The 144179-nt window shown below is 42.5% G+C and overlaps 3 protein-coding genes and 1 long non-coding RNA gene across 6 annotated transcripts in view; 3 read left to right on the top strand and 1 right to left on the bottom strand.

Moving 5' to 3' along the window:
- LOC121551727 (integrin alpha-3-like) overlaps positions 1–8418 on the bottom strand; it is a 44113-nt gene extending 35695 nt beyond the window's left edge. For both annotated transcript variants that reach the window (XM_045210864.1, XM_045210865.1), the window contains exon 1: positions 7914–8418. In XM_045210864.1, the coding sequence (XP_045066799.1) occupies positions 7914–8113 (200 nt within the window). In that variant the 5' untranslated portion in view covers positions 8114–8418. The remainder of the gene's footprint in view (positions 1–7913) is intronic.
- A 39608-nt stretch (positions 8419–48026) lies between these two features.
- Positions 48027–48671, top strand: LOC121550412. Its single transcript, XR_005996954.1, has 2 exons — positions 48027–48339; positions 48525–48671. It is a non-coding gene; the product is annotated as an uncharacterized LOC121550412 (long non-coding RNA).
- Positions 48672–65493: 16822 nt separating this feature from the next.
- On the top strand, positions 65494–88820 carry LOC121551456 (globoside alpha-1,3-N-acetylgalactosaminyltransferase 1-like). Of its 2 annotated transcripts, XM_041864124.1 has the most exons (8): positions 65628–65709; positions 75908–75989; positions 80723–80761; positions 80920–80955; positions 86332–86385; positions 86728–86760; positions 86973–87107; positions 87696–88820. In XM_041864124.1, the coding sequence occupies exons 5-8, from the start codon at positions 86345–86347 to the stop codon at positions 88384–88386; spliced, it is 900 nt and encodes a 299-aa protein (XP_041720058.1). In that variant the 5' UTR covers positions 65628–65709; positions 75908–75989; positions 80723–80761; positions 80920–80955; positions 86332–86344; the 3' UTR covers positions 88387–88820. The 2 variants fall into 2 exon arrangements, with proteins under 2 accessions (XP_041720057.1, XP_041720058.1); XM_041864123.2 differs by lacking the exon at positions 75908–75989 and having other exon boundaries at positions 65494–65709.
- A 19601-nt stretch (positions 88821–108421) lies between these two features.
- Positions 108422–129029, top strand: LOC121551555 (globoside alpha-1,3-N-acetylgalactosaminyltransferase 1). Its single transcript, XM_041864258.2, has 7 exons — positions 108422–108628; positions 120941–120979; positions 121137–121172; positions 126577–126630; positions 126973–127005; positions 127218–127352; positions 127941–129029. Exons 1-7 carry the CDS (start codon positions 108561–108563, stop codon positions 128629–128631), a joined length of 1056 nt encoding a protein of 351 aa, XP_041720192.1. The 5' UTR covers positions 108422–108560; the 3' UTR covers positions 128632–129029.
- Positions 129030–144179: the final 15150 nt, after the last annotated feature.

The raw sequence follows: 144179 nt of genomic DNA, 5'->3' as shown, positions 1-144179 counted from the left end.
ATTTCTTTTAGACTAACATTTAGTTTTCAACAGCAGAGATTTGTATAAACCTTGCTGTCTGTCTCGCCGACATTTGCAACATTGTTTCAATATTCAAATTCTTTCTCCATCTGTCCCATAGTAATGAACGTTTCTGGAGTCGGGACGAGACAGACAGGTAGGCAGGCAGCGTTTCTCAACCAGTCGAAATCATGAATCAGCTGGCATCATTTTTATGGATATATACAGACATGTCAATTGAAAAAAGGTAAAAACGAAACGAAGTGCAGCTAGTTTGCAGTCTTTCTAGCTTCAGTTTGAAGTGATTGTGTTAGCTGTGTTGTTGGCTAACTCCTCTGAACAACAGTGTCCTGACGAGTGAGCATATTTTCTACGGCAGGCGAAATCAAGCCTCATTATCCCATTGTTATGGATGTATCCAAATAAATGTCACTAGAAAACAGCTTAAACAAATGCAAATGCAGCTACTTTGCTGTTATTCTGGCTGCTTTTTGACATGACTCTAAGTTAGCCGTAGTTGGCTAGCAAGCAAGGAATAAGAACGTTGCCAGCCAGTATGGCAATGGAACAAAAAGGCTGAACGACAGGGTCGAGTCTCTAGCAACCGAACCAATAGAACGAACGACCAGCCGGCTTGGGACTATATCTTGTGGATGGATGAAATAGTATGAATCCATTAATCAAAATAAAGTTTTTAATGAAAATATGTAAATCATTATTTGAATATGTTGGTAACCCGTTGTATAAAAGTGACAATGCCCTCAAAGCCGGTGTTTGGAGGACGTATTGGCACAGTTTGCCGGTCCCCGACTTCGTCTCGGGCCTAACAACACCCGTGCTGATATATCCTCCAAACACCGGCTTCTTGGGCATTATCACTTAAATATCAAACTATAATATACACATCACTCATTCCACAGCTATAACAGCTGTTTATCATTTTAATTAATTAAAAGTCTATTCATATTTATTTTTGTTTTATTTGAAAACAGAATTTAAAAACATATATACATATAAAAAACAGATAAACACCATGTGGCAATGAATGCAACACATATTTTGCAACCATTCCTTATCTTTCATAAAAACAGGTGGTAAACCTCTGTAGCCAATGGAGGGTTTTAGGAATGTCTCAGCCAAACAAAAACAATATTGCCTTAGTGTTGTTAGTACTGTACCTCTTTCAACCGAATGGTTTGCTGACGCAGTAGCTGCTGTAAGCTCTTTATATTGAATGGTTTGAACCAGTTCAGTTCTCATCATGTATTTACAGCGCTAGAGATGTTGAAGCAGTGGGATCTGAGCCAAGTACAGTATTACCCTTTGCCCTTACGGTTCCCTCTTGAATCATGAGGTATTCTAAACGCGTTATTAATGCCTCGACACATTCATCTGAGGGTTGATTTGACTGCTCTAATTCAAATCAAATCAAATGTTATTTGTCACAGACCTTACAGTGAAATGCTTCCTTACAAGTCCTTAATCAACAATGCAGTTCAAGAAATAGAGTTAAGAAAATATTGACTAACTAAAATAAAAAATACAATAAAAAGTAACACAATACAATAACAATAACGAGACTATATACAGGGGGTACCGGTACTGAGTCAATGTGCGGGGGTACAGGTTAGTCGAATTCCTACAGTACTTCAGGTCAGCTTTTACAGCCATAAAAGGGGCCAGACACCAGCAGCTTTCCTTAAAGGGAAGTACCAGCTCTAGGGTATCTTACATCTCTCTTAGTAAGTCTTTAAAGCTGCAATATGTAACTTTTTGGCTGACTGACCAAATTCACATAGAAATGTGTGTTATAGATCTGTCATTCTCATTGAAAGAAAGAACAGATCTACCACTTCTTAGACTATGTGCGCTATTTCTATGCTTCCCTTTCTTACGTTTATTTTTGCGTCTTTTACTTTCGGTTTTGTACACCAGCTTCAAAACGGCTGAAAATACAATATCTTTGGTTATGGAAAAGATATTTCACAGCAGTTTATGATAGATCTCTACACTATACTTGTTTTGTCACATAAACTGAAATTAGGCAAACTATTCTAATTTTATCAACCAGGAAATGGCGGAGCGATTTCTGCATTGTGCATCTTTAAGGAAGTCTCTCTGATTTCTGTCGGATATCTAATTGAATCACTATGATATAGGAAGAAAGAGGGAAGGGGACATACCAATATACTGGCGTAAGAGAGTAAGTCCATTCACCTGGTGACTGAGTAAATAATATTGGAGAAACCGCTAACACTGTAACCGGCAGGTAGCTTAGTGGTTAAGAGCATTGTACCAGTAACCGAAAGGTCGCTGGTTCTAATCCCCAAGCCGACTAGGTGAAAAATCTGTCGATGTGCCCTTGAGCAAGGCACTTAACCCTAATTGCTCCTGTAAGTCGCTCTGGATAAGAGCGTCTGCTAAATGACTAAAATGTCAAATGTAACCCTCTTGTAAGACAAGAGTTGTTGTGTGTCACTTGACTTGAGTCCAACATGGATTTGAGACTGGCTCGTCAGTCATCAGAACTGATATTCTCTAATTAGAGCTTCATTCCAGTCTGAGCCTGGATGGGGACGACACTAATGATCAGCCTATTGATTCAGAGAACAAACTAGCTAACTCCTGGAGCTGTCTGACAGATAGCATAATGAGGAAAGAGTACCCCCAGCCATTCCACTTATTTGATGAATGCCATTACTAGCCCACCTGATCCAATCCACAACTATTCATCAAGCCTTTCATCAGTTGAATCAGGTGTGCTAGATGGTCTGGAATACATCAAATACATGGTGTGGTACATGAGGGTACTTGAAGAGAGATTTGGGAAATGGTTTGTGCAGGACGTATAACACTTCTTCTGTCACTTGGGCCTACAGTACATATGACAATTTAAAACATGGACAGGACACAAACACAAATATATACAAATTATGGCGTGTAGGGGTATAACTGTAATTTCCCTGTACAGTAAGTGACCTTTGTAAGAGAAACAATTGGATTACCACTGTATTGCCTCAGTTCTCTCTATTAAGAACTACTTGGCAGACCCCGGCTTTGATAGACCGGTCAAATTGAATGCAGGCCTTGCACAGTGCACTCACGATTGCATTCCCATCTACTGTAGTAAGGTCCAGATGACTGTGCACATCAACAAAACCCTCTAAACCCCACCCAACCTCACCAAATCCCCCCCCCCCTCCCCCTCCCCACACACACACACAAAACCCATAAGGCTATGCAACAGCAGCTCAACTAAGAAATAACCCGCAAGTGTTGCCTCAGAACCATTGGGTTGCCAAAAGTAGAACTCAGATTAGTGCTTAGGCCGGGGTTACACAAAGCAATCTGCAGACAATTTTTGTTGCAAATTGCAAGTAACATCACTTTTAGGGGCGACTTTGTCCAACACCATAACTAGGGCCAGGAGTTTGTTCCATACCAGGAAACTGGACAGGAGTTTTTCCTGGTCAGGTCATATGGTCTTCTCTGCAGACACGGAACAGCCTTTTCCCAGGGGACCATACACCAGGAACCCAGTCCAGCCTCTTCCTCCTGCTCTGACCAGCAACCAGGAAGCCTTCAGACAGACCCATCCATCCAGGCCACATAATACCATCATAACCCAGCCACAGCCACACAGTACAGGGAGGACACCATTAGGGCTAGTGTCATTTTCCTGACAACATGACCTGACCAGGACAAACTCTTGCCCTTAGATGGCCTATCATATGAAGACAACACTTTGCATTTTCTCTCCCCATATCTTGTCTCAATATCATGGACACTTCTCTTTAAAGGGCAACATTTTGGTAAGTCGTGTATGAACCCACCGTCCAGTGTCTTCCATGGATGGCATGGGCAACTACACAAGGATGTGTGGAGGAGACAAGACATAAATGACAAAACAGCTTATCACATCTGTTAACAATAAGGATGTTGCTGCTATTAACTCTTCTATGAACTCCTTTACAAGCATTTCGCTACACCTGCAAGAACATCTGCTAGATATGTGTATGTGACCAATAACATTTTATTTTATTTGATTTGAAAGACTCCGAGAGTCAGAGGTAACAACTAAAATGACGGTATGAGAGCAATAAAATCAATCACTGACAAGTTCGACCTAAGAAGAAGGATATCGGCATAAATGCAACATTTTGAGGGGGATGGGTGTTAGGGACATGAGCTAACCTCATATTCTATAAAATCATAATGACTTGCATATGGCCCATGCATTGTGTTTACTGGTACAGCCAGACACCATAATTACTGTTAATATGGCTGAGATGTTTTTTCAAAGTACTTAACTTGACACAGTCTCATCACCCACTGAGGCTTTGCTGAAGACAACCCACAACTGAAGAAACACAGCAAAAAATATTTGTTGACTTTGTTCACAATTTTTCAACTTCATATTCATCACCTCCAGCACCAACATATGTGAAAATGGCGCGTTTCTATTTTTTGTGGAAAAAAAGATCAGTGTTTCCAATGACATCATCGGATGAGTAGGCATTGCCTACTAATTGTCTACAAATTGGTTGATGATGTAATTGGAAAAACGAATCTTCCTCTATCTTTTTTACTACAAAACATAGAAACGCGGCATTTTCACATCTGTTGATGTTGGGGTGGAGCTGGAGATTATGAATATAAAGTTGAAACATTTTTAAATGTCCCTTTAACAAAGCTCCTACTTGACTGAAAACTATCCACAGCCCTCCTTTTATGATTAATTTCGAGGAAGATACAGTATGTGCGGTCTAGAATTCAAATGTTTGGCCACATTTTATGTCCGTGTCAAATGGGAGATTCTAAGTCAAATGGTCAGGATTGTGTGGGTAGTGATCACATACATAGGCCTATACTATACACAGTGGTCATGTAGTAGTGCACTGTTTTATAGTTTAGTTAAGTCTTGATGTACAACCACCTGTCTTGAGTCATCGTAACAAGACATCACACAAATAAAATACACATACAGATAGACATATAAAAGACACAGTGTCCTACATGTGTTTCTACCTAGATTTAAGCACACAACAAAATCCTGAGGATGATGTTAAGTAAACTACCTGCCCTTTCCCATTATGTTTTACCTCATACTGGACATACTACACAGAGCTAGAGATGTTCTCTCTTTGGGCTCACTTCACATTTTCCCCACAATGCTGATGTCGGGCCTTTCAATCAAAACAGGATAATGTTATGCCCAGCATCAGATCCCATTGTAATAAAAGAAAACAACCTGTATGTAAGAGCTGCAGGCCTGTTTTATGACATGGCCCGATTGTGAAATATGTGGCAGGCCATCCGCCCTGAGGGAGAGAGGGCCTGGCATTATGAGCCAACTACCAGGCCTGTTGGGGCTACAGCAGAACAGCCTTAGCTAAGCATCTCCTCCTACCATTATTACTGCAAACGGCCAGAGGATAAAGTGGAGGATTACTAAAGCCAAGATCAGGCATCTTCCCAGGGGAATTATGCAAGAGGCAATTGTCTGAGTGCTGGGAGCAATTTTTATATGCAAATGAACAGTAACGGTGTCTGCATTTTAAGTAAATGTTCTTATTTGTGTGATTTAGTAGGCCCATGTTGTGGGCCAGTCTGTGCAGGGTTTTCTAAAAGTGTGAAACAAAGTATGCAAGTGAGTAAAAGAGTGTGTGTGTGTGTGTGTGTGTGTGTGTGTGTGTGTGTGTGTGTGTGTGTGTGTGTGTGTGTGTGTGTGTGTGTGTGTGTGTGTGTCTGTGTGTGTGCGCAGGTGTGGCACGCTCACTTCAACTCTCTCCTTGACCACACTCTGGCCACTCAAACACAGGTCAAATAAATCAATGAACATTTAACATGTCAGTGATGTCACCACAAGGGCACCTGGTTCGTACCAGCCCTTTGATTCCACAGAAACAGCAAAGAAATTGATATTTAAAAAAAGACATGACACATCGCCTTGTCCACTCTCAGGTCTCAGTGGAACTTTGTGGGCCATTCAAAGTGATTGGTGGGTTGTGGGGGACAGGGGACCAACTCCCAGGAAGCCTATACTTCCTGGTCCTTAACTAGGTTAAATATGACAAGGTTAAGACAATGTAATAATTCCATGCGGCAGCCTTAGAAAATAAACAAATTCATTGGACCACCGCCATTAATATTTACTAGCGCTGTTGCTAACAAGCAACGCTGGTCCCATTTTTGCAAACAGTTATGGGATATTAGAATCCCGTTCTCTAACCTTTGTCATCTTCAACCTGCTCTCCAGCTCTGGAGGGACTCTCCACTTAAATGCCCAGCTAAATCAGAGCTGGGAGGACTGGGAGAGCTGGTTAATGGGTCCGAGGGAAGAAATTAAATCAGGTGATTCAATACTGGACTATTGGAGGATGAGGTGACACACCTGGGGAGTAGCCACCCATGACCAGGATAGGGCATAGCCCAGCAGAGAGCTATGTGTGTAACGGAGATGGTCCGGTGAAAGATGATCATGTGATCCATGACCTTGCTTGAGGCTGAGATCTGAAGACACCTAGGCTTTAGCTCTGCAGGCTAACATAGTCTTGTAGTGCAACTCCATTACGTTTGGCTAAAAGCCTCTCTGATGTTGATTTGGTGTTCTTCTAGGTCAGAGAAGGCATGCCGATTTTCAGCTTTTGCCCACCAAAGAAAGGTCAGTGTTTTTATTAGGAAGCTCTAATCATTTTCCTCCATAAAGAGGGCCATAAAGAGGCAAAAGGTTCAATGAAATCGTTTTGTGGTCCACTGGGGCATATAAGAGAGGTGGCACCCAAAGGAGATGTATATCAAATACCCTCAATATAACATCTACAAAATATATGATTTACACAAATGTTTGTTCTCTGTGTACTTCAACCAGTTTGTATGTCCCCCAACTACATTATCACCAAGACTGAACAATACTGGCAAACGTGTTGCTTGTTGTTCCTTGCTCTCAAGACAAGTACCATCATGAATGGTCACCCACCTCCATGAGCTGGTTGAGCGTAGCCTACTCTGTCAGACTGTGAGTCATGATTATTGTGTAGCTGAGACATGGGGATTAATAATTTACTGAACAGAATGAACCTAAGCCACACCTTGCATGGGGAATAAAATATATCCCCATCAGCATGTTTTTGAGATTCCTGTTGCATGTGCATGCTTAGGCCTATGCGTAAAAATGTGTTGAATAAAATTGATTTGAAATGTTTATGACGGTACATGGTTTGTGTTATAAATTGCATGAATGTACAAACCTCCAAATAAATGTTATGTTTATAGTCTGGTAAAACTCCAGTAGACATTTGAGATCCTAATGTGACATTTAGCCTGCATATTACCGTCTTCCAGAGTTTGAAGTGTTTGTTGCTGAACTTGAATCACGGAAAAGCGACAGCCTACATTGTAAAGGGGTTGCCAGGAATGTGACAGGCAGCTCAGTGGCAAGTAAAATTCTGTATTTCATATTACAGTACACCTACTGTAATATAAATACGGTATCAAAGAAAGTACTGTGTAATGACACAGTACAATGGCATAAAATTGACTGTACTATACTATAAAAAAAATTACATGCTACCGTAATCACAGTATTTTACTATAATTACAAGGGATAGGTGCAAGCTATGTAACTGCATAATGTATGGTGCTATATTCTGTGTGGTGGAATTACAGTACCATTCGAAATAAACCAATTATTTCTCCGCCCACAACATTTTCCCACAACGCACCATCATTTACAGTATGCTGCTTTTACTGTTGATAATACCCCAAATTACCCTATAATTTACAGTTTTCCATTACAGTACTCAAAGGAAGTTTGACATCCACAGGTGCAATGCCATATTATTTCCCCCTATCTCGCCTGTGCACATTCTAGAAAAGCAAAATTGATAAATCGAACATTTGACAACACTTACAGGTATCTTTTCTCTCCCACCATCTGTTTGTGAAGTGCCACCGAGAACCCAAAGAGACTTCCCGGGGTCTTTCCTTCCTTGACAACAGGGAACCGCACGTCCAGGTTGAACCCTTGAAGAATATGTACTGTGCACAACAGGACAAGCAACAGGAGGTAGTAGGTATTCGTAGAGAACCGGAGTAGTTGAAAGATAGCCATGTGGAATTCCTTATTATATTTTCTTCTCAAACATCCGTTGTTCAAATGCAGAATTTGTTGTATTCTTTTTCAAATGACTTTCGAATCTTTCCCACAAGTCAAATAACCGTGCACCCCTCAACGAACTCGCATAATTACCGCTGCCCTACCGCCCTCTCTCTCTACGCTCCGCTCTCTCTCCCTTCTGTCTTCAAATACATACAACCACATACGGCCGATAGAACCTCAAACGTGCTCACTTGTACACATTAGTCATTCTTCCGGGGTGTACTGCGGTCATCATAAATTAAATCATTGGGAGGTTATACCGAGATTAAATTGAGCGCGCGCGGGCACCTTGTCTGCACGACAGCTCAGCCTGGTCTCATACACTAGACATTACATAGTAAACTTAAATCACTCAAATAATTATTTACATTTACGTCATTTAGCAGACGCTCTTATCCAGAGGGATTTACAAATTGCTGCATTCAATTTATGATAGCCAGTGGGACAAACACTTATTTTATTTTTTTGGGTTAATTTTTTTTTTTTATGGGGGGGTGATATGTTATATTTGGTATGGTTACATAAGACAGAATTCATAACATATCATACATTTTGCAAATTCATAACATATTGTACGAATTGCAATTCGTAACATATCATACGAAATGGATGATGGACATCCACAAATTAATACATACCATACGAAATGTAACATATCATTCCAAGTGGTATATCTCAGATTTACATTTACTATGTTACGTCTACCCCTGAGTCCAGGTTGGACAGCTCCAGACTACCAATACAGCAATTGCAATCATGCATTGTTAGAATCCTTGCCAGACAGCAAAGAGTAGCCTATTCTAGACAGTGTATTCTCCAAATAGTATGGGAGTTTAAAATATGGCTGAAGACAAATTGCTAAATAAAAAAGTAAACATGCACTTTGACCATGCCCTCTCTCTTCTTGAATACAGCTAATTTGCAGTTGGATACATGGATTGTATGATAACTTTTGAATGATACTGAAAAACCGTGTTATATCAACACGCACTGTCCTCACTGTCTGTAGTAGTTGAAAGGTTTATGAGTAGAGTCCTATGATATCATTAAAGAATACTCCCTATATGACTTAATTAAGTTGATTTTTCTTAGAAGTATGCCATGTAATTCCACATAATAATACTTGTAGTAGACAGTGTATGCCCCCAAGACACATCTCTCTCTGTGAGGTTTCCCGTAGGAATGCATTTGATGATGATGTCTGACTGAGTAACAGGTTCAGAATGAGTTTCAGAATCACAAAGCCAGATAATCATCATCCTTCCTCTTGTTTTTACCTTCAATCATTCACATTATCCCTCACTTCCTCTCCTCTCTATCCCTTCTATTTCTCAACCATTGTAGAAGTCTCCCACAGCCTTGTTCTGAGCTGGCCTTCTTCTGAGCAGGCATACCAGGCAGCAGCTGCTGTGACAGTTATTGAAAATATAAAATACTACTTGAGTAAAATTCTAAAAGTATCTGGTTTAAAATGTACTTACTGTAATTACAGCGGTGGAAAAAATATTACATTGTCATTCTTGAGTAAAAGTAAAAAGTAAATGCTATACATCAAATTCCTTATATTAAGCAAACCAGACGCCACAAATTTCTATTTTTTTTTTACACCCCGATAAGTAGACTTTAGCCTACTGGAGATGATTCGGGAAGGAGAGGTTAAAGGGGCGGTAGGACTGCTGACAGCAGGGTGTGTAAGGTCACAATACCACGTCGCAACACACATTTACACAGACGGCTCCAAGGACCCGGTGACAGGACACATCTCAGCAACCTTCTCTAGACATACAGTTCACCCAGAAAAAAAAAAGAACAGGATTCTACACCAAGCCATAACAGTCAACGTTCCTTGGGTCCCAGCTCACGTGGGGGTGCCTGGGAACGAGATGGCAGATGAAGGAGCCCTACATGAAAACACCAACATCATAGTTCCAATGTCAAAATCTGAAATGAAGTCACTCATCAGAATGAAAATAATAGACAAATGGCAAAAAGAATGGACAGAAGGGGGAAAGGGGAGGAATATATACTCCATCCACCCACTGGTTTCAATCAGGAATAACCACAAAGGACTCTCAAGACGATCAGAAACCATAATCACCCATCTGCGAATAGGACACAATGGCCTCAATCACTCTCTCCAAAATATAGGAAAACACAACACAGGTTCATGTCCCAACTGTCTTGCAGCAGAAACTACAGATACATCCTCCTTCAATGTCAAACCTATGAACATCAAAGGCAAATGCTCAGAAGAGCGATCACAATCCCTGAGAATAAGCTTCACCCTTTCCAACTTACTCAAAAGCTGTCCAGAAAAAACTGTAATTCACTTAGCAATAAATTCCTTCCTCCATTCATGTAGACTTGAGAGCAGAATCTAGAACACCTCCATAGCATCATCACACCCCAGCCCAGTAGGTGGCGGTAATGTACCTAATACTGGTATGCATACTGCCATAAAACCCCAATGAAGAAGAAGAAGTAGGCGCTAATCAAGATTAAACTCAAACAATGTCCAGCCCTGTGATCATAAAAAAAAACATCCTCCTCTCTGTACCAACTCACTTCCCTTCTACGTTACATATCAGTGGCACCAGACTCAAACAAAATCATGAGTTGAGGAAGGAGTTTCTTTAAATGAAATCCCAACCAAACCCTTCTTATCCAAGTACTGTAGTAGGCCTATGTAATGAAACTCTATCCTCTGTCCTCTACTGCAGTGATTGTTCCTATTACATCCGGGTGCTCTTATCAGTTCCTCCCACACTCTCCTTCCCAACCAGGGGCCCTAATAGGGGACGGACAGGAAACAGGAAGTGTAGACAGTGCCATGTTGTGCATTGGGCTATGTCCCAAATGGCACCGTATACCATACATAATGCACAAAAGTAGTGCACTACATAGGGAATAGGGTGCTATTTGGGATGCATCCAGGGTGTCATGCTTATAATCAATGGGGCATTTTCCCAAAAGGGCAACAAAGATCTTATTCCGTACATTATTACCAGAATTTGCAACTTGGCAGTTGTAAGCTTAGCCTTTCACTACTGCAGACAGAGGGAAGTGTTGTGGTTGCCGAATAATTCCCCATACATCAGTCCTGAGTCAGCGCCAATTCTTCTTTGGAACTTGAAATGGTTTGAACTTTAAAGTACATAATGAAAGAGGGTGATGATCACTGCTCTTTGGTTTCAGTTCAATTCAAATCCGGTAATTTATTGATCCAATTAAAAATAGTTATTCTAATGATGCAACATCATCAGGTTATAACCATTATGACTGTCTCTAAGTAGAGGACAATGTCTCAACCTGCCTCTTTCTTTAATGCCCACAAAAATGCAGTTGACAAACTGTGGCCTCATGTTCTTTCATGTTTCAACGCTTACAATAGGCAATCACATGTACCTCACAACCAAATCACCCCTTGTTATATTCCAACAATGTTTGCTTACTTACACCCCTTATCTTTTCTAGGACGCGCTTGTACGATTTATAATGGAGGATTGCCCGCTTGATCAAAGCAACAGCTTGTTTGGACAGGTGGAGATATCACACTTACCCTGTCAGACGTCATACAGTCAAGGTAACACATGGACGACTTGTGCTCAATACACTCCAAACACACCCTGGCAGGGTGAGTTTGAATAGACGGAACTTGACACTGTCATAGAGGAGGTGCATTTATGTGGAACCCCCTGATATCCTTAGATATTATTAAGCAATAAGGCTTGAGGGAGTATGGTATATGGACAATATACCACGGCTAAGGGCTGTTCTTACGCACGATGCAACGCGGAGTGCCTGGATACAGCCGTTAGCTGTGGTATAATGGCCATATATCACAAACTCTGAGGTGCTTTATTGCTATTATAAATAGGTTACCAACATACATTTTAAGTCTGAAGTTTACATACACCTTAGCCAAATTCATTTAAACTCAGTTTATCACAATTCCTGACATTTAATCCTAGTATAAATTCCCTCTTAGGTCAGTTAGGATCACCACTTTATTTTAAGAATGAGAAATGTCAGAATAATAGTAGAGAGAATTATTTATTTCAGCTTTTATTTCTTTCATCACATTCCCAGTGGGTCAGAAGTTTACATACACTCAATGAGTATTTGGTAGCATTGCCTTTAAATTGTTTAAATTGGGTCAAACGTTTCGGGTAGCCTTCCACAAGCTTCCCACAATAAGTTGGGTGAATTTTGGCCCATTCCTCCTGACAGAGCTGGTGTAACAGAGTCAGGTTTGTAGGCCTCCTTGCTCGCACACACTTTTTCAGTTCTGCCCACAAATGTAATATAGGATTGAGGTCAGGGCTTTGTGATGGCCACTCCAATACCTTGACTTTGTTGTCCTTAAGCCATTTTGCCACAACTTTGGAAGTATGCTTGGGGTCATTGCCCATTTGGAAGACTCATTTGTGACCAAGCTTTAACTTCCTGACTGATGTCTTGAGATGTTGCTTTAATATATCCACATAATTTTCCTTCCTCATGATGCCATATTTTTTGTGAAGTGCACCAGTCCCTCCTGCAGCAAAGTACCCCCACAGCATGATGCTGCCACCCCCGTACTTCACGGTTGGGATGGTGTTCTTTGGCTTGCAAGCGACCCCCTTTTTCCTCCAAACATAACAATGGTAATTATGGCCAAACAGTTCTATTTTTGTTTCATCAGACCAGAGGACATTTCTCCAAAAAGTACAATCTTTGTCCCCATGTGCAGTTGCAAACCGTAGTCTGGCTTTTTTATGGCAGTTTTGGAGCAGTGGCTTCTTCCTTGCTGAGCGGCCTTTCAGGTTATGTCGATATAGGACTCGTTTTACTGTGGATATAGATACTGTTGTACCTGTTTCATCCAGCATCTTCACAAGGTCCTTTGCTGTTGTTCTGGGATTGATTTGCACTTTTCGCACCAAAGTACAGAACACGTCTCCTTCCTGAGTGGTATGACGGCTGTGTGGTTCCATGGTGTTTATACTTGCGTACTACTGTTTGTACAGATGAACATGGTACCTTCAGTTGTTTGGAAATTGCTCCCAAGGATGAACCAGACTTGTGGAGGTCTACAATATATGTTTTCTAAGGTCTTGGCTGATTTCTTTTGATTTTCCCATGATGTCAAGAGAAGAGGCACTGAGTTTGAAGGTAGGCCTTGAAATACATCCACACCTCCAATTTATTTTACCTTTATTTAACTAGGCAAGTCAGTTAAGAACAAATTCTTATTTACAATGACGGCCTACACCGGCCAAAACCGAACGACACTGGGCCAATTGTGCACTGCCCTAAGGGACTCCCAATCACGGCCGGTTGGGATACAGCCTGGAATTGAATCAGGGGGTCTGTAGTGACGCCTCAAGCACTAAGATGCAGTGCCTTAGACCGCTGCACCAATTGGGATCACAATTGACTCCAATTATGTCAATTAGCCTATCAGAAGCTTCTAAAGCCATGACATCATTTTCTGGAATTTTCCAAGCTGTTTAAAGGCACAGTCAACTTAGTGTATGTAAACTTCTGACCCACTGGAAATGTGATACAGTGAATTATAAGTGAAATAATCTGTCTGTAAACAATTGTTGGAAAAATTACTTGTGTCATGCACAAAGTAAATGTCCTAACCGACTTGCCAAAACTATAGTTTGTTAACAAGAAATTTGTGGAGTGGTTGAAAAACGAGTTTTAATGATTCCAACCAAAGTGTATGTAAACTTCCGACTTCAACTGTAATTAGAACAGTAAACAAGTAGTTTTGCTATACCACAGCTTTCAGCAAATCAGTATCCAGGAGCCAAACTACCCGGTTTATAATACAGATAATACAACGGGTGGGTCTAATCCTGAATGCTGATTGGTTAAAACTGTGTTCCAGCCAGGGTCTATTCCACAAGTTAAAACCAGCTAAACCTATGAAGTTAAAATGCCTATTTACTCTGTTCCATCTGACTGCACAATTCACTGTCTCATCAGCCCAGCCAGGCAATTTATAAACTTGATCTCCACTATAAAAAGCATCTAGACATTATCTCACATTTCTTTCAACAGCAAAGATTTGTATAAACCCTGATGTCTGTCTCTCCGACATTTGCAACATGGTTTCAATATTAAAATTAGATCTCCAGTTGTCCCATACTAATGAAAGTGTCGGGAGTCTGGACGAGACACACAGGCAGGCAGCGTTTCTCAGCCAGTCGAAATCATGAATCAGCTGGCATCATTTTTATGGATATATACAAAGACATGTCAATTGAAAAAAGGTAAAACGAAATGAAGTGCAACTAGTTTGCAGTCTTTCCAGCTTCAGTTTGAAGTGATTGTGTTAGCTGTGTAGTTGGCTACCTCCTCTGAACAACAGTGTCCTTACGAGTGAGCACATTTTCTAAGCAAGGTCAAATCGTGCTCATTAGCTCATTGTTATGGATGTGTCCAAATAAATGTCACTAGAAAACAGCTTAAACAACTGCAAATGCAGATACTGTTGTTATTCTGGCTGCACTGTTGACGTGACTGTAAGTTAGCCGTAGTTGGCTAGCTATCAAGCAAGGGACAAGAACGTTGCCAGCCAGTATGGCAATGTAACATTTAGAACGAACGACTGGGTCGTGTCTCTATCCATAGATACAGAACAAAAAGACTAAACGACTGGGTCTCGTCTCTGGCAACCGAACCGATCAAAGGAACGTCCAGCCGGCTTGGGTAGCCACCCTAGATATGTGTCGGAACTATATATTGTGGAAGGAGGAAATAGTATGAATAAATTAATTAAAATAACGTTTTATATGAAAATATGTCAATCATTATTTGAATATGTTGGTAACCCGTTGTATAAAAGTGATAATAGGTGATATGCACAGGCGAGCATGACGTATTTCCGGTTAAATCTCAGGATGGATGTAAACTTCCGGTTATGGTAGAATGCTGTGCTACCGTATGCTAGCATTGAATGCTTGTCGTCAAAAACATCCGAAACGGTAAATTTTTGTCGTTGTTGTTGTTTATCTTAATGTTTATATTCATGTTTTTACTTGTAATACTTTGTCTTGACTTATAACACGATGACGTGTAAACGTACGAAAGTGTCCTTTCAAAAACGTGATGACAGCTCTTCCAGCCATCACTGCTGTGTGCCGCAATGTTGCATGTGTGATGTGTGTTGTTGTAAGCTACTGGAAACCTTGAATTTCCCTCGGGATGAGTAAAGTATCTATCTAAAACTATCTAGATCTAGGCTATCTACTAGCACATTAATTGTATTTTAAAATACTGAGAAGAGCAGTAAGCAAAAGGACTGACGTGTGCGTGGTCCAGTTTCTGACCTTAGTGCCAAATGTTCTAAGATGTTGTATAACTGTCAATAAGGATGCTAACATGCTTGCAATTTAATGTTGTGTATGGACACTTAACATATAGAAATGTAACATGTATGTCCCGCAGGTTTGCAAGTCATGCCCACCTGATGGCCTTTTGGAAGCAGATAGAGCCAGCCACCTGCAAGATCATCCTCATTGATGACAACACTGTCAGGTGGAGGTGGTGGGTGTTGATATGACAGGATACTGCCAGTTTGTACCTTGCCAAAAATGGAGTCCACGAGTGGTTTGTCAGATGTGATGTTCAATCTGCAGAAAAGGGGAAGAGAGTCTGGTTCCATGTCAGCATAGGCAGGTAGTGGGTTGAGGGTTGATGGGTCTGGTAGCTCACCGCTGTAGCCCCTGTAAAGTGTAGATCTGGAATAACAATATCAGGAAAAGTCAAGGGTTCAATAGGAAATACACCAGAATCTAACAGCGATTAATAACATTTATTTCGCAATACATTGTAGTCTGCCTATTTAATTGGACTATGCATTCCTAATTCCGCTTGCCGGAGTAGCATCTGGTTTGGGCTTCACTACAACCATGGAATCCACAGGTCCTGGCTTCACTCCCTATTTATTTATGAGATGGTATTAGGAGAGATGCTAGTATGCATGTGACACAACTGTCTGGTATTGAAATGATACAAACCATTGTTCGTGGTTTATGCCACTTCTGCTCTGTTTCAGTGCACGAAAGTATAGGAGGGACGACAGACATGCCACATTCAGAGTAATGGGCAGTCTGATATAGTAATGCAACCAAATTATTGCATATCCCACACCCAGCCACACAGGAACAGTAGCTGGCTGTGAATCACGCAATGTCATCTGAAATACACAGAAGCATAATTTAATGGGTTTTGAAAGACGAGGGTCTACAGCAGCAGGAGTAGGAGCAAAACTTGTTCTTTCTACTTTTTACTGGTGTAAGCAACTTATCTACTGTCTCGTGTCACTTTTGTGCTTTCTGCATCACTTTCCTACTGTCTTGCACCACTTGGCTATACTGTCTCCCACCACTTACCTATTGTCTTGTGCCATTTACCTACCTTCAAACAGTATTGGCAGAGCAGTAGGTGAGTGGTGCAACATTGTAGCCTAGTACCAATAACAACAGTAGAGTGAAGGTTTTGCTCCTAATTCCTCTTGAAAAGTAGAAACATCAAGTACAAAAGCAAGGAAGTTGGGCCATATGTTTATAAAGAAAGAAGTAAAGATGACAGGAAAGTTTTGAGTAGAACATCAGCAGTTTGAAGAATAGCTGAGTGGAATATGTTACTGTCATTCCAGTCATCAAGTCAGGAAAAAGTAGTAATCTCATTATTGTTTACATTTCAAACCAAACTCCAATTTGTTTACAACAGACCCAACAACAAAGCATGGCAATTCCCACTCAGCTACCCTGGTCTGTATTAGGCTATCACTGTTCAGCTATCGTGAAAACTACTAAAGTTCTAAAGTGTTCTCTTAGCAATGGCAATCAAAGCTGTGGTAACATTAAACGAGTAAAGCGTGTTGAACGGAACCTTGAACAAGTTCAACAGAACTTTGAACGTGTCACTTAATCTAGTCCTACTCTCAGCTGGTGTGGTGGCTTTAGTTTCTTCATTGAGCGGTAGCAGTGGGCTCTCACAGAGATCTCATTTGTAGCCCTGTTTTTACCTGATACTTTCATAAAAGTACAAACACATGAAGTGAGAGGTATATACACATGATTAAACTTTATTTAAAGCATGATTAACCTGAAGCAGGACGGAGTCATGACTTAAAACACCAAAGCAAGGCTTCTAGGTCAGTCTAGCTAGCGTTAGCATATTACCTTCAAAGTTGCAAAGAAAAGAAGAAAGGTAAAATTTGAAGCCTTTATCCAGTTTGCTACGTGGTGTTGTACTGGATGTCCGGACGACCCTCCGTATACCGCACAATTGGCCCAGCGCCGTCCAGGGTAGGGGAGGGAATGGCTGGCAGGGATGTAGCTCAGTTGGTAGAGCATGGCGTTTGCAACGCCAGGGTTGTGGGTACGATTCCCACGGGGGGCCAGTATAAAAAATAATAATGTATGCACTCACTAACTGTAAGTCACTCTGGATAAGAGCGTCTGCTAAATGACTAAAATGTAAATGTAAAAAATGTACAGATACTTTAGGCAACTCCAGCAAACACCTTGTAAACTTCATCTCTGCCATCATAACGGTCTACTGTCACTGTCTAATGTTTTTTTCCGGTAACCGGAAATTCCCAAGCATCCTTACGCCAATGCGGAAGTGATGCGTGCATAGAGCCTATTCCCTCGAAGCCGGTGTTTGGAGGACATATTGGCACGGTTTGCCAGCCCTCGACTTCATCTCGGGTCTAACAACACCCATGCCAATATATCCTACAAACACCGGCTACTCAGGCATTATCATTTAATTATATTCACCTCATGCGTCTTAGTTTACAGTATAGAACACATTCCAGTCATTCTAATGACTAATTCTATGGTTGGAATATACTGTATTTAGTTCAAACCCAGGCATTCCTTAGGCGTTCATTCCGACAATGCTCCCGAATGGCGCAGCGGTCTCAGTGCTAGAGGCGTCACTACAGACCCTGGTTCGATTCCAGGCTGTATCACAATCCGTCAGTGATTGGGAGCCCCATAGGGCGGCGCACAATTGGCCCAGTGTCGTCCGGGTTTGGCCGGGGTAGGCCGTTGTTGTAAATAACAATTTGTTCTTAACTGACTTGCCTAGCTAAATTCAGTCTCCCCCTCAGGAGACAGAAAAAATTTGGCATGGGTCCCCAGATCCTCAAAAGGTTCTGCAGCTGCACCATCGAGAGCATCCTGACCGATTGCATCACCGCCTGGTATGGCAACTGCTCGGCATCCAACCGTAAGGCGCTACAGAGGGTAGTGCATACAGCCCAGTACATCACTGGGGCCAAGCTTCCTGCCATACAGGACCTATATACCAGGCGGTGTCAGAGGAATGGCCAAACATTTGTCAAAGACTCCAGTCACCCAAGTCATAGACTGTACTCTCTGCTACCACACGGCAAGCGGCACCGGAGTGCCTAGTCTAGGTCCAAAAGGCTCCTTAAAAGCTTCTACCCCCTAGCCATAAGACTGCTGAACAATTAAGGAAATGGCCACCCGGACTATTTGCATTGACACCCCCACACTTTGATTTTACGCTGCTACTCGCTGTTTATTATCTATGCATAGTCACTTTACACCTACCTACATGTACAAATTACCTCGACTAACCTGTACCCCCGCACATTGACTCGGTACCCCTGTATATAGCCTCGTTATTATTCTTTCTTTGTGTTACTTTTTAATTTTTTACTTTAGTTTATTTAGTAAATATTTTCTTAACTCTATTTTCTTAAAACTGCATTGTTGGTTAAGGGCTTGTAAGTAAGCATTTCACGGTAAGGTGTACACCTGTTGTATTCGGCGCATGTGTCAAAAACGATTTGATTTGATTTGATTTGATTTGGATGCAGAATTTGGTAATATGGTACTGAATTTCACTTGACAGAATTGTCATGTCATTGGTATTATATTGACACGATCATGGATGAATATCAGGAGGTGTTGATGATGGCAGGAATTAAATGTGGTTCTGTCACGTCTCCTCCCGTTGATACCCTCCGGCGCTCTGATTTGCCGGTCTACTGAGCCACCGGTCTGAGCGCACCACCTCGGCAACACCGGAAGGGAAACCCAACGCACCCTAATCACCTCCAGCGCACCTGCACCTCATCATCTCATCACTACCCCTATTTAGCCCTGGACTGTTCTGTAGGATGTTGTGTGTGATTGTTTTGCTTTGTGTCATGTACTCTATCTTTGTTAATTATTTTTGTCATTGTTTGAGTAAACCTTGACCTTGTTAATTCCTGCGTCTGCGTCCTGCCTCTTCGTATCCTCAATACTTGTCACAGAATCACACACCAAACGAAAATGCATGCAGCAGGAGTTTCCCAGTAACTCGACCAGCACCAGCAGGAGCTTGCCCAGTTGAACGTTGTCATGCAGGAAGTACTCCAAACTCTGCATAATCTGCCCAGCGCTCCGGTTCTACCTCAGGGAGCGGCGAGTGCCTCCAATCCACCTGTCCCCGGGCTATCACCCATTTCTGCGGGAACCCTCGCCCTACCAGAGCGCTTTGACGGTAAACCTACTAAATGTAGAGGCTTCCTGCTCCAGGTTCCACTTTATCTGGCGCGTCAGCCTGGGGCATATCCATCTGACCAAGCCAGGATAGCACTGGTGATTTTGCTTTTTAAGGGGAAGGCGCTGGATTGGGCCACGGCAGTCTGGGAAGGAAAGGAGGGAGTGGCACTACTCTACCCCACCTTCCTCGCTCGGTTCAGGGCGGTGTTTGATCGTCCCACGGAGGGAAAGGACGGGGGTGAGCGTCTCCTCCATCTACAACAGAGAGAGGGCCCCGCCTCCAAGTACGCTCTGAGCTTTCGCAAGGTGGCGGCGTCTTCCAGCTGGAATGAGCGTGCTCTGCGCACGGCCTTCAGGAGAGGCTTACGGGAGGACATAAGGACGGAACTCGCATGTCGGGATGATGAGATGGACCTTGATACCATTATCACCACGTCCATCCATCTTGACGAAATGTTGCGAGAGAGACGGCGTTCCCAGCACCTCCTGGAGCTTCGACGCTCACCCCATCTAAGCTATGGAAGCCGCCCTGATTACGAGTCCTCACCCATGGAAGTGGGCAGCACCCCCTACACCACCACGGCACACAGTTCTCCTGGCGGCTCCCTATTTAGGCGGTATGACTCCCGTCGCCGCTCCGTGAATGTGACGTCATCTCCTATCACAAAACCATTGTTTTTAGTTCCCATAACGGTGACTGGTTATTCCTTATCTTCCATTTCTACAGCCCAACATTCCACGTAAGTACGCAGATTTCTCCGATGTCTTCTCTTCATCTAAGGCTACGTGTCTCCCTCCTCACAGGCCCTGGGACTGCGCCATTGACCTGCTGGAGGGACAACACCCCCCGACGAGTCGCATTTACCCCCTTTCCATGGTGGAGACTGAGGCCATGGAGAAGTATGTGGCGGAGACCCTGACACAGGGGTTCATCAGACGCTCTATCTCTCCTGCCTCCGCCAGCTTCTTCTTCGTGGCCAAAAAAGACGGAGGACTGAGACCATGCATTGACTAGAAGGGGCTGAACGCAGTCACCACCAAGTACCGGTACCCCCTCCCTCTGGTTCCGTCGGCCATTGAGCAGCTACGAGGGGCCGGTACTTTACCAAGTTGGACCTGAGGAGTGCCTACAACCTGATCCGAATCCGGGAAGGAGACAAGTGGAAGACTGCATTCAGCACTACCTCAGGCCACTATGAATACTGCATCGTGCCCTACGGCCTCGCCAACGCACCATCTGTGTTCCAGTCCTTCGTCAATGACGTGTTCCGGGACATGCTGAGTAGACAGGTGGTGGTGTACATTGATGATATCCTGATCTACTCGGCTACGTTCGAGGAGCACGTCAGGGACATCCGAGCTGTCCTACTCCGCCTCCAGGAACACAGCCTGTTGGTGAAAGGGGAGAAATGCGAATTCCACCAACAGGCCATCTCCTTCCTAGGATACAGGATCAGTCCTCAGGGGGTGTTCATGGAAGGAGTGAAGACGGACGCCGTCAGGTCATGGCCAGTTCCCACCAGCATCAAGGGCCTACAGCGCTTCCTGGGCTTCGCCAATTTCTACCGGCGTTTCATCAGGTCCTTCAGCTCCATAGCCGCCCCGCTCACCTCTCTCCTTAAGGGTGGGCCTCAGAAGCTGACCTGGAACCCTGAGGCTGACGATGCCTTCAAGAGGCTGAAGGAGAGGTTCACCACAGATCCCTCTCGTCCTTTCATCCTGGAGGTGGACACATCGGAGGAGGGCGTGGGTGCGGTCCTCTCCCAGCGGCACGATAAGCCAGAGAAAATGTATCCCTGTGCCTTTTTCTCAAAAAAGAGAGGAACTATGGAGTTGGAGACAGGGAGCTGTTGGCGGTGGTTCTCGCTCTGGAGGAATGGAGACACTGGCTGGAGGGCGCAGTCCATCCATTCCGGATTCTTACTGACCACCGGAATTTGGAGCACATACGGGCAGCGAAACGGATGAACACTCGTCAAGCCAGGTGGGCCCAATTTCTTACTCGATTTCAATTAATTCTGTCCTGACGCACTCTCCAGGATGCACCAGACACAAGGAAGGATCTGGGGGGCCCTATCCTGCCCTCGTCTCTCAGTGTTACACCTGTCGTTTGGGATGTGGACGAAGACAGCCGGCTGGTGGTTCAGGAGGACCCGGCGCCTGCCAACGCCCATCCGTTGCGCGTGTATGTACCCACCAGTGTCCGGGACCGCCTGCTGATCTGGGCGCACACCACCCTTACGGCAGGGCACTCCGGTATTACGCGCACCCTGCATTCTCTAGCACAAAAGTACTGGTGGCCCACCTTGGCTTCTGATGTGTCCCGCTATGTCAACTCCTGTTCCGTATGTGCCCAAACGAAGACACCTCGGAATGACCCGGCAGGCAAACTAGTTCCTCTCCCAGTGCCTCAGCGACCTTGGTCACACCTGTCCATAGACTTTGTCACCGACCTTCCACGTTCTGACGGCTTCACCAAAGTCATTGTGGTCGTAGATCGGTTCTCCAAATCATGCCGTTTTTTGCCACTAACTGGTCTTCCTTCTGCTCTCCAGGTCGCTGAGGTCCTGTTCCAACAGGTCTTCCGGCATTATGAACTTCCGGAGGACATCGTCTCGGACCGTGGACCCCAATTCACCTCCCGAGTGTGGAATGCTTTCCCGGAGAATATCGGGGCCACGGCCAGCCTCACTTCCGGGTATAGGCCTCAGTCAAATGGGCAGGTGGAGCGCTCGAACCAGGAGCTGGGGAGGTTTTTTCGTTGCCACTGTCAGGACCGGCAGGGTAAGTGGGCAAGGTTTCTTCCCTGGGCAGAATATGCCCAGAACTCCCTTGTTCACTCCTCCACGGGGCTCACTCCCTTCCAGTGTGTCCTGGGGTACCAGCCGGCCCTGGCCCCTTGGACACCCAGCCAGACCGATGCGCCCGCTTTCGACGAGTGGTTCCACAGGGAAGGACAAGTCTGGGACGCTGCCCATGTCCATCTCCAGAGAGCCATTTGTCAGCAAAAGGACCAAGCAGATCGCCACCGCAGATCGCCCCCTGTATTCCAGCCTGGGGATCGTGTCTGGCTGTCCACAAAAAACCTCCCTCTCCGCCTGCCCTGCAAGAAACTGAGCCCCCAGTTTGTGGTGCCGTTTAAGCTCCTCCGGCAGATAAATGAGATATCGTACCGGCTGCTCCTTCCCCCTCACTACCGTGTCTCACCCACTTTTCATATGTCTCTCCTCAGGCCGGTGGTTCCTGGTCCTCTGGCGGATGCCGTCCCCCGGGGTACGCCTCCTAATCACCTCCAGCGCACCTGCACCTCATTACTACCCCTATTTAGCCCTGGACTGTTCTGTAGGATGTTGTGTGTGATGGTTTGCTTCGTGTCATGTACTTTGTTAATTATCTTTGTCTGCGTCCTGCCTCTTCGTATCCTCAGTACTCATCACAGGTTCATAGTAAGTGTATTAAATGATACTATAAGACCTCTCAATGTTGAATCACCCTTGTAGTAACAAGCCAAAACAATTAGCATGTACTGTAAGTCTTGAGAAAGCACCAAGTTGCACTTTCCGCTCTATAATTGCCACACGATTTCACCCACAGTAGAGGTTGTGGTTAGGTTTCACACCGTGGCTTTCACATAGCAGAAACAACAGGTCTATCTTTCCACCAGAGACTGTCTGTTTCCCACGGTCCCAGCCAGGCAGAGGAGAGGTGGACAGAGTCTGAGCACTCACAGACAGACAACCACTCCATACTGTATACAGAGGGAAACTAGGATGCATCCCAAATGACACCCTATTCCCTACATAGTTTACTACCTTTGACTAGAACCCTATGGGGACTATATAGGGAATAGGGTGCCATTTGGGACGCCGACATAGTCAACTATAGAAGAGCCAGAGCTTTGATTAACAGCCCCAGCAGTCCCAGGAATCAGGATTTGTCCTTGTTGATAATGTAATAAGGATATCGTTGAAAGGACAGGCTGTTTTTCTCTGTTCCCCTCCTCCTCCCACCCAGTGATACAGTATCCAGAGGAGAAGAAAACATAGCAGTGGAATTCTGATATGAAATACATACACCACACACATAACCCCACACACACACACATACTGTATGGTCTGCTCTAAACTGTCACACCCTGGCTCTGGGGACGCTTGTATGTTGAGCCAGGTTGTGAGTGTTCTTTGTTTATTCTAGTTCATGTATATCTATGTTGGCCAGAGTGGTTCTCAATCAGAGGCAACGAGTGTCAGCTGTTGCTGGTTGTCTCTGATTGGGAACCATATTTAGACAGGCTGTTTTCCCACAGTGTTTGTGGGATCTTGTTCCTGTATAGGTTTGTGTTAGAACCGAGGACGTCACGTTATCGTTTGTTGTTTTTGTTCGTGTGTTCATTCTAAATAAATAAAAGTATGTTCGCCTTCAACGCTGCGCCTTGGTCCTCTGTATCCGTCGAGCGTGACATAAACACACAAATCAGTATGAAACATGCTACATGCCAAACATCGCACATTTCATATCTGAACACAGGGTTGGCAAGGAAATCACTTATTTCAAGGGGAAGCTTAGTGGTTGTTTTTTTCAACACAGCTTGTGTATACTGTGTATATACTGTAGACATTGCCAACAACTAATTCAAACACACACAATCAAAGAACTGATCTTTGTGATTTTATATATTTCACACAAGCACCCGCTAATTAGTGTGAGAGATTGATGTCAGGCAGGCATTTCCTGCACTGACAGGAAGTTTTGGGCAGTGACAGGGGATGGCTCACACAGGACGGCCCTTATTGGCTGTGATCATTTGTGTGTGTGTGTTTGTGTGTGTGTGTGTGTGTGTGGAGCCATGAAGAACCAGGAACAGCTGTAGCTCTAGTAGTTTATCTGCAGGCCATGCTAACAAGGAGAGCCTCAACCATTACACCCCCTCCTCCTGACCCCCCTCGGCTCCTCTCTCCCAATCCTCAGATAAATGGCTTCCTGGTCAGAAGCAGGTCAGCATACAGATACAATACATCCCCTGCCTGACAAGCAGACCTGGATTCAAATACTATTTCAAAGAATTGCAAATACTTTATCTGGTCTCGATTGAGCTTGTCTGGCTTAATGGAGCAGTATAATAGCCCCAATAACCCCATCTGGCACTCCAGGCAGGCTAGAGCAAACGCTCAAAGTATTTGAAAAATGTAAAATACTATTTGAAACCGGGTCTGCTGACAAGCAACAGAAAATTAGCAAATCTGAGGCAAAGTCTCTCCTAGCCAGACTGTCACAACAAGTCTCTTTCCTTAGTGTAGCGTAGAGAATATTGGATAATGGCTTGTGGAGTAGAAATATTGTCAGTTATTAATAATATATTAATATCCACACTATTTTAGAATTGGGTTAACTGTATATTAAACTTTCAAACTCATCAAAGAGGCATTGATAGTGGTTTGACTTTAAGCCAAATGAGCTTTCTGACGCAGGCTGTAATGGATTAGTCTGGAGGTTGTTCAAGACTATCAGACTGAGTAAGAATTCTTTGAATAGCTCTGAAACTATGTGATGTATGTACCTTGTCAGTCTTAGTGCTCCCACATCATATCTGACCAAGGATATCTCAGAAAACGCTGCTTTAGGCCTAATTTTACCTATTTCCTTATTTTTAGCAGTGTTTCAAAGATATCAAGTCAGAATGTTTATTTTAACATTGGCTTCAGTGGTCAAGTATGTAATGCAGGGGCGCAACTTTCACTGGGGACGGGGGGACGGGGGGACATGTCCCCCCACATTCTGAAATTGCATTTTTGTCCCCCACAGTTTTATCATTGGAATGTGATACAAAACGAGGCAATGGTTGCTTTAGGACCATGCGGACGCCTCCGAGCAGTCGGGTAGGCTGTTTGGAGTGTTTAAAAAAATAAATATATATTATTATGTCCCCCCGACTTCTAAAACCAAAGTTGCGCCCCTGATGTAATGTATCAAGTATTGAGTCTGTCCAGAGCTACAAAGATGATACATCTCCACGGTGTGCTCCTCTAACATGGCATTGCCAACCATGCCATTAGAATGATGAATTATCTTACACTTATCTAATCTGTGCCCCTGACAAGGGAGCTGCTGCCTGAGTACTTTGTTAAACTCTGCACACAGAATACAATGGAAGATTGGTAATAAATGTTTTATCAATGTTTAGTGGTTCAATATTTATACATATTAGGTTCTTATTTATTGCACGGTTTATTCAGTTTGTCATTCCCCTCAGGCAGTGTTGGTCTCTCTTATCTCTCTCAGATTAAGCAGGAACGGTATGGATGCTGCCCATCAGTTCTGCCTTAGCCATGCTAAAATGTATTTAAAAGCAGGCTCATCTCTGTCTAGCAGATGACTGTGATATGTGGGTGTTTTACCTACCTTAGTTGAATGCACTGATGGTAAATTACTCTGGATAAGAGCACTGGTTAAGTTATTAAAATGTACAAATGTATGTCCCTTCGTTTACCATAGCACTTGGTTTATCACAGGTCTGTGTTACAGACAGGTCTGCATTACATTGAAAAATATACATTGCCATCACAGCACGATGTACAGGTGCAGTCTCCACACAATGTGAGGCCCAGAACACAGTTGATTTCCATGCCAGAGGTAAACAGTACATGGCCCAAAGCCAGGCCCATCCATTAATGTCCATCCATTAAGCTGTCTCAGTGGGGCTCAATGGGTGATTTACTGCCACTAAGATAGAGCAGACACAATTTCACCAGACTTCACCATTCTGTGATCAGGCCATTATAGCAGGGATGGCTTTTTATGAATGTGTATGCCATCGTTAACAGACTGAGATAGATATATGGGAGGGTAAAGCCAAAGCCTCTGTTAGAGGGTGGCAGGTAGACTAGTGGTTAAGACGGTTGAACCAGTAACTGAAAGGTCACTGGTTTGAATCCCAGAGACGAATAGGTGAATAATCTGTTGATGTGCCCTTGAGCAAGGTACTTAACACTAATTGCACCTGTAGGTCGTTCTGGATAAGAGCGTCTGATAAATTACTAAAATGTAATGTAGAGGGGAGGGGGTGTGTTCCGGGCATCCCCAGAGTCCTGCGGTAACCCCCCCCACCCCCCTCCACTGGCTGCTGTTCAAAACAAATGGAGTGACATCCTCTGTGCCAGGGTAGTAGTAGATGTAGTAGTAGATCACATGGGAATTCTCTAGTCTAGTGAACACCCCTAAGGGCTGGCTGTTATATGAATGGACAAACTCAAAATATTAGATTAACATGAATGTCAGTCATATTTATTGGTTGGTTAAATAACATGTGATGATAATTATGTTTCATTGGCTAGTGAATCCAGACACTACAGCATTACAGGACACAAAGTCATAACACATACAGTATGTATCACTGTAAATTAGAGAACATCTCAAATGCAAACTCATTTCTTGCCATCTTAGATGCTCTGATGTCCTCTGATGTATCCCATGTCCTCCCATAACTCCTAGCCTCCTTATTTTTACCCTCCTCACATCGTTTCTATTCTCTTTAATCACATGACAAAGGATGTTTATGGTGTCGGTGGGACGGGAGGAACGACCCTTGTTAAATGACAGCAGCGTCCTCCCGGGACTCTCCAAATGACAAGGTGACCCCAGTGCCTCGTCTCCACGCTCCTCCTCATAAAAAACAACATGCACACAGACGCACACACTCACCCACCCACCCACTCACGGACACACAAATAGATGCACACAGACACGCTTCTCCTCCAACGTCCTTCTGCATGACCACGGGTGATTAGGCGCAGATCGATGTGTTGTTTTTATTTAACCTTGGTGGTAACAGAGACAGCATGGCTGTACTCAAGGTCTCCTTGGTGCTGTTGTGGTGGCACATCTTCATACTCCCCCTGTCAGTCTGCTTCTTAAAATCACCACCTGCACACGCACACACACACACACACACACACACACACACACGTTCAGAGAGGTTAATTTCAGGAGGCAATAAACACGGGGGTGGAAATTAAAGAAGAAGCTACCAATGAAATTAATTCCAAAAAAACTGTTAATTATTTTCAATAAATATTTGGGAATGTATTAGTTGAATTTTGATTTACTTCCTAAATTAACAACTGAATTAAACCCAACCCTAATGTTCATTTTACTTGAGCATGGGGACATCTGGTGGAGAAAAGTTGAAATTACAAATTTTCTCCCTAAGAGAGCATTTTCAAAGCCATCTAATGTCATGACTAATCAGTGGTGGAAAAAGTACCCAACTATAATACCTGAGTAAAAGTGTAGATACCTTACTCAAGTAAAAGTGAAAGTCAGCCAGTAAAATACTACTTGAGTAAAAGTCTAAAAGTATTTGGTTTTAAATATACTTAAGTATCAAAAGTAAATGTAATTGCTCAAATATACTTAAGGATCAAAAGTAAAAGTATAAATCATTTCAAATTCCTTATATTAAGCAAAGCAGACGGCACCATTTTCTTATTTAAAAAAAAGTATGGATAGCCAGTGGCACACTCTAACAATCAGACATAATTTACAAACGAAGCATGTGTGTTTAGTGAGTCGGCCAGATCAGAGGCAGTAGGATGACCAGGGATGTTCTCTTGATAAGTGCGTGAATTTGACAATTTTCCTGTCTTGCTAAGCATTTAAAATGTAACAAGTACTTTTGTGTGTCAGGGAAAATGTATGGAGTAAAAAGTACATTATTTTCTTTAGGAATGTAGTGAAGTAAAAGTAAAAGTTGTCAAAAATATAAATAGTAAAGTACAGATACCCCAAAAAACTACTTAAGTAGTACTTTAAAGTATTTTTACTTAAGTACTTTACACTACTGCTCAGTAGCCAAAAGTGGTCCTTGAAAATGGCGTACTACGTGATAAATGTGCAGATATGTGCACCACGTCATTGCTCTCGCTCTGCTGTGTGTGCAGGATGAGGCTCTTGCTACATTCTTAGAAATAAGGGTTCCAAAAGTGTTCTTCGGCTGTCTCCATAGGAGAACCCTTTTTGGTTCCAGGTAGAACTATTTTGGGTTCCATGTAGAACACTCTGTGGAAAGGGTTATGCATGGAACTCAAAAGGGTTCTACCTGGAACCAAAAAGGGTTCTTCAAAGGGTTCTCCTATGGGGACAACCGAATAACATTTTTAGATTCTAGATAGCACCTTTACTTTTCTAAGAGTGTAGCTGTCACTCAAATGGTAAGGGGCTGAAGCTCATTGGCTGAACTCAAATTGCTAGGGGGCATGCATAGGTGTGGAAAAATTTAGGGAAAATGGCAAAGCACAGCTTCCAGAAAAACAGTCACTTTTAAAATAGAGATTTTGTGACTAATTGAGGTAAAACAGTCATTCAGCTCATATATTATGCATGTATAAACTAGTGTATTGACACTACAATCCCAACATGCTCTTAAAGTATTAACTAATACTAATGAGCCAACAAAGTCCAGAAGGTTTGCCACTACTGAGCCACCGGAATTGAGAAGTAATGCCTCTGCTGAGTCAATGCAAATGTGAGTATTTGCTTTGCGTTAAGGAATAGTGCTAAGTATCTTATCTAGTTGTGCTTAGTACACAAGGCCCCTTGACTGTTATACTGAAAATACAATCCAGCTTCTCATGACATACAGTACCTTTTGAACGGATAGCTCATGATTTTTTAAGTTACACCTTGTTTTTCACTTACCTATTATGTTGTTGATTTACCCAGATACTTTTTTCATTTATATTATTTTTTAGAGCAGTTTAGCCATGCTAATGAAACAGGTAGAGAAACCCAACTTGCCAATCTCATCTCTTTGAAGATAATATTTGAATATGAAATAAATAAAAAATATTTGACTGAGAACACATTACCTGTTTCATAACTGGAGTGAGTGTGGATCAGGAAGTGTTCTCAGCACTATGACATTAAAACATTAGTATGGCTTTAACTTGTATCACCTATTAATAGAAGATTGCTGTTCAATTTGTGGGGACGTTTTGAAATGCATATATTGAGAGCCAGTGCCATTAGCATAGCTACAAGCTAGCTCTGAGCTATACCAGAATTACTCTAGAATACAACTATGAATGACAAAAGTGTCTGAAAGAATCAACATGAATCAACAGCATGCCAGGCAAACGGAAAATTCGATGGAATTTTCTAAATTGTGTGAGCTGTCAATTTACAGATTAATATAGATAAATGGCGGTTTTGGCTCTGTGAATGTTTAAAGAATTTTTTTTTTTTTTAGAGCAGGAAATGATCCTAGAACAGCTTAGAATAATTTGTAAAACAATTCAAGACCACAGAGGCAGGACGGTGATGCAAGAAGACCTAACTGATGGTATTTTTGGAGTGGGTAGTGTTCAAGAAATTGAGAATCTAGATGGGGAGCTGAAGGCCAGCAGAGCGTTTAGGCAAAATAGGATGAGATGAGTTCCAGGGTTAATGGCTCAATCAACATTTGCATTTCCATCTCCTTACCTAGAGTCAACCATTAGAATCATGCTTCAAAAGTATATGCTAGGGTTTAATTAGCTGAGACATAACCAATATGCAGATCTGTATGGGGGCTCAGATTTTTTGCTTTAGTCCAAAACTGATCGAGTGGTTGTGTTTCTGATAATGGAAGTCTTGCAAACAATGTTCTTATTAGTTTTCAGCAGCTGCTATGCTATTATAGAAAATTAAGTCAATTACTTATTAACAACCATATTTGATGGTTTGATCGATTGCAACTAACAGAAGTCCCTTTTCTGTTCACAGATTGACTATTTAGGTCTGAAGGGTGGCTTTAACGCTAGAGAGAGTGTGTGTAGGATCATGGCACACATGATCTGGCAAAGACCATGAACTGGATGGGCATCAATGGAAAGGCGTCCTTCCACCACCTGCATCTTAGCAATATGGAAACATGCACGTTTATTTCTTACAATTTAGAGGCTGGTGTCTAACATGAATACAATAGAGATAGAAAGGGAAATCTAAATAAAGCTCTGATTTGTTTCCATTTTAAGGTGCGGTGAGAAGAAACCGACTCACATCAAATGCAATGGACCAAGAAGTAGAGAAAAGCGTCAAAAGATGGCTTTATCTGGCTGGGGATCGGAATGGCAGTCATGAGGAAAGAAGGCATGGTTTAGGCTTTCTTTTCATTGATGCCTCCAAGGGACTACCAGGATTATTTATTTATTTTCAGTTGGGGCTCGGGAGGGATTTTGTACTGTGTTATCAGTCATCTCTGTGTGTGTGTGTGTTCACGTGCGCGCAGCTATATTACTCTCATGTAGTAGTGGTAGTCTTGGTCCTGGTTGCATAGCCCAGAGCGTCTTTTTTTGTAATACTTGACCACAGCCCAGTGGGTTCAGTTGAAGGTTAGGAGTTGTTCAGTCGCTTGTCTTTGACGGTCTTAACTCAAATAAATATACAGTGTTTCATGATTTAGTTTACAGTAGGAATAGGCCTGTGCTCAAACTGGAGCCAATAGCACTGTTCAGTTTACAGGGCGAGCTGTCTGGATAGACTTACAGCTGCTTGAGGTCTATAATTCCCCTCCGGTTGATTGTTTCTGAAACAAAAGTGTTTCCAACAATTCTAAGCGAAGGGTGGACAAAATACATAAACAGTGCTGCTTACGGATAGAGAATGTTTCGGTTCAGTGTAAAGTCGCTAGATTAAAGAGCTTTAGGTCTAGATTCAATCAGATCAAGCGTTAGCCGACACCCCCATAGCTGATGTTTTGGCAGTGTCAGAGGTGTAACTGTGTTGGAGCTGTCAAATCGGTGAGCAGCTGCTTGTGATCATTGTCACAAAGCCACACCCGTCCCACGCGCATTAGATGTTCAGAACGAGAACGTGTAGGCTATATAGAAATAATGATCCTCAAATTGAAAATCATTACACAAAATATTGATGATTTTTATGAGCCTAATCGGTCCATGTAATTTTTGGCCAATTAGACAAGACGAGTAAAGGGTCGTTCCTCGTTTATTTGATTTGAATCCGGACCCAAAATTGGGCAAGTTGGGCATTGAGTAGCAGAAAACTAATAATGACAACATGTATTCCTTTTTTTGTTTTGTTTTATACCCCTAATAGAATATTCACGGCACATAGCAGGCCAGGTGTTTGTTTACAGTCTGGGTTGAGCTGCAGTGTCGGCAGCACAGAGAAAGGATTATACATTTGTGTGACAGCCAGGAAGATAACAAATAGTAATATTAGTTAAGATAATTAAGTTAGCATGAAGTTAGCATGCTAATATAACGAACTCAACAACAACAATGCTAGCTAGTGTGGGAAATTATTCTCTTATATTTTAGATGTGCTGTTAGCTTAATAAGAAAGCCTTAATGATTAAACATAATAGGTTGATACTGTACTGATATAGATTGTTTAACATAACAAGCTGTGATTAATGTGAGGAACTGTTAGGGGGTAGGGTGAGATAAGGCTTGTGACTCACTCACACAAACACTGCCTCTTTATTGAACTGCCCAAGGACATATGTACAAAGAGTACAGTTAGAGTGGGAAAGTACTGAAATCTCAGGAACAGGAAACTGTGTCTATGGGTGCTGACTATTGAGACAAGCTGCAGAAAGCAACTAACGCCTGACAACAGTGGCGCGCCAAGGGGCTGGGTAAGTTTAAACCACACCTAGCCTCTATCCTGACAGGCCCAGCAGAGAGCGGGAACTAATTCTTTCAGGGTACTTAAAGAAGAACTTATAACAAAAGCTCAGTTCTTTGTCCGCCCTGCGTGGTGTTTCAGTGAGCCCGTATACGAACACTCATACTTACCATTTAAGCATTTGCATTAATTAAAATACTAGTCTATTTTAGAAGACATGTATTGACCTCTTTTGTTCCAATACCAGATTTGAATTGACGCAACTTATCAATTGGTGACCTCCGACTGTGATCTGGTAAAGGGACTTCGCTGGATATCGTCCGGCCCATTGGACATCTCTGTCTGTTACGGATACAGGTATCCTGTGTTTTTGTGTGTTTCTACTCTTTCTGCCCTAATCACAGGTGTCCTGTATGTTCCTGATTGGTGGTCGTTGAGGTGTCTGCTGATTGGACCAATCAGTGAACATTCCTGTTAATTGCACCACCTGTTATTCGTTTGTTCAATCACACATCCCATTTTATAAAACCAGACTTGTGTTTGTTGAGAGAGAGAGACTTTTTGCCATATGTGAGTATGGACACGGTGGTGTCCTGTGTGTTGTGTACGCACTAAGTTGTTGGTTACCCTATTGGTAACATTATTAGAATATATTTCTTTACCTGAGTGTGGATACTGTTGTATCCTGTGTACTTATTTAATTGCTGAGTACCCTGTTTAGTAGTTTTGTGTGTTTTTTGGGAAAAGGGGGGGTTTAAGCTAGTTGCCCTTGGGCGTACATTACCCGTAGGAAGAAATCTGTCTATAAACACCAGTTAGACCTGAGCGGACCACCCACTGTATTTTTGTATGGTAGCAGTAGCCTAGCGGTTCTTCAGGCAGGCTAGATCAGTTTAGGGGGTTTTACACTATTGTTTCATTTCTTGGGTCCTGCTCAGCCCTTTTTCCCAAACCCTTACCGTGTGTTCATAAATAAACACTTTGTGTTTGACGGTAGTTCATGGTAGTTGTGTCTTATTTGTTCTCACTATTCCATGCCACACTTATAATTTACATGAATTTATGTTACGAGTCTCATGTCCATCCACCCTAGATGTTTAGAGCCACGGGGTTCGTAACATAAAGTGGGGGGCTCGTCTGGGATCCTATCTATCCCATGCTACTCATGTAAATTAGTTAGTGTCTGGTTCAGTGTTGAGCTTAGCAGCTGTAACTACCTGTTTTTTTTGTGTGTTCAGTAGTCGACGGCTCGTGTTGCTAGTAGGATGGCTACTTTTGAGTTGGAGGCATTTTTGGAAAACCCTACGTGGGAGGTTTTTGATAATTGCCGTGAGAGTGGATCTACAGGCTTTGGCTGACCACTTTTCTGTACCCATACCGAGGGGTTTAGTGAAAGCAGAAGTTAGGGAAGTAGTGTTAGCGATATTGTTGAGCGAGCGAGTGCTTGTGTTACCGCCGCCTGAGTCTGCTGCTCCTGTAGGGGATGTGGTTGCTGTTTCTGTAAGCCCATCAGTGTCTGAGGACGAGGCTAAGGCTCCAGCCACATTGCCCCGTTATGACCCACTCTCCCCACTGACTGACAGTGATGCCAGGATGGATGTCCGCTCGACACGGCTCCAAATAGAGGCGGAAGAGCGGGCACAAATCAGGCAAGACAAGCTGGAGATGCGTAAAATGGAACTAGAGGCAGAACAGGAGACGCGTAAGATAGAACAGGAGACACGTAAGCTAGAGGCAGAACAGGAGACGCGTAAGATGGAACTGGAGACGCGTAGGCTTGATCAAGAACTGGAGACGCGTAAGATGGAACTGGAGATGCGTAAAATGGAACTAGAGGCAGAAACAGCGAGGTTAGTCTCTGCTCATACTATGCCTGCTAGTGAGCCAGCCTCACCAGCGGTGTCGTCTGCTACATTTGATATTAGTAGACAGATCACCTTGGTACCTGTGTTTAGGGAGTCAGAGGTTGATTCCTATTTCAGTGTGTTTGAGCGTATAGCGGTAGCATTGAAATGGCCCGACGAGGTATGGTGCCTATTACTTCAGTGTAAGCTAACAGGTAAAGCCCAAGAGGTTCTGGCAGCGCTACCTCTTGAAGACAGTTTGAATTATGAAGTGGTCAAAGCTACTGTTCTTCGTGCCTATGAGCTTGTTCCTGAGGCATATCGACAAAGATTTAGGTCTCATAAAAAGTCTCCTACTCAGACTTATGTGGAGTTTGCTAGAGACAAAGGAAATCTGTTTGACAAATGGCACAGTGCTAGTAAGGTAACTGATTTTAACTCTCTACGGGAGTTAATCTTGTTAGAAGAGTTTAAAAATTGTTTACCGGAACGCATTGTAGTTTATCTGAACGAACAGAAAGTATCCTCACTGTCGGAAGCGTCTGTATTGGCAGACGAGTTTGTGTTGACGCATAAGAGCGTGTTTTCGGCTCGTACGGAGAGCCGGGCTGCGGAGTTGCTAACTTTTAATCCTAGTCGACCAGCAGTACATCCAGCACGCCCAAAAGATGTGCGTCACTGTTTCTATTGTCATAAGGTGGGACATATAGTTAATGATTGCTTTCTGCTAAAACGCAAACCGGGGATGCCTCAGCACGCCAGGCCGCCAACGGGTGTTGGGCTGATTCGCACGGTTGTAGGGCCGGAATCAAGACAGAAGCCTCATAGTGAATGTGGTTTGAAAGTCCCTGTCCCAGATCACAGTTATGAACCGTTCATTTTTGAGGGGTTTGTTTCTATATCAGATGATGAAGCGTCTCAGCGTCCAGTTAGAATCCTCAGAGATACTGGTGCGGCGCAGTCGTTCATACTAGCTGATGTGTTGCCCTTGTCCAGTAATACATATTGTGGTTCCAGTGTGTTAGTACAAGGAATTGAAATGGGTTTCGTCCCAGTGCCATTGCACTTTGTGAACGTACACTCTGAGTTAGTCAGTGGATTGTTCAGAGTGGGCGTACGTCCTATGTTGCCAGTAAAAGGTGTGACATTTATAATGGGCAACGATATTGCCGGAGGAAAGGTAATACCCATATTGGAGGTATTGGATAAAAGTGACCAGTCTCTCTCCGAGGAGCTGGCACAGGGTTATCCAGATGTGTTCCCCGCTTGTGCTGTCACACGTGCTCAAGCACGACAAGTGGGTGAAGTGGTAGATTTGTCAGACACGATTCTATTCAGAGAGTGTGACCCAGAGGATAGTTCGGGTGCTACCTCTGGTAAGCTGGTGCAGTCTGACCAACAGCCCAGAGAAAGGAAGAAGGATGTGGAACTTGTTGCTGAAGCAATACAGTTACCAGTTACTCGTGAGCAGCTGATCGCTAACCAACAGGTTGACATTAGCCTGGCTAAATGTTTTTCTAGTGTTGTCTCAAAAGACGAGCTAAAGAAGAAAAACATGGCATACTTCATTGATGGTAATCTCCTCATGCGTAAATGGACATCCCATGTTGACGCTGGCGGAGATTGGAATGCTGTTTACCAAATAGTGATTCCTACAGCCTTTCGACAAAATGTTTTATCCCTCGCTCATGATCACCAGTGGTCCGGACATCTGGGAGTCACCAAGACTTATGATCGTGTTTTGCGACATTTCTTTTGGCCTGGCTTAAAACAAGATGTGGCTCAGTTCTGTCGGACTTGCCACACCTGTCAAGTAGTTGGGAAACCGAACCAGGTTATTTCCCCGCGCCTCTTTGTCCCATACCGGCCATAGGTGAACCATTCGAACATGTGATGGTTGATTGTGTTGGACCATTACCAAAAACAAAATCTGGTAACCAGTTTATGTTGACAATTATGTGTGTGGCCACCAGGTACCCAGAGGCCATTCCTCTGCGAAGGATTACTGCTCCGGTGGTGAGTAAAGCGTTGATCAAATTCTTCTCAACTTTTGGATTACCTAAGGTGATACAAACTGATCAGGGTACGAATTTCCTTTCTAAACTTTTCAAACAAGTGTTAAAATCCTTGTCAGTTACACACCGTGTGTCAAGCGCATATCACCCAGAGTCTCAGGGTGCGCTTGAACGTTGGCATCAGACCCTGAAGTCTATGCTCCGTAAATATTGTTTGGAATCTGAGAAAGATTGGGATGAGGGAGTTCCTCTAGTGTTGTTTGCTGTCCGTGAGACAGTACAGGAATCCCTAGGGTTCAGCCCAGCTGAACTGGTGTTTGGACACACCATGAGAGGACCTATGAAAGTCCTTAAGGATCAGTTTTTGTCACAAGAGTTGTGTGTGAAAGAAAATGTGTTGGACTACGTTAGTCGCTTTCGTGAGCGCCTACATGCTGCCTGTGCTCTAGCAAAGGAAGCGCTGTCTTCCTCACAGAAACGGATGAAACGACACTATGACACACAGGCTGTTTCTCGTTCACTGCAGCCAGGTGACCCGAGTTCTTGTGTTGTTGCCTGTGCCAGGAGCGTCATTGTCAGCACGTTTCGCTGGTCCTTATGTCATTGAAAAGAAACTAACTGAAACTGACTATGTGATACAGACTCCTGATAGAAAACGCCAATCTCGTGTGTGCCACGTTAACATGTTGAAGACATACCACAACAGACCCGTTACTCAGGTAGACAGTCCAGAGAAACTGGCCGAGTCGGCTGTCTCTGTTGCTGCTACGGCTGTAGTGGGAGGTCATGTTAATGATGTGGACGGAGATGGTTTGGAGTTGCGCAATACTCAGCAGCAGTGTGCTAGATTGCCCAATTCAGAGATGCTGCTGTCTCTCCCGTCAAGCCTGATTCATTTAACGGACAGACAGTCAGATGATATTGTGAGACTATTACACAGCTTTCCATGTCTTTTTAATGATGTTCCTACATGTACAAATGTGTTAGAACATGACATTAATGTTGGAAACGCTGCACCTATCAAGCAACATCCTTATCGTGTCAACGTCGCTAAGAGAAAGATAATGAGGGGTGAGGTCGGTTATTTGCTGGAGAATAACCTGGCTATGCCAAGTTCAAGTCCTTGGAGTTCTCCGTGCATTCTGGTTCCTAAACCTGATGGGACATCCAGATTATGTACGGACTATCGGAAAGTCAATGCTGTCACAGTGCCCGACTCGTTCCCGTTACCCAGACTGGATGACTGTATTGATACTGTTGGTGCTGCTACCTATGTAACCAAATTAGATCTTCTAAAAGGTTACTGGCAGGTGCCGTTAACCCCACGTGCCTCCGACATCTCTGCATTTGTGACCCCAGATCACTTCCTACAATATGCTGTCATGGCATTTGGGATGCGGAACGCACCAGCCACTTTCCAACGCCTGGTTAACACAGTATTGGCTGGAGTTCCTAATTGTAGTGCTTACCTTGATGATCTGGTCATTTATTCAACTGAGTGGTCTGATCATGTTAACACTCTAAGGGAGTGTGTGAACGTCTAGCAACCGCTTCTCTAACCCTGAACTTAGCAAAGTGCGAGTTTGGGAAGGCTACTGTTACTTATCTTGGTAAACAGGTCGGCCATGGTCAGGTGCGCCCTGTAGATGCCAAGGTCTCAGCTATAGCGCATTTCCCGCACCTACCACCAGAAGAGAGCTACGCCGTTTTTTAGGGATGGTTGGCTACTACCGTAGTTTCTGTAAAAATTTCTCTGCGGTAGTTGCTCCATTAACGGATTTGCTCAGTCCGGCGAGAAAATTTGTATGGTCTGAAGATTGTTGTACTGCTTTCAACACTGCTAAAGCACTCTTGTGTAGTACTCCTGTTCTTGCTGCGCCAGATTTTGAGCGGCCGTTTAAACTGGAGGTAGATGCAAGTGCCAGAGGTGCTGGTGCTGTTCTACTGCAGCAAGACCAGAGTGGAGTGGACCATCCTGTCTGTTATTTTTCACGGAAATTTAACAAATGTCAGACAAACTATTCCACCATTGAACAAGAAGCTCTAGCTTTGTTGTTAGCTCTGCAGTACTTTGAAGTTTATGTTGGTTCCAGTGCATTACCAGTGGTAGTGTATACTGACCATAACCCCTTAGTTTTTCTCCACCGGATGTACAACCAGAACCAACGCCTTATGCGTTGGGCACTTGTCGTGCAAAATTATAATTTGGAGATCCGCCACAAAAAAGGGGTTAGATAATGTGTTGGCAGATGCTTTGTCTCGTGTGTAATGATCTAGGTTTTTTTTTTGTTATCCCGATAGGATGATTTGTGAATTTGGGTGTTGTGATAGTACGTGTGTCGCAAACCATTTTGGTTTGCTCTTTTAAGGGGTGGGAGTGTTACGGATACAGGTATCCTGTGTTTTTGTGTGTTTCTACTCTTTCTGCCCTAATCACAGGTGTCCTGTATGTTCCTGATTGGTGGTCGTTGAGGTGTCTGCTGATTGGACCAATCAGTGAACATTCCTGTTAATTGCACCACCTGTTATTCGTTTGTTCAATCACACATCCCATTTTATAAAACCAGACTTGTGTTTGTTGAGAGAGAGAGACTTTTTGCCATATGTGAGTATGGACACGGTGGTGTCCTGTGTGTTGTGTACGCACTAAGTTGTTGGTTACCCTATTGGTAACATTATTAGAATATATTTCTTTACCTGAGTGTGGATACTGTTGTATCCTGTGTACTTATTTAATTGCTGAGTACCCTGTTTAGTAGTTTTGTGTGTTTTTTGGGAAAAGGGGGTTTAAGCTAGTTGCCCTTGGGCGTACATTACCCGTAGGAAGAAATCTGTCTATAAACACCAGTTAGACCTGAGCGGACCACCCACTGTATTTTTGTATGGTAGCAGTAGCCTAGCGGTTCTTCAGGCAGGCTAGATCAGTTTAGGGGGTTTTACACTATTGTTTCATTTCTTGGGTCCTGCTCAGCCCTTTTTCCCAAACCCTTACCGTGTGTTCATAAATAAACACTTTGTGTTTGACGGTAGTTCATGGTAGTTGTGTCTTATTTGTTCTCACTATTCCATGCCACACTTATAATTTACATGAATTTATGTTACGGGTCTCATGTCCATCCACCCTAGATGTTTAGAGCCACGGGGTTCGTAACACTGTCATTGGAGGGTATGTTTCACAAAGAGTCCGGACTACTAAAAACAGGTAAGCAGACACCTATTGTTATATAACTGAAGTTCTGCACATTGGCTTTATCCAAATTAATTTTGTGAAACACCTGTTTGATGTAAGTGAACTAAATTATGAATTATTATGAGTAAATAAGAAATATTGTCGCTATTGTGATATGCAAATGTATGGTAAATGTGAGTGTTAAACCCTGGTACCATAGAGTATTGTTCCACCGGCAAGGTCCGTAACTACGGGGGTACGGCTAGGTTCGGGGAAAATACTGAAATCTATCGGCAAGGTCCGTAACTACGAGGGTACAGCTAGGTTCGAAGATACAGGGAATAATTGAATTAGTAATTGCTATCGGCAAGGTCCGTAACTACGAGGGTACGGCTAGGTTCGAAGAATTACACCGGCAAGGTCCGTAACTACAAGGGTACGGCTAGGTTCGGGAAATTTTAGATAAATACTAGCGACTGGCAAGGTCCGTAACTACGAGGGTACAGCTAGGTTCAGCTGAGTATTTTTTAGATAGGGAGGAGGATAGTAGGCGAGGTTCAATTTGACAGTGTAAAGGTAAAGATAATGAATAGTCAATATGACTAAACTGAAACGTTTGAACTGATATAACTGAACTGTAACGTTTGATGTTTGACACAGCATAATACTGGTTTTAAATAATTATGTTGAAGCAATTTGGTTTAGTATTTGATTTAACGTTTGATGTTTGACATAGCATAATACTGGTTTTAAATAATTAAGTTGAAGCAATTTGGTTTATTATTTAATTTAACGTTTGATGTTTGACCCTGCAAAATACTGGTTAAATAATTAGACTGAAATAATTTGGTTTATCGTTGAAATATAAATATGCACCGAGTTTAACTAATTAGGTGGGAATAATTTGATTTAAATAAATAGATAGACATACTTTAAATAATTAAATAACGGACGAATATTACAAATTAAAACGAAAAACATGACTACCAGTGGAGAAGCGGAAAGAATATTGAAGGTTCTAAAATCCACACTTGAAACAAACGGAGGAAAAGATGGAAAGGAATGGAGCAGGCGAGGAGAGAAACTCTATAAGGAATGGATAGAAGATGGTTGTATACTATCCCCCGATGTAGTGCCTGTAGGAGGCGAACCAGGGAGAATACTGGAAACGTTGAAACGGAAAACCCAGGAAGCAGAAGGTGAATGGAAGAATGAAGGGGAGCCCCGCAGAGGCAAGATCAAAGACGCAATGGAGAAAGCAAAGCTAAAGGAGCGGATTGGCCTAGCCATGCTTGGAAAATTGAAGAAAATGTGGGAGGAGAAAACACGACAGAAGGAACGGACCGGTTTATACACACTCCTACCAACAGCGCCACCACCATATGACGACCACCCAAAAACAATGGCTCCGGTTCTGGACATAGCGGGAAAAGTCCACTATCAACAAAGGACTGATGAGGAGGAAGAAGGAATGTGGGTCAGGAAGAGCGATATGACTGACAGAAGGGGAGAAGTGGACGTACTTCTAAAAGCTGCACAAGCGCTAGAAAAAGGAGTGTCTGAACTGAGTAGAATCGAGAGAGAGAAGAAAGAAATAAGGAAGTGAAAATATTGGAAGAGGAAGTAAGAAGAGACGCGAAACAGCTGAAGGAAATGGAACAAACTATGCGAGACCTGAGTGAGGAGAGGAAACAAGGAAGTAGAGCAACCTCTCCACCAATGATGCACAGACCGGTTTCACCTCCCAGAGGACATTTCATAGACATGGGAGAAGAGCATGAAGAAGCAGTGAGAGAGAGAGAGAGAGTAGGAGGGGGCAAGTACCCACTGATAGCCTTACCTAATCTATTGGCGGGAATGAAAGAGGCCCCAGCAACCTTAGATGTATAACGTATGAACTTGCTCACCCGAACATAGACGTACATCATGGGTGAGAAAGTAGAGAATATTTACATTTGCATTTTTGGTCATTTAGCAGACGCTCTTGTCCAGAGCGACTTGCAGGAGCAATTGGGGTTGGGTGCCTTGCTCGGGGGCACATCGGCAGATTTTTCGCCTGGTCGGCTCGGGGATTGGAACCGGCTGGCACGGTGCTCTTGGTTACTGGGCTACCTGCCGCCCCATATGAGTTTAAGGTTGTGCCGTTGTTTGATCATGTGATGGGGTTTGATGGGTGATCGGACCATGACTGGTGTGGTTATGGAAGTAATGTATAAATAGTGGAGAGCCAATAGGGGGTTCCATTGAACTATTATGTTTTGTTGGGCATTTCGGTGGCATGGGGTGGGGTCTGTGTGTATGAGTGAATTCGGCGGCTGGTATGGGTGGTGACCGGATACTACTGAGTATTTGGTTTGTTGATGTTGAATGGAAGATTTGTAGCGTGGTTGGGGTTAAATAGAAAGACTCACTTATTCAATAGGGAATGGGTGAAGGGAGAGAGAGTTTTTGTGTTGCTGAATGAGGTGAGAGCTAGTGCGGTTTTCATTTGGTGACGTCACTTGCTCTATTAACTGGAAGCATTTACTTTGAAAGCATTGCGGAATGTGTGGGGTGACTGGCAATGTATGTAGAGGGTCCCTGGTTCAAACCCAGGTAGGGACAGTGGGTAAAGCTTTCGCATTGGGGCTATAGACCAAGATTACTACGTGGATTGAGAAATGTGAAAGGTTGAATTAAATAGCTTAAGTAGAAGTATTCTAGAAAGGTCTATGAAAATATGTTACAAGGTCCCAGCGCCTCCCCCGTTGTGTAGGAAGGAGCAAGGGGAGGGGTGAGAGATAGTTAAAATGATAGGAATATCATTAAATGTATGCTTATCAACGATAGCAAGTATTTGTTTTATTAATTAGGGCCTAATCAGAGAGAACAGTTAAAGAAATTGAATAGCGAACTGAAATGGCGATAGAGCTGTGAAAATTGAGTTGAGGACAAAGGAGAATAATTTATGGTTCTGGTTAGCGGGAAGAAAAAAAATAGAGACAGTCCAGCGAGTTAGATTGAGCTGTAAGATTTCAAGTAGAGGTCTAAATACTTGACTGGAAGGCAGTGCTTTGATAAATTCTAATTGTTATTATTTTATTCGATAGTTATTACAATTATTATTAATAGTTATTACAGTTATTATCATTGGATCCAGTAATGATAGAAGGAAAGTAGAGGAAAGGCAAGGGATTCAATCTCATTTAGGGAAAGAAGAAGAGTATGAAGATATATTAGGGAGAAAATACCATTAACTGAGGGATATAAAACGTTTAGCTGAAAAAGACAACAGGAATAATTTACCTTACACCCTAATATAGACATTAGACCACACCAGAAGTAGAGATGGCAGGATCACCAGTAGCAATCATAAGGAGAAGGTTCCCAGAAAATAGTGAAGATATTGGTAATATCTCTAACAAATGAGAAAAAGGACCAGAAAGATAGTAACTAAATGGCCAAAGGAGGGAACATTTGATGTAACCGTGATTGTATTAGCTAAAAAATGAAATATGACATTTACAGGGGGGACAGGAACAATAGAAGGGGAGACAGATTTTCCTAAGGAGTTGATCAAATAATTGATAATGGATCATTTGAGATCACATGTAGCAGATTTAGGGTAATCAATTAAATAATCATTGTATACTCGAGGAATTTTGAGTGGTTTTATGGATTAGTTATGAGGAATTAGATTGATACAAACAATTATTGATGGGTTAGGACTGGGGATATCTGTATCATGTTTTGTGTGTACTACCATCTTTAGATTACTGATGGTAATTGAAGGTTAACAAAATGTATAACCAGGAGAAAGAGATTAACTTATCTCATTGGAATGTTGCCCAGGGCTAGGGGGAGCAGTAGTGAAGTTAGGCAGTATTTAAAATAAGGGATGGCAATTGGATGATAAATTACCAATATTACCTAAGTGATTGTTTAGGTAGGTGGTAATATTGACACATGAGCAAAACATGTGTCAAAAGGGGGATGGTAGGAGATGGTAGGATTAAATAATAAATATATACGAAGGAGAGGACAAAATACTTATTTTTTTAAATATATTTTTTAGATACAGTCTAGAAAGAGAATGCAGTCAGAAATAGAAATTGAGAGCTGAACACGTGTGAAGATAGTTTATTAACCACACCCGTATGTCAGAGGTTTTGTGCCCCACAGGTGAACTAAAGGAGAAGGTGACCCACTCTATCTAACCAGGTGACTGGTGAGCATCCAGTCCCTAAAGAAGAAAAACTGGAAGCAGGCCTGTTGGGAAGGGCCCTATCAGGCTATATTGGTCACTGCCTTTGCCATTAGAAAAGCAGAAAGAGCACCCTGGGTCCACGTTACCCACTGCAAAAAGGTAAGAACACATGCAAGCACCACTGAACACATGCAGAGTTAGAGAGAAGAACTGGACCAATAGGGTCTGGGGATCACCTCTATTAACGAAGATCTCCTACCCCGACCTATCATCACTGTAGTGTGTTCTCAGGGTGTGAGTATGGGGTAGTACCAAGCAGAAAGACTGAGGACAGGAGAGGGTTGGCGGTTTTTGGGAATATGGATAACTTGGGTTGCATCATAGTCTCGGCAATGGTCTTGATATGTCAAGATCCACCACCAATTGTGCTATGCCCTTACCATTGTTAAGAAGTAAAAGAGAAGAGAAGCGACCCGACATACTGACCGTCAAGGACGAGTGGCCTACAAAATGGGAGTCAAAGAAGGGCAGACTGTCAGATTCAGAATAAGGGTTGGGGACGTAGCCAATGGGTGGGGTACATGTCAATAAGCAAATTGGGATTATAAAATCCTATTATATTCGTGTTCGGCCCCCACGGCGGATTGTTCCTAGACTCAAGTGTTTAAACACACTTGGGGACGGGGATATGAGACCGAGGGGGACTGAACATCCAGATGGGGGGTAAAGAGAAACAAAGACATCACCAATTATCAATTGGAGATAGTAGTAATGTGACAGACTTAAGTTCGGAAGCACAGGAGAGAATTCTAAACCTTACAGCCCCTGTAACCGATGTGTGGTGGGCGTGTGCCAGTAAAGGCAGTATAAGGCAGAGAATTCCAAAAGGGTGGCTAGATACGTGCGCCCTGGTTCTACTGATTTAGCTAGTTAGAATTAGTCACAGGAACCAAGGATTAAACAGATGTAGGAGGAGTTTTAACAAGAAGGAGAATAGCCCTATTTAGATGGATGCGATTGGGATACCAAGGGGGGTATCGGATGGATACCGAGCTATGAAACAATTAGGGGAAGGGTTTACTACCACGTTCTTTTGGTGGGTGACAATAAACAAAATTGTGGATTGGATTAATTATATCTATTACGACCAACAACGATTTATTGGCTGGACTAGGGATGCATCAGAAGGAATCTTTTGAACAATTACAGTGGGGAAAAAAAGTATTTAGTCTGCCACCAATTGTGCAAGTTCTCCCACTTAAAAATATGAGAGAGACCTGTAATTTTCATCATAGGTACACGTCAACTATGACAGACAAAATGAGAAAACAAAATCCAGAAAATCACATTGTAGGATTTTTTATGAATTTATTTGCAAATTATGGTGGAAAATAAGTATTTGGTCAATAACAAAAGTTTCTCAATACTTTGTTATATACCCTTTGTTGGCAATGACACAGGTCAAACGTTTTCTGTAAGTCTTCACAAGGTTTTCACACACTGTTGCTGGTATTTTGGCCCATTCCTCCATGCAGATCTCCTCTAGAGCAGTGATGTTTTGGGGCTGTCGCTGGGCAACACGGACTTTCAACTCCCTCCAAAGATTTTATATGGGGTTTAGATCTGGAGATTGGCTAGGCCACTCCAGGACCTTGAAATACTTCTTACGAAGCCACTCCTTCGTTGCCCGGGCGGTGTGTTTGGGATCATTGTCATGATGAAAGACCCAGCCACGTTTCATCTTCAATGCCCTTGCTGATGGAAGGAGGTTTTCACTCAAAATCTCACGATACATGGCCCCATTCATTCTTTCCTTTACACGGATCAGTCGTCCTGGTCCCTTTGCAGAAAAACAGCCCCAAAGCATGATGTTTCCACCCCCATGCTTCACAGTAGGTATGGTGTTCTTTGGATGCAACTCAGCATTCTTTGTCCTCCAAACACGACGAGTTGAGTTTTTACCAAAAAGTTCTATTTTGGTTTAATCTGACCATATGACATTCTCCCAATCCTCTTCTGGATCATCCAAATGCACTCTAGCAAACTTCAGACGGGCCTGGACATGTACTGGCTTAAGCAGGGGGACATGTCTGGCACTGCAGGATTTGAGTCCCTGGCGGCGTAGTGTGTTACTGATGGTAGGCTTTGTTACTTTGGTCCCAGCTCTCTGCAGGTCATTCACTAGGTCCCCCCGTGTGGTTCTGGGATTTTTGCTCACCGTTCTTGTGATCATATTGACCCCACAGGGTGAGATCTTGCGTGGAACCCCAGATCGAGGGAGATTATCAGTGGTCTTGTATGTCTTCCATTTCCTAATAACTGCTCCCACAGTTGATTTCTTCAAACCAAGCTGCTTACCTATTGCAGATTCAGTCTTCCCAGCCTGGTGCAGGTCTACAATTTTGTTTCTGGTGTCCTTTGACAGCTCTTTGGTCTTGGCCATAGTGGAGTTTGGAGTGTGACTGTTTGAGGTTGTGGACAGGTGTCTTTTATACTGATAACAAGTTCAAACAGGTGCCATTAATACAGGTAATGAGTGGAGGACAGAGGAACCTCTTAAAGAAGAAGTTACAGGTCTGTGAGAGCCAGAAATCTTGCTTGTTTGTAGGTAACCAAATACTTATTTTCCACCATAATTTGCAAATAAATTCTTTAAAAATCCTACAATGTGATTTTCTGGATTTTTTTTCTTCTCAATTTGTCTGTCATAGTTGACGTGTACCTATGATGAAAATTACAGGCCTCTCTCATCTTTTTAAGTGGGAGAACTTGCACAATTGGTGGCTGACTAAATACCTTTTTCCCCCACTGTATCCGCCATCTCACTCTTATGACTTAGTAAAAAGAGGTTGGCTCTAGATCAGGCAGAAAGGGGTGGTGTCTATAGAATGGTAAGCCATTGTTGTACATTTATCCCTAACAATACCAGTCCTGACGGGAGTATCTCTAAAGCCCTAGCCTGACAACAGTGGAGCGCCAAGGGTCTGGTAAGTTTAAACCACACCTAGCCTCTATCCTGACAGGCCCAGCAGAGAGCGGGAACTATCTCTGTCAGGGTATTCAAAGAAGAACTTATAACAAAAGCTCAGTTCTCTGTCCGCCCTGCGTGGTGTTTCAGTGAGCCCGTATACGAACTCTCATACTTACCATTTAAGCATTTGCATTAATTAAAATACTAGTCTATTTTAGAAGACGTGTATTGACCTCTTTTTGTTCCAATACCAGATTTGAATTGATGCAACTTATCACTAGCATTAGCCGGCTAACGTTACTGCTGAATAGCTAGCAAGCCGGCTAACGTTACTGCTGAATAGCTAGCAAGCTGGCTAACTGACAAGCTAGCCCTGCCTGGCTATAGTCATGCTAGCTAGTAGAAGCTAGTAGGTTAATCCCTCAATTTGTTACAAGATGAAGCTGCCCAGCAAGAGGTACCTGCTGAAAGGTGAGATTTCTACATTACTTGCTGTAGCTAGTTTCTGTATGGCGAGGCACACCCCCTGGATGCTAGTCTATCCAGGGCCTTACCCTCAATCTATCTTCTTAATGCTGAGTGCCAAGCAGAGATGCATCAGGTCCCGTTTTTACAGTCTTTGGTATGACTCAGCCAGGGATTGAACTCACAACCTTCCAATCTCAGGGTGGACACTAACCACAAGCCACTGAGTTGGTGATCATTGACTGAGTAGGCTAATAATGAACTGCAGTTACTGTAAATGGTTACCTATCTGTCCCTTTGCATAGCTAATTTTTACACATTCAATACAACACTATCCAGTTAAGCTACAGTCAATGCTTATATTGTGTGTGTGTGGGTTCAGAATGTGCCTGCAGGAGAAGGAATCATGAACTTACACAAAAAATGTATGCACGCATGACTGTAAGTCGCTTTGGATAAAAGTGTCTGCTAAATGGCATATTATTTATTATTTTAACTTCATCCAGTTACATCAGCCAATACAGTAAGTTAAAATCAGTATTTTTATTGGTGTGGCTGTAATTCACAAATCTCCTTTCATGCTTACTGAAAGGCCGATGTAGAAAAGGCATATGTGTGAGTATACTACATGAATTGCTACAACAATTGGCCTACTTTTCTGAATGAATACCTACCACCTTTCAGGGGGACGATACAGAGCCAGTCTGATATTACTTGATTACTGATTCCCCCACACTCTCTCTCATTCACATGACCATTCACACAGTCCAGTCACTCAGCCCTATCCAGAAGCTCTCAAGGTCCTACACTACTTCATCCTACAACACCCTGATGAGAAGCCTGGCCCCATGACTGTAGGTTTGCATATAATAATAATAATAATAATTGGTCATTTAGCAGACGCTCTTATCCAGAGCGACTTACAGGAGCAATTAGGGTTAAGTGCCTTGCTCAAGGGCACATCGACAGATTTTTCACCTAGTCGGCTCGGGGATTAGAACCAGCGACCTTTCGGTTACTGGCACAACGCTCTTAACCACTAAGCTACCTGCCGCCCTATCTCTCTAACCATGCTGTACCCTACCGTGCTGAGACAATCTGACTCTAGAACAGTATTACACTATTTCTAAATGAATGTTCAACAGTGATTATTGATCTATCTCTCCCTCTCGCTCTCTCTCTCTATCTGCAATCCTCACAGTTCACTATCAGATGGTATGTAGACTGGTTGAAGGCAGCTACAGGCCTGTTTGAGGGACAACTGGACAGAACATATCAGAATGCTTGGACCTCAGCTGAGACCCTCCTCTCCTTCCCCATCCTTCAAGGAAAGCCACTTCTTTACACTTCCTGTTTGACATGATGCTCTCAAGGTGTGTCTCTTTCTCATGTTGTGTGGTATTACCTATACATGACTCCTAGACACTTTCACGTAGTTTGCCTCTGAATTGGTGTCCACATCAGGCTATTTAATTGTTACCTTTGTTTAGAATACTGCGTCCCTTTCACATAATTTGAATGATCTCTCCACTGCCACATGCTCTCTCTTTCTCTCCAGGATACATTAGGGGAAGTTGCTTTGCTGTTGGCACCAATCCCATGATGCCAGGCTGCCAGAAAACATCAATGACTTTATCCCCCTCATCCTAAACTTTGCTAACTCTTGTTCAACTGCTCTTTGATTAAATTGGTTTAATTAAATGTTTACATTTGCTTCAAGTGTGTTTTTTTTACTGAAAGTTGACAGATGACACTTGTATGGAGTTACACGTTTCAAAGGATAACTAGAAGCATAAAGCCCATTTTCCAGTTGGTTTTGGCTCAGAGTAAAACAAAGTAAAACACACCAATCCCTGTCCTAATTTCAGCAACGTGTACCAATGCGTTATATCTGGTATTTTTAGTAGTACATCTTGCTTATTTGTGTCCCTGGTCTGGAAACTCAGTCATATTTTTTTTGTTGTTATTTTCAACTTCAGTACCAAAATGTTCTGGCTGATAACACAGGAATAGTAATTGCAAAAGTGTACAATGCTGAAAGCAGGGCTTAGGTTTAAAAGCTCTCGTATGGTGTGTGTCATTAGAATATTGGTGGGCACTATGCTGGCCCAAAGGTTCCATGGCCACAATAAAGGCCACAATATAGCTAGATTATGAATCAGAATGTCATGCGAATTTTCTACCACCATTTTTTTGACCAGGATAACAGAGGACCTACTGCCTGATGCCTCTGGATCTGCAGATAAATATAGAGAAGATATTGGCTCAACACTCACCAGCCAATCAGTGTTGGCAACTCGGTAGCATTGGAAATGACACCCTTCAAGTACTGAGCAAATGTCCAAATGAATGATATGCCCTTAATTTGCATTGTGAATGTTGCTTTGATGAATACTACATTTGACTGGTTGTGATCAACAGTATGAATGTAAGATTGGTAATGTAATGAATTACAGCAGCAATATCTAGCAAGGAATATCTAACAGTTCCACAACAAAACCTAATACACACAAATCTAAGTAAAGGAATGGAATAAGAATATATAAATATATGGATGAGCAATGTCATTATCAGAGTGGCATAGTCTAAGATGCAATAGATTTTATAGAATACAGTATATACATATGAGATGGGTAATGCAAGATATGTAAACATAATTAAAGTGGCATTATTAAAGTGACTAGTGTTCCATTTATTAAAGTTGCCAGTGATTTTCAAGTCTGTATGTAGGCAGCAGCCTCTCTGTGCTAGTGATGGCTGTTTAACAGTCTGATGGACTTGAGATAGAAGCTGTTTTTCAGTCTCTCGGTCCCAGCTTTGATGCACCTGTACTGACCTCACCTTCTGGATGATAGCGGGGTGAACAGGCAGTGGCTCGGGTGATAGTTGTCCTTGATTATCTTTTTGGCCTTCCTGTGACATCGGGTGCTGTAGGTGTCCTGGAGGGCAGGTAGTTTGCCCCAGGTGATGCGTTTTGCAGACAGCACCACCCTCTGGAGAGCCCTGCGGTTGTGAGCGGTGCAGTTGCTGTACCAGGCGGTGATATAGCCTGACAGGATGCTCTCAATTGTGCATTTGTAAAAGCTTTTGAGGGTTTTAGGTGACAGGCCAAATTTCTTCAGCCTCCTGAGGTTGAAGAGACGCTGTTGCGCCTTCTTCACCATACTGTCTGTGTGGGTGGACCATTTCAGTTTGTCAGTGATATGTACGCTGAGGAACTTAAAACTCTCCACCTTCTCCACTGCTGTCCCGTCGATGTGGATAGGGGGGTACTCCCTCTGCTGTTTCCTGAAGTCCACGATCATCTCCTTGTTTTTTTTTACGTTGAGTGAGAGGCTATTTTCCTGACACCACACTCCCAGAGCCCTCACCTCCTCCCTGTAGGCTGTCTCATTGTTGTTGGTAATCAAGCCTACTACTGTTGTGTCGTCTGCAAACTTGATGATTGAGTTGGAGGCGTGCATGGCTACGCAGTCATGGGTGAACAGGGAGTACAGGAGGGGGCTGAGCACACACCCTTGTGGGGCCCCAGTGTTGAGGATCAGCGAAGTGGAGATGTTGTTTCCTACCTTCACCACCTGGGGGCGGCCCGTCAGGAAGTCCATGACCCAATTGCACAGGGCGGGGTTGAGACCCAGGGCCTCAAGCTTGATGATGAGCTTGGAGGGTACTATGGTGTTGAATGCTGAGCTATAGTCAATGAACAGCATCATACATAGGTATTCCTCTTGTCCAGATGGGATAGGGCAGTGTGCAGTGTGATGGCGATTGCATCGTATGTGGACCTATTGGTGCGGTATGCAAATTGAAGTAGGTCTAGGGTGACAGGTAAGGTGGAGGTGATATGATCCTTGACTAGTCTCTCAAAGCACTTCATGATGACAGAAGTGAGTGCTACGGGGCGATAGTCATTTAGTTCAGTTACCTTCACATTCTTGGGTACAGGAACAATGGTGGTCATCTTGAAGCTTGTGGGGACAGCAGACTGGGATAGGGAGAGATTGAATATGTACGTAAACACACCAGCCAGCTGGTCTGCGCATGCTCTGAGGACGCGGCTAGAAATGCCTTACGTTTAAATGACTTACTCACATCGGCCACGGCGAAGGAGAGCCCACAGTCCTTGGTAGTTGGCCGCGTCGGTGGCACTGTGTTATCCTCAAAGCGGCCAAAGAACTTGTTTAGCTTGTCTGGCAGCAAGATGTCGGTGTCCGCTACTGTCACGAGAATTTTGTTATCTCAATGGTTGAAGTCAAACACTTCTTAAAATCTTTGAATAATTCCCAGAAATTAATTAAACAAAGACCCAATCCTGCAATGGTCAGCCTTTATTCATTGAGAGCGCTCTGCAACAAAATGGTCGTACAATGTTTTTATACACACACGTCAGAGGAAAATTCCCACCCCGCTTTAGGCGGGCTGTATTTTTCCACCGTACACATCTTGTAAGCTCACACCTGGGTTTAGCTCATGTGATTTTCCTCTGCTCTCCTGACCATCAGGTTACACACACACACACACACACACACACACACACACACACCCACACACACACACACACACACACACACATGTTCTTATCATAGTCTACTCCTTGCTCGGGCAGGCTGCATTTTTTTGTTATCGCCGTTCTCACAATATCCTGCAAGCCTTTTCACTCCCCTTTCCCTGTGTGTTTTTGGAACCAGTCTCCTGTTATTGGTTTCAATCGTTTTGCACTTCTGCTTGCCTAATTACAAGACACAAATACTCTGTTGCTAGGATATAAACACATTTGATTAACGCTCTAAGCTCTAGTCTACTAATAGTCATACATTATTAGTTTAACTAAGGGTGTGACATTTTAGTCATATCTTACTCACACATTTCTTTATCAGCTACGTGGCTGGTTTTCCTATAGTAGTCTGTGATTGTCTGTAAACCCTGTCACATACGTCTTGTGTCTGAGCCGTTGAAGAGCGTCTCCACTTTGTCTCGATATTGACGTTTTGCCTAATTGATTGCCTTGCAGAGGGAACGACCACTCTGTTTGTATTCTGCCATATTCCCCGTCACCTTGCCATGGTTAAATGCGGTGGTTCGTGCTTTCAGTTTTTTGCGAATGCTGCCATCTATCCACGGTTTCTGGTTAGGTTAGGTTTTAACAGTCACAGTGGGTACGACATCTCCTATACACTTCCTTATAAACCCACTCACTGAATCAGCGTTTACGTCTATATTATTCTCAGAGGCTACCCGGAACATATCCCAGTCCGCGTGATCAAAACAATCTTGAAGCGTGGATTCCGATTGGTCAGACCAGCGTTGAATAGTCCTAAGCACGGGTGCTTCCTGTTTGAGTTTCTGCCTATAAGAAGGGAGGAGCAAAATGGAGTCGTGGTCAGATTTGCCGAAAGAAGGGCGGGGGAGGGCCTTGTATGCATAGCGGAAATTAGTGTAACAATGGTCCAGTGTTTTACCAGCGCGAGTGCTACAGTCAATATGCTGATAGAATTTAGATAGCCTTTTTCTCAAATTTGCTTTGTTAAAATCCCCAGCTACAATAAATGCAGCCTCATGATATATGGTTTCCAGTTTGCATAAAGTCCAGTGAAGTTCCTTGAGGGCTGTCGTGGTATCAGCTTGAGGGGGGATATACACGTCTTGTCTTGTACGCATCTGGGTTAGTGTCCCACTCCTTGAAAGCGGCAGCTCTACCTTCAATAACTGAGCAGCACAAATGAGTAGGAGCAGAGAGCAGGAGTTGTAGGCTTTGAATTCAAACAAAATGTGCTTAAAAGTTGAAGTCATTAAACCCACACCCACATTTCTGAAACGTTTTACCTGCTGTGCTCTGCTCACTATACTCTTAACCTAAAGTGCAACACATCCTCCTGTTTCGTAAAAATACATTTGACCACAGAACAGTTTACAAGCTGTAAACTTTTATAATATATATATTTTGTAGGAGGAAGTAGTGTTGGACCTTGAGAGCTTCTGGATAGGGCTGAGTGACTGGACTGTGTGAATGGTCCTGTGAATGAGCGAGACGGAAAGAGAGTGTGGGGGGAATCAGTAATCAAGTAGTATGCGACTGGCTCTGTACCACCGCCACCATGGGGCACTCTGTTCACAACGTTGACATCAGCAAACCGCACACCCACACGACGCCATAGGGAAAGGGAAAGGGAAAGGGGGATACCTAGTCAGTTGTACAACTGAATGCATTCAACTGAAATGTGTCTTCCACATTTAACCCAACCCCTCTGAATCATAGAGGTGCGGGGGGCTGCCTTAATCGACATCCACGTCATCGGCGCCCGGGGAACAGTGGGTTAACTGCTTTGCTCAGGGGCAGAACAACAGATTTTTACCTTGCCTTTCGGTTACTGGCCCAACGCTCCTACCCGCCAGGCTACCTGCCGCTATACACGTGGTCTGCAATTGTGAGGCCGGTTGGACGTACTGCCAAATTCTCTAAAACAACATTTGAGCCGGTAGAGAATTGAACATTAAATTCTCTGGCAATAGCTCAGGTGGACATTCCTGCAGTCAGCATGCCGATTGCTTGCTCCCTCAAAACTTGAGACTTGTGTGACAAAACTGCACATTTTAGAGTGACCTTTTATTGTCCCCAGCGTAAGGTGCACCTGTGTAATGAACATGCTGTTTAATCAGCTTCTTGATATGCCACACCTGTCAGGTGGATGTGTTATCTTGGCCCTATGGTCCTGTCTGTGTGTTTGCCCAGGAGGAGAACAACAACTGATGTAGTGTTTGTATTTGCCGTTCAAGTAGTTAATGATAAGGGAATTATAAGTGAAATAATCTGTCTGTAAACAATTGTTGGAAAAATGACTTGTGTCATGCACAAAGTAGATGTCCTAACCGACTTGCCAAAACTATAGTTTGTTAACAAGAAATGTATGGAGTGGTTGAAAAACGAGTTTTAATGACTCCAACCTAAGTGTATGTAAACTTCCGACTTCAACTGTATATACATACACTACCGGTCAAAAGTTTTAAAACACCTACTCATTCAAGGGTTTTTCATTATTTTTACCCTTTGCATTGATGACAGCTTTGCACACTCTTGGCATTCTCTCAACCAGCTTCATGAGGTAGTCACCTGGAATGCATTTCAATTAACAGGTGTGCCTTACAATTTAATTTGTGAAATATCTTTATTTCTTAATGTGTTTGAGCCAATCAGTTGTGTTGGGACAAGGTAGGGGGGGGTATATGGAACTCCCGAGTGGCGCAGTGGTCTAAGGCACTGCATCGCAGTGCTAACTGTGCCACTAGAGATCCTGGTTCGAATCCAGGCTCTGTCGCAGCCGGCCGCGACCGGGAGACTCATGGGCGGCGCACAATTGGCCCAGCATCGTCCAGGGTAGGGGAGGGAATGGCCGGCATGGATGTAGCTCAGTTGATAGAGCATGGCGTTTGCAACGCCAGGGTTGTGGGTTCGATTCCCACGGGGGGCCAGTATAAAAAAATAAATATGTATTCACTAACTGTAAGTCGCTCTGGATAAGAGCGTCTGCTAAATGACGTAAATGTAAATGTAAATGGAAGATAGACCTATTTGGTAAAATACCAAGTCCATATTATATCAAGAACAGCTCAAATAATCAAAGAGAAACGACAGTCCATCATTACCTTAAGACATGAAGGTCATAAATACTGAACATTTCAAGAACTTTCTTCAAGTGCAGTCGCAAAAACCATCAAGCGCTATGATGAAACTGGCTCTCATGAGGACCGCGACAGGAATGGAAAACCCAGTTAACTCTGCTGCAGAGGATAAGTACATTAGAGTTACCAGCCTCAGAAATTGCAGCCCAAATGAATGATTCGCAGAGTTCAAGTAACAGACACATCTCAACATCAACTGTTCAGAGGGGACTGTGTGAATCAGACATTCATGGTTGAATTGCTGCAAAGAAACCACTACTATAGAACACCAATAATAAGAAGAGACTTGTTTGGGCCAAGAAACACGAGCAATGGACATTAGACCGGTGGAAATGTGTCCTTTGGTCTGGAGTCCAAATTTGAGATTTTTGGTTCCAACCGCGTGTCTTTGTGAGACGTAGTGTATGTGAACGGATGATCTCCGCATGTGTATTTCCCACCTTAAAGCATGAAGGAGGACGTGTTATGGTGTGGGGGTGCTTTGCTGGTGACACTGTCTGTGATTTATTTAGAATTCAAGGCACACAGCATTCTGCAGCGATACGTCATCCCATCTGGTTTGGGCTTAGTGGGACTATAATTTGTTTTTCAACAGGACAATGACCCAACACACCTGAATTATAAGTGAAATAATCTGTCTGTAAACAATTGTTGGAAAAGTTATGCAAAGAGGCACTGAGTTTGAAGGTAGGCCTTGAAATACATCCACAGGTACACCTCCAATTGACTCAAATGATGTCAATTAGCCTATCAGAAGTAAGAGTCTGGAAAGTTACTAAGTAAGGGAAAAGGCAATCACTTGGTTGCGGTCACTGATAAGGTTGGATAGCTATGGATTGGTGAGGAATATGGGCCAGGTCAGGTCAGGTCAGGTCAGGTTTGATGAAGGGAGAAGGAACACATCATTATTACAAACATCACTGAACTTCCTGCCTAGCAACAAAGATGTAGTGCGTAGAGGTGCAAGGAGGAGACTCCGCCTAAAGGAGGGTATAAATACTTGTGCTGGTGGAAACATGTCTTTGTCTTTTCAGCTGTTTGACCCATTGGGTGAATAAACTTGGTTTGAGCTTTCCCTAGTCGTCGTGAGTTTTACTCTGTTTATTTAGAACCTAACAATGGCCACTGTTAAAAGAGGAGGACCACAGAGCTTTCTAGTGTTACCAGGCTACACTTATTTCTAAAATCCAGGAAATTAGTACAATGCACCCTCTGAATCAGAGAGGAGCAGGAGGCTGCCTTAATCGACATCCACGTCATCGGGGCCCGGGGAACAGTGGGTTAACTGCTTTGCTCAGGGGCAGAACAACAGATTTTTACCTTGCCTTTCGGTTACTGGCCCAACGCTCCTACCCGCCAGGCTACCTGCCGCTATACACGTGGTCTGCAATTTTGAGGCCGGTTGGACGTACTGCCAAATTCTCTAAAACAACATTTGAGGCGGCTTATGGTAGAGAATTAAACATTAAATTATCTGGCAACAGCTCAGGTGGACATTCCTGCAGTCAGCATGCCAATTGCTTGCTCCCTCAAAACTTGAGACTTGTGTGACAAAACTGCACATTTTAGAGTGACCTTTTACTGTCCCCAGCGTAAGGTGCACCTGTGTAATAAACATGCTGTTTAATCAGCTTCTTGATATGCCACACCTGTCAGGTGGATGTGTTATCTTGGCCCTATGGTCCTGTCTGTGTGTTTGCCCAGGAGGAGAACAACTGATGTAGTGTTTGTATATGCATGAGTATTTGTGTGTAAAGGTGTGTGTGTGGTCTTAATTACTAAATCTATGTTTGACAGTCAATGGTATGAATGGTTTCATGTGAAGGCCTTTTCTTTACCCCGTTCAAGTAGTTAATGATAAGGGATTTGTTTTGTTGAAAAATACTTATATTTAATAAATGTGTTATGAAGGTTGTTCTGCAATAAGCATGAAGGTTTTATTCATGGTTTCATTAAGGTGTAATAAGTGTCTTATGTGCATACAACACAATCACTAAAATTATATTATATTATTGCAGTATAAGGTGGAGAAATTGCCTAATACAGTGGTCACTCTACTATTATCATATCATATATAAAATACATACAGTTGAAGTCGGAAGTTTACATACACCTTAGCCAAATACATTTAAACTCAGTTTTTCACAATTCCTGACATTTAATCATAGTAAAAGTTCCCTGTTTGAGGTCAGTTAGGATCACCACTTTATTTAAAGAATGTGAAATGTCAGAATGATAGCAGAGAGAATGATTTATTTTAGCTTTTATTTCTTTCATCACATTCCCAGTGGGTCAGAAGTTTACATACACTCAATTAGTATTTGGTACCATTGCCTTTAAATTGTTTAAATTGGGTCAAACGTTTCGCGTAGCCCTCCACAAGCTTCCCACAATAAATTGGGTGAATTTTGGCCCATTCCTCCTGACAGAGCTGGTGTAACTGAGTCAGGTTTGTAGGCCTCCTTGCTCGCACACACTTTTTCAGTTCTGCCCACAAATGTTCTATAGGATTGAAATCAGGGCTTTGTGATGGCCACTCCAATACCTTGACTTTGTTGTCCTTAAGCCATTTTGCCACAACTTTGGAAGGATGCTTGGGGTCATTGTCCATTTGGAAGACCCATTTGCGACCAAGCTTTAACTTCCTGACTGATGTCTTGAGATGTTGCTTCAATATATCCACATAATTTTACTTCCTCATGATGCCATCTATTTTGTGAAGTGCACCAGTCCCTCCTGCAGCAAGGCACCCCACAGCATGATGCTGCCACCCCCGTTCTTCACGGTTGGGATGATGTTCTTCGGCTTGCAAGCTACCCCCTTTTTCCTCCAAACATAACGATGGTCATTATGGCCAAACAGTTATATTTTTGTTTCATCAGACCAGAGGACATTTCTCCAAAAAGGTTGAACGGATGATCTCCGCATGTGTATTTCCCACCTTAAAGCATGAAGGAGGACGTGTTATGGTGTGGGGGTGCTTTGCTGGTGACACTGTCTGTGATTTATTTAGAATTCAAGGCACACAGCATTCTGCAGCGATACGCCATCCCATCTGGTTTGGGCTTAGTGGGACTATAATTTGTTTTTCAACTGGACAATGACCCAACACACCTGAATTATAAGTGAAATAATCTGTCTGTAAACAATTGTTGGAAAAGTTACTTGTGTCATGCAAAGAGGCACTGAGTTTGAAGGTAGGCCTTGAAATACATCCACAGGTACACCTCCAATTGACTCAAATTATGTCAATTAGCCTATCAGAAGCTTCAAAATGTTCAAAGCTGTTTAAAGGCACTGTCAACTTACTGTATGTAAACTTCTGACCCACTGGAATTGTGATACAGTGAATTATAAGTGAAATAATCTGTCTGTAAACAATTGTTGGAAAAATGACTTGTGTCATGCACAAAGTAGATGCCCTAACCGACTTGCCAAAACTATGTCTTGTTAACAAGACATTTGTGGAGAGGTTGAAAAACGGGTTTTAATGACTCCAACCTAAGTGTATGTAAACTTCCGACTTCAACTGTATGTCTTAAAATGTAAACGACAGACAAAGTGGCAGGGACTCAACACCATGCAGATTAACATCCTGCATACAGTGATAGACTTATATTATAGCATGTTCTGAGCAATAGGAAAGGTCACACATGTGCCATGTGTCTTATGATTTTTGGTTCAACATTTTATAAGCATATTCTCTAATAGACAGGTCAGAGCCAACATCTCTGAATACCTCTGGCGGGCGGCAAAAAGAACCGACCTCTCTGGAGATAATTTTGCAATTATATAATAAGTGTGCAAAGCTGTCATCAAGGCAAAGGGTGGCTATTCGAAGAATCTCAAATATAAAATATATTTTGATTTGTTTAACACTTTTTTGGTTACTACATGATTCCATATGTGTTATTTCATAGTTTTGATGTCTTTCCTATTATTCTACAATGAAGAAAAATTAATTAAAATTAATTAAAACCCTTGAATGAGTAGGTGTTCTAAAACTTTGGGCCGGTAGTGTATATATAATTATAAAATAGTAATATCCTAATCTAGCAAAACACTTAATATCATACAATGTTAAAATATGCAATATATACAAAATAACAATACTACAACACCAAGGTTTGGGTGGCAGCTTTAGAAAATACATCTTTAGTGTTCTTAGGAAGGCATTTCTAAGACCCTTGGGCTTTATGGTGTGTGCATTGATCAGTTAAGTGAAGTATGGAATGGGAGAGTTCTGATAGCGGTCTGTGTCATGGAAGTTTTCAGTTTGTGTCTGAAGTGGGTTGGCCGTCCAGTAATCTGCTGTCTGGTTGGGGTGAGCCACTTTGTTAACTGGGAGTTCTGCAGGGATTTAGCAAATGTCACACTGATCTGCTCCAGTCTGCTCTCCAAGGACATGATTCGGAGTGTTTTTAGGGCTTCCTGGTAGCAGGTGTACGACCCACCCAGAATTATTCTGCAGGCTCTCTTCTGGATATGCTCTAGCTGAGTAGTCAGGGTTTGAGTGTGTGCAGGGGTTATATTAGGTTGGTCCCGCCGGGTCCGAGGCACGGCACCTATGATCCAAGTGAGAGCCAGGCAGAGCTGAGACCCAATACCTTTGGTTATTTGAATTATCTAATGAAAAATTGTTGTCCACATTTAATTTTCCACAGCCAACAAAATGAGTAAGCATCAGCAAAATCAGACAACCCCATAGTAGAATAGTTTACCTATTCAAATGTTTAGCCTGTCACATTCTATGCGAGAAAATAATATTCCTCTCGAGGCGCATTCAAAATTGAGTGCCTTACAGAGAGAGAACTATGCATGCCCAGTCATTGTACATTCTTAATGCAGTTGCAGAAAAACACAACTTTGAAAGCAAATTTGATTGTGTTGGGTTCTAGTTTGAAATATTTGCTATACTAGAAGTTAATGATTACATGTATGAGGAATGTATATGGTGGGGTCAATGGAGGTTGGATAAGAAGTAAGAGTCTGGAAAGTTATTAAGTAAGGGAAAAGGCAATCACTGTCACGGTTTACTAAGCCAGAACCCAGAAGCAGACCAGGACAAGGTGAGTTGAAACGAAGGTGAGTATTTATTTAACAGATTCAAAAAACGATGTAGAATAATCCAGGGGACAGAGCGGGCGGCGGAGATGAGTTGGTGGAGGTGCAGTGGCAGATCCAAGAATGGCTCGGCAGTCGCCGACAACCAGGCAGGGGTTGGGTGAAGGTTCCGGGAGATTGATGTTCATGGCTAACGATCCGGCAGGGAATGGATGTCAGGTCAGGGCTTAAGAAGGGTGATGATCAGGACCAGGTGTGCAGATCGCTGATGAGATGCAGGTGCGGTTAATCGGGAGATCTCCCGCCTAGCAACGTCGCCCGGCAACCAGCGTTCAAGAACCCTCAGGAAACTGGAGATTCCGAGCAGAAAAATGGCAACACAGGCAGGAACCGACTCAGGATGCAGGGTTCATGACAATCACTTGGTTGCGGTCACTGATAAGGTTGGATAGCTATGGATTGGTGAGGAATATGGGCCAGGTCAGGTCAGGTCAGGTCAGGTTAGATGAAGGGAGAAGGAACACATCATTATTACAAACATCACTGAACTTCCTGCCTAGCAACAAAGATGTAGTGCGTAGAGGTGCAAGGAGGAGACTCCGCCTAAAGGAGGGTATAAATACTTGTGCTGGTGGAAATATATCTTTGTCTTTTCAGCTGTTTGACCCATTGGGTGAATAAAGTTGGTTTGAGCTTTCCCTAGTCGTCGTGAGTTTTACTCTGTTTATTTAGAACCTAACAATGGCCACTGTTAAAAGAGGAGGACCACAGAGCTTTCTAGTGTTACTAGGCTACACTTATTTCTCAAATCCAGGAAATTAGTACAATGCACCCTCTGAATCAGAGAGGTGCGGGAGGCTGCCTTAATCGACATCCACGTCATCGGCGCCGGGGGAACAGTGGGTTAACTGCTTTGCTCAGGGGCAGAACAACAGATTTTTACCTTGCCTTTCGGTTACTGGCCCAACGCTCCTACCCGTCAGGCTACCTGCCGATATACACGTGGTCTGCAATTGTGAGGCCGGTTGGACGTACTGCCAAATTCTCTAAAAAAACATTTGAGGCGGCTTATGGTAGAGAATTGAACATTAAATTATCTGGCAACAGCTCAGGTGGACATTCCTGCAGTCAGCATGCCAATTGCTTGCTCCCTCAAAACTTGAGACTTGTGTGACAAAACTGCACATTTTAAAGTGACCTTTTATTGTCCCCAGCATAAGGTGCACCTGTGTAATGAACATGCTGTTTAATCAGCTTCTTGATATGCCACACCTGTCAGGTGGATGTGTTATCTTGGCCCTATGGTCCTGTCTGTGTGTTTGCCCAGGAGGAGAACAACTGATGTAGTGTTTGTATTTGCATGAGTATTTGTGTGTAAAGGTGTGTGTGTGGTCTTAATTACAAAATCTATGTTTGACAGTCAATGGTATGAATGGTTTCATGTGAATGCCTTTTCTTTACCCCGTTCAAGTAGTTAATGATAAGGGATTTGTTTTGTTGAAAAATACTTATATTTAATAAATGTGTTATGAAGGTTGTTCTGCAATAATCATGAAGGTTTTATTCATGGTTTCATTAAGGTGTAATAAGTGTCTTATGTGCATACAACACAATCACTAAAATTATATTATATTATTGCAGTATAAGGTGGAGAAATTGCCTAATACAGTGGTCACTCTACTATTATCATATCATATATAAAATATATAGAGTTGAAGTCGGAAGTTTACATCTTAGCCAAATACATTTAAAACTCAGTTTTTCACAATTCCTGACATTTAATCCTAGTAAAAATTCCCTGTTTGAGGTCAGTTAGGATCACCACTTTATTTTAAGAATGTGAAATGTCAGAATAATAGCAGAGAGAATGATTTATTTTAGCTTTTATTTCTTTCATCACATTCCCAGTGGGTCAGAAGTTTACATACACTCAATTAGTATTTGGTACCATTGCCTTTAAATTGTTTAACTTGGGTTAAACGTTTCGGATAGCCTTCCTCAAGCTTCCCACAATAAGTTGGGTGAATTTTGGCCCATTCCTCCTGACAGAGCTGGTGTAACTGAGTCAGGTTTGTAGGCCTCCTTGCTCGCACACATTTTTTCAGTTCTGCCCACAAATGTTCTATAGGATTGAAATCAGGGCTTTGTGATGGCCACTCCAATACCTTGACTTTGTTGTCCTTAAGCCATTTTGCCACAACTTTGGAAGTATGCTTGGGGTCATTGTCCATTTGGAAGACCCATTTGCAACCAAGCTTTAACTTCCTGACTGATGTCTTGAGATGTTGCTTCAATATATCCACATAATTTTACTTCCTCACGATGCCATCTATTTTGTGAAGTGCACCAGTCCCTCCTGCAGCAAAGCACCCCACAGCATGACGCTGCCACCCCCGTTCTTCACGGTTGGGATGATGTTCTTCGGCTTGCAAGCTACCCCCTTTTTCCTCCAAACATAACGATGGTCATTATGGCCAAACAGTTCTATTTTTGTTTCATCAGACCAGAGGAAATTTTTCCAAAAAGTACGATCTTTGTCCCCATGTGCAGTTGCAAACCGTAGTCTGGGTTTTTTATATCGGTTTTGGAGCAGTGGCTTCTTCCTTGCTGAGCGGCCTTTCAGGTTATGTCGATATAGGACTCGTTTTACTGTGGATATAGATACTGTTGTACCTGTTTCATCCAGCATCTTCACAAGGTCCTTTGCTGTTGTTCTGGGATTGATTTGCACTTTTCGCACCAAAGCACATTAATCTCTAGGAGACAGAACGCGTCTCCTTCCTGAGCGGTATGACGGCTACGTGGTCCCATGGTGTTTATACTTGCGTACTATTGTTTGTACAGATGAACGTGGTACCTTCAGGCATTTGGAAATTGCTCCCCAGGATGAACCAGACTTGTGGAAGTCTACATTTATTTTTCTGAGGTCTTGGCTGATTTCTTTTGATTTCCCCATGATGTCAAGCAAAGAGGCACTGAGTTTGAAGGTAGGCCTTGAAATAGATCCACAGGTACACCTCCAATTGACTCAAATGATGTCAATTAGCCTACCAGAATCTTCTAAAGCCATGACATCATTTTCTGGAATTTTCAAAGCTGTTTAAAGGCACCATCAACTTACTGTATGTAAACTTCTGACCCACTGGAATTGTGATACAGTGAATTATAAGTGAAATAATCTGTCTGTAAACAATTGTTGGAAAAATGACTTGTGTCATGCACAAAGTAGATGCCCTAACCGACTTGCCAAAACTATAGCTTGTTAACAAGACATTTGTGGAGTGGTTGAAAAACTAGTTTTAATGACTCCAACCTAAGTGTATGTAAACTTTCGACTTCAACTGTATGTCTTAAAATGTAAACGACAGACAAAGTGGCAGGGACTCAACACCATGCAGATTAACATCCTGCATACAGTGGTATACTTATATTATAGCATGTTCTGAGCAATAGGAAAGGTCACACTTTGTTTGTGTGAGCACATGTGCCATGTGTCTTACGATTTTTGGTTCAACATTTTATAAGCATATTCTCTAATAGACAGGTCAGAGCCAAAATCGCTGAATACCTCTGGCGGGCGGCAAAAAGAACCCACCTCTCTGGAGATAATTTTGTAATTATATAATAAGTGTGCAAAGCTGTCATCAAGGCAAAGGGTGGCTATTCGAAGAATCTCAAATATAAAATATATTTTGATTTGTTTAACAATTTTTTAGTTACTACATGATTTCATATGTGTTATTTCATAGTTTTGATGTCTTCTCTATTATTCTACAATGTAGAAAATTGTAAAAATAAAGAAAAACCCTTGAATGAGTACAGTGGGGGAAAAAACTATTTAGTCAGCCACCAATTGTGCAAGTTCTCCCACTTAAAAAGATGAGAGAGGCCTGTAATTTTCATCATAGGTACACGTCAACTATGACAACCAAAATGAGATTTCTTTTTCCAGAAAATCACATTGTAGGATTTTTTATGAATTTATTTGCAAATTATGGTGGAAAATAAGTATTTGGTCAATAACAAAAGTTTCTCAATACTTTGTTATATACCCTTTGTTGGCAATGACACAGGTCAAACGTTTTCTGTAAGTCTTCACAAGGTTTTCACACACTGTTGCTGGTATTTTGGCCCATTCCTCCTTGCAGATCTCCTCTAGAGCAGTGATGTTTTGGGGCTGTCGCTGGGCAACACAGACTTTCAACTCCCTCCAAAGATTTCCTATGGGGTTGAGATCTGGAGACTGGCTAGGCCACTCCAGGACCTTGAAATGCTTCTTACGAAGCCACTCCTTCGTTGCCCGGGCGGTGTGTTTGGGATCATTGTCATGCTGAAAGACCCAGCCACGTTTCATCTTCAATGCCCTTACTGATGGAAGGAGGTTTTCACTCAAAATCTCACGATACATGGCCCCATTCATGCTTTCCTTTACACAGATCAGTCATCCTGGTCCCTTTGCAGAAAAACAGCCCCAAAGCATGATGTTTCCACCCCCATGCTTCACAGTAGGTATGGTGTTCTTTGGATGCAACTCAGCATTCTTTGTCCTCCAAACACGACGAGTTGAGTTTTTACCAAAAAGTTCTATTTTGGTTTCATCTGACCATATGACATTCTCCCAATCCTCTTCTGGATCATCCAAATGCACTCTAGCAAACTTCAGACGGGCCTGGACATGTACTGGCTTAAGCAGGGGGACACGTCTGGCACTGCAGGATTTGAGTCCCTGGCGGCATAGTGTGTTACTGATGGTAGGCTTTGTTACTTTGGTCCCAGCTCTCTGCAGGTCATTCACTAGGTCCCCCCGTGTGGTTCTGGGATTTTTGCTCACCGTTCTTGTGATCATTTTGACCCCACGGGGTGAGATCTTGCGTGGAGCCCCAGATCGAGGGAGATTATCAGTGGTCTTGTATATCTTCCATTTCCTAATAATTGCTCCCACAGTTGATTTCTTCAAACCAAGCTGCTTACCTATTGCAGATTCAGTCTTCCCAGCCTGTTGCAGGTCTACAATTTTGTTTCTGGTGTCCTTTGACAGCTCTTTGGTATTGGCCATAGTGGAGTTTGGAGTGTGACTGTTTGAGGTTGTGGACAGGTATCTTTTATACTGATAACAAGTTCAAACAGGTGCCATTAATACAGGTAACGAGTGGAGGACAGAGGAGCCTCTTAAAGAAGAAGTTACAGGTCTGTGAGAGCCAGAAATCTTGCTTGTTTGTAGGTGACCAAATACTTATTTTCCACCATAATTTGCTAATAAATTCATTAAAAATCCTACAAAGTGATTTTCTGGATTTTTCTTTCTCAATTTGTCTGTCATAGTTGACGTGTACCTATGATGAAAATTACAGGCCTCTCTCATCTTTTTAAGTGGGAGAACTTGCACAATTGGTGGCTGACTAAATACCTTTTTTCCCCACTGTGTATACAGGGGGGTACCGGTGCAGAGTCAATGTGCGGGGGCACCGGCTAGTTGAGGTAGTTGAAGTAATATGTACATGTGGGTAGAGTTAAAGTCACTATGCATAAAGTCAGTTCCATTGACCTCTTTTCCACATCTATACCACTTCGCTCTGAAGCCTGCAGTGTAGCCGACTCGTCAAACTGGCTATCGGAGGGTCTAATTAGCCCCTACACCCTCCATCATTTTCACTCCCTCAGCTTTGGGACACTTGTGCATATGGTTGAGGCATGCATGAATATGCAAATGAGGGGGTGAGCGGAAGGGGGTGATTTGGCAGTCAGCCGAAGAGGAAGCTCCTCCCTTATAACCGGCTACACAAAATACATACACACACACACACATTTTGCCCGTCACACCAGTTTAAACTGATATCAAACATATTTTACTGGTGATAGATTTATCTACTATCATACTTGTAACCAGTACTAATAGGATCAACTAAATATTTTGGTGACACTATTGGAGGAACAATGCGTTTTACTTCAAATGTCAAGTCATATGTTCTGCTTCTCATTGTTGGAATATTCTTGCTTCTGGGGTATGTAAACCATTTTGACATGACTTCCAGTTTCTTTTTTTTTCTGGGATTAAATTAGGGGCTTTTGTGATATATTTCCATATTAGATTGTAGAAGTGAGATGTAATTGTTTTGATATTTCTTGAATGTAAGTATGTTCTAATCTGTTAAGGGTTGGATGGATTTAAGAAATTAGATTTAACCAAGCGTAAAGGTATAACATACCTCTTGAAAACTGAAATGATAGGTTATGTAAGGAATAATCAACGAGGGGCTATGCGTTCTATGGAAAATCATTAACGACATGGAAGGTGTGTTCTACGGCGCGTTAGCGGAGTGGAACTAACCTTCCACGGAGTTGCATGATTTTCCAGAGAACGCATAGAGCCCCGAGTTGATTATCCCTTTTATACCATGGCTATAATTTAACACATTTGCCGCTCGAAATGTGTTCATTTGCAGGTAGAAATGTGTTCAACATCCACTGAAGTAGGTAGCAAGTTTACTAGATAGCTACAGTACTTTAGCTAACCAAACCATCAGTCCTAGCTTGCTATTATGAAAATGGAATTCAACAATGCCAATAATGTTTTCAATGCGACTTTTGCTTTCAAAAGCAGCTCAAACATAGAACTTGTAAGAATGACCTATAGCCATTGAATTCTACTGTGCTGATATACTGTGCGTTATAAGGAAATAATGCACACTCTAGAATGCCCTTCAAGCCAATCAGAAACAAGTATTCAACAATGCCATAATTTACATTTTAGTCATTTAGCAGACGCTCTTATCCAGAGCGACTTACAGATAGTGAGTGCATACATAATTTTTTTATTTCATACTGGCCCCCCGTGGGAATCGAACCCACAACCCTGGCGTCGCAAACACCATGCTCTACCAACATCCCTGCCGGCCATTCCCTCCCCTAACCTGGGCCAATTGTGCGCCACCCCATGGGTCTCCCAGTCACGGCCGGCTACGACAGAGCCTGGATTCGAACCAGGATCTCTAGTGGCACAGCTAGCACTGCGATGCAGTGCCTTAGACCACTGCGCCACTCGGGAGACAGCAATTGTACACGAGAGGGCGTGCTAAACTACTTTTTTAGCACGTCTGTGCTGCGGTCATAGGTACGAGGCGGAGCCGAGTACTGTAGATCACCACAGCCGTGCTAAAAAAGTTATTTTGCACAACCTTGAGGGTACAATTGCTTTTCTAAAACTGGTTACCAATTAAATAAAAAACGTTATTTTGAAAAATGTATTCATAGGCTACTATTTCATCCCTCAATGAAAATATAAGTCTAGTCCCAACACATCTAGCCAAGCTGGCTGTCAGTTCATTCTATTGGTTAGGTTGCCAGAGATGCGACCCAACTGAGATATTTCTATTTGAATTTGAGACGACAGCAGGTGCAGGCATTTAACTGAAAAATTGACAGATCTCCTCAATTTAAGGTATGGTTTCTCACTTTATGATCTAAATTGATATTGTTTTCATATTTGTGCAAATGGCTGTGTAATTTTACACTTTCTCCCTTTAACAGAAAATGGACACAGTTCAATGGATATGAATCATCAAAGACGTAAGAATATGTTAGGCTATAGCTGCATTGGGCGCAAATGACTGAACTGCTCACTTATTTGTGTGTGTCTGCAGGTATACTGACGAGGAGGCTCACAAAGGTATGTACAATTGGTATTGGTTTGTCTCATAATGTTATGCAGATCACATGTATCATCTACAATTAATTTGAATGAATTGTTTCTCTAAAACCTTATACAACTCAGTCACAGCAGCCATCTTCCTCCTCCCCTGCCTTTTCAATGAAGATCCCAGAGGCCTCTTCATTATGGGCAAGGTACTGTATGTGTATAATAATAATAATAATATGCCATTTAGCAGACGCTTTTATCCAAAGCGACTTACAGTCATGCGTGCATACATTTTTGTGTATGGGTGGTCCCGGGATCGAACCCACTACCTTGGCGTTACAAGCGCCGTGCTCTACCAGCTGAGCTACAGAGGACCACGAAAACCGTTGTCAACCAGGACCGTTGAAAACCGTTGTCAAAAGTGAACCGTTTTTTAATTCATATAATTTTTACACAAACACCAAGATATGAATACTGTCCTGTGCACGTTTTGTTAATCATCTGTATAATTATATATTGTTTGTATTCCCAGACTTCACCCTCCCTACACAACTGATGAACATAACAAGAAACCTGTTCGATTACCACGCATTGCAAAATCATTCTGGCTATGGATAGTCTACAGAGGACATCAACATCAACACGCCAGAGGATATAGCTATTGGACTTGGGGCTGGGAGTGCACCTCATATTTAGATTGTTTTATTCTGCTTTGCCACTACACTCTAAAAAGAAAAGGTTCCTGGAGTATCCATTAGGGATTCTTCAAATTGAAACTGTGGGGGAACCCCTATAAGTTATTTGAAGAACCCTTTAAAAGGGTCCTTCAAACAACTCCTTTTAATGGATCCTCGAAGAACACTTTGAATAACCTTTTGGGGGTCATTTTTTAACTACCCCCCCTCCCCTATTATTATTATTATTATTAATAATACGCATGACAATAAGAACAATAACACAATATTTTAGTTGTCAGCATTTATTATGATTTTAGTGGCAAAGCAGAATTAAAAAATCTAAATATGAGGTACACTCCCAGCAGAGCCCAAGTGTATATCCTCTGGCATGTTGATGTTAATGTGTTGATATTCTCCGTATCCATAGCCAGAATGATTTTGAGTGCATTGTGATCGAACAGGTTTCCTGTTATATTCATCAGAGGTGTAGGGAGGGTGAAGTCTGTGAATCCAAAACATTTTAATTATACAGATGATTAACAAAACAAGCACACAACAGTATTCATACCTTGGCTTTTGTGGTAAATGTGAATGAAAAAAACTGTTTTGATAATGGTTTTCATACACATACCTTGTCCATAATGTAGAGGCCTATGGGATATTCATTGAAGAGGTAAGGGAGGTGGATGGGAAATGTGATCTGCATAACATACCAATACCAATTGACATACCTTTGTACAGTATGCCTCCTCCTTTGTATACCTGCAGACACAAAAGTGAACAGTTCAGTCATCTGCACCCAATACAGCTAGCCTTCAACATATTCTTATAGCCTACATATTTTTACCTCTTTGTTGATTTGATCTCCATTGAATGATCCATTTTCTGTTTTAGAAAGCAATTTTTACATCAGCAGATGTCACAAAGTGCTTATACAGAAACCCAGCCTAAAACCTCAAACAGCAAGCAATACAGATGTAGTCAGCAATAGGGGAGTGATTGCTTCCTAGAAGACCACAAAACATGTACATTTCTAGACATATTTGAAAAGTGAGTCAGGTAAAGCGCTTTCTTTTTTGTCTTAAAGGGGCAATGTTGTATTTTGAGACAGGCTTGAATACGCTAAGTAGCCAATAGGCAGACGGTAGCATAACTTGTCTGATTCTCTGTAATAATGGTATGGGAATAATAATACATTTTATTTTTTAAAGTGGGTTTTGCCTCAAACAACACAAAAACATGTTCAGTCACCTCCTTGTCTGAAGGTCAAGTGGATAAACAGGTTAATGTCAAGCCCTGCATGTTTTTTTCAAAAGACTCATGGAATGTAGACCTACATTAAACACAACACATTGACTGCTACTGTAGGCTGAATGATAGAATAGCTATTTCCATGTTTAAATGCATTTCCTCCATTGCTTTTGATGGTAGGCCACTCTGGTAGGTCTACATTATGATCGAATAGCCACAGTAGCCTACTTGGCCACTGTTCAAACTGTAACTTAAAGCGGGTACAGTCTCAGTGTTCACAGTAAACAAGAGCTGGAAGATGCACATAATTTTCACAACGTTTAAAGTTTGTGCTCAGCAGACCTGAAATTAGCTCAGTGCCTAACTAAATTAGAGGGAACTTTCAATATTTGGTATTTCTCATCTCTTAATTTTTTCTTTGTTAAATATATGATAATACAGTGAGGGAAAAAAGAATTTGATCCCCTGCTGATTTTGTATGTTTGCCCACTGACAAAGAAATGATCAGTCTATAATTTTAATGGTAGGTTTATTTGAACAGGGGAACTTTCAATATTTTGAGGGAACTTTCAATATTTGGTGTTGAAAGATATCAGCCTAAAATGTATTTATCTTCTCTTTCTTTTTTCTTTTTTAAATATATGATAATAGTAGCGTTAACTGTAGCCAATATATTAGGCAACTTCTTCACCTTATGCAGCAATAATATAATTGTATTGATTTTGTGTTGTATGCACATATTATATAATCTTGAAGGGGGTATACATAAGACATTTACTGAATCTACTTAGTTTATGAAACCAGTTTACGACTATATAGTTTATGAAACCACCTTTATGAGTACTGCATTATCATGCACAACAACCTTCATAACACATTTATTCAATATCATTCATAAGTCTTTTTCAAAATAAAAGTCCATTATCATGACATAACTACTTGAAGAGGGAGGGGACTGTTATGTCTGTTGTGATGAGTAACTTATTCATAAGACATAATAATTTTCAAAAAGGGTGTGAGGGTGATATGTGTAAGAATTTTTCAGGTAGGGTTATTTAATGCTGTGACGGTTGTGAATAACCATCCTGTTCTTTCCTTCTCCACCATGTTTTATTTTATGCTATGAAATGCGACACTGTTAAAAAGTTCCTGTAATTTTAAGGTAAACTATAGGCTACTGGTTGCAGTGAAAGTACAGTAAATAACAACAAGTTACAGAATTGTGTGTATTTGTGCCAATAGTCAGTGGAAGTGTTGTAACAGTTTAAATGGTTGAATGTTAGCACCACTTTTAACACTACCAGTTCTGCAATCTTTGTAAGAGCATTTGACAAAGAGCTGCAGGTGCTCAATCTTCAACAACATAATTATAAAACCAGTTAGACTGCTACACAAATTGGCACAAATACAACATATTTTAGACCATGCCCCCAAATATTCTAATGAGTCTCTGCCAGCACATTGCTCCCACCTACATTTCAAAGTGCAGTAATGATTATACCTTACATTGAATATACACTACATGACCAAAAGTATGTGGACACCTGCTCATCGAACATCTTATTGCAAAATCATGGGCATTAGTATGGAGTTGGTTCCCCTTTGCTGCTATAACAGCCTCTACTCTTCTGAGAAGGCTTTACCCTAGATGTTGGAATATTACTGCGGGGACTTCCATTCAGCCACAAGAGCATTAGTGAGGTCGGGCACTGCTGTTGGGCGATTAGGCCTGGCTCGAAGTCGGCATTCCAATTCATCCTAAAGGTGTTCAATGGGGTTGAGGTCAGGGCTCTGTGGCCATGGAAACCCATTTCATGAAGCTCCTGATGAACGGCTTGGGCTGACGTTGCTTCCAGAGGCAGTTTGGAACTCGGTAGTGAGTGTTGCAACTGAGGACAGACAATTTTTACGTGCTATGTGCTTCAGCACCCGGCGGTCCCATTCTGTGAGCTTGTGTGGCCTACCACTTTGCGGCTGAGCCATTGTTGCTCCTAGACGTTACCACTTCACAATAACAGCACATACACTTGACCGGGGCAGCTCTAGCAGAGCAGAAGTTGACGAACTGACTTGTTGGAAAGGTGGCATCCTATGACGGTGCCACGTTGAAAGTCACTGAGCTCTTCAGTAATCTATGGAGATTGCATGGTTGTGTGCTCGATTGTATCCACCTGTCAGCAACGGGTGTGGCTGAAATAACCGAATCCACTAATTTGAAGGGGTGTCCACATACTTTTGTATATATAGTGTATATATAGTGTATGTTGTATGCATGTTTGAAGAAAGAAAAGTATATTTCTAAAAACAATGTTAAACATTAAGACATGACCACTTAAAATTACTAATCAGAACTACTTACACTTGATAAAACATACAACATCTGTTCTCTATAAAATATATATTTGGATTTTCAAACTAGTTTTAATTGGGATGGGTGCTAAAGCGTTTGTATCAAAAGCAATCACTTTTGCATGTGAAAACAGAACTCTGTGTTTTCACCGAAGCCGTGGGCTTTGAACGGGTCACCTAGCTCACGCCGGGAGGCAGCCCGGTTAAAAAAACGAATGCATTCATTTTTCACCCGGTGCAAACTCCTCCCACCGGGCAACCGAAGCCAGAAAATCGAATCCCCTCTATATCTTATGTGAAGTGTGCCAAAAACACGTTGGCACCATGATTTCACATGTGAAATTTCACTTGCACATGATTTCACAAATGTGAAGTATTCCAAAAACACATGGTTCACATGATTTCACATGTGAAATGTCATATTTTTAGTTTTATGGTTTCACATGTTGAAATGTTGCATCCCCATGTTACATTAATTTAGCTACACGGACTATCTGAGTTAACCTTGTATCCTTATTGACCTTTTATTTTTATTTTCTGTATGCACACTCACAGGGCCCTACACACTCAAACAAACACTCAAGCCATCATCTTCTCACTCACACATACAGTGGCTTGCGAAAGTATTCACCCACCTTGGCATTTTTCCTATTTTCTTTCCTTACAACCTGGAATTAAAATTGATTTTTTGGGGGTTTGTATCATTTGATTTACACAACATGCTTACCACTTTGAAGAAAAACAAATATTTTTTCTGGTGAAACAAACAAGAAATAAGACAAAAAAACAGAACTTGAACGTTCACCCCCCCAAAGTCAATACTTTGTAGAGACACCTTTTGCAGCAATTACAGCTGCAAGTCTCTTGGGGTATGTCTCTATAAACTTGGCACATCTAGCCACTGGGATTTTTGCCCATTCTTCAAGACAAAACTGCTCCAGCTCCTTCAAGTTGGATGGGTTCCGCTGGTCTACAGCAATCTTTAAGTCATACCACAGATTCTCAATTGGATTGAGGTCTGGGCTTTGAATAGGCCATTCCAAGACATTTAAATGTTTCCCCTTAAACCACTCGAGTGTGGCTTTAGCAGTAGGCTTAGGGTCATTGTGCTGCTGGAAGGTGAACCTCTGTCCCATTCTCAAGTCTCTGGAAGACTGAAACAGGTTTCCCTCAAGAATTTCCCTGTATTTAGTGCCATCCATCATTCATTCAATTCTGACCAGTTTCCCCACAGCATGATGCTGCCACCACCATGCTTCACTGTGGGGATGGTGTTCTCTAGCGTTGTCCTTGATGGCCAAAAAGCTCAATTTTAGTCTCATCTGACCAGAGCACCTTCTTCCATATGTTTGGGGAGTCTCCCGCATGCCTTTTGGCGAACACCAAACGTGTTTGCTTATTTTTTCCTTAAGCAATGGCTTTTTTCTGGCCACTCTTCCGTAAAACCCAGCTCTGTGGAGTGTACGGCTTAAAGTGGTCCTATGGACAGATTCTCCAATCTCCGCTGTGGAGCTTTGCAGCTCCTTCAGGGTTATCTTTGGTCTCTTTGTTGCCTCTCTGATTAATGCCCTCCTTGCCTGGTCCGTGAGTTTTGGTGGGCGGCCCTCACACACCCACTCACATACAAGCTAATGCCACTCTGTTTATCTTATATCCTGTTGCCTAGTCACCTTACCCCAATACATACAGTCCCTTCAGAAAATATTCAGACACCTTGACTTTTTCCACATTTTGTTACGTTATAGCCTTATTCTAAAATGTATTCAATAAAAAAAAATCCTCAGCAATCTACACACAACACCCCATAATGACAAAGTGAAAACAGGTTTTTATAAATTTTTGCACATTTCTAAAAAAAATAAACAACGTATTAACATAAGTATTTAGACCCTTTTCCATGAGACTCGAAATTGAGCTCAGGTGCATCCTGTTTCCATTGATCATCCTTGAGATGTTTCTACAACTTGATTGGAGGCCTCCTGTGGTAAATTCAATTGATTGGACATGATTTGGAAAGGCACACACCTGTCTATATAAGGTCCCAAAGTTGACAGTGCATGTCAGAGCAAAAACCAAGCCATGAGGTCGAAGGAATTGTCTGTAGAGCGCCGAGACAGGATTTTTGTCGAGGCACAGATCTGGGGAAGGTTACCAAAACATTTCTGCAGCATTGAAAATCCTCAAGAACACAGTGGCCTCCATCATTCTTAAATGGAAGAAGTTTGGAACCACCAAGACTCTTCGTAGAGCTGGCTGCCCGGCCAAACTGAGCAATCGGGGAGAAGGGCCTTGGTCAGGGAGGTGACCAAGAACCCGATGGCCACTCTGACAGAGCTCTAGAGTTCCTCTGTGGAGAGGGGAGAACCTTCCAGAAGAACAACCATCTTTGCAGCACTCCACCAATCAGGCCTTTATGGTAGAGTGGTCAGACGGAAGCCACTCCTCAGTAAAAGGCACATGACAGCCCACTTGGAGTTTGCCAAAAGGCACCTATAGACTCTCAGACCATGAAAAACAAGATCCTCTTGTCTGATGAATACAAGATTGAACTCTTTGGCCTTAATACCAAGTGTCACGTCTGGAGGAAACCTGGCACCATCCCTACGGTGAAGCATGGTGGTGGCAGCATCACACTGTGGGGATGTTTTTCAGCGGCAGGGACTGGGAGACTAGTCAGGATCGAGGCAAAGATGAAGAGGATCGGAGCAAAGTACAGAGAGATCCTTAATGAAAACCTGCTCCAGAGTGCTCAGGACCTCAGACTGGGGCTAAGGTTCACCTTCCAAAAGGACAACGACCCTAAGCACACAGCCAAGACAACGCAGTAGTGGCTTCGGGACAAGTCTCTGAATGTCCTTCAGTGAACCAGCCAGAGCCCGGACTTGAACCTGATCGAATATCTCTGGAGAGACCTGAAAATAGCTGTGCAGCAACGCTCCCCATCCAACCTGACAGAGCTTGAGAGGATCTGCAGAGAAAAATGGGAGAAACTCCCCAAATGCAGGTGTGCCAAGCTTGTAGCGTCATACCCAAGAAGACTCGAGGCTGTAATCTCTGCCAAAGGTGTTTCAACAAAGTACTGAGTAAAGGGTCTGAATACTTATGTAAATGTGATATTTCAGTTTTTTATCTTTTATAAATTAGCAAAATTTGTTTTTGCTTTGTCATTATGGGGTATTGTGTGTAGATTGATGAGGGAAAAAAATATTTAATCCATTTTAGAATAAGGCTGTAACGTAACATAATGTGGAAAAAGTCAAGGGGTCTGAAAACTTTCCGAATGCACTGTAACTGTAGAACCTGTCATAGGTTCTACCTGGAATCAGAGGGTTCTTCATGAGAGGGTTCTAAATGGAACTCAAAAGGGTTCCCCTACAGGGACAAATCAAAGGGTTCTACGTGGCACCCAAAAGGGTTCCCCAATAGGGACAGATGACAGAATCCTGCAACCAGAGGGTTCTTCACCCCTATTTGGTGCCATGTAGTTGAACCTGTGCTTGAAATGTTCTGTAATACTTGACCGAGGGACGTTACAGATGTTGTATGTATGGGGGACACAGGAAGGGTTAGTCATTAAAAATTAATGTCAACACCTATTATTTTACGATGAGTGAGTCCATGTAACTTATTGTGATTTGTTAAGCCAAATTTTACTCCTGAACAAATTTAGGCTTGCCTGAAAAAAGGGGCTAAATATTTATGCAACGACTATATTTTAGTTATCACATTTTTATTCATCTTTAAATATATATATATATACAGTACCAGTCAAAAGTTTGGACACACCTACTCATTGAAGGGTTTTTCTTTTTACTATAATAGTAAATATATAATACTATAATAAATATATATATTCCACTTTGACATTAGAGTATTTTGAATAATTTACTGTCCGCTTGCTGCACTAACTTACTGTGGCTATGCTCACCACAAAGAATGCTTAGCAATTGTCAACTAATGTTAAGCTATCTTGTAATCAGACACAGTAAGTTAATGCCAGCTAGTTGCAAGTAACTAACTAGCAGTTACTGTCTATTATGTTGCTGTGCATTTTACAATAACTTACTGACAGCTGTCAGTTAGGTAAAGTAAAATTCACTGTGGCTTCTGTTGCTGAGTTACAAACCATCTCAACGATCTCATTGCAAACAGACCATGCAAGCCATACAGATCATATCTGATATCACCACTTCCCTCCATATTATTGGCCAACATGCAATCATTGGGAAATCAACTGGACTATCCTACCAACGGGACATTAAAACTGTAATATCTTATGTTTCACAGAGACGTGGTTGACCGACGACAATATATAATATAGAGCTGGCTGGGTTTTCCGTGCATCGGCAGGACAGAGCAGCTACGTCTGGTAAGACGAGGGGCGGGGGTGTGTGTCTATTTGTCAATAACAGCGGGTGCGCAATGTCTAATATTAATGAAGTCTTGAGGTGTTGCTCGCCTGAGGTAGAATACCTCATGATAAGCTGTAGACCACACTATCTACCAAAAAAGTTTTCATCTATATTATTCGTAGCCGTCTATTTACCACCACAAACCGATGCTGGCAACTAAAACCGCACTCAACGAGCTGCAGAAGGCATAAGCAAACAAGAAAATGCTCATCCAGAAGCGGCGCTCCTAGTGGCCGGGGACTTTAATGCAGGCAAACTTAAATTCGTTTTACCTCATTTCTACCAGCATGTCACATGTGCAACCAGAGGGGAAAAAAAGTCTAGACCACCTTTACTCCACACACAGAGACACATACAAAGCTCTCCCTCACCCTCCATTTGGCAAATCTGACCATAATTCTATCCTCCTGATTCCTGCTTACGCGGATGCTACGCTACAAGACTGTTTTGCTAGCACAGACTGGAATATGTTCCAGGATAAATCCAATGGCATTGAGGAGTATACCACCTCAGTCACTGGCATCATCAATAAGTGCATCGAGGATGTCGTCCCCACAGTGACCGTATGTATATATCCCAAGCAGAAGCCATGGATTACAGGCAAAATCCGCACCGAGCTAAAGGCTAGAGCTGCCGCTTTCAAGGAGCGGGACACTAATCCAGACACTTATAAGAAATCCCACTATGCCCTCAGACGAACCATCAAACAGGCAAAGCGTCAATACAGGACTAAGATTGAATCCTACTACACCGGCTTGCAAACTATTGCGGACTACAAAGGGAAACCCAGCCACGAGCTGCCCAGTGACGCAAGCCTACCAGACGAGCTAAATGCCTTTTATGCTCGCTTCAAGGCAGGCAACACTGAAGCATTCATGAGAGCACAAGCTGTTCCGGACGACTGTGTGATCAAGCTCTCCATAGCCGATGTGAGCAAGACCTTTAAACAGGTCAACATTCACAAAGCCGTGGGGCCAGACGGATTACCAGGACGTATACTCAAAGCAGGCGCGGACCAACTGGCAAGTGTCTTCACTGACATTTTCAACCTCTCCCTGACCGAGTCTGTAATACCTACATGTTTCAAACAGACCACTATAGTCCCTGTGCCCAAGAAAGAGAAGGTAACCTGCCTAAATGATTACCGCCCCGTAGCACTCACATCGGTAGCCATGAAGTGCTTTGAAAGGCTGGTCATGGCTCACATCAACACCATCATGCAGGAAACCCTAGACCCAGTCCAAATCACATACCGCGCCAAAAGATCCACAGATGACGCAATCTCAATCGCACTCCACACTGCCCTTTCCCACCTGGACAAAAATAGCACCTATGTGAGAATGCTGTTCATTGACTACAGCTCAGTGTTCAACACCATAGTACCCACAAAGCTCATCACTAAGCTAAGGACCCTGGGACTAAACACCTCCCTCTGCAACTGGATCCTGGACTTCCTGACGGGCTGCCCCCAGGTGGTAAGGGTAGGCAACAACACATCTGCCACGCCGATCCTCAACACTGGGGCCCCTCAGGGGTGCGTGCTTAGTCCCCTCCTGTACTCTCTGTTCACCCACGACTGTTTGGCCAAGCACGACTCCAACACCATCATTAAGTTTGCTGACGACACAACAGTGGTAGGCCTGATCACCGACAACGATGAGCCAACCTATAGGGAGGAGGTCAGAGACTTGGCAGTGTGGTGCCAGGACAACAACCTCTCCCTCAAGGTGAGCAAGACAAAGGAGCTGATCGTGGACTATAGGAAAAGGAGGGCCGAACAGGCCCCCAATAACATCAACGGGGCTGTAGTGGAGCGGGTCGAGAGTTTCAAGTTCATTGGTGTCCACATCACCAACAAACTATCATGGTCCAAACACACCAAGACAGTTGTGAAGAGGGCACGACAACACCTTTTTCCCCTCAGGAGACTGAAAAGATTTGGCATGGGTCCCCAGATCCTCAAAAGGTTATACAGCTGCACCATCGAGAGCATCCTGACCGGTTGCATCACCGCCTGGTATGGCAACTGCATGGCATCTGACCGAAAGGCGCTACAGAGGGTACTGCGTACGGCCCAGTACATCACTGGGGACAAGCTTCCTGCCATCCAGGACCTATACACTAGGCGGTGTCAGAGGAAGGCCCAAAAATGTGTCAAAGACTCCAGTCATAGACTGTTCTCTATGCTACCGCACGGCAAGTGGTACCGGAGCGCCACCCAAACTATTTACATTGACCCCCCCCCCTTTGTTTTTATACTGCTGCTACACACTGTTTATTTTCTATGCATAGTCACTTTACCCCTAACTACATGTACAAATTACCTTGACTAACCTGTACCCCCAAACATTGACTCGGTACCGGTACCCCCTGTATATAGCCTCGTTATTGTTATGTAATTTTCTTGTGTTACTTTTTGATTATATATTTTTTACTTTAGTTTATTTAGTAAATATTTTCTTAACTCTATTTCTTGAACTGCATTGTTGGTTAAGGGCTTGTAAGTAAGCATTTCACGGTAAGATCTACATACTAGGTAGGTACTAACAAGAGCACAGGGAGCCTAACACACGTCACAAACAGGTTCTTAGTTTGGGCTGAGGGGCAACATATTGAATCCCAATTCGCAATTGTTTTTTCTCCTCCACAATAGTCAATGGAAACTGAATGACTGAGGCTTTCTTTTGAGCCTGGTCAAAAAGGAAAACCAAGGTTACACAATGATTTAACAAACAAAACAAACAAATAACTAGGTTCTGTTGCTGGGTTGAGGGAAGGACGAACTAAACAGTCATTTAACTTCTCAAGATTAAATCAAACTATTGAATACATCAACTAGGTATCTTGGGACACTTCCACACCACATACCCCTCTCTGAGTGGTATTGAATAAAGACAATGGCTCTCTGAAACCACATGCCATTATTATTAGTACAGCATTTCTGTTAGTTAAAAGCTAAAAAGTGTCAACCTTAAAAAATGTGTTGCATTATTCAAGTGTGCAACATTATGATTAATATGGTTTAGTTGAAAAGTTCCTGTATACTTTCAATATCTTGCCTACTTTTATATACTACTAGATAGCAGGGGTACTCAACTCTTACACTACGAGGTCCGGAGCATGATGGTTTTCTGTTCTACCTTATAATTAATTGCACACACCTGGTGTCACAGGTCTAAATTAGTCCCTGATTAGAGGGGAACAAAGAAAAAATGCAGTGGGACTATCTTCGAGGTCTAGAGTTGAGTTTGAGGGTACTATGGTATTCACGGTATGTTAATAGCTGCACATAGACATGCAGCATGAATGTGGCTTTGGCAACACCACATCCAAGGTAATGTAAGGATAGTGTCGTGACGTGACTTTCATTATTGTGATGACTATTATTTATCGAATCATTACCTACTATGTTTAATTGTTACTAGATTAAATTAATCATGCAACAATTAACTCATTAGGAATTTAGGGCACCACGGGAAAGGTTGTTTAATTAGTTACTGTTTCCCGAATTAACTCTAAAGATATCTAGATATCTCTTATCATTTAACAGTCATTTATTAATAATTTACCTCATATCAGTCTCATTCTGAAAGTCGTAGACTCTTTATGTCTGCACGAACCTGGGTCTTACTGATCATTCCGTACCACACAAATTGATTTAATTATTAATTTACTAACTAATTAAAATGATAACACAAGATACAAACACATACACGTATAGGTTAGGGATTAGAACTTAATACAATGAAAATGGGTTCCTAGCGGATTAACACAATATGACACTTGTTACAACAGATGGCAAGTTAAAGAGAGAGAGGAAGCGAGAGAGGAAGAGAAGCACTTGGATACATTTGGGAACTACTCTCACAGTATTCCTAATACCTTGCCCCGAACTGCCAGCCCTTTTGGGTAAGAAGTAATGCATGTATTTACGTGTTGAAGGTCTTCGTCGTGTATCTCTGTTGGACCCAGGCCTTCGTGGAAAGGGGTCTTGGGCCTTCTCTTTTGGATGGGCCTTAGATGTAAGGCTCTGATTGTCCGCAAGAGGTCACAATGTCCTTCTTCTTAGTTGTCTGTTTACTTTCACTCGTTCTGGAAGTGGTCTTCTGAGGACGGCTAATCAGCCGTGTCGATGATCCCCTGTGGGGTGATGAGAGCAGTATAGTAGACAATGGTTTGAAGAGAATAACATGATGGTCCCACTTAAATGTTGAAATATATTGTCCCAATGTTCATTGTTGGATGTTGAAGTTTTTGGGAGGCAAAAAGTATCTGAAACAAAGGCATTCCTTTCACCATACTAGAGGGCCAGAGGCGTCAAGATCGTGGGTAAGAGGGTCTGGTTGTTGTCGGCCAATAGCCAAGCCGATGTGAAGCCTTTAATCCTCATTCAGGGAGTCATGACAATAATGTAAAGCCTAATTTACACCCTACATAATACAATAAGATACGCAAATGTGTGCTACCCCGTATTTTGTAACTCCACGAAACTACGTAGGATTGCCATCTTGCGAATGTAATTGCGTCCTTGCATTGTGTACTTGCGTAAGTGTATGAATTATGTTTAAAATAAAAGTAACAAATCAAAATGTCGAAGAAAGGCAGTGCCAGCAACACATTTTGTAAGTGTAAAAATACCCAAAATATTTTCATGACAGACTTGAACTGATTCTCTCCTGCCTCCCCAAAGGTATGTCTACTTCAACTTCTTCTCTGAAAGGCTCAACAGGTAAGATCAAGTTCTGTTAATCTATTACAGCCTAATGACGCTATAATGTGACATGGAACATGAAAGTCACAATATTGTCTGATTCATATTAACAGGGTTTGGTTTGAGGCTTGAATTTAAGGGGGAACGATATTTTATGGTTTCATTGTTTCCAACAGAGATATCCCAATTGATGAGGACCAGAAGAGTACCAGGTTAGTTGAGATAAACTGAGAAATTCCCCCAACACGTCATGGTACTTGGTACTTTAAAGGTAGGATGGTACTTTTAAAGTTAGGATGTTAGGATTTTGGTAGTTTTGTTCTGTCACAATATAATCCATAAAATTGCGGTAAACAGCTCCACACTCAGGCAGAAAACAACTTAATTATATCTCTATTTTAGCAAAATAAGTTGTTTTGTTTTGATCACAAGAAAATCCTAACAGTTCAGTTAAAGAGCGCCATAGACAGGCAGAAAAATCTGAATGTTCTATCATGAAGTGAGAACAATTAGTTTCCCTGGCTGATATGGCTGCTAGGGCGTTCAGAGTTTCATAACATTCATAACGAGGCTCAGTCCTGAAGACCAAGAGCTGAGGGGTTTGTGGGCCCAAGGAAAAAAAGGGCCTTTTCTAAAATCATTTCCTGCAATTCTACGTCATTTTACATAACCGGAGACATTAAAATCATATTTTTTCATATCACACAAATGATCAAAATAACAAGCTACTCTGACAATTACATACTGAGATCAATAAAACGAACGACACATGTCTTAAATGCAACAAATAGCATAGGCCAATGAAAAGAGTGGGTACACAGATCTTAGGCCTACAATATGAAGAGGAAATTATAGTACACCAACTTTCCAGTGGCACTCACCTATTCACACAGATTTTTCTCGCAATTGTATTTTGAAATATTGCCCAAATACCTTCTAGCTGCTGCCTGCTGTTCATTGACAGCCACAACTCAACAATCAGCTGTTTTATATTTGCCGCATTGGCTGCATTGACTGCTACTTAGAAATACTATAACAGTAAATTAATAGATGACATTCACTGATATAAATCTGTCTCCAAAATAATTGCATAGTTTTCACAGACCCACATCTCTGTGTGAAAAGTCGTCCTATGGTCTGTTTTGTCAACAAACTCAGACAAAATTCAAAGAAGTTAAAGATGAAATTGACTGCAATACACTGGAATCAAATATGTTAGCATAACTAGGCTACACAGAACCACGGTGAACCCATTGTAAAAGTATAGGCTTTTAAAAGTAAATACTTTAAAGTACTACTTAACTAGTTTTTTGGGGTATCTGTACTTTGCTATTTATATTTTGGACAACTTTTACTTTTACTTCACTACATTCCTAAAGAAAATAATGTACTTTTTACTCCATACATTTTCCCTGACACACAAAAGTGTTAGTTACATTTTTTATGCTTAACAGGACAGGAAAATTGTCCAATTCATGCACTTATCAAGAGAACATCCATGGTTATCCCTACTGCCTCTGATCTGGAGGACTCACTAAACTCCTGCTCGTCGAACATCTCTTTTCAAAATAATGGGCATTAATATGGAGTTGGTCGCCCCTTTGCTGCTATAACTGCCTCCACTCTTCTGGGAAGGCTTTACCCTAGATGTTGGAACATTGCTGCGGGGACTTGCTTCCATTCAGCCACAAGAGCATTAGGGAGGTTGGGCACTGATGTTGGGCGATTAGGCCTGGCTCGCAGTTGGCATTCCAATTCATCCCAAAGGTGTTTGATGGGGTTGAGGTCAGGGCTCTGTGCAGGCCAGTCAAGTTCTTCCACACCGATCTCGACAAACCATGTCTGTATGGACCTCGCTTTGTGCACGGGGGCATTGTCATGCTGAAACAGGCCTTCCCCAAATTGTTGCTACAAAGTTGGAAGCACAGAATCGTCTAGAATGTCATCTACCGAACCCAGATTCGTCAGTCGGACTGCCAGATGGTGAAGCGTGATTCATCACTCCAGAGAACGCGTTTTCCAATACTCCAGAGTCCAATGGTGGCAAGTTTTACACCACTCAAGCCGATGCTGCTCGGCCATGGAAACCCATTTCATGAAGCTCCCGAGGAACAGGTCTTGTGCTGATGTTGATCCCAGAGGCAGTTTGGAACTCAATAGTGAGTGTTGCAACCGAGGACAGTCGATTTTTACGCGCTTCAGCACTCAGCGGTCCTGTTCTGTGAGCTTGTGTGGCCTACCACTTTGCAGCTGAGCCGTCGTTGCTCCTAGACTTTTCCACTTCACAATAACAGCACTTACAATTGACCGGGCAGCTCTAGCCGGGCAGACATTTTACGAACTGACTTGTTGGAAAGGTGGCATCCTATGACGGTGCCACGTTGCAATTCACTGAGCTCTTCAGTAAGGCCATTCTACTGCCAATGTTTGTCTTTGGAGATTGCATGGCTGTGTACTCGATTTTATACACCTGTCAGCAACGGGTGTGGCTGAAATAGCTGAATCCACTCATTTGAAGGGGTGTCCACATACTTTAGTGTACTGCAGCAGGTAACTTCGATTGTAAACTACATCAAATCACATCCACTGCGCGCACGCCTGTTCGCAAAACTATGTGGAGATATGGGATCAGAGCATGACAATGTTCTATTTCACATTGAGACTTGATGCTTATCGAGGGGGAGTGTTGGAAAGATGTTTCGCATTGAGAAAGGAACTGTTGTCATTCACAATGGACTTGATTGACTTTGTTTAATAAAAATAAAATGTGTCTCCTTGCCTATGTATCAGATATATTTGGGAAACTGAACAAACTGAAATCAAGCATGCAGGGGAAAAACAAAAACGTTCTACAGATGAGTGACCGAATCAACAGGAGACAGGAGATAAGGCTGTGAGACATAGGTTTAATCCTAGACACATGAAAAGTGGGATGTATACGGAGGATACGGGGCAACAGAAGATTCCTTTCCCATCGTCTCAACCCCACGGAAAGGAATTACAACATGGGTAACCGGGAACTACTTGTGGTGAAGATAGCATTGGAGGAGTGGAGGCACTGGTTAGAGGGGGCGATAGATAACATTGTCCGTGAGGCACAGCATTCCTGGGACGGATCTGGATGGATTAGGATGGGGGCGGTAGTGTATTGGTGCTTGAGGTCTAAGAACGCCTGGTCTGCTGCTGGAGACCACGTAAACGGGAACTTGTGAGAGATGAGCGCTGACAGGGGGGGCTGTAGCCCCGGATGAACCGGCGGTAGAAATAGGCGAACCCCAGGAGGCGTTGCAGCTGCACTCTGGAGGTGGGTTGCGGCCAATCCACCACCGCTCTCACCTTTTCAGGATCCATTTGTATGTTGCCTGCAGCTATGACGTATCCAAGGAAGGAGATGGTGGAGCGATGAAATTCGCATTTTCCCGCTTTGACGAACAGCTGGTTCTCCGGGAGAAGCTGGAGGACTTGTCTGACATGGAGGACATGTTCTTGAGCCGAGTGGGAAAACATGAGGTTGTCATCAAAGTAGACGAATACGAACCGGTTCAAGATGTCCCGGAGAAAGTTGTTTTTACCAGGGCCTGGAACACAGCAGGAGCGTTGGTCAGTCCGAACGGCATCACCAGGTATTCGTAGTGCCCACTACCCATGTTAAAGGCGGTCTTCCACTCATCCCCTTCCAGTATCCGTACCAGATGGTAGGCGTTCCGGAGGTCCAACTTGGAGAAGATGGTAGCCTCCTGGAGAAGCTTGAAAGCCGAGGCGATGAGTGGAAGCGGATAACGTTTTTTAATTGTGATGTCATTCAGGCCCCGGTAGTCGATACACGGACGCAGGGTTTTGCCATTCTTCTCCACAAAGAAGAACCCTGCGCCGGCGGGGGAGGCAGAAGGACGGATACCCCCTGCAGCCAGGGAGTCATCAATATACGTCTCCATCGCCTTGGTCTCTGGACCTGACAGTGAATAATGCCGCCCCCGAGGAGGTGTAGTGCCCGGGAGAAGGTTGATGGCGCAGTCATAGGGCCGATGCGGAGGAAGCGAGGTGGCACGAGCCTTGCTGAAAACCTCCCGGAGGTCCTGGTACTCCGCAGGAATGGCAGAGCAGTCCGGGGCTTTTCCCAAGCCCGCAGGAAGACGTCCCGGGTCAGGCAACGCCGACTTCAGGCAATGTGCATGGCAAAACGGGTGCCAACCCAGGATAGAACCAGTAGCCCAGTCGATCAGAGATTGTGCCTCTGGAGCCAGGAAAATCCCAAAACCACGGGTGCATGCGAGGATTCAATGGGCAGGTACTGTATAGACTCACTGGGATTACCTGACACTCTCAGGTTAATGTGAAACGTAGTGTAGGTGACTCTGCCAATATAGCGCCCATCCAACGCTCTGATGTCCATGGGAATGGAGAGGGGTTGTGTGGGGATTCCCAGCTCCGACACCAGGGTAGCGTCCATAAAGCTCTCGTCGGCCCTAGAGTCAATGAGAGATTGGACCAGTCACCCCACAACAGGGTAGCATGGAGAGGGGTATGAGAAATGGAAGATGGGAAACTCCCCGTACGGCTCACCAGCGTACTAGTACCTACTTGATTAGCCTGGTTTTTTAATGGGCAGGTAGATTAAAAATGTCCCATAGCTCCACAAAACATACAGCTCTGGGTGTTTAGTCTGCGTAAGCACTCAGCAGGAGACAATCTAGCCCTGCCCAGTTGCATGGGCTCCGGAGGAGACGACTCAACAGCCCTTGGTGACCTCCGAGAGAACTCGGGCGACATCGGACCCGCTTGGAAAAGCACTTTTGGACCTACTTCCCAGTCTGTTTGATAGTGATCCTGGCTCAGTTAACGTGCCGGTAAGTGAAATCGAACAGCTGTTCTAGCTGTCATATGACCGAATGTTGCAGACAACGCATTCACGGGTCACTATGAAGGAGTTTTGGTTCCTGACTCAAATGGAATACCCTGCCGTCTTCTTCTGAGCATTAAAACTCATGGTACCCTTCGCCAGCTCTTATCTGTGTGAAGCTGGATTCAGTGCTCTCGTCTGCATTAAAACCAAATATCGATCCAGGTTGGATGTGACAGCAGGAATGAGGTGCGTACTGTTGACCACGCCCCCTGACTTTGAGAAGCTCCGACGTGACATGCATCAAGCACACATTAGTCGTGGTGAGATAAGAGACATTATGTCAGACTAATTTGCAATTGAGTGTCATAGCTCCACATTAAAAGCATGTGATGGTGAGTTGAGAAGAAATAATGTTAGAATGTTTTTCAATTGACTGCCATAGTCCCAAATAAAAAGTAAAAATTGGCAGTTAATTACATAATTGTTTTCACATGGGGTCGTGGGCCAAAAAGGTTTGGGAATCCCTGCACTAATAGCCACTATCCCACTACTATTTATAATACAGTCACTACTACACTAGCCTCAAATTGTCTATACTAGCCTCTAACAATTTAAACTTCTAAACTCCTTCCGCTAACATAAAAATACTTCTGGACAGCTGAAGCGAGTCACACAATTTTTCTTCATGAAAAAGTACAGTTTCTAGTTTTTGTTTTATTTTTTCTATGTTCTTCTATTCATACAGCCTGAGTAAGCCCATGTTCAGGAGCAGAGAACGGAACATGATCTCTCCTGAAAAGTGTGTATCTGTATTTTACTCTACCATCATTCACCACAGCAGTATGGTATCATGCTATCACATCAATCCTAACAAAAATCTTCTGAAAAAGCACTGACAATCAATCAAAATAGTGGTCCTTTTATGTCATAGCATTGTACATCAGCGTCATCTTTTATTGCCTTGCATGAATTGTTGATGGGATACTGTATGTGTTTAGTTTATAGCATGGTGGTTGGGGCAGTAGTTCTATTCGTGTATATGTTCTGTAGTAGTACAACTATTACAGGTCTATCTAATACGACCAACATCAGCCCATCTCTTCATTATAATTAAGTAATTAACTACATTTTGTTCTCCCAGGCTATTGTACAAGCAGCCCAGTGTCTTGGTGGGGTAAGCAGCATTTTTATCTTACGTTAAAGACATATTAGCTGACAAACTATACTGTTAGTGTCTGACACATCAGTGTGGGGAAGTGTAGCCTAATATACCACACCTTGAAACAAAGGTCCTTTAATTGCCAGTACAATAGTGAAATATTGAGGTCATATCATGGCTCTGGTCAGTACAACACAGTCAGGCTGGACCTTGTTCTGTTTCTCTAGACGTACTGATGTGGTGGCAGTGACCCCATGGTTGGCGCCCATCGTCTGGGAAGGCACCTTTGACCCTGTGCTCGTCGACAATATATTCAAGCCCATGAACCTCACCATAGCAACCACAGTGTTTGCCGTTGGAAAGTGAGTACAACTTTTGACAAATATTCAAAAGGGAAATTGAACTATCAATACTTTTGCAACACTGCAACTATAAGGACATAAGTACCTGATGTAATAAAATATAATGAGTTCATGATACATGCCTTGGAACACGTGAATAATTGTACTACTTCATGTATTATCTGCTAGACTGTATACTGGTCAGAAAGTGGTATAATGTCTTATGCAAATGATGATGCAGTTAAGGGAATACCTAGTCAGTTGCACAACTGAATGCATTCAACTGAAGTGTGTCTTCCACATTTAACCCAACCCTTCTGAATGAGAGAGGTGCGGGGGCTGCTGCCTTAATGACATCATCGGCGCACAGGGAGCAGTTGTTGTTGGGGGTTAACTGCTTTGCTCAAGGGCAGAACAGCAGATGTTTCCACCTTGGCTCAGTGACCTTTCCGTTACTGGCCCAAAGCTCTTAACCGCTAGGCTACCTGCTGCTCCATCAATTACAGAGGGTTGCTGGCATCAAAATCTCAGCTGCGAACTACTGCCGTTGTGTCCTTGAGCAAGGCACTTATTAATCCTTATGTTATGTATGTTTTTAAATACTGACAGATACGTCAGCTTTCTCCAAGATTTTCTGGAGACAGCGGAGAAGCACTTCATGGTCGGCTTCAACGTGCGCTACTATGTTTTCACTGATCGTCCACACGATGTTCCTTCAGTGAACCTGACTCAGGGGAGACATTTGAGTGTGATCCAGGTCCCAGGTTCAAACCGCTGGCAGGAGATATCAGCCCGAAGGATGGAGATCATCCAGACCACCATCGAACGTCAGATCAGCAGGGAGGCCGACTACATCTTCTGTCTGGACGTGGACAGCAAGTTCCACTCTCGCTGGGGGGCCGAGTCTCTTGGAAGGCTGGTTGCTGTGATACACCCAGGCTACTACGAGCAGACCCGTGACCGCTTCCCGTACGAACGGCGTCCAGCCTCGACGGCCTACATCCCCATGGATGAGGGTGACTACTACTATGGTGGGGCTATGATCGGAGGGTTCGTGGAGGATGTGTACACACTAACAAAGGTATGTCGGAACCGGTTTGAGGTGGATGCGGGGAATTCCATCGAGGCAGCCTGGCAGGAGGAGAGCCACCTCAACAGGTATCTGCTCTACAACAAGCCCAGCAAGGTGTTGTCTCCAGAGTACCTGTGGCAGGACTTCAAGGCCAAAACCAAAGAGGTCAAAGTCATTCGCTTCTCAGGGGTCATTAAAAACTATGCTGAAGTTCGTCCCAATGTATAAAACTAGGAAGTGGATATTCGACCGGCAGAAGAAAAACAGAATTTAGTCATAGCGCTAAAAATTAATTGAGGTTAAGGTTAGGTTTAGGAACGAGGGTTAGGTTAAGTTTAGATATTGTTTGACTGAGGTTAATGTTTGGGTTAAGGTTAGGGAAAGGCATGATAATAATAATTTGGGGGTGCTTATATTTGTCTCCTGTGGGTGTTTCTTGTACAAATGTGTAATGGAAATGTGTTTCTTGCATATCCCAACTCCTCCTGAGACACCCGCAGGGAGTGGGGTCATGGCCAGGGTCACCATTGTTCATTTTTAACTTATAGGAACATGTTTTTTCATTTTCTATCTTATATTTCATTCTGTATTCTGTAGGGGGGGGATAAATAAATATGTCAAAAGATATAACACGATAGTATTAGTATTATTATTATAATAATTATTGTATGTTCATTTCTTGAAATAAATATTTTACCACTTTCCATAATGTTTATGTTGTCAGTACTTCTTATATAACTAAGGTCCAAGGTAATGTTTTGATTTAGAGCTTTACACATTTGTGGGATTCATACTAAAATGTGAAATATGCTACCATACCCTCTGGGGGACGGTTATGGTGCATGAAATACTGCGAAATGAAATGAAACGTGTTGCATAGCCTAATTAAAAACAACAACTTTAGCGAACTAATCATCTGGCAACCACAGCAGGGTACCAGCAGAAGGGGAATGATTCATATTTGACAGATGTAGGACATTGCAACATGAGTCACACTTATCAGAACAGTTTCCTTTTTAAAAGGCAAAATGGAGGATGCACTTCATTGTGTAAAAACATCCTGCCAATGTCAGGGCAAAGGGGTAAATCATTCATTACAATGAGCCCATAGAAAACTGGATGGGGGAAAGGGTTTCAGAATAGCCTGCACAATCACATTGTATTGGGTTACATGTACTGTCCTGAAAGCAAACAGAACTGAAACCAGGTGTGTATCTGCCATATTTGACCAAAAGCAGACAGTTCTGTACTTTTAACCAGGTGAATGAGGAGAGATGACGTAGCCAACAGACGAGTTCATCATTACATGTAATAATAATATTGAGGGAGCCAGCCTAGCACTCAAGCATTTCACTGCACCTTTTATACATTCTGTACACTGTGTGTGAGACAAATACAATTTTATTTGATTGAATTTGATTTAATCTCCCAATGTATTAAATTTATATTTTAAAGCACATAGTTGAGAATGGCATTCAAGTGATTGAATAAAACAATTTATTAATTCTAAGCATCCATATATTCTCTTGTCTAGCACTAAATGCTACAGTATATTTACATTTTACATTTAAGTCATTTAGCAGACGCTCTTATCCAGAGCGACTTACAAATTGGTGCATTCACCCTATAGCCAGTGGGTTAACCACTTTACAATATTTTATTTATTTTATTTTATTTATTTATTTATTTATTTTTTTGGGGGGGGCGGGGGGGTAGAAGGATTACTTCATCCTATCCCAGGTATTCCTTAAAGAGGTGGGGTTTCAAATGTCTCCGGAAGGTGGTGAGTGACTCCGCTGTCCTGGCGTCGTGAGGGAGCTTGTTCCACCATTGGGGTGCCAGAGCAGCGAACAGTTTTGACTGGGCTGAGCGGGAACTATGCTTCCGCAGAGGAAGGGGAGCCAGCAGGCCAGAGGTGGATGAACGCAATGCCCTCGTTTGGGTGTAGGGACTGATCAGAGCCTGAAGGTACGGAGGTGCCGTTCCCCTCACTGCTCCATAGGCAAGCACCATGGTCTTGTAACGGATGCGAGCTTCAACTGGAAGCCAGTGGAGTGTGCGGAGGAGGGGGGTGACGTGAGAGAACTTGGGAAGGTTGAACACCAGACGGGCTGCGGCATTCTGGATGAGTTGTAGGGGTTTAATGGCACAGGCAGGGAGCCCAGCCAACAGCGAGTTGCAGTAATCCAGACGGGAGATGACAAGTGCCTGGATTAGGACCTGTGCCGCTTCCTGTGTAAGGCAGGGTCGTACTCTCCGAATGTTGTAGAGCATGAACCTGCAGGATCGGGTCACCGCCTTGATGTTAGCGGAGAACGACAGGGTGTTGTCCAGGGTCACGCCAAGGCTCTTCGCACTCTGGGAGGAGGACACAACGGAGTTGTCAACCGTGATGGCGAGATCATGGAACGGGCAGTCCTTCCCCGGGAGGAAGAGCAGCTCCGTCTTGCCAGGGTTCAGCTTGAGGTGGTGATCCGTCATCCATACTGATATGTCGGCCAGACATGCAGAGATGCGATTCGCCACCTGGTTATCAGAAGGGGGAAAGGAGAAGATTAGTTGTGTATCGTCAGCGTAGCAATGATAGGAGAGGCCATGTGAGGATATGACAGAGCCAAGTGACTTGGTGTATAGGGAGAAAAGAAGAGGGCCTAGAACTGAGCCCTGGGGGACACCAGTGGTGAGAGCACGTGGTGCGGAGACAGCTTCTCGCCACGCCACTTGGTAGGAGCGACCGGTCAGGTAGGACGCAATCCAGGAGTGAGCCGCGCCGGAGATGCCCAGCTCGGAGAGGGTGGAGAGGAGGATCTGATGGTTCACAGTATCAAAGGCAGCAGACAGGTCTAGAAGGACAAGAGCAGAGGAGAGAGAGTTAGCTTTAGCAGTGCGGAGAGCCTCCGTGACACAGAGAAGAGCAGTCTCAGTTGAATGACCAGTCCTGAAACCTGACTGGTTTGGATCAAGAAGGTCATTCTGAGAGAGATAGCAAGAGAGTTGGCTAAAGACGGCACGCTCAATAGTTTTGGAAAGAAAAGAAAGAAGGGATACTGGTCTGTAGTTGTTGACATCAGTGGGATCGAGTGTTGGTTTTTTGAGAAGGGGTGCAACTCTCGCTCTCTTGAAGACGGAAGGGACATGGCCAGCAGTCAAGGATGAGTTGATCAGCGAGGTGAGGTAGGGGAGAAGGTCACCGGAGATGGTCTGGAGAAGAGAGGAGGGGATGGGGTCAAGCGGGCAGGTTGTTGGGCGGAAGATTTTATCTGGAGAGAGAGGGGAGAAAGAAGTCAAAGCATAGGGTAGGGCAGTGTGAGCAGGACCAGCAGTGTCATTAGACTTAACAAACGAGGATTGGATGTCGTCAACCTTCTTTTCAAAGTGGTTGACGAAGTCATCCACAGAGAGGGAGGGGGGGGGATTCAGCAGTGAGGAGAATGTGGCAAAGAGCTTCCTAGGGTTAGAGGCAGATGCTTGGAATTTAGAGTGGTAGAAAGTGGCCTTTGCAGCAGAAACAGATGAAGAAAATGTAGAGAGGAGGGAGTGAAAAGATGCCAGGTCGGCAGGGAGTTTAGTTTTCTTCCATTTCCGCTCCGCTGCCCGGAGCTCTGTTCTGTGAGCTCGCAATGAGTCATCAAGCCACGGAGCTGGAGGGGAGGACCGAGCCGGCCGGGAGGATAGGGGACACAGGGAGTCAAAGGATGCAGAAAGGGAGGAGAGGAGGGTTGAGGAGGCAGAGTCAGGAGATTGGAGGGAGAAGGATTGAGCAGAGGGAAGAGATGATAGGATGGAAGAGGAGAGAGTAGTGGGAGAGAGAGAGCGAAGGTTGCGGCGGCGCGTTACCATCTGTGTAGGGGCAGAGTGAGTAGTGTTGGAGGAGAGCGAGAGAGAAAAGGATACAAAGTAGTGGTCGGAGACATGGAGGGGAGTTGCAGTGAGATTAGTAGAAGAGCAACATCTAGTAAAGATGAAGTCAAGCGTATTGCCTGCCTTGTGAGTAGGGGGGGACGGTGAGAGGGTGAGGTCAAAAGAGGAGAGGAGTGGAAAGAAGGAGGCAGAGAGAAATGAGTCAAATGTAGACGTGGGGAGGTTGAAATCCCCCAAAACTGTGAAGGGTGAGCCATCCTCAGGAAAGGAACTTATCAAGGCGTCAAGCTCATTGATGAACTCTCCAAGGGAACCTGGAGGGCGATAGATGACAAGGATATTAAGCTTAAATGGGCTAGTGACTGTGACAGCGTGGAATTCAAATGAGGAGATAGACAGATGGGTTAGGGGAAAAATTGAGAATGACCACTTGGGAGAGATGAGGATTCCTGTGCCACCACCCCTCTGACCAGATGCTCTCGGGGTATGCGAGAACACATGGTCAGACGAGGAGAGAGCAGTAGGAGTAGCAGTGTTTTCAGTGGTAATCCATGTTTCCGTCAGCGCCAGGAAGTCGAGGGACTGGAGGGTAGCATAGGCTGGGATGAAGTCAGCCTTGTTGGCGGCAGAACGGCAGTTCCAGAGGCTGCCTGAGACCTGGAACTCCAGGTGTGTGGTGCGTGCAGGGACCACTAGGTTAGAGAGGCAGCAGCCACGCGGTGTGAGGCGTTTGTGTAGCCTGTGCGGAGAGGAGAGAACAGGGATAGGCAGAGGCATAGTTGACAGGCTGCAGCAGATGGCTACAATAATGCAGAGGAGATCGGAATGAAATGAACTAAACATCTGGGAAAGGAGAGAGCAGGCCTCCCTCACCAAAAAAATATAACTCTCCCAACTTCCACCTCAGAAACTATAATTGTTTCACTGAACCACCCGAATAAAACTCTCCCAACTTCCACTTTAGAAATTAGAATTGTTGTAAACTACAGCAATTCAATGTTTCAATGAATAGACTCAACTTACTTTATTCAGCTAGCTAACTATGACGCCATAGCTAACTAGCATGCTAGCATCCAATAACACACAGTTTAGCACCAATACTTGGTTACAACAAACTACCAATAGTGTGTGAACACACTAAACAGATAATTCGTGTCAGTGTCTAGTTCTTTCATAACGCAGCAATGATTAAACGTTGGCTAGCTAGCACAAAGATATTGTATTTAGCTACCACAGTACAGCCAGCTGGTAGTGTTGGCTAGCTAGCAATGGCTGCTGTGTTGACTTTGTTTGAAAAAAAACGGCGTCGCTGCGAACGAATGTAGCTGGCTAAAAGGATATTGTTTTTAGTTGCTACTGTTGCTAATAGCTACTCGCCAGCTAATCCAGGAGGTGAGTTAGCTAGCTAGCTTCGTGCTACACCCGGCACCGCCGACTACAAAAGTAACCTACAATAACTACACAACAACTACCCACAACAGCCCACGATGCCTACCTATACTACTTAATAATATACAGCCCACGATGCCTACCTATAATACCTAACTACAATCTAAATACATAGTTTAAGCCTTACTCGACAAAGCCCAAGCTATGTATAAAGCCAAACTGGCAGACTGCAATCAGTAGCTGTAATTAAGTACAGCAGCTACCAACCACCTAACGTTAATGCCTCGGATAATGAGGTTAGAAAAACAGCTGAATGGTGGCAGCTAGCTGGCTCAATCACAGGTACTCTTAAGCGTGAAATAACATTGGAAACAACTAACCACAGTTGCTAAAAGTTACCAGTAGCTACCCGCTAGCTAGCTAGCTAGCTTTGTTGGTCCAAGTAGTGGGTAGGCTAGCCTCGTGCTTCGCCGGGGTCCGCCGAATACAATACTTACCTACAATAATTACCTACAATAACCTACAATAACTACCTGAGTAAACTACCTATAATACCTAACTACAATACCTACCTACAATCTAAATACATGGTTTAAGCTTTACTCAACACCATATAAGAAGCCAAGCTTACCTCCTGCTAGAGAAAACACAACCTCTCCCGACAACCGCTCCTGCTAGATATATATATGTCCCCATACATGAATTTTAAATACCTCATGAAGCTGGTTGCGAGAATGCCAAGAGTGTGCAAAGCTGTCATCAAGGCAAAGGGTGGCGACTTTGAAGAATCTCAAATATAACATATATTTTGATTTGTTTAACACTTTTTGGTTATTACATGATTCCATGTGTGTTATTTCATAGTTTTGATGTCTTCACTATTATTCTACAATGTAGAAAATAGTAAAAATAAAGAAAAACCCTGGAATGAGTAGGTGTGTCCAAACTTTTGACTGGTACTGTATGTCCCCATACATGAATTTTAAGCGTCCATCCTCTCTAAAACTGTTTTCCTCACAACAGCACATAAGGGGGAAGAATGCCCCCTGCTGGCCTGTTGACATCACTTCAAGCAGATCCGAACATTTCTTTGTTCATGGGGTTGTCTCAATCAGATTACACTCTTACTGAAATATGATAGGCGAAGTTCTTAGAGAATAGCGAGTATTGTAGATTATAATGCAGCGTTAGACCGTTTTTATTTTTTGGGCATATTGCCAATAAAATATCCAGTTGGTATGAATCGTATTCATAGTAAGGTTTAGTTTATTGTCATGGTGTACAATATTGGCAGCTAAACGCTGAATTCCATTGTACAGTTCATTGAAATAAATAAACAAATAATTACATAAACAAATCAATAATGTGAAATCATGAGATATATTCAAAAAATATATAAAAGTTTTTTTCAAAACCATATGAGAACATGGCTACAAATGGGAATTCACGACAATTGAGCTAACCATCTAAAAAGGTGACGTGTTATGTTCTACATTCTGGGATAGATGACGAAATGAAGTGGTACGTAAAAACAGTTGTTTTCGAAAGTGAAAGTGATTTATGGTTTGTATTCACAGATGTCATCATCCCCGGCGACAGAGGCTGTCCCACTTTCATGGCTGGAAGGGTTCCTAATTGTTTTGCATTTTAGCTAACCCTAACCCTTTCCCTAAACTTAACCTAATTCTCCTAACTTGCTACGTTAATAATGACATTGTATCTAGCTGTTAATAAGAAATCAGGTCCACAAGAAGTTGTAGTGTATTAAGATTATGACTTTGTTAATGTTTTCAGTGGAACCTTGTGATATGAATAAAACTTATGATCAAAGGTTCAGTATGAGCGGACTCCTTTGTTTATCAGCAATAATTACCAGCATTGACTCGACACTACAAATGGCGTCACGAAAAGGGAGGGTCTGCATCTCTCCTTTGTTCCATTCAAGCGCCAAGCTGACTCGTTCTGAAGTCATGGCCAGATAAGGGTGAGTTTTTTCTCACCACTTTGGGCATTTGTTAGTTTGGAGGCTATTTGAGTGTGCACTGGAGAGATGTACCGTTAGGACCGATGTGTGCTTAGTGTTGCTTTATTGCTGAGAACTAGGGGTCTGGCTAACCATTATACATTTCTTTGCACTGGTAGACAGCGCAAAAGGGGGGAGAGAGACCTCAGGGAGTGTCTATAGAAATAGGCTTGAATAGGAATTCTAGAACAATCGATGGTAGTGAATAAGGCAGATATACAAGGCAGAGATACAAGGCAGAGATACAAGGCAGATACACAAGGCAGATATACGTATACAAATTAGGGCATTGCGAATCTGGAAAGACCCCAGGGGGGCGACCCTAGGGTGGGACGAAAATCCTTTTACGCGTTAGATGTGTATTAGGTGAGTTCTGGGAACTCGAGACGGTGGAATATATTTGATTATGGTTACTGCTCATCTTGTATCCGACGGGGTATCTGTTTGGGGGAACCTCTCATTAGATATCCATTGAACTCACGGCATCATAAAAGGTAGAGACTAAGACAAAGAAAAAGGTGCAATGCAGGTTACATTGTTACATTGTTACATGCCACATGGTACATACATGCTAAGGCTAAATGCTAATGCTAATTGTGCTGCATGCTGCATGCTAACATGTGACCTTAGAGGGCCATTGCGATGGAATAAAGCCTCTTAAATTATGTTTGTGTGTGTAGAATTTAGGTTCTATGCTTTGTGAGCTCTGTTAAATGTTGTTTGACTATGAGGGGAAAACGGAGTTACAGTTAATCTTTCTGTTTGGGTTGGGGAGAGAGCTGAGAGGGCTCCCTTCCACGGTGAAATCGTATTGATGAATGTACTGCGCATGCGTGTGATTTTACGACACTAGAGTGACGTAGGGGTAAATAGTGTTACACTGTGCAAGGGGGGACACAGACGAAGGAACAAAGAGGAGAGATTTGAACACGAATGGAATCTTCTAGTTGTTACATCGGCTGTTGGTTAAAGATGAAACTGTTTTCTTGAGAGATATTGAATTGATAAATGAGAGAGATATGTTGACGGATTAAAAATAAAAATAATTAAATAAAATAAAAATGTTATTGAGCTATTTAATGCGATTCCTGAGTTAATTCTTAGAGCGAATGTGACTGGAGGAATATTGAATGGTTGAAGAGACTCAGTGACTGCATAAACTGCTAAATTCTTTTTATGTTTCTCTGTTCTTCGGTCATATGAGACGAGAGGGAGGAGAGAGAGATACAGGAAGTGCTGACGTGTACATCATGTGACGCGACAGGTGTGACGCGACAGAGGATCGAGTCAAAAGGTTTTGGTGCTGTTCTGTTTACAAAATCTTCCACTATAGGATATTTGATGTTATGACAATTTCACAGAGACTTGGCAAAAGACTGATTCATTAAAAATTGCATTTTGGAGTTTCTGTGCATGAGTGAGTTTGATTACAGTTCTATTGGAAATCGAGTACTGACATTATTCTGTAAAATTAAGATAATTGGATGCTTATTAAGCAATGGGATTTATGAGTACTGTAGTGTTGCTGGATTATAGGTATTATACATACCACCTTCAATCAGGGGTGGTAAGATAGCCACTAATTGATAAATTGGTAAAATAGGAAATAGAAATAAAAATTATTTTTGGATTATTCATAATTTTTTAATACATTTTTTAATACATTTTTTATTTTAATTGTAATTCATTTTTGAATAATTTTTTTAAATTAATTTTTTTGAATATTCATATTTGTATTGATTGATTAAAAAAAAAAGTGAATGAAAGTGCTTCTGTCAATTCATAAAGCAGATCAAAAGAAGGGAAAAAAGGGAACAACGTAAAGAAAAGACACAAAGAGAGCTGGGTGTTCTTAAGTTGTCCTTCATTCTCAAACAAAAACTGATAAAAGATTCCAGCGATAAGATAAACAAAGGTATAGAGAAAATGCTAAAGGAAGAGAAGGCGACAGAAAAACGAATGGCAGAAGTTAGTACACCTTTCTCACATACGGATTCAGCAAAAAGACCCCCACCTTATGAGAAGGAAGTAGAGCTTAGGGATGTTTATCCTCAGCTTCCAGTGATCATCCAGGAGGGTTATTATTGCATCAGAGATGAAGATGAAGATGAACCAATAATAGAGAGAGGACAAGCAGAAACGACAATAAAGATGAATCCAAAACTCCAGAAGTAAGAAGAAAACGAGATGTCTGGAAGAGAAGAGTGAGGTTAAGGAAGATGGAACTTGAAGATGATGATGCTGATGATGATGATCAGAGTGATTGAGAAGAGATCATGGGTGGATATGACTCTGTGATCAGAAGGAAGTTGGCAAGAGAGGAAAGAAGAAGGATACTAGAGATTTGATCTCTGATGGAAGTTGAAGATGAAGACAGCGATGAAGATTTGGAGATTAAAGGTGCTTTATGTTCAAGAGGATTTTATCCTACAATGACTAGCAAAGAAGAAATAGAGATATAGACCGATGCGTCTCATGCCTGGATAAAGCGAATAATTTAGAAGAAGTAAGAGAACTGCAAAGTACAACTCGAGAAGCTGAAGATACAGAAGAGAAGAAAAACTGCTGAGAAAAGAATCCCAAGAATTGGAGGAGAAGAATACATTGAGGCCAAGGAAAGAGAGAAAAGTAAGAAGATGATGGAAGATGATATTTCGAGGACAGAACTTAGAATATAACCTTTTGAAGAATACTGATATGTCAACAACAAGAAAGAACAGGACCAAGAAACTCTCAGAAAACTCAATCAAATACAACTGGTGGAGAAGAAGAAGAAGAAGAAGAAGAAGAAAAGCTTTGGTTATGAAGAATCAGAGTGAACCAAATCAACAATCACTGCTACAGCTTCAACAGGACCAGTTCCAATCGCAATTGTATCAGCCACCAATAGCGGTTCCAGTTGTTTCATATCCACAGCCAGTTTCTGGACAGACACAGAATTGGAGAGGAAGAGGACGAGAAGGCTTAGAAGGAGGAGGAAGATTTCAGCTACACTTCCAGCAACTTTCAGAAGAGTGTTATAATTGTGGACAGGTTGGTTACTTTACCTGTGAGTGCAATGCGCCAGGAGGAAACAACAGAGGGAATTTCTGAGGAAGATAAAGGAGCAAGTGAAGATCACCTGTTCTCCAGGTGAACCCTTAAAGGAGCAAGGATTCTAGAGTGCCTAGAAGATCCGAAGGGGGGTGTCAGCTGATAGCACCGATTTAGGGAGAAGAAGAAAATATCTAACAATTGAAGTGAGAACAAAGGACTATGAGAAGTGATGGTGAATAGAGGAAAAGCTTTTATCTGTGTTGAGCCTAAAGAGGGTAAACATCTCACTATGTAAAATTAACTAATTAGGATAGGGATTTGAGGGAGTAAAACAGCTGATTACTCTTAGGGAACCAATTGAGCTCTGCTATAAAAATCAAAGAGAAATTAAAATACACATACTGATATTAGAACATATACCTATTGCATTGTTGGGAAGAGATGCATTGTGTAAATTGAACTGTACAATAAGAGGTACACTAAACGGCTGTCTGATAGAAGATTTTAAAAGAGTAGGGTTTTTGGGAATCATATTTTGGCTTGAAAAGATAATGTCCTCCTTCCTATGACAATCTATTAGACTGCCTATTAGACAATCTGTCTGAAAAATAAAGTTAAAAGGGGTGACTGTTATTCTTGGTTACATTCCTACACCAAGAGGGGAAGGAAATTTCAAACTAGGCTAAAAGGTGTTTGATCGTTTGCCAAGTCTGTGTGTAAAGAAGTCAGAAGCAGGTGGGGACTTCCCGATCACATATTCTAAAAATTTGGTGGTAAAGGATTTTGTGAATAAATCAGTGGAATAAGTTTTTTTTAAAGTTAGGAGAAAAGATTAGATTAAAAAGTTAAGAAAACTAAGATTGAAGGAACTCTAGGACAGTAAGCTAAGTTTCAAAGTTAGTAGTAAGAGAGAGAGAACAGTGGTGAAGGACATTTTAGAGTTTAGTGGGAAGATAGATATGGTAGGAGTTTAGATCTGTTAGGAGCAGATGCATTGAGAAAGTATGCGTTGCTGAATGATAAGAGAAGATTGAGGGTGATTGAGTATCTATATTTACAATTCCCAGCAGGAAGATCAAGGTAATTGTAGGTGTATTTTTTTATAATCAAAAGTTTGAAAGAGAGGGTTTAGAGTAGGAAGAGAGAGTGAATGTAGTGACACTAGTGGTGATAGATGGAAGTACAAGTAAAGAGTTCAAAGCTTTGGGGAAACTAGATGAAACAACGCCAATGACATCAACACTTCAGCATATTATAACAACAGTGGGAAGCAATTTAACTCTTTCAACATTGATAGTTATTAAAGCCATAAATGTATCGCATTTGATTACAAGGGAGCCAATAGCTCTAGCACCAATTTTAGAGGAATTTTATAGTCTGGGAAGCCTATCATTGGAGGATAAGTCTAAGAGAGAAGTGGGGACTTTTTCCATGGTATGGGGTAAAATTTGGGAAGATCATATTGATAATATTACCTATACTTTGATTCCAGATAGTTATAAATGCATTGAAGAATATAAGGGATGCGTTTGGTAGATCTGAAGGAGCTGGATGGTCAGCGAAGACTTGGTTGCAAGATCAGTTAGGCCCAGTAGGAGCAGTGATGGTTCAGATTTTAGTTGCAGCTCTGATAGCGCTTTGTGTGATGTTTTGCTTTTGTACTTTGTTACTGACCTTTGCGAAAGCTATGATATTAAGATGGGTTGGAGTTGTGATGCCTGGAGACAACACTCAGATGCCGTTGTTGACTGTTCCTGATCTGGATGAAGATGGACAAGTGGGACTGGATGGAGTATTGATGGATAAATATCCTTTTTGATTATTTGATCATTTTTCAATTTTTTTTTCAATATTAGTGTGATTTTAGTATGATGTTATGAATCAAAGGGGGGAAATAGGATGATGTGATTCATACATCATTTATATATCATTTTTATATTCTTAGTTGATATTGATGTTTTAATTTGAAAGTGTTGTTTTGCAAAATATACTGTTTGGTCTTTTCTTTTCTTCCAGAAGCATTTGGGGGAAAATGTAGAGATTGAAATACTCAAACAAGGACAATATGAAGGGACAATATGAAAGGAGAATGACAGGAGGAGATGGAACAAGGAAGGTGTGGAAAGGTTCCGATTCCATCATCAACGATGCATTGGAAGTCGAGACTACGGGGGAGATGAAGTGTAGTGGACTACATTCCAGTGTCTGCAATGAAATATAGACATATTTGCATGTGTAATACATAATTTGTGTCATATTCTTTCTGTATTAATTTTTGTAGAATGATATTTGATGTTATTGAATACATGTGGGGATCTTAGATGTTTTTGTTTATTTCGTGAATGCTTAGGGACATGGAGTTTAGGCAGGGATAGAGATCCACTGTAGGGTCCGATGGGTCGACCAGCCTTAGTGTGGACATTTTTGGATAGTATTTTGTTTGATGGGGCTTTCATGTGTATTTAATTGCATCACAGTTTCAAATGCATTGATAAAGATTTATGAATTGATCTGGAGTACCTAGGTGGTTGCCTGGGGCAGAGGGACCGTGAGAGAATTTTACTGTCTTGATTGATGGATGGATTTGGAAAGAAGGCTGCCAGACAGGTTTTTCGCTCTTACACTTCATAAAGATTTGTTCATATTTCATAGTAATGTATTCACACTTCATAAAGATTTGTTCATATTTCATAGAAAGGTATTTACACTCTAGAGAAAAATGTTTTTGGTTTAATGTTGAAGATACTCAATAAGATAAATTGTTACTTCTCATAATCATATTCTGTTTGTTTTCGAGACTTTTAGTTAGTCTCGAAGGGGGGAATATGTAGTGTATTAAGATTATGACTTTGTTAATGTTTTCAGTGGAAGCTGAGAGGATGTTTATTTTAGTGTCAGAGGGAATTGTTTTAGTGTGACGCCACATACAACAGACAGGAAGTGTGTGTTGTAGACAGGGGATTGGACAGTAGAGGGAGCCACCCATATCTTGGGAAGATTATATATACTGGGTAAAAACGAAGAAGACGTTAGAGCGGCCATTGCAATCTGGGACGCCGCTCTTCGGGTGGTCTGGACATCCGTAAACTCATGCTGGAATCTTGTGATATGAATAAAACTTATGATCAAAGGTTCAGTATGAGCGGACTCCTTTGTTTATCAGCAATAATTACCAGCATTGACTCGACACTACAAAGTTGTTTGAATTACCATTTTATATGCCAATGTCAATTTGTTTTACAACGAAATACTGAAATGCCATGTAGGCTACATGTAGTACATTTCGATAACTGCTGGAGCAGCTGTGTTGAGTCCAACTATTATCATCATCATGTTATCCTTTCTGTAACAGAGTAGCCATATAATTAGTTACACTTTCCATCCCATGGGAGAGGGTATATATAAAGTTAACCTTTAAATGCTTATACTGTAGGCTATCATGCCTACTTCATAAAATTCAAATTGAAATACAACATACATACATAGGCTACTGTATTAAAAATACATTGCGTGAAGAGCACTGTGTACCTGCCATTATATTATTCTCTGTTTTGATTATGTATTGGTTCAAATAAGTATTTACATAGCCTATCATTTGAGCAACATTCTTGCACACACCTGCACACAGAAGACAAGAACGCAAAATTTCGTCAACAGCTATGCAAGGTGAAGGAATGGCATTTTCAATGCTCTTTCAGTTTCCCCGCTTGAAATGTCATTTTTTAAATATCCTTAGGGAATTACATATTACCTCATCCATGGCATTTCAATGAGGGAGACTATAAAGGTAGGTCACGTAAACCACCGTTAAGAAGTAGCGTTCAGGGATTTATAAACTGACTAGGCACATGGCAACTCATAACGTGTCCTTTGTGGTGCATCTTCTGTGTATAATTGTTCTTAAGCCGGTTGTGTATGCTAAATACAGTGACCGAAAAGAGCAAAATGTATTATCTTTCTCAAACTCGCCAGACCATCAATGATATTGCCATGGTAGGTCAATTTCTTTAACCTGTTACAAATTGACCATATAGACAGAGACATATAACAAATATGGCTCTGAATATAGGCTGTAGCATATATACTGTTAGATGACAAGTTAAAGTGCATTCGGAAAGTATTCAGACCCGTTGACTTTTTCCACATTTTGTTACGTTACCGCCTTATTCTAAAATTGATTAAATTGTTTTTTTCCACTCGTCAATCTACACACAGTACCCCATAATGACAAAGCAAAAACAGGTTGTTGGAAATGTTTGGAGATGTATAAAAAAATAAAAACTGAAATATCACATTTACATAAGTATTCAGACCCTTTACTCAGTACTTTGTTGAAGCACCTTTGGCAGTGATTACAGCCTCTAGTCTTCTTGGGTATGACGCTACAAGCTTGGCACACCTGTATTTGGGGAGTTTCTACCATTCTTCTCTGCAGAACCTCTCAAGCTCTGTCAGGTTGGATGGGGAGCATCGGTACACAGCTATTTTCAGGTCTCTCTAGAGATGTTAGATCGGGTTCAAGTCCGGGCTCTGGCTGGGCCACTCAAGGACATTCAGAGACTTATCCCTAAGCCACTCCTGCATTATCTTGGCTGTGTGCTTTAGGTCGTTGTCCTGTTGGAAGGTGAACCTTCATCCCAGTCTGAGGTCCTGAGCTCTCTGGAGCAGGTTTTCATCAAGGATCTCTCTGTACTTTGCTCCGTTCACCTTTCCCTCGATGTTGCTGCCACCACCATGCTTCACCGTAGGGATGGTGGCATGTTTTTACCAGACGTGACGCTTGGCATTCAGGCCAAAGAGTTCCAGAGAATCTTTTTTCTCATGGTCTGAGAGTCTTTTAGGTGCCTTTTTGCAATCTCCAAGCAGGCAGTCATGTGTCTTTTACTGAGGAGTGGCTTCCGTCTGGCCACTACCATAAAGGCCTGATTGGTGGAGTGCTGCAAAGATGGTTGTCCTTCTGGAAGGTTCTCTCATCTCCACAGAGGAACTCTTGATCTCTTTCAGAGTGACCATCAGGTTATTGGTCAACTCCCTGACCAAGGCCCTTCTCCCCAGCTCTAGGAAGAGTCTTGGTGGTTCCAAACTTTTTCCATTTAAGAATGGTGGCCGCTTTGTTCTTGTGGACCTTCAATGCTGCAGAAATGTTTTGGTACCCTTCTCCAGATCTGTGCTTCGACACATTTCTGTTTCGGAGCTCTACGGACAATACCTTTGACCTCATGGCTTGGTTTTTGCTCTGATAAGCACTCTCAACTGTGGGACTTTATATAGACAGGTGTGTGACTTTCCAAATCATGTCCAATCAATTGATTTTACCTCAGGTCGTTTCCAATCAAGTTGTAGAAGCATCTCAAGGATGATTCATGGAAACAGGATGCTCCTGAGTCTCATAGCAAAGGCTCTGAATGCTTATGTAAATAAGGTATCTGTTTTTTATTTTTAAAACATTTGCAAAAGTTTTAATGGTAGGTTTATTTGAACAGTGAGAGACAGAATAACAACAAAAAAATCCAGAAAAACGCATGTCAAAAACGTTATAAATTGATTTGCATTTTAATGAGGGAAATTAGTATTTGACCCCTCTCAATCAGAAAGATTTCTGGCTCCCAGGTGTCTTTTATACAGGTAACGAGCTGAGATTAGGAGCACACTCTTAAAGGGAGTGCTCCTAATCTCAGCTTGTTACCTGTATAAAAGACACCTGTCCACAGAAGCAATCAATCAATCAGATTCCAAACTCTCCACCATGGCCAAGACCAAAGAGCTCTCCAAGGATGTCAGGGACAAGATTGTAGACCTACACAAGGCTGGAATGGGCTACAAGACCATCGCCAAGCAGCTTGGTGAGAAGGTGACAACAGTTGGTGCGATTATTCGCCAATGGAAGAAACACAAAAGAACTGTAAATCTCCCTCGGCCTGGGGCTCACCTCGTGGAGTTGCAATGATCATCAGAATGGTGAGGAATCAGCCCAGAACTACACGGGAGGATCTTGTCAATGATCTCAAGGCAGCTGGGACCATAGTCACCAAGAAAACAATTGGTAAAACACTACGCCGTGAAGGACTGAAATCCTGCAGCGCCCGCAAGGTCCCCCTGCTCAAGAAAGCACATATACATACCCGTCTGAAGTTTGCCAATGAACATCTGAATGATTCAGAGGAGAACTGGGTGTAAGTGTTGTGGTCAGATGAGACCAAAATGGAGCTCTTTGGCATCAACTCAACTCGCCGTGTTTGGAGGAGGAGGAATGCTGCCTATGACCCCAAGAACACCATCCCCACCGTCAAACATGGAGGTGGAAACATTATGCTTTGGGGGTGTTTTTCTACTAAGGGGACAGGACAACTTCACCGCATCAAAGGGACGATGGACGGGGCTATGTACCGTCAAATATTGGGTGAGAACCTCCTTCCCTCAGCCAGGGCATTGAAAATGGGTCGTGGATGGGTATTCCAGCATGACAACGACCCAAAACACACGGCCAAGGCAACAAAGGAGTGGCTCAAGAAGAAGCACATTAAGGCCCTGGAGTGGCCTAGCCAGTCTCCAGACCTTAATCCCATAGAAAATCTGTGGAGGGAGCTGAAGGTTCGAATTGCCAAACGTCAGCCTCAAAACATTAATGACTTGGAGAAGATCTGCAAAGAGGAGTGGGACAAAATCCCTCCTGAGATGTGTGCAAACCTGGTGGCCAACTACAAGAAACGTCTGACCTCTGTGATTGCCAACAAGAGTTTTGCCACCAAGTACTAAGTCATGTTTTGCAGAGGGGTCAAATACTTATTTCCCTCATTAAAATGCAAATCAATTTATAACATTTTTGACATGTGTTTTTCTGGATTTTGTTGTTGTTATTCTGTCTCTCACTGTTCAAATAAACCTACCATTAAAATTATAGACTGATAATTTCTTTGTCAGTGGGCAAACGTACAAAATCAGCAGGGGATCAAATACTTTTTTCCCTCACTGTAACTACAGTAGGCTAAAATGGGTTCAATCAGCCTTTGGATGTGCATGGTCCTGACGATTTGCACCTGGCATAAAACCATCGGATGCACTTGATGAGGACACTTCCTCGGTCTCCAAGCATGTTACAACTGTTCAGCTACATCACCATAACGATGCTTCAGAAAATGGTTGTTGGTAGAGTACACCGGAAGAGTAATTAGCACTGAATTTTCACAGTGAATTATTATAATGTTTGTTCATGTGTCAATTAATCCCATAAAGGATGGGTTGCCAACTTACGATTTGATACGAAAATAAAATACATGTCATGACTTCCGCCGAGGCTGCCTCCCCTCCTTGTTCAGGCAGGCTTCGGCGTTCGTCGTCACCGGCTTACTAGCCACTGCCGCTCCATATATCATCATTCCATTTGTCTTGTCTTGTCAATTACACACACCTGGTTCTTATCCCTTCATTAGTCAGTGTATAAGTGTTCCCTCTGCCCCCTTGTCCTTGTGGGTGATTGTTTTATGTGAGTTGAGTGTAGCTCGGTGGAGCTACTCGTACCTTGTATTACCAGGGTAGATATTTCCCCTGTGCCTGTATTTTGTTGTCGCTATCCAGCGCAACTGTGTACGACGGAATAAACTCTGTATTCGGTGATTTACCATCCTGCGCCTGACTCCTTCTAATCACACTCATCACAATACAATTTCATTTCATTCAAAAATGTAATTCATGTAGCCTATAAACGTCAGTGGTGATAACCTCATTGGCTTATCTTCAATTGAAAAAATATACTTTACTCAACCCATATAACATATTGTGATCTATTTTAGAAAGGTTTCTTTTGTGGGAAAATTGCATTTATTGAGTTAACAGTTTCATTGATTATTATTTATTTATTTTTTACAAAATGTGTAATACACCAAACATACTGCAAACCATTCAGATACAGCACATATGAGTACTATACCATACAATGTAAACACATACACACTATTCTAGATGTTACCCCAAATAACCTCATACTATTACAGTGGGGGAAAAAAGTATTTAGTCAGCCACCAATTGTGCAAGTTCTCCCACTTAAAAAGACGAGAGAGGCCTGTAATTTTCATCATAGGTACACGTCAACTATGACAGACAAAATGCGAAAGAAAAATCCAGAAAATCACATTGTAGGATTTTTTATGAATTTATTTGCAAATTATGGTGGAAAATAAGTATTTGGTCAATAACAAAAGTTTCTCAATACTTTGTTATATACCCTTTGTTGGCAATGACACAGGTCAAACGTTTTCTGTAAGTCTTCACAAGGTTTTCACACACTGTTGCTGGTATTTTGGCCCATTCCTCCATGCAGATCTCCTCTAGAGCAGTGATGTTTTGGGGCTGTCGCTGGGCAACACAGACTTTCAACTCCCTCCAAAGATTTTCTATGGGGTTGAGATCTGGAGACTGGCTAGGCCACTCCAGGACCTTGAAATGCTTCTTACTCCTTCGTTGCCCGGGCGGTGTGTTTGGGATCATTGTCATGCTGAAAGACCCAGCCACGTTTCATCTTCAATGCCCTTGCTGATGGAAGGAGGTTTTCACTCAAAATCTCACGATACATGGCCCCATTCATTCTTTCCTTTACACGGATCAGTCGTCCTGGTCCCTTTGCAGAAAAACAGCCCCAAAGCATGATGTTTCCACCCCCATGCTTCACAGTAGGTATGGTGTTCTTTGGATGCAACTCAGCATTCTTTGTCCTCCAAACACGACGAGTTGAGTTTTTACCCAAAAGTTCTATTTTGGTTTCATCTGACCATATGACATTCTCCCAATCCTCTTCTGGATCATCCAAATGCACTCTAGCAAACTTCAGACGGGCCTGGACATGTACTGGCTTAAGCAGGGGGACACGTCTGGCACTGCAGGATTTGAGTCCCTGGTGGCGTAGTGTGTTACTGATGGTAGGCTTTGTTACTTTGGTCCCAGCCCTCTGGATGTCATTCACTAGGTCCCCCCGTGTGGTTCTGGGATTTTTGCTCACCGTTCTTGTGATCATTTTGACCCCACGGGGTGAGATCTTGCGTGGAGCCCCAGATCGAGGGAGATTATCAGTGGTCTTGTATGTCTTCCATTTCCTAATAATTGCTCCCACAGTTGATTTCTTCAAACCAAGCTGCTTACCTATTGCAGATTCAGTCTTCCCAGCCTGGTGCAGGTCTACAATTTTGTTTCTGGTGTCTTTTGACAGCTCTTTGGTCTTGGCCATAGTGGAGTTTGGAGTGTGACTGTTTGAGGTTGTGGACAGATGTCTTTTATACTGATAACAAGTTCAAACAGGTGCCATTAATACAGGTAACAAGTGGAGGACAGAGGAGCCTCTTAAAGAAGAAGTTACAGGTCTGTGAGAGCCAGAAATCTTGCTTGTTTGTAGGTGACCAAATACTTATTTTCCACCATAATTTGCAAATAAATTCCTTAAAAATCCTACAATGTGATTTTCTGGATTTTTTTTCTCAATTTGTCTGTCATAGTTGACGTGTACCTATGATCATCTTTTTAAGTGGGAGAACTTGCACAATTGGTCTGACTAAATACTGTATATACAGGGGGGTACCGGTGCAGAGTCAATGTGCGGGGGCACCGGTTAGTTGAGGTAGTTGAAGTAATATGTACATGTGGGTAGAGTTAAAGTGACTATGCATAAAGTCAGTTCCATTGACCTCTTTTCCACATCTATACCACTTCGCTCTGAAGCCTGCAGTGTAGCCGACTCGTCAAACTGGCTATCGGAGGGTCTAATTAGCCCCTACACCCTCCATCATTTTCACTCCCTCAGCTTTGGGACACTTGTGCATATGGTTGAGGCATGCATGAATATGCAAATGAGGGGGTGAGCGGAAGGGGGTGATTTGGCAGTCAGCCGAAGAGAAGAAAGACAGGAAGGAGCCCAGGGAGGAAGCTCCTCCCTTATAACCGGCTACACAAAATACATACACACACACACACACACACATTTTGCCTGTCACACCAGTTTAAACTGATATCAAACATATTTTACTGGTGATAGATTTATCTACTATCATACTTGTAACCAGTACTAATAGGATAAACTAAATATTTTGGTGACACTATTGGAGGAACAATGCGTTTTACTTCAAATGTCAAGTCATATGTTCTGCTTCTCATTGTTGGAATCTTCTTGCTTCTGGGGTATGTAAACCATTTTGACATGACTTCCAGTTTCTTTTTTTTCTGGGATTAAATTAGGGGCATTTGTGATATATTTCCATATTAGATTGTAAGAGTGAGATGTAATTGTTTTGATATTTCTTGAATGTGAGTATGTTCTAATCTGTTAAGGGTTGGATGGATTTAAGAAATTAGATTTAACCAAGCGTAAAGGTATAACATACCTCTTGAAAACTGAAATGATAGGTTATGTAAGGAATAATCAACGAGGGGCTATGCGTTCTATGGAAAATCATTAACGACATGGAAGGTGTGTTCTACGGCGCGTTAGCGGAGTGGAACTAACTTTCCACAGAGTTGCATGATTTTCCAGAGAACGCATAGAGCCCCGAGTTGATTATCCCTTTTATACCATGGCTATAATTTAACACATTTGCCGCTCGAAATGTGTTCATTTGCAGGTAGAAATGTGTTCAACATCCACTGAAGTAGGTAGCAGGTTTACTAGATAGCTACAGTACTTTAGCTAACCAAACCATCAGTCCTAGCTTGCTGTTATGAAAATGGAATTCAACAATGCCAATAATGTTTTCAATTCGACTTTTGCTTTCAAAAGCAGCTCAAACATAGAACTTGTAAGAATGACATATAGCCATTGAATTCTACTGTGCTGATATACTGCGCGTTATAAGGAAATAATGCACACTCTAGAATGCCCTTCAAGCCAATCAGAAACAAGTATTCAACAATGCCATGGTATAATTTACATTTTTGTAATTTAGCAGACGCTCTTATCCAGAGCAACTTACAGATAGTGAGTGCATACATAATTTTTTTATTTCATACTGGCCCCCCGTGGGAATCGAACCCACAACCCTGGCGTTGCAAACACCATGCTCTACCAACATCCCTGCCGGCCATTCCCTCCCCTACCCTGGGCCAATTGTGCGCCACCCCATGGGTCTCCCAGTCACGGCCGGCACAGCTAGCACTGCGATGCAGTGCCTTAGACCACTGCGCCACTCGGGAGACAGCAATTGTACACGAGAGGGCGTGCTAAACTACTTTTTTAGCACGTCTGTGCTGCGGTCATATGTACGGGGCGGAGCCGAGTACTGTAGATCACCACAGCCGTGCTAAAAAAGTTATTTTGCACAACCTTGAGGGTACAATTGCTTTTCTAAAACTGGTTACCAATTAAATAAAAAACGTTATTTTGAAAAATGTATTCATAGGCTACTATTTCATCCCTCAATGAAAATATAAGTCTAGTCCCAACACATCTAGCCAAGCTGGCTGTCAGTTCATTCTATTGGTTAGGTTGCCAGAGATGCGACCCAACTGAGATATTTCTATTTGAATTTGAGACGACAGCAGGTGCAGGCATTTAACTGAAAAATTGACAGATCTCCTCAATTTAAGGTATGGTTTCTCACTTTATGATCTAAATTGATATTGTTTTCATATTTGTGCAAATGGCTGTGTTATTTGACACTTTCTCCCTTTAAAAAAATAATTTTTAAACAGAAAATGGACACAGTTCAATGGATATGAATCATCAAAGACGTAAGAATATGTTAGGCTATAGCTGCATTGGGCGCATATGACTGAACTGCTCACTTATTTGTGTGTGTCTGCAGGTATACTGACGAGGAGGCTCACAAAGGTATGTACAATTGGTATTGGTTTGTCTCATAATGTTATGCAGATCACATGTATCATCTACAATTAATTTGAATGAATTGTTTCTCTAAAACCGTATACAACTCAGTCACAGCAGCCATCTTCCTCCTCCCCTGCCTTTTCAATGAAGATCCCAGAGGCCTCTTCATTATGGGCAAGGTACTGTATGTGTATGAAAACTGTTGTCAAAAGTGAACCGTTTTTTAATTCATATAATTTTTACACAAACACCAAGATATGAATACTGTCCTGTGCACGTTTTGTTAATCATCTGTATAATTATATATTGTTTGTATTCCCAGACTTGTCACGGTCGTCGAAAGGAGGAGACCAAAACGCAGCGCGTTGAGTGAACATGACTTTATTAACTATAAAGTGCACGAACCAAAACAATAAACAATGACGAAACGTGAAGTCCAACAGTACAAATACTGACAACGGAACAAAAACCCACAAAACCCAGGTGAAACCACACAGTTTAAATATGGCTCCCAATCAGAGATAACGAGCCGACAGCTGACACTCGTTACCTCCGATTGGGAGTCATATGACTAATCAACAACAAAACCAAACATAGAAATGAACAACTAGATCCAACATAGAAATACACCCTAAATAATGAAAATGAACAACCCTGGCTCAATAATCAAAGTCCATGGAGCCAGAGTGTCACAGTACCCCCCCCTAAAGGTGCGAACTCCGGGCGCACCAGCATACAGTCTAGGGGAGGGTCTGGGTGGGCGTCTGTCCATGGTGGCGGCTCTGGCCCAGGTCGTGGTCCCCACCCCACCTTAGTCACTATCCGCTTCCGTAGCCCCCTCCACATGACCACCCCCCAACTAAACCCCACTGGATTAAGGGGCGGCACCGGACTAAGGGGCAGCACCGGACTAAGGGGCAGTACCGGACTAAGGGGCAGCACCAGGATAAGGGGCAGCACCGGGCTAAGGGACAGCACCGGACTCAATGGCGGATCCTGGCTGGCTGGCTCTGGCGGATCCTGGCTGGACGGCTCTGGCGGATCCTGGCTGGACGGCTCATGGCTGGCTGAAGGATCTGGCTGCTCATGGCTGGCTGACGGATCTGGCTGCTCATGGCTGGCTGACGGATCTGGCTGCTCATGGCTGGCCGACGGATCTGGCTGCTCATGGCTGGCCGACGGATCTGGCTGCTCATGGCTGGCCGACGGATCTGGCTGCTCATGGCTGGCTGAAGGCTCTGGCTGATCCTGTCTGGCGGAAGGCTCTGGCTGATCCTGTCTGGCGAAAGGCTCTGGCTGATCCTGACTGGCGGAAGGCTCTGGCTGATCCTGTCTGGCGGAAGGCTCTGGCTGATCCTGTCTGGCGGAAGGCTCTGGCTGATCCTGTCTGGCGGAAGGCTCTGGCTGATCCTGTCTGGCGAAAGGCTCTAGCGGCTCCGGTCTGGCGGACGGCTCTGAAGGCTCATGGCAGACGGGCGGCTTATGCAGCGCTTGGCAGACGGACAGTTCAGACGGCGTTGGGCAGACAGGCAGTTCAGGCGCCGTTGGGCAGACGGGCAGTTCAAGCGCCGTTGGGCAGACGGGCAGTTCAGGCGCCGTTGGGCAGACGGCAGACTCTGGCCGTCTGAGGCGCACCGTAGGCCTGATGCGTGGTGCCGGAACTGGAGGTACCGGGCTGAGGACACGCATCTCAGGGCTAGTGCGGGGAGAAGCAACAGGGCATGCTGGACCCTGGGAACGCACATAAGGGCTAGTGCGGAGAGCCGGAACAGGGCATGCTGGACCCTGGGGACTCACATAAGGCCTAGTGCGGAGAGAAGCAACAGGGCATGCTGGACCCTGGGAACGCACATAAGGCCTAGTGCGTGGTGCCGGAACTGGTGGTCCCGGGCTGAGGACACGCATCTCAGGGCTAGTGCGGGGAGCAGCAACAGGACGCACAGGACTCTGGGGACACACAGGAGGCTTGGTGCGTGGTGTAGGCACTGGTGGTACTGGACTGGAGCGGGGAGGTGGCGCCGGAAATACCAGACCGTGCAGGCGTACTGGCTCCCTTGAGCACTGAGCCTGCCCAACCTTACCTGGTTGTATACTCCCCGTCGCCCGACCAGTACGGGAAGGAGGAATAACCCGCACCGGGCTATGTAGGCGAACCGGGGACACCATGCGTAAGGCTGGTGCCATGTAAGCCGGCCCGAGGAGACGCACTGGTGGCCTGATGCGTGGGGCCGGCTTCATGACATCCGGCTCAATGCTCAATCTAGCCCGGCCGATACGTGGAGCTGGAATGTACCGAACCGGGCTATGCCTGCGTACAGGAGACACCATGCGCTCTACTGCGTAACACGGTGTCTGCCCGTACTCTCGCTCTCCACGGTCAGTCCAGGGAGTAGGCGCAGGTCTCCTACCTGACTTCGCCACACTCCCTTTTAGCCCCCCCAAGAAATTTTGGGTAGTACCCACGGGCTTCCAGCCTCGACTCCGTGCTGCCTCCTCGTACCACCTCCTCTCGGCTTTAGCTGCCTCCAGCTCTTCACGAGGGCGGCGATATTCTCCCGGTTGTGCCCAAGGACCCTTTCCATCCAGTATCTCCTCCCAAGTCCATGAATCCTTGATAGGCGTCCATAAATCCTGTGTAGGTAGGTCCTGTTGCCGCTTGACACGCTGCTTGGTCCTTTTACGGTGGGTTTTTCTGTCACGGTCGTCGAAAGGAGGAGACCAAAACGCAGCGCGTTGAGTGAACATGACTTTATTAACTATAAAGTGCACGAACCAAAACAATAAACAATGACGAAACGTGAAGTCCAACAGTACAAATACTGACAACGGAACAAAAACCCACAAAACCCAGGTGAAACCACACAGTTTAAATATGGCTCCCAATCAGAGATAACGAGCCGACAGCTGACACTCGTTACCTCCGATTGGGAGTCATATGACTAATCAACAACAAAACCAAACATAGAAATGAACAACTAGATCCAACATAGAAATACACCCTAAATAATGAAAATGAACAACCCTGGCTCAATAATCAAAGTCCATGGAGCCAGAGTGTCACAAGACTTCACCCTCCCTACACAACTGATGAACATAACAAGAAACCTGTTCGATTACCACGCATTGCAAAATCATTCTGGCTATGGATAGTCTACAGAGGACATCAACATCAACACGCCAGAGGATATAGCTATTGGACTTGGGGCTGGGAGTGCACCTCATATTTAGATTGTTTTATTCTGCTTTGCCACTACACTCTAAAAAGAAAAGGTTCCTGGAGTATCCTTTAGGGATTCTTCAAATTGAAACTGTGGGGGAACCCCTATAAGTTATTTGAAGAACCCTTTAAAAGGGTCCTTCAAACAACTCCTTTTAATGGATCCTCGAAGAACACTTTGAATAACCTTTTGGGGGTCATTTTTTAACTACCCCCCCTCCCCTATTATTATTATTATTATTAATAATAATACGCATGACAATAAGAACAATAACACAATATTTTAGTTGTCAGCATTTATTATGATTTTAGTGGCAAAGCAGAATTAAAAAATCTAAATATGAGGTACACTCCCAGCAGAGCCCAAGTGTATATCCTCTGGCATGTTGATGTTAATGTGTTGATATTCTCCGTATCCATAGCCAGAATGATTTTGAGTGCATTGTAATCGAACAGGTTTCCTGTTATATTCATCAGAGGTGTAGGGAGGGTGAAGTCTGTGAATCCAAAACATTTTAATTATACAGATGATTAACAAAACAAGCACACAACATTATTCATACCTTGGTTTTTGTGGTAAATGTGAATGAAAAAAACAGTTTTGATAATGGTTTTCATACACATACCTTGTCCATAATGTAGAGGCCTATGGGATATTCATTGAAGAGGTAAGGGAGGTGCATGGTAAACGTGATCTGCATAACATACCAATACCAATTGACATACCTTTGTACAGTATGCCTCCTCCTTTGTATACCTGCAGACACAAAAGTGAACAGTTCAGTCATCTGCACCCAATACAGCTAGCCTTCAACATATTCTTATAGCCTACATATTTTTACCTCTTTGTTGATTTGATCTCCATTGAATGATCCATTTTCTGTTTTAGAAAGCCATTTCTGATCAGCAGATGTCACAAAGTGCTTATACAGAAACCCAGCCTAAAACCCCAAACAGCAAGCAATACAGATGTAGTCAGCAATAGGGGAGTGATTGCTTCCTAGAAGACCACAAAACATGTACATTTCTAGACATATTTGAAAAGTGAGTCAGGTAAAGAGCTTTCTTTTTTGTCTTAAAGGGGCAATGTTGTATTTTGAGAAAGGCTTGAATACGCTAAGTAGCCAATAGGCAGACGGTAGCATAACTTGTCTGATTCTCTGTAATAATGGTATGGGAATAATAATACCGTTTATTTTTTAAAGTGGGTTTTGCATCAAACAACACAAAAACATGTTCAGTCACCTCCTTGTCTGAAGGTCAAGTGGATAAACAGGTTAATGTCAAGCCCTGCATGTTTTTTTCAAAAGACTCATGGAATGTAGACCTACATTAAACACAACACATTGACTGCTACTGTAGGCTGAATGATAGAATAGCTATTTCCATGTTTAAATGCATTTCCTCCATTGCTTTTGATGGTAGGCCACTCTGGTAGGTCTACATTATGATCAAATAGCCACAGTAGCCAACTTGGCCACTGTTCAAACTGTAACTTAAAGCGGGTACAGTCTCAGTGTTCACAGTAAACAAGAGCTGGAAGATGCACATCATTTTCACAACGTTTAAAGTTTGTGCTCAGCAGACCTGAAATTAGCTCAGTGCCTAACTAAATTAGAGGGAACTTTCAATATTTGGTATTTCTCATCTCTTTATTTTTTCTTTGTTAAATATATGATAATACAGTGAGGGAAAAAAGTATTTGATCCCCTGCTGATTTTGTATGTTTGCCCACTGACAAAGAAATGATCAGTCTATAATTTTAATGGTAGGTTTATTTGAACAGGGGAACTTTCAATATTTTGAGGGAACTTTCAATATTTGGTGTTGAAAGATATCAGCCTAAAATGTATTTCTCTTCTCTTTCTTTTTTCTTTTTTAAATATATGATAATAGTAGCGTTAACTGTAGCCAATATATTAGGCAACTTCTTCACCCTTATGCAGCAATAATATAATTGTATTGATTTTGTGTTGTATGCACATATTATATAGGTTTCCCTCAAGAATTTCCCTGTATTTAGTGCCATCCATCATTCATTGAATTCTGACCAGTTTCTCCACAGCATGATGCTGCCACCACCATGCTTCACTGTGGGGATGGTGTTCTCGGGGTGATGAGAGGTGATGAGTTTGCGCCAGACATAGCGTTGTCCTTGATGGCCAAAAAGCTCAATTTTAGTCTCATCTGACCAGAGCACCTTCTTCCATATGTTTGGGGAGTCTCCCGCATGCCTTTTGGCGAACACCAAACGTGTTTGCTTATTTTTTCTTTAAGCAATGGCTTTTTTCTGGCCACTCTTCCGTAAAACCCAGCTCTGTGGAGTGTACGGCTTAAAGTGGTCCTATGGACAGATTCTCCAATCTCCGCTGTGGAGCTTTGCAGCTCCTTCAGGGTTATCTTTGGTCTCTTTGTTGCCTCTCTGATTAATGCCCTCCTTGCCTGGTCCGTGAGTTTTGGTGGGCAGCCCTCTCTTGGCAGCTACAGCTGCACCATCGAGAGCATCCTGACCGGTTGCATCACCGCCTGGTATGGCAACTGCATGGCATCTGACCGTAAGGCGCTACAGAGGGTACTGCGTATGGCCCAGTACATCACTGGGGACAAGCTTCCTGCCATCCAGGACCTATACACTAGGCCAGGGGTGTCAAACTCATTTTAGCTCAGGGGCCACATGGAGGAAAATCTATTCCCAAGTGGGCCGGACCGGTAAAATCATGGTATATATAACTTAAAAACAACAACTTCAGATTGTTTTCTTTGTTTTAATACTATCAACATAAAACATAAAGCTGGAGCCTGAGGACAGTGTGTCCAAAATTGTACAAGCACAACATCACTATTAATCATAAAACACCTGAAGTTTATTTGAAAATTCTAAAGAAAAAGAACACACAAACACACAATGCCTCAGTGATTCACATAACTGTTTCACAGATCACAGAACTATATCAGGGTGTCATTTCTCAGGCAGAAATGTAGATACAAATAATGAAATCCTGTTCCCCAAACAAGTGCAAGAACCACAGAGTCAATAATAGGTTAAATATACAAATAAAATAAAATCAATTAAAAACAATAGCACATCAACATAAAAACATATAAACATAAAGCTGGAGCCTGAGGACAGTGTGTCCAAAAGCACAACATCACTATTAATCATAAAACACCTCAAGTTATTTGAAATTCTGAGGACAAACAACACACAAACACACAATGCCTCAGTGATTCACAGAAGTATATCACAGATCACAGAACTATATCAGGGTGTCTCATGCAGCACTTTAAGTGGGGTTGCATAGTTTATTTTACTCCTGATACCTGGCATCTTTTAGCTTTCACCAGCGCATCAATATCAGGCGTCACATCCTGAGTGGCAGCCAACTTCAGGATGTGATTCAAGTGCTTGTGCGTGAGCCTTGAGCGCAGCTTTGTTTTATTCATGACGTTATCCATCTTTAATGACTTGCAACACAAAGCCTCCTGGTGCAAAATACAGTGAAAAGTCCAAAAATCACGTCCTCCATTTGCAGATTGCACTTTCTCTCTGAACTTTGTCACAACGCCTGCTTTTTTCCCGATAATTGAGGGCGCACCATCTGTAGCCAGGCTGACAGCGCGGGACCAGTCCACTCCGACCCTGTCCAGCGCGCCGACGAGTGCAGTGAAAATATCAGCTGCTGTCGTTGTATCTGTCATCGGCACCAACTCCACGAACTCCTCGGTGACGGTCAATGTGTCATCAACTCCGCGGATGAAAATGGCCAGTTGTGCAACTGTCAAGGCTGAGGTGTATGTGGTGTGGGAGTCAGGTGCAGGACACCGAATCTTAGTCCAACAAAGTTTACTGGTGAAACTACAAGGCAAAGATACAGTAAACGGCCTCAAGAAAAACTGAGGCGAACTATACGCAAACTATGCGTAAAACAATAAACAACGAAACAGATACAAAACACGCAGCACTACGAACAGGCGAAAAACAACACACAACCTAACCAATACAACACAGGCAACTTATAGAACACGTAATCAGACACAAACGGACACAGGTGTGACAGACAGACAAAAGCAATCACACATAGAAACATTCAACGGTGGCAGCTAGTACTCCGGGGACGACGAACGCCGAAGCCTGCCCGAACTAGGAGGAGGAGCAGCCTCGGCAGAATCCGTGACAGCAACATCTGTAATGTCCGTGCTTTCATCAATTGCAACCGAAAACGCAATAAATGACTTTACTTTTTGCTTCAACTGGCTGTCCAAATCCACTGAAAGATTGGAAATCCTGTCTGCAACTGTGTTTCTTGTCAGGCTGATATTTGCAAAAGCCTGGTGCTTTTCAGGGCACACAATCTCTGCTGCCTTCATCATGCATGTTTTTACAAATTCACCCTCACTAAATGGTTTTGAAGCCACTGCGATTTCATTAGCAATGAGGTAGCTAATTTTCACTGCAGCGTCACTGATGTCTCGGCTGTGAGTAAACACAGACTGCTGTTTCTTCAGACCCACCAACAGTTCATTTACCTTCTCTCTTCTCCGCTGTCCTTGAAAGTTGTCATATTTGTCGGCATGAAGACTCACATAGTGGCGACGAAGGTTATATTCTTTCAGCACTGCAACATGCTGTGAACACACCAAACATACAGCTTTCCCATTCAATTCCGTGAATAAATAGAAGGATGACAATTTTTCTTGGAACACTCTGCACTCTGCGTCCACTTTTCTCTTTTTTGACAGAGACATATTGGGGCAATGAGGGTGCCAAAGCACATAATGTTAAAAGTAGAAGCCGTAATAAATATTGCGGGCAAAACAAAGTAGCTCATCCGGACTGGCTGCACTTGCTTGACCTATTTGCTCTGCCACGGTATAAACAGTTTGCTTGCTTAACACAATTGCTATTGCGCCATCCAGTGTACACAATTGGAACAGCAGTTTCTTTTATTGAAAAATTGCAGCTCATTTTTATACTTTACAAAATCATCTCGCGGGCCGGATTAAACCCGTTTGCGGGCCTGATTCGGCCCGCGGGCCGGACGTTTGACACCCCTGCACTAGGCGGTGTCAGAGGAAGGCCAAAAAATGTGTCAAAGACTCCAGTCATAGACTGTTTTCTATGCTACCGCACGGCAAGTGGTACCGGAGCGCCACCCAAACTATTTACATTGACCCCCCCCCCTCTAACTCTATTTCTTGAACTGCATTGTTGGTTAAGGGCTTGTAAGTAAGCATTTCACGGTAAGATCTACATACTAGGTAGGTACTAACAAGAGCACAGAGAGCCTAACACATGTCACAAACAGGTTCTTAGTTTGGGCTGAGGGGCAACATATTGAATCCCAATTCACAATTGTTTTTTCTCCTCCACAATAGTCAATGGAAACTGAATGACTGAGGCTTTCTTTTGAGCCTGGTCAAAAAGGAAAACCAAGGTTACACAATGATTTAACAAACAAAACAAACAAATAACTAGGTTCTGTTGCTGGGTTGAGGGAAGCACGAACTAAACAGTCATTTAACTTCTCAAGATTAAATCAAACTATTGAATACATCAACTAGGTATCTTGGGACACTTCCACACCACATACCCCTCTCTGAGTGGTATTGAATAAAGACAATGGCTCTCTGAAACCACATGCCATTATTATTAGTACAGCATTTCTGTTAGTTAAAAGCTAAAAAGTGTCAACCTTAAAAAATGTGTTGCATTATTCAAGTGTGCAACATTATGATTAATATGGTTTAGTTGAAAAGTTCCTGTATACTTTCAATATCTTGCCTACTTTTATATACTACTAGATAGCAGGGGTACTCAACTCTTACACTACGAGGTCCGGAGCCTGCTGGTTTTCTGTTCTACCTTATAATTAATTGCACACACCTGGTGTCACAGGTCTAAATTAGTCCCTGATTAGAGGGGAACAAAGAAAAAATGCAGTGGGACTATCTTCGAGGTCTAGAGTTGAGTTTGAGGGTACTATGGTATTCACGGTATGTTAATAGCTGCACATAGACATGCAGCATGAATGTGGCTTTGGCAACACCACATCCAAGGTAATGTAAGGATAGTGTCGTGACGTGACTTTCATTATTGTGATGACTATTATTTATCGAATCATTACCTACTATGTTTAATTGTTACTAGATTCAATTAATCATGCAACAATTAACTCATTAGGAATTTAGGGCACCACGGGAAAAGTTGTTTAATTAGTTACTGTTTCCCTAATTAACTCTAAAGATATCTAGATATCTCTTATCATTTAACAGTCATTTATTAATAGTTTACCTCATATCAGTCTCATTCTGAAAGTCGTAGACTCATTAAATCTGCACGAACCTGGGTCTTACTGATCATTCCGTACCACACAAATTGATTTAATTATTGATTTACTAGCTAATTAAAATGATAACACAAAATACAAACACATACATGTATAGGTTAGGGATTAGAACTTAATACAATGAAAATGGGTTCCTAGCGGATTAACACAATATGACACTTGTTACAACAGATGGCAAGTTAAGGAGAGAGAGGAAGCGAGAGAGGAAGAGAAGCACTTGGATACATTTGGGAACTACTCTCACAGTATTCCTAATACCTTGCCCCGAACTGCCAGCCCTTTTGGGTAAGAAGTAATGCATGTATTTACGTGTTGAAGGTCTTCGTCGTGTATCTCTGTTGGACCCAGGCCTTCGTGGAAAGGGGTCTTGGGCCTTCTCTTTTGGATGGGCCTTAGATGTAAGGCTCTGATTGTCCGCAAGAGGTCACAATGTCCTTCTTCTTAGTTGTCTGTTTACTTTCACTCGTTCTGGAAGTGGTCTTCTGAGGACGGCTAATCAGCCGTATCGATGATCCCCTGTGGGGTGATGAGAGCAGTATAGTAGACGATGGTTTGAAGAGAGTAACAGGATGGTCCCACTTAAATGTTGAAATATATTGTCCCAATGTTCATTGTTGGATGTTGAAGTTTTTGGGAGGCAAAAAGTATCTGAAACAAAGGCATTCCTTTCACCATACTAGAGGGCCAGAGATAGATTCTCCTCCTCTCTAATTTATGGCAGTGTTAAGGCGTCAAGATCGTGGGTAAGAGGGTCTGGTTGTTGTCGGCCAATAGCCAAGCCGATGTGAAGCCTTTAATCCTCAGTCAGGGAGAGTCATGACAATAATGTAAAGCCTAATTTACACCCTACATAATACAATAAGATACGCAAATGTGTGCTACCCCGTATTTTGTAACTCCACGAAACTACGTAGGATTGCCATCTTGCGAATGTAATTGCGTCCTTGCATTGTGTACTTGCGTAAGTGTATGAATTATGTTTAAAATAAAAGTAACAAATCAAAATGTCGAAGAAAGGCAGTGCCAGCAACACATTTTGTTAGTGTAAAAATACCCTAAATATTTTCATGACAGACTTGAACTGATTCTCTCCTGCCTCCCCAAAGGTATGTCTACTTCAACTTCTTCTCTGAAAGCCTCAACAGGTAAGATCAAGTTCTGTTAATCTATTACAGCCTAATGACGCTATAATGTGACATGGAACATGAAAGTCACAATATTGTCTGATTCATATTAACAGGGTTTGGTTTGAGGCTTGAATTTAAGGGGAACGTTATTTTATGGTTTCATTGTTTCCAACAGAGATATCCCAATTGATGAGGACCAGAAGAGTACCAGGTTAGTTGAGATAAACTGAGAAATTCCCCCAACAAGTCATGGTACTTGGTACTTTAAAGGTAGGATGGTACTTTTAAAGTTAGGATGTTAGGATTTTGGTAGTTTTGTTCTGTCACAATATAATCCATAAAATTGCGGTAAACAGCTCCACACTCAGGCAGAAAACAACTTAATTATATCTCTATTTGAGCAAAATAAGTTGTTTTGTTTTGATCACAAGAAAATCCTAACAGTTCAGTTAAAGAGCGCCATAGACAGGCAGAAAAATCTGAATGTTCTATCATGAAGTGAGAACAATTAGTTTCCCTGGCTGATATGGCTGCCAGGGCGTTCAGAGTTTCATAACATTCATAACGAGGCTCAGTCCTGAAGACCAAGAGCTGAGGGGTTTGTGGGCCCAAGGAAAAAAAGGGCCTTTTCTAAAATCATTTCCTGCAATTCTACGTCATTTTACATAACCGGAGACATTAAAATCATATTTTTTCATATCACACAAATGATCAAAATAACAAGCTACTCTGACAATTACATACTGAGATCAATAAAACAAACAACACATGTCTTAAATGCAACAAATAGCATAGGCCAATGAAAAGAGTGGGTACACAGATCTTAGGCCTACAATATGAAGAGGAAATTATAGTCCACCAACTTTCCAGTGGCACTCACCTATTCACACAGATTTTTCTTGCAATTGTATTTTGAAATATTGCCCAAATACCTTCTAGCTGCTGCCTGCTGTTCATTGACAGCCACAACTCAACAATCAGCTGTTTTATATTTGCCGCATGGGCTGCATTGACTGCTACTTAGAAATACTATAACAGTAAATTAATAGATGACATTCACTGATATAAATCTGTCTCCAAAATAATTGCATAGTTTTCACAGACCCACATCTCTGTGTGAAAAGTCGTCCTATGGTCTGTTTTGTCAACAAACTCAGACAAAATTCAAAGAAGTTAAAGATGAAATTGACTGCAATACACTGGAATCAAATATATTAGCATAACTAGGCTACACAGAACCACGGTGAACCCATTGTAAAAGTATAGGCTTTTAAAAGTAAATACTTTAAAGTACTACTTAACTAGTTTTTTTGGGTATCTGTACTTTACTATTTATATTTTGGACAACTTTTACTTTTACTTCACTACATTCCTAAAGAAAATAATGTACTTTTTACTCCATACATTTTCCCTGACACACAAAAGTGTTAGTTAAATTTTTTATGCTTAACAGGACAGGAAAATTGTCCAATTCATGCACTTATCAAGAGAACATCCATGGTTATCCCTACTGCCTCTGATCTGGAGGACTCACTAAACTCCTGCTCGTCGAACATCTCTTTTCAAAATAATGGGCATTAATATGGAGTTGGTCGCCCCTTTGCTGCTATAACAGCCTCCACTCTTCTGGGAAGGCTTTACCCTAGATGTTGGAACATTGCTGCGGGGACTTGCTTCCATTCAGCCACAAGAGCATTAGGGAGGTTGGGCACTGATGTTGGGCGATTAGGCCTGGCTCGCAGTTGGCATTCCAATTCATCCCAAAGGTGTTTGATGGGGTTGAGGTCAGGGCTCTGTGCAGGCCTGTCAAGTTCTTCCACACCGATCTCGACAAACCATGTCTGTATGGACCTCGCTTTGTGCACGGGGGCATTGTCATGCTGAAACAGGCCTTCCCCAAATTGTTGCTACAAAGTTGGAAGCACAGAATCGTCTAGAATGTCATCTACCGAACCCAGATTCGTCAGTCGGACTGCCAGATGGTGAAGCGTGATTCATCACTCCAGAGAACGCGTTTTCCAATACTCCAGAGTCCAATGGTGGCAAGTTTTACACCACTCAAGCCGATGCTGCTCGGCCATGGAAACCCATTTCATGAAGCTCCCGAGGAACAGGTCTTGTGCTGACGTTGATCCCAGAGGCAGTTTGGAACTCAATAGTGAGTGTTGCAACCGAGGACAGTCGATTTTTACGCGCTTCAGCACTCAGCGGTCCTGTTCTGTGAGCTTGTGTGGCCTACCACTTTGCAGCTGAGCCGTCGTTGCTCCTAGACTTTTCCACTTCACAATAACAGCACTTACAATTGACCGGGCAGCTCTAGCCGGGCAGACATTTTACGAACTGACTTGTTGGAAAGGTGGCATCCTATGACGGTGCCACGTTGCAATTCACTGAGCTCTTCAGTAAGGCCATTCTACTGCCAATGTTTGTCTTTGGAGATTACATGGCTGTGTACTCGATTTTATACACCTGTCAGCAACGGGTGTGGCTGAAATAACCGAATCCACTCATTTGAAGGGGTGTCCACATACTTTAGTGTACTGCAGCAGGTAACTTCGATTGTAAACTACATCAAATCACATCCACTGTGCGCACGCCTGTTCGCAAAACTATGTGGAGATATGGGATCAGAGCATGACAATGTTCTATTTCGCATTGAGACTTGATGCTTATCGAGGGGGAGTGTTGGAAAGATGTTTCGCATTGAGAAAGGAACTGTTGTCATTCACAATGGACTTGATTGACTTTGTTTAATAAAAAGAAAATGTGTCTCCTTGCCTATGTATCAGATATATTTGGGAAACTGAACAAACTGAAATCAAGCATGCAGGGGAAAAACAAAAAAACTTTCTACAGATGAGTGACCGAATCAACAGGAGACAGGAGATAAGGCTGTGAGACATAGGTTTAATCCTAGACACATGAAAAGTGGGTTGTATACGGAGGGTACGGGGCAACAGAAGATTCCTTTCCCATCGTCTCAACCCCACGGAAAGGAATTACGACATGGGTAACCGGGAACTACTTGTGGTGAAGATAGCATTGGAGGAGTGGAGGCACTGGTTAGAGGGGGCGATAGATAACCATGTCCGTGAGGCGCAGCATTCCCGGGACGGATCTGGATGGATTAGGATGGGGGCGGTAGTGTATTGGTGCTTGAGGTCTAAGAACGCCTGGTCTGCTGCTGGAGACCACATAAACGGGAACTTGTGAGAGGTGAGCGCTGACAGGGGGGGCTGTAGCCCCGGATGAACCGGCGGTAGAAATAGGCGAACCCCAGGAGGCGTTGCAGCTGCACTCTGGAGGTGGATTGCGGCCAATCCACCACCGCTCTCACCTTTTCAGGATCCATTTGTATGTTGCCTGCAGCTATGACGTATCCAAGGAAGGAGATGGTGGAGCGATGAAATTCGCATTTTCCCGCTTTGACGAACAGCTGGCTCTCCGGGAGAAGCTGGAGGACTTGTCTGACATGGAAGACATGTTCTTGAGCCGAGTGGGAAAACATGAGATTGTCATCAAAGTAGACGAATACCAACCGGTTCAAGATGTCCCGGAGAAAGTTGTTTTTACCAGGGCCTGGAACACAGCAGGAGCATTGGTCAGTCCGAACGGCATCACCAGGTATTCGTAGTGCCCACTACCCATGTTAAAGTCGGTCTTCCACTCATCCCCTTCCAGTATCCGTACCAGATGGTAGGCGTTCCGGAGGTCCAACTTGGAGAAGATGGTAGCCTCCTGGAGAAGCTTGAAAGCCGAGGCGATGAGTGGAAGCGGATAACGTTTTTAACCGTGATGTCATTCAGGCCCCGGTAGTCGATACACGGGTTTTGCCATTCTTCTCCACAAAGAAGAACCCTGCGCCGGCGGGGGAGGCAGAAGGATGGATACCCCCTGCAGCCAGGGAGTCATCAATATACGTCTCCATCGCCTTGGTCTCTGGACCTGACAGGGAATAATGCCGCCCCGAGGAGGTGTAGTGCCCGGGAGAAGGTCGATGGCGCAGTCATAGGGCCGATGCGGAGGAAGCGAGGTGGCACGAGCCTTGCTGAAAACCTCCCGGAGGTCCTGGTACTCCGCAGGAATGGCAGAGCAGTCCGGGGCTTTTCCCAAGCCCGCAGGAAGACGTCCCGGGTCAGGCAACGCCGACTTCAGGCAATGTGCATGGCAAAACGGGTACCAACCCAGGATAGAACCAGTAGCCCAGTCGATCAGAGGATTGTGCCTCTGGAGCCAGGAAAACCCCAAAACCACGGGTGCATGCGAGGATTCAATGGGCAGGTACTGTCTAGACTCACTGTGATTACCTGACACTCTCAGGTTCATGTGAAACGTAGTGTGGGTGACTCCGCCAATAGAGCGTCCATCCAACGCTCTGATGTCCATGGGAATGGAGAGGGGTTGTGTGGGGATTCCCAGCTCCGACACCAGGGTAGCGTCCATAAAGCTCTCGTCGGCCCTAGAGTCAATGAGAGATTGGACCGGTCACCCCACAACAGGGTAGCATGGAGAGGGGTATGAGAAATGGAAGATGGGAAACTCCCCGTACGGCTCACCAGCGTACTAGTACCTACTTGATGAGCCTGGTTTTTTAATGGGCAGGTAGATTAAAAATGTCCCATAGCTCCACAAAACATACAGCTCTGGGTGTTTAGTCTGCGTAAGCACTCAGCAGGAGACAATCTAGCCCTGCCCAGTTGCATGGGCTCCGGAGGAGACGACTCAACAGCCCTTGGTGACCTCCGAGAGAACTCGGGCGACATCGGACCCGCTTGGAAAAGCACTTTTGGACCTACTTCCCAGTCTGTTTGATAGTGATCCTGGCTCAGTTAACGTGCCGGTAAGTGAAATCGAACAGCTGTTCTAGCTGTCATATGACCGAATGTTGCAGACAACGCATTCACGGGTCACTATGAAGGAGTTTTGGTTCCTGACTCAAATGGAAAACCCTGCCGTCTTCTTCTGAGCATTAAAACTCATGGTACACTTCGCCAGCTCTTATCTGTGTGAAGCTGGATTCAGTGCTCTCGTCTGCATTAAAACCAAATATCGATCCAGGTTGGATGTGACAGCAGGAATGAGGTGCGTACTGTTGACCACGCCCCCTGACTTTGAGAAGCACCGACGCGACATGCATCAAGCACACCCATCTCATTAGTGGTGGTGAGATAAGAGACATTATGTCAGACTAATTTGCAATTGAGTGTCATAGCTCCACATTAAAAGTATGTGATGGTGAGTTGAGAAGACAATCAGAAATAATGTTAGAATGTTTTTCAATTGACTGCCATAGTCCCAAATAAAAAAGTAAAAATTGGCAGTTAATTACATAATTGTTTTCACATGGGGTCGTGGGCCAAAAAGGTTTGGGAACCCCTGCACTAATAGCTACTATCCCACTACTATTTATAATACAGTCACTACTACACTAGCCTCTAATTGTCTATACTAGCCTCTAACAATTTAAACTTCTAAACTCCTTCCGCTAACATAAAAATACTTCTGGACAGCTGAAGCGAGTCACACAATTTTTCTTCATGAAAAAGTACCCTTTCTAGTTTTTATGATCTTCATTGTGTTTGTTTTCTTTTTTCTATGTTCTTCTATTCATACAGCCTGAGTAAGCCCATGTTCAGGAGCAGAGAACGGAACATGATCTCTCCTGAAAAGTGTGTATCTGTATTTTACTCTACCATCATTCACCACAGCAGTATGGTATCATGCTATCACATCAATCCTAACAAAAATCTTCTGAAAAAGCACTGACAATCAATCAAAATAGTGGTCCTTTTATGTCATAGCATTGTACATCAGCGTCATCTTTTATTGCCTTGCATGAATTGTTGATGGGATACTGTATGTGTTTAGTTTATAGCATGGTGGTTGGGGCAGTAGTTCTATTCGTGTATATGTTCTGTAGTAGTACAACTATTACAGGTCTATCTAATACGACCAACATCAGCCCATCTCTTCATTATAATTAAGTAATTAACTACATTTTGTTCTCCCAGGCTATTGTACAAGCAGCCCAGTGTCTTGGTGGGGTAAGCAGCATTTTTATCTTACGTTAAAGACATATTAGCTGACAAACTATACTGTTAGTGTCTGACACATCAGTGTGGGGAAGTGTAGCCTAATATACCACACCTTGAAACAAAGGTCCTTTAATTGCCAGTACAATAGTGAAATATTGAGGTCATATCATGGCTCTGGTCAGTACAACACAGTCAGGCTGGACCTTGTTCTGTTTCTCTAGACGTACTGATGTGGTGGCAGTGACCCCATGGTTGGCGCCCATCGTCTGGGAAGGCACCTTTGACCCTGTGCTCGTCGACAATATATTCAAGCCCATGAACCTCACCATAGCAACCACAGTGTTTGCCGTTGGAAAGTGAGTACAACTTTTGACAAATATTCAAAAGGGAAATTGAACTATCAATACTTTTGCAACACTGCAACTATAAGGACATAAGTACCTGATGTAATAAAATATAATGAGTTCATGATACATGCCTTGGAACACGTGAATAATTGTAATACTTCATGTATTATCTGCTAGACTGTATACTGGTCAGAAAGTGGTATAATGTCTTATGCAAATGATGATGCAGTTAAGGGAATACCTAGTCAGTTGCACAACTGAATGCATTCAACTGAAGTGTGTCTTCCACATTTAACCCAACCCTTCTGAATGAGAGAGGTGCGGGGGCTGCTGCCTTAATGACATCATCGGCGCACAGGGAGCAGTTGTTGTTGGGGGTTAACTGCTTTGCTCAAGGGCAGAACAGCAGATGTTTCCACCTTGGCTCAGTGACCTTTCCGTTACTGGCCCAAAGCTCTTAACCGCTAGGCTACCTGCTGCTCCATCAATTACAGAGGGTTGCTGGCATCAAAATCTCAGCTGCGAACTACTGCCGTTGTGTCCTTGAGCAAGGCACTTATTAATCCTTATGTTATGTATGTTTTTAAATACTGACAGATACGTCAGCTTTCTCCAAGATTTTCTGGAGACAGCGGAGAAGCACTTCATGGTCGGCTTCAACGTGCGCTACTATGTTTTCACTGATCGTCCACACGATGTTCCTTCAGTGAACCTGACTCAGGGGAGACATTTGAGTGTGATCCAGGTCCCAGGTTCAAACCGCTGGCAGGAGATATCAGCCCGAAGGATGGAGATCATCCAGACCACCATCGAACGTCAGATCAGCAGGGAGGCCGACTACATCTTCTGTCTGGACGTGGACAGCAAGTTCCACTCTCGCTGGGGGGCCGAGTCTCTTGGAAGGCTGGTTGCTGTGATACACCCAGGCTACTACGAGCAGACCCGTGACCGCTTCCCGTACGAACGGCGTCCAGCCTCGACGGCCTACATCCCCATGGATGAGGGTGACTACTACTATGGTGGGGCTATGATCGGAGGGTTCGTGGAGGATGTGTACACACTAACAAAGGTATGTCGGAACCGGTTTGAGGTGGATGCGGGGAATTCCATCGAGGCAGCCTGGCAGGAGGAGAGCCACCTCAACAGGTATCTGCTCTACAACAAGCCCAGCAAGGTGTTGTCTCCAGAGTACCTGTGGCAGGACTTCAAGGCCAAAACCAAAGAGGTCAAAGTCATTCGCTTCTCAGGGGTCATTAAAAACTATGCTGAAGTTCGTCCCAATGTATAAAACTAGGAAGTGGATATTCGACCGGCAGAAGAAAAACAGAATTTAGTCATAGCGCTAAAAATTAATTGAGGTTAAGGTTAGGTTTAGGAACGAGGGTTAGGTTAAGTTTAGATATTGTTTGACTGAGGTTAATGTTTGGGTTAAGGTTAGGGAAAGGCATGATAATAATAATTTGGGGGTGCTTATATTTGTCTCCTGTGGGTGTTTCTTGTACAAATGTGTAATGGAAATGTGTTTCTTGCATATCCCAACTCCTCCTGAGACACCCGCAGGGAGTGGGGTCATGGCCAGGGTCACCATTGTTCATTTTTAACTTATAGGAACATGTTTTTTCATTTTCTATCTTATATTTCATTCTGTATTCTGTAGCCTATTTATTTATTTATTTATTTTTTTTGGGGGGGGATAAATAAATATGTCAAAAGATATAACACAATAGTATTAGTATTATTATAATAATTATTATTGTATGTTCATTTCTTTAAATAAATATTTTACCACTTTCCATAATGTTTATGTTGTCAGTACTTCTTATTTAACTAAGGTCCAAGGTAATGTTTTGATTTAGAGCTTTACACATTTGTGGGATTCATACTAAAATGTGAAATATGCTACCATACCCTCTAGTGGACGGTTATGGTGCATGAAATACTGCGAAATGAAATGAAACGTGTTGCATAGCCTAATTAAAAACAACAACTTTAGCGAACTAATCATCTGGCAACCACAGCAGGGTACCAGCAGAAGGGGAATGATTCATATTTGACAGATGTAGGACATTGCAACATGAGTCACACTTATCAGAACAGTTTCCTTTTTAAAAGGCAAAATGGAGGATGCACTTCATTGTGTAAAAACATCCTGCCAATGTCAGGGCAAAGGGGTAAATCCTTCATTACAATGAGCCCATAGAAAACTGGATGGGGGAAAGGGTTTCAGAATAGTGTGGTATCGTGTCGAATGCGGGTGGGTATTGCTGTCGATCAAAGAATCCCCTTAAGCTGTATCGTGTTCAAAGGCCTTTATTAAAACCACGAGATTACAGCATAGGTACAGACCCGCGGTGTCCGGAGAACGGCTCCCCGATTGCTATGGCCGTTCTGACGTCTTCCTCGCCTAACCCCCTTATTTATAAACAATGCAAAAAGAGGGGTGGCTCCCTCTTCTGGCCAATCACCAGTTTACAACACACTTCCTGTCTATTATATGTAACATTATACTCAACATTGCCTTTTGATACTAACATAACCAACATTCCATTTCTTCATGAAAAACATTTAACAAAGACATAATTTTAATACACTACATATTCCCCCCCTCCTTCGAGACGAACTAAACGTCTCGAAAACAAACAGAATAGGATTATGACTAGTAACCATTTATCTTATTGAGTATCTTTAACATTAAACCAAAAACATTCTCCTCTAGAGTGTAAATACCTTTCTATGCAATAACTGTTTATGAAGTGTGAATACATTACTATGACATATGAAGAAATCTGTATGGAGTGTAAGAGCGAAAAACTGTCCGGCAGCCATCTTTTCAGATATCCATCCATCAATCAAGACAGTAAAATTCTCTCACGGTCCCTCTGCCCCAGGCAACCACCGTCGGTACTCCAGATAACCTCATAAACCATGTAAATGCATTTTGAAACTATGATGCAATTAAATACACATGTAAGCCCCTGCAAACAAAATCCTATCCATAAACATCCATTGTACGGCTGGTCAACCCATTGGACCGGACAACGAAACTCTCCCTTCCTAGCCTCTCTGTCCCTAAACATTCACGAAATAAACAAAAACATCTAAGATCCTCACATGTATTCAATAACATCAAACATCATTCTACAAAATTAATCCCTGAGGCTATTACACAATTATGTATTACACATGTCTATATTTCATTGCAGACACTGGAATGTAGTCCACTACACTTAATCTCCCTGTAGTCTCCTCTTCCAATGGACTATTGATGATGGAATCAGCCACACCCTCCTTGTTTCATCTCCTCCAGTCATATTGTCCCTTCATATTGTCTTTGTTTGAGTATTTCAATCTCCACATGTTCTCCCAAATGCTTCTGGAATGAAAAGAAAATAAACGACCAAACAGTATCTTTTGCAAAACAAACACTTTCAAATTAAACCTCAATTTCACCTAAGAATTTAAAAAATGATATATAAATGATGCATGAATCACATAAACCTATTCCCCCCTTTGATTCATAAATCATACCAACATCACCCCAATATTGAAAAAAAAAAATTGAAAAATCATCAAAATGATATTTATCCATCAGTAGTCCATCCATCTTCCTCCAGATCCGGAACAGTCAACACCGGCATCTGAGTGTTGTCTCCAGGAATCACTCTCCAACCTATCTCAATATCAAAGCTTTCTCAAAGGTCAGTAACAAATTACAAACATCACACAGTGTTATCAAAGCTGAAACTAAAATCTGACCCATCACTGCCCCTACTGGCCTAATTGATCTTGCAACCAAATCTTCTCAGATCTCCCAAACACATCCCTTATAATGCATCTATAACCCCAGTGATCTTATCTGAACTATCTGGACTCAAAGTATAACTAATATTTATCAATATGATCTTCCCAAATGTTACACCATACCATGAATAAAGTCCCCCCTTCTCCCTTAGATTCATCCTTCAATGATAGGCTTGAAGACTATGACATGTCCCTTTTCATCTTATTTTGAACTCTAGTTTGAAATTGATCTGTGTTCGGTGCTACCCCTCTTTTAATAATAAAAGCCTCCTATGGAAGCTTCAACGTTGACATGTAACAAAATCCTTTCCATCCATAATGTAAGAATATATATTTTATCACCCCAAACCCTCAAAATATCTCTAAAATTCCCAATAGTTACATTGTCAGTCAAAAGCTAATCATTCAACCATCAAAGTCCTGCTCTTCTTACTCCCTGGTATATTAAAAATTACATTATATTTGTCATCTCTAACCTTATGTTCATGCTCATCCAAAGTTATCATATAACATCCCAATCTAATCTTCCCATAAACATACCCTTTACCTCATATGTTTTATTAGAACAAAAACAACTTTTAGCCCTCAATGTTTCACCTGAATACTTCAGGATTCCGTTGTTACCTGATTTTCCTTTCCCATTTAACAATTCCCATAGGGTAATTAATTTAACCAAGAACACTTAAACCTAGGCTTAAACCACTGTTCTGACAATGACATTATTTTATCTGTTACTGATTGTTGCTGATACCATAGTCATGACAAAGCATAATACTGACACACCCTTGATAAAGGTCGAACGACCGTCTCTAACATGTTTGACTGGAATTCTAACCAGACATGGACCCTCAAAATTCCTCACTGATCTTACAGAATGAGCTGCTGGAACCTGCCCATCTATCTCTAATCTTCACAACAGAAGAATCAAACCACTCCCTTTAGTTTCTCTCTTCCCTAACGAGCGGTACTGATCAGATACCTCTCCTGGTCTGTCATCAAAATCAAAGATCTCATCCTGTATCTCCATTATGAATCTATATTCTCTCTACTACTATCTGTTCTCCTATTTTAACCCCATTCGTACTATCATTGACAGCACTCTCCATCCGTAACATAACCCATGAGTCTAAAATTCCCCATTTAATTTCAGAAAAGTTGTTGTCGATGTCATACTCCCTCTTTTGCTATTGCCATCGTATCACTAATCCCTTCCAAAGTTACCATTAAAGTAGTTGACTTAATTGCTGTATCAACCCTAATTACTTCTAGTGCAAAAGTTCCTATTATCCTCTGTATTATCTACTGTTGGAGTGACTGTAATCTACTCTTCCTGAACTCCTTTGGTGACTGTGGAGGCTACAAACCTTAACTCTTCCATTATAAGCGTTACTTTATGAATTACATAGTCCTTCAACCAATACTTCCTAACCGGAACAACTTCTAATGCTTGCACTAGATAAGTACACATATATTCTCCCTGACCTTTCTCTGTAACATTACGCCAAATAAGTGAACAGTCACTCCTAACCTCTTCCACTTCATATCGTTGTACAAACTATCCCTCCTTTGACTAGGTGCAACAGCTTCTACTCCTGGTCCTGATAACAATACTTATTCTCCATAATTATCTCTCCATATGGGAGGAACGTCCCCATCCTAAACCCTAATAAGTATTTTTCCCCCTAAAATTGGTGCTGTATTGGTTCCCTTATAATCAAATGCGATATATTTATGACTTTAATACCTATCAATGTTGAAAGAGTTAACTTGCTTCTCACTGTTGTTATAATAGACTGAAGTGTGAATGTCCTTATTGTTGCTTCTAGTTTCCCCAAATAAAAAAGTTGTCTTTGCTTGTACTTCCATCTATCACCACTAGTGTCACTTTTTCCCCAAATCTCAGTCCTTTCTCTAAATCCCTGACTTTCAAACATTTGATTACACAAAATACACCTATAATTACCTTGATCTTCCTGCTGGGAACTGTAAATATAGATACTCAATCACCCTCAATCTTCTCTTATCATTCAGCAACACATACTTTCTCAATGCATCTGCTCCTAACCGATCTAAACTCCTACCATATCTTCCCACTAAACTTTAAAATGTCCTTCCTCACTGTTCTCTCTCTGTCTTACTACTAACTTTGAAACTTAGCTTACTGTCTCAGAGTTCCTTCAACCCTAATCTACTCCTAACTTCTTTTAATCTAATCTTTTCTCTCATAACATTTAAAACCTTTTCCCCTGATTTTCACAAAATCCCTTACCACCAAATTTGTAGAATATGTGATTGGGAAAGTTCCCCACCTGCTTCTGACTCATTACACACAGACTTGGCAAAACCGACTAAACACCTTTTAGCCTAGCCTGAAATCTCTTAGTGTAAGAATGTAACCCCGAATAAACAGTCACCCCTTTTAACTTTTCAGACAGATTGTCTTAATAGACAGCCGTCTAGTGTACATCTTATTGTACAATTCAATTCTCTTCCCAACACTGCAATAACAGTATCTTCTAATATTAGTATGTCTATTTTGATTAACTGCTTTACTACCTCAAATCCTTATCCTAATTAGTTAGCAATTAGTGAGATGTTTAACCTCTTTAGGCTGAACCCAGATAAGTTTTCCCCTATTCACTATCACTTCTAATGGTCGGTTGTTTTTACTTCAATTGTTAGCTATTTTCTCTTCTTCTCTAATCGATTCCCTCAGCAATGCACCCCCCTTCGTCTCTTCAGCTGTGTTACTTCTAAACTATTTGCTTTATCCAGGCATGATAAGCATCGGTCTATATCTCCTATTTCTTCTTCGCCAGTCATTGGAGGATAAAATCCTCTTGAACATAAAGCACCCTTCATCTCCAAATCTTCATCGCTTTCTTCATCAGAACTCGAATCTCTTGTCTCCTTCTTCGTTCAACTTTCATCAGAGATCAAATCTCGCGTATCCTTCTTCGTTTCTCTCTTGCCAACTTCCTTCTGATCACAGAGTCATATCCACCCATGCATAACCTCTTCATCATCACTCATCTTCATCATCACTCATCTTTAACTTCCCAGACATCTCGGTTTTTCTTCCTTCTGGAGTTTTGGATTCATCTTTATCGTCGTTTCTGCTTGTATTCGTCTTCATCTCTGATGCCATAATCACCCTCCTAGATGATCACTGAAAGCTTCCTTCTCATAAGGTGGGTGTCTTTTTGCTGAATCCGTATGTGAGAAAGGTGTACTAACTTCTGCCATTAGTTTTTGTAACCCTACTTTCTAACCCTACTTTAATTAAAGGATTACTATTTTACCCCTATATCAATCCTTTTATATTCCTTTATTGTGAACTATGTTATTTTAGACTGTATAGCCTAAGGCTTCCCCCCTTAAATTATTAATATAACCCTAACAACCCCCAAAAAATAAAATAAAATATGAATATTAAAAAATTCAATTAAATGCCTTATTCAAAAACCCTTTAATTAAAAATAAAAAACCAATTAAAACCTCAATCAAAAATTATGAATAATTTAAAACCAATTTTTTATTCCTATATTCTATGTCACCAATTTATCAGTGATGACTCTCTTACCACAACCCATCAAATGCAAGTAAGTTAGTCAACTTCAAAGCAATCCCAAAAACAAAGCCTTCTAACCTTACAACCCTTTAATTAAAAATAAATTCCATTGTTTAATATGCACCCAAGTATCTTAATTGCCGAATAATGTCAGTACCTGCTTCCCAACCCAATTCCAATCAAACCCCAGTTATGCACAGAGCCTCAAAATGCAATTTTTAATGAAATAGTATTTGCCAAGCCTATGTAAAATTGTCATAACATCACATATTTTGTTAGGATGATTTTGTGTACTAGCCTGATCTGATCCTCTCGTCTGACTCTGCCTCGTCACACCTTGTCACGTGACGCACACGTTAGCCACTCCTCTCTCTCTCCTCTCGTTCCATGTTCCTCTCATATTTCAAAAAACATAGAAACACACAAGATTTCAGCAGTTAATGCAATCACTGAGTATTTCCAACCATTCAATATTCGTTCGTTCTACATTATTCACTCTAAGACTAAACTCAGAACTAAATAGATCGCTCAAAAAACATTTTTATTTTAATCCGTCTTTAATTTAATTCACTTTATTATAATCCGTTACCATATATCTAATGTATAAATTCAATAGGTCACAAAACAAGTTTCATCTTTAACCAGCCGCCGTTGAAACTAAAATCTCTCCTCTGTCTGTCTATTTCCCTTGCAGGGTAACGCCAAATGGGACCTATGACCTGTACCCACCATTTTGTTTTGTAGGCTTAGCCCAACCTCATGTCGTAGTTTTTAGCCCTGTAAAATCCCGCGCATGCGCACATCCAATTAAGCCCATGCTTACCACACAATAGAACGCCCAATAGAACGCCAGCATCCTACCTCAGTTTCTCTATTTTACACTTACAATCAGACAATTACACAACAAACCTTACATTTGCGCAGAACTCTGAATTCCACCCAAATGCAAACAAATTTAAGAGGCTTGAATCCATCGCAGTGGACCTCCAAGGATACGTTAGCATGTAGCACACAACACAATTAGCATTAGCCTTTAGCATCCACCACAGCCACCATGTAGAATGTAGCATGATTCACACTTTAGCCTTACAAAAATTAGCCTTAGCAACGATGTACCACGTGGCCTGAAACAATCAAGCATTAGCCACGAGGCACCACGTGGCCCAAAACAATCCAGCCTTAGCCTCTAGCTAACTGCAGCCTACTACACAATCACACATCCTGCGCTTCCCTTAACATATAACCGTATCCTTGCACATAGTTACCAATGAAATATAACTTGATCATTGCCCATAGTTACCAATGAAATAACCTCATCATTTTTCCCTCTACTAAATCCTCATTGTCTATAGTTACCAATGAAATATAACTCCATCATTGTCACACCGTTACCAATGAAATATAACCCCATCATTGTCTATAGTTACCAATGAAATATAACCCCATCATTGTCACACCGTTACCAATGAAATATAACCCCATCATTGTCTATAGTTACCAATGAAATAACCTCATCATTGCCCAACGTTACCAATGAAATAACCCCATCATTGTCTATAGTTACCAATGAAATATAACCCCATCATTGTCTATAGTTACCAATGAAATATAACCCTCTACCGTTCCTTTTGCTCTAAATTTGTCATTGCCACCAGTTACCAATGAAATATAAATTTTAGAATATTTTTAAAGACCCGTAATCGACCGCAACACCCCACATCAACAACGATCCAAGTATTTTTAATCTGTACACCTTCAATGCCCTCTCCCCAATCAACGAAATCACTAATGCCCAAATTTTGTGAGTAATCTCACCTTTAGCCGGTTTAGACAGTAGTCACCTCGCGTCTCAGGCAGGAGGCAGAACATGTAATCAGAATCTCGGTAGGACCTCCATTTGTGGTATCGTGTCGAATGCGGGTGGGTATTGCTGTCGATCAAAGAATCCCCTTAAGCTGTATCGTGTTCAAAGGCCTTTATTAAAACCACGAGATTACAGCATAGGTACAGACCCGCGGTGTCCGGAGAACGGCTCCCCGATTGCTATGGCCGTTCTGACGTCTTCCTCGCCTAACCCCCTTATTTATAAACAATGCAAAAAGAGGGGTGGCTCCCTCTTCTGGCCAATCACCAGTTTACAACACACTTCCTGTCTATTATATGTAACATTATACTCAACATTGCCTTTTGATACTAACATAACCAACATTCCATTTCTTCATGAAAAACATTTAACGAAGACATAATTTTAATACACTACAATAGCCTGCACAATCACATTGTATTGGGTTACATGTACTGTCCTGAAAGCAAACAGAACTGAAACCAGGTGTGTATCTGCCATATTTGACCAAAAGCAGACAGTTCTGTACTTTTAACCAGGTGAATGAGGAGAGATGACGTAGCCAACAGACGAGTTCATCATTACATAATAATATAATAATATTGAGGGAGCCAGCCTAGCACTCAAGCATTTCACTGCACCTTTTATACATTCTGTACACTGTGTGTGAGACAAATACAATTTTATTTGATTGAATTTGATTTAATCTCCCAATGTATTACATTTATATTTTAAAGCACATAGTTGAGAATGGCATTCAAGCGATTGAATACAACAATTTATTAATTCTAAGCATCCATATATTCTCTTGTCTAGCACTAAATGCTACAGTATATGTCCCCATACATGAATTTTAAATACCTCATGAAGCTGGTTGCGAGAATGCCAAGAGTGTGCAAAGCTGTCATCAAGGCAAAGGGTGGCGACTTTGAAGAATCTCAAATATAACATATCTTTTGATTTGTTTAACACTTTTTGGTTATTACATGATTCCATGTGTGTTATTTCATAGTTTTGATGTCTTCACTATTATTCTACAATGTAGAAAATAGTAAAAATAAAGAAAAACCCTGGAATGAGTAGGTGTGTCCAAACTTTTGACTGGTACTGTATGTCCACATACATGAAATTTAAGCGTCCATCCTCTCTAAAACAGTTGTCCTCACAACAGCACATAAGGGGGAAGAATGCCCCCTGCTGGCCTGTTGACATCACTTCAAGCAGATCCGAACATTTCTTTGTTCATGGGGTTGTCTCAATCAGATTACACTCTTACTGAAATATGATAGGCGAAGTTCTTAGAGAATAGCGAGTATTGTAGATTATAATGCAGCGTTAGACCGTTTTTATTTTTTGGGCATATAGCCAATAAAATATCCAGTTTGTATGAATCGTATTCATAGTAAGGTTTAGTTTATTGTCATGGTGTACAACATTGGCAGCTAAACGCTGAATTCCATTGTACAGTTCATTGAAATAAATAAACAAATAATTACATAAACAAATCAATAATGTGAAATCATGAGATATATTCAAAAAATATATAAAAGTTATTTTCAAAACCATATGAGAACATGGCTACAAATGGGAATTCACGACAATTGAGCTAACCATCTAAAAAGGTGACGTGTTATGTTCTACCTTCTGGGATAGATGACGAAATGAAGTGGTACGTAAAAACAGTTGTTTTCGAAAGTGAAAGTGATTTATGGTTTGTATTCACAGATGTCATCATCCCCGGCGACAGAGGCTGTCCCACTTTCATGGCTGGAAGGGTTCCTAATTGTTTTGCATTTTAGCTAACCCTAACCCTTTTCCTAAACTTAACCCAATTCTCCTAACTTGCTACGTTAATAATGACATTGTATCTAGCTGTTAATAAGAAATCAGGTCCACAAGAAGTTGTTTGAATTACCTTTTTATATGCCAATGTCAATTTGTTTTACAACGAAATACTGAAATGCCATGTAGGCTACATGTAGTACATTTCGATAACTGCTGGAGCAGCTCTGTTGAGTCCAACTATTATCATCATCATGTTATCCTTTCTGTAACAGAGTAGCCATATAATTAGTTACACTTTCCATCCCATGGGAGAGGGTATATAAAAAGTTAACCTTTAAATGCTTATACTGTAGGCTAAATTTAACTTAATAAAAGTCAAATTGAACTACAAAAAAATACATAGGCTACTGTATTAAAAATACATTGCGTGAAGAGCACTGTGTACCTGCCATTATATTATTCTCTGTTTTGATTATGTATTGGTTCAAATAAGTATTTACATAGCCTATCATTTGAGCAACATTCTTGCACACACCTGCACACAGAAGACAAGAACGCAAAATTTCGTCAACAGCTATGCAAGGTGAAGGAATGGCATTTTCAATGCTCTTTCAGTTTCCCCGCTTGAAATGTCATTTTTTAAATATCCTTAGGGAATTACATATTACCTCATCCACGGCATTTCAATGAGGGAGACTATAAAGGTAGGTCACGTAAACCACCGTTAAGAAGTAGCGTTCAGGGATTTATAAACTGACTAGGCACATGGCAACTCTTAACGTGTCCTTTGTGGTGCATCTTCTGTGTATAATTGTTCTTAAGCCGGTTGTGTATGCTAAATACAGTGACCGAAAAGAGCAAAATGTATTATCTTTCTCAAACTCGCCAGACCATCAATGATATTGCCATGGTAGGTCAATTTCTTTAACCTGTTACAAATTGACCATATAGACAGAGACATATAACAAATATGGCTCTGAATATAGGCTGTAGCATATTTAGATGACAAGTTAAAGTGCATTCGGAAAGTATTCAGACCCGTTGACTTTTTCCACATTTTGTTACTTTACCGCCTTATTCTAAAATTGATTAAATTGTTTTTTTCCACTCGTCAATCTACACACAGTACCCCATAATGACAAAGCAAAAACAGGTTTTTAGAAATGTTTGGAGATGTATAAAAAAATAAAAACTGAAATATCACATTTACATAAGTATTCAGACCCTTTACTCAGTACTTTGTTGAAGCACCTTTGGCAGTGATTACAGCCTCTAGTCTTCTTGGGTATGACGCTACAAGCTTGGCACACCTGTATTTGGGGAGTTTCTACCATTCTTCTCTGCAGAACCTCTCAAGCTCTGTCAGGTTGGATGGGGAGCATCGGTACACAGCTATTTTCAGGTCTCTCTAGAGATGTTAGATCGGGTTCAAGTCCGGGCTCTGGCTGGGCCACTCAAGGACATTCAGAGACTTATCCCTAAACCACTCCTGCATTGTCTTGGCTGTGTGCTTTAGGTCGTTGTCCTGTTGGAAGGTGAACCTTCACCCCAGTCTGAGGTCCTGAGCTCTCTGGAGCAGGTTTTCATCAAGGATCTCTCTGTACTTTGCTCCGTTCACCTTTCCCTCGATGTTGCTGCCACCACCATGCTTCACCGTAGGGATGGTGGCATGTTTTTACCAGACGTGACGCTTGGCATTCAGGCCAAAGAGTTCCAGAGAATCTTTTTTCTCATGGTCTGAGAGTCTTTTAGGTGCCTTTTTGCAATCTCCAAGCAGGCAGTCATGTGTCTTTTACTGAGGAGTGGCTTCCGTCTGGCCACTACCATAAAGGCCTGATTGGTGGAGTGCTGCAAAGATGGTTGTCCTTCTGGAAGGTTCTCTCATCTCCACAGAGGAACTCTTGATCTCTTTCAGAGTGACCATCAGGTTCTTGGTCAACTCCCTGACCAAGGCCCTTCTCCCCAGCTCTAGGAAGAGTCTTGGTGGTTCCAAACTTTTTCCATTTAAGAATGGTGGCCGCTTTGTTCTTGTGGACCTTCAATACTGCAGAAATGTTTTGGTACCCTTCTCCAGATCTGTGCTTCGACACATTTCTGTTTCGGAGCTCTACGGACAATACCTTTGACCTCATGGCTTGGTTTTTGCTCTGATAAGCACTCTCAACTGTGGGACTTTATATAGACAGGTGTGTGACTTTCCAAATCATGTCCAATCAATTGATTTTACCTCAGGTCGTTTCCAATCAAGTTGTAGAAGCATCTCAAGGATGATTCATGGAAACAGGATGCTCCTGAGCTCAATTTCGACTCTCATAGCAAAGGCTCTGAATGCTTATGTAAATAAGGTATCTGTTTTTTATTTTTAAAACATTTGCAAAAGTTTTAATGGTAGGTTTATTTGAACAGTGAGAGACAGAATAACAACAAAAAAATCCATAAAAACGCATGTCAAAAATGTTATAAATTGATTTGCATTTTAATGAGGGAAATTAGTATTTGACCCCTCTCAATCAGAAAGATTTCTGGCTCCCAGGTGTCTTTTATACAGGTAACGAGCTGAGATTAGGAGCACACTCTTAAAGGGAGTGCTCCTAATCTCAGTTTGTTACCTGTATAAAAGACACCTGTCCACAGAAGCAATCAATCAATCAGATTCCAAACTCTCCACCATGGCCAAGACCAAAGAGCTCTCCAAGGATGTCAGGGACAAGATTGTAGACCTACACAAGGCTGGAATGGGCTACAAGACCATCGCCAAGCAGCTTGGTGAGAAGGTGACAACAGTTGGTGCGATTATTCGCAAATGGAAGAAACACAAAAGAACTGTCAATCTCCCTCGGCCTGGGCCTCCATGCAAGATCTCACCTCGTGGAGTTGCAATGATCATGAGAACGGTGAGGAATCAGCCCAGAACTACACGGGAGGATCTTGTCAATGATCTCAAGGCAGCTGGGACCATAGTCACCAAGAAAACAATTGGTAACACACTACGCCGTGAAGGACTGAAATCCTGCAGCGCCCGCAAGGTCCCCCTGCTCAAGAAAGCACATATACATACCCGTCTGAAGTTTGCCAATGAACATCTGAATGATTCAGAGGAGAACTGGGTGTAATTGTTGTGGTCAGATGAGACCAAAATGGAGCTCTTTGGCATCAACTCAACTCGCCGTGTTTGGAGGAGGAGGAATGCTGCCTATGACCCCAAGAACACCATCCCCACCGTCAAACATGGAGGTGGAAACATTATGCTTTGGGGGTGTTTTTCTACTAAGGGGACAGGACAACTTCACCGCATCAAAGGGACGATGGACGGGGCTATGTACCGTCAAATATTGGGTGAGAACCTCCTTCCCTCAGCCAGGGCATTGAAAATGGGTCGTGGATGGGTATTCCAGCATGACAACGACCCAAAACACACGGCCAAGGCAACAAAGGAGTGGCTCAAGAAGAAGCACATTAAGGCCCTGGAGTGGCCTAGCCAGTCTCCAGACCTTAATCCCATAGAAAATCTGTGGAGGGAGCTGAAGGTTCGAATTGCCAAACGTCAGCCTCAAAACATTAATGACTTGGAGAAGATCTGCAAAGAGGAGTGGGACAAAATCCCTCCTGAGATGTGTGCAAACCTGGTGGCCAACTACAAGAAACGTCTGACCTCTGTGATTGCCAACAAGGGTTTTGCCACCAAGTACTAAGTCATGTTTTGCAGAGGGGTCAAATACTTATTTCCCTCATTAAAATGCAAATCAATTTATAACATTTTTGACATGCGTTTTTCTGGATTTTGTTGTTGTTATTCTGTCTCTCACTGTTCAAATAAACCTACCATTAATATTATAGACTGATAATTTCTTTGTCAGTGGGCAAACGTACAAAATCAGCAGGGGATAAAATACTTTTTTCCCTCACTGTAACTACAGTAGGCTAAAATGGGTTCAATCAGCCTTTGGATGTGCATGGTCCTGACGATTTGCACCTGGCATAAAACCATCGGATGCACTTGATGAGGACACTTCCTCGGTCTCCAAGCATGTTACAACTGTTCAGCTACATCACCATAACGATGCTTCAGAAAATGGTTGTTGGTAGAGTACACCGGAAGAGTAATTAGCACTGAATTATCACAGTGAATTATTATAATGTTTGTTCATGTGTCAATTAATCCCATAAAGGATGGGTTGCCAACTTACGATTTGATACGAAAATAAAATACATGTCATGACTTCCGCCGAGGCTGCCTCCCCTCCTTGTTCAGGCAGGCTTCGGCGTTCGTCGTCACCGGCTTACTAGCCACTGCCGCTCCATATATCATCATTCCATTTGTCTTGTCTTGTCAATTACACACACCTGGTTCTTATCCCTTCATTAGTCAGTGTATAAGTGTTCCCTCTGCCCCCTTGTCCTTGTGGGTGATTGTTTTATGTGAGTTGAGTGTAGCTCGGTGGAGCTACTCGTACCTTGTATTGCCAGGGTAGATATTTCCCCTGTGCCTGTATTTTGTTGTCGCTATCCAGCGCGACTGTGTACGACGGAATAAACTCTGTATTCGGTGATTTACCATCCTGCGCCTGACTCCTTCTAATCACACTCATCACAATACAATTTCATTTCATTCAAAAATGTAATTCATGTAGCCTATAAACGTCAGTGGTGATAACCTCATTGGCTTATCTTCAATTGAAAAAATATACTTTACTCAACCCAAATAACATATTGTGATCTATTCTAGAAAGGTTTCTTTTGTGGGAAAATTGCATTTATTGAGTTAACAGTTTCATTGATTATTAATTATACATTTTTTACAAAATGTGTAATACACCAAACATACTGCAAACCATTCAGATACAGCACATATGAGTACTATACCATACAATGTAAACACATACACACTATTCTAGATGTTACCCCAAATAACCTCATACTATTACAGTGGGGGAAAAAAGTATTTAGTCAGCCACCAATTGTGCAAGTTCTCCCACTTAAAAAGATGAGAGAGGCCTGTAATTTTCATCATAGGTACACGTCAACTATGACAGACAAAATGAGAAAGAAAAATCCAGAAAATCACATTGTAGGATTTTTAATGAATTTATTTGCAAATTATGGTGGAAAATAAGTATTTGGTCAATAACAAAAGTTTCTCAATACTTTGTTATATACCCTTTGTTGGCAATGACACAGGTCAAACGTTTTCTGTAAGTCTTCACAAGGTTTTCACACACTGTTGCTGGTATTTTGGCCCATTCCTCCATGCAGATCTCCTCTAGAGCAGTGATGTTTTGGGGCTGTCGCTGGGCAACACGGACTTTCAACTCCCCTCCAAAGATTTTCTATGGGGTTGAGATCTGGAGACTGGCTAGGCCACTCCAGGACCTTGAAATGCTTCTTACGAAGCCACTCCTTCGTTGCCCGGGCGGTGTGTTTGGGATCATTGTCATGCTGAAAGACCCAGCCACGTTTCATCTTCAATGCCCTTGCTGATGGAAGGAGGTTTTCACTCAAAATCTCATGATACATGGCCCCATTCATTATTTCCTTTACACGGATCAGTCGTCCTGGTCCCTTTGCAGAAAAACAGCCCCAAAGCATGATGTTTCCACCCCCATGCTTCACAGTAGGTATGGTGTTCTTTGGATGCAACTCAGCATTCTTTGTCCTCCAAACACGACGAGTTGAGTTTTTACCAAAAAGTTCTATTTTGGTTTCATCTGACCATATGACATTCTCCCAATCCTCTTCTGGATCATCCAAATGCATTCTAGCAAACTTCAGACGGGCCTGGACATGTACTGGCTTAAGCAGGGGGACACGTCTGGCACTGCAGGATTTGAGTCCCTGG

The sequence above is a fragment of the Coregonus clupeaformis genome, chromosome 35 (genome assembly GCF_020615455.1).
Source record: "Coregonus clupeaformis isolate EN_2021a chromosome 35, ASM2061545v1, whole genome shotgun sequence".
NCBI lineage: Eukaryota > Metazoa > Chordata > Actinopteri > Salmoniformes > Salmonidae > Coregonus > Coregonus clupeaformis.
The sequence above is the reverse complement of the archived record's forward strand: the minus strand, read 5'-3'. Positions and strand labels throughout refer to the sequence as shown.

What these genes read in the sequence shown, in the direction of transcription:
- LOC121551456 (XM_041864123.2), top strand. Translation starts at nt 65,642, where the DNA reads ATGCGTTTTACTTCAAATGTCAAGTCATATGTTCTGCTTCTCATTGTT. An exon ending in GGAATATTCTTGCTTCTGGG is followed by an intron (nt 65,710 to 80,722) that starts GTATGTAAACCA and finishes GCCTCCCCAAAG; the next exon opens with GTATGTCTACTTCAACTTCT. An exon ending in AACATGATCTCTCCTGAAAA is followed by an intron (nt 86,386 to 86,727) that starts GTGTGTATCTGT and finishes TTGTTCTCCCAG; the next exon opens with GCTATTGTACAAGCAGCCCA.
- LOC121551555 (XM_041864258.2), top strand. Translation starts at nt 108,561, where the DNA reads ATGCGTTTTACTTCAAATGTCAAGTCATATGTTCTGCTTCTCATTGTT. An exon ending in TTCTCTGAAAGCCTCAACAG is followed by an intron (nt 120,980 to 121,136) that starts GTAAGATCAAGT and finishes TGTTTCCAACAG; the next exon opens with AGATATCCCAATTGATGAGG. An exon ending in AACATGATCTCTCCTGAAAA is followed by an intron (nt 126,631 to 126,972) that starts GTGTGTATCTGT and finishes TTGTTCTCCCAG; the next exon opens with GCTATTGTACAAGCAGCCCA.